The 140,198-nt window shown below is 35.0% G+C and overlaps 1 protein-coding gene across 3 annotated transcripts; it reads right to left on the bottom strand.

The window, feature by feature from the left end:
- Positions 1–24,726: 24,726 nt before the first annotated feature.
- Positions 24,727–94,741, bottom strand: LOC126818157 (ADP-ribosylation factor-related protein 1). Of its 3 annotated transcripts, none has more exons than XM_056100439.1 (8): positions 94,456–94,741; positions 32,673–32,765; positions 32,369–32,456; positions 30,576–30,658; positions 29,475–29,556; positions 28,830–28,900; positions 28,018–28,118; positions 24,727–27,225 (listed from the first exon to the last, which is right to left on the bottom strand). In XM_056100439.1, exons 2-8 carry the CDS (start codon positions 32,763–32,765, stop codon positions 27,135–27,137), a joined length of 609 nt encoding a protein of 202 aa, XP_055956414.1. In that variant the 5' UTR covers positions 94,456–94,741; the 3' UTR covers positions 24,727–27,134. The 3 variants fall into 3 exon arrangements, with proteins under 3 accessions (XP_055956414.1, XP_050401335.1, XP_050401336.1); XM_050545378.2 differs by lacking the exon at positions 94,456–94,741 and adding an exon at positions 78,464–78,739; XM_050545379.2 differs by lacking the exon at positions 94,456–94,741 and adding an exon at positions 36,817–36,903.
- Between the last annotated feature and the right edge of the window lie 45,457 nt (positions 94,742–140,198).

Raw genomic sequence — 140,198 nt, 5'->3', positions numbered from 1 at the left:
AGAGATTCAAAATCCCTGGAATCCCTCATATCAGCAGTTAAGAGAAATGATAAAGAATTATCTAGAGTTTAATTTGAGTGAAATTTTGCATGTTTGACATTTGTATATGTATTTCTATTTCACAAAATTTCATAGTGAAAACCCTATACATGTATGATGTAAACACTACTGATGATCATCCCTATATAGATGTTGCTTATTTGATTGTAAAGAATATATTCCAATCTGTCTTTGAGATACAATGGTTTTGTGATTTATCACGAGGCATACATTTTATATAGTTCAGTGGATGCTCATTTAAAATAATTGAATTTATATTTTAGATCAAAAAGTTGGTCATTTAATAGCTCTGACAGAAATGAGTATAATCTTTTTCATCCATATGGGGGAAACCTTCTCATCAACTTTTGAATGATGGGGACCTTATTCTATAAGACATTGTTGTGCATTAGAATTTGACAAATTAGATATGATCGATCGCTAACATAAAATTGCTTTTAGTTTCTAAACATTATCTGTGAATAGTGCATTAAGGATATTTAAGAAGTATGTCCTGGGGAATCGGGCAATTTTGATATCTTGATTTGGGATAATTTTTTCCAGAATAAAATGCATTTTTTATATTCTTTTTTTCTTTTGGGCAAATTTTGTCATCAGTTGGCATTGTCATCATTATTATAGAGACAGTGCAGCCAATAGAGTTGGGTGTGTGTTTTGTTATCTGCAGTTTCAGTCATTGATATAAGTTAATAATGTTGGGCTGTTTTTAACAATACATGTACATTTAAGCTTTAAAAGCATTACCTACAAGTCCTTAAATTCCAATCCTATGTTCAATTATTATATTATTGTTAGCTGGACCTTCTCCACTTATTTTCTCTGAAATAACAAAACTACTCATTTAGCTCGTTCGCTTATGATTAGGAAAATCTGTTCAACCATCAAACCTTTTTTCTTCCAAATATATGAGTATTTCTAACCTTCCTCTCCAATTTAAAGCTCAGCCAAACATGGGCAATGAAATCTCCGGCAAACATGGACAATGAAATCTCTGGTAATATTGACAAATAACTCGCAGTCCAACATGAAGAATCAAATGCGGGCAAGAGTAGAGTAGACGGAACATACTTGAAAAAAGACTGTGCGAAATCATCCCGCATTCTCCTATAGAAGCATGTATTTCCTGCTGATGTGAAAGATGCACACCATCACGATCAGAAATCGGGCTTGTCACAAGGGGAGCAACAAAGTGAAACAAGGGCCATACCTCTAGAAGTGATAAACACAAATGGGTTAAATGAATACGTAATCTCTATTTCTCTGGTAGGTTTCAGTATTTCATGATGTTCTGTTTGTCATAATGGTAGTTTTGTGTATCTCATAGGATATTATGTTTGGTGTAAATATGTTTGTCTGAAAATAATGATTTTAGTTGCACTAATGACTAATAGTACCCAACATTTTGAACTTTGTGCCGGCCATGGGCCATGCATAATAAAGATCATTAAAACCCCAGAAAATAAACAAATCTTGATCGGACAAATCAACAGGCAACAGAAGGGTTGTGTCTGACAATGTCCGAGACAGATGCCTTATCTCCAGGCTTGTATATCTTTGAATTAAATGATTTCAGTGTTTTTCAGCACTCTTCAATAGAGTTCATGCACTTCAATTTCCATTCAATTATATTATTTGACAGAGTAGGTTACAGTGATATATCTATAGCTCCAAGATTGATACATGTTGTTCATGATAACAGATGTTGGTAACATTATTGTAATGAAGCTATGTTAAACCCAGATAACATATGTCAGGAGAATAACAGACAATAGGGTTAAAGGAACATTGCTCTGTGGTCTTGTTAAAATAAAGTGTTGAAATTATTTGATCAGAGGTAATATTTCAGTTTTTATACACTCACATTGAAATGTGCTCTTATATTGCCTCCGTCATCCACAATTTCTTGTGCACACTCAACAAACTACAATTATCTGATCTTTTTTAAATTCATGTGCATTATTTCAGTTAGTAAAACGAAGGCTATTGAATTTCAGTAATTTCCGTTTATGGCCATTGTTTCACATTGTTGAAAAGTTATCATCTGATCTGTATTAAACTGATATATGTATTATTTAAATTGGTAAAATAAAGAAGCCTATTGAATATCACCAATTTCTATTTATTACTTCTAGAGTTATGGCCTGTGTTTCACTTTGTTGAACCTTGTAAACACTTGAACGGCTAAAGTAATTAAATTTGTATGCATTATTGACATGAGTAAAACAATGAAACCTGTTAAATTTCAGCAATTTCCATTACCAGTAATTACATGTAGGCTACTTCTAGAGTTATAGGCCTTGTTTTACTTTGTTTCTACCTTTGTGAATGCTATAACGACAAAAATGATCATCTGATCTGTATTAAATTTATCAATCATATGCATTATTCAGATTACTAAATCTAAGAAGCCGATAGAATTTCAACAATTTCTACATGTAAATATAACTTCTAAAGTGATGGCCCTTCTTTCCCTTTGTTGAACCTTGTGAATACTCTGACAACAAAAGTTACCATGATTTGTATGGAATTGATATCAGTGTCTTGTAAATGGACCAATTACCTTCAAAAATAATAAATATGTGACAACCCTGTTAGACGGCTCGGACGATTTAGCTGATAATTTTTATTGTTCTGGTATGTTTCTTTGTCTGTCACGGATCATGTATTTGACAAGAACCTGGATAGCCTGCCTCATCCAGTTCTCTGGTTTCCTTCCACAGCCAAAGACCCTACCTGAGCAAATAATTGAAATAAACATATGTTTGTCCATAAATGACAAATTGTGTATGATGTGTACGTTGAAGTTGAACCCTATCAGTCTGTAGGAAACTTGTTTTGGTCTGTTGAAATAAAAAGTGGCTTGGTTTAATCTATCATAGAGTCTATGGTTATGAAAATTTTGATAAAGGATTGATCTTGCAAATTAATATATTAACTTGGAGAACATCTATACTTTTATTTTTCACCCCAATCAAAGTGGTCAGAACCTTTGAAAGAATAACTTTAAGATGAGGAACAACAGAAAGAGAACAGAAGTAATAAAATTTACTAAACAGATGGCCATCTAGATAGCAATGTTTTCTATTCCTTGGTGGTATTCATGTATGTAATTAATTAGTTTTGCTTATTCAATTGTACACCCTTCTGAAGTACAGTTGTTCGTATTCATACATATATTGTAATGTTAATGCAGTGTAAGCTTTTGTATCTGGTTTGCTAAAGGCTTTATAACTCAGATTATTCACTTCATATATTCTCATAAGTCAAGAATATGTTTAAAGGAGGAATCACATATTCATTTGAATCTGGTAATAATTCTGTGTGGAAGGCTCTTATAACCCTTTTTTTAGACCCATTCTAAACTTTCCTTTGTTTATTGTTGTTAGTGTCCAGGGAGTACTGCTGTGTTTTAATTACATGTTGGCAAAGATTACAAACATGAAATGGTCATGGTTATCATCAATATATAACCCCTTTAATTGGTGTTGGTAATCAGGGAGCCATAGTGACTCTGTGAGTAAGATGATGGCTCACTCTCCTGGAGGTCCGGTGTTCATCGTGATTTTCTGGCATGGTTCCCACTTGTCAGTGATGGAGGACAGAAGTCTGTAGTGCCGCAGAGCAGAACAGTAGGACGTTAAACCCCACTGCATTTCATTTGTTTTGGCAACCATTTCCATATATTTTGAGCTGATTTGTATGCATAAAATTTGTTCTGCTGCTGATTCAGGACTTGGCAGCAAGGGCAAAAACGTCAGTTTTAAATCTAATCTAGAATGTTTTTCATTGGTAAAGTATCGAAATAAGATTAAACATGACATGCTCTAGAAATGGATACTTCACATTTCACAATGTACAATATATTTGCAATTCATTTGAAAGTAGAAAACACTTGGGATTCTCTACCAGATCTCGTGTTATACATGTACGTATTTGTTGCTACATGTACTTATTATACTATTGATATTACATGGAATTAGGTTGTATCGTCATCATCGAAAATATGCAGTTACCAGAATAGCTGACATTATTTCTGGAAACTTCTTCTAACAAGTGCTGTTATGCCAGTCAAGAGTATTTCATACCTACATTTTATCAACTGCCGACCACCTGTTTACATTATTCTGCTACGTCAGTTTTATACACAGTAGTTGTCTATCTACGTCAACAAATTACCTGGTGTATATATATGATATGTTACAGGGTTCATAGGTCAATCTTAGCATATTCATCATTTCCTTAAAACAACAATATCACATCTGTATTGTATTAAACAATGTCTGGTAATACCTGTATTTTATAACATCTTGGTTCAAGGCCAACATCAAACATAAAATCATGTTGGCTATAGAAAATTTTAGTATTCAGTTTGAATATTTATATTTCCTGTGTGTCTTGTATGAGAAATTTTAGTGTTAAAGAAAATGAGACCAATTTTTATACCCTTGTCTTAAGATTGCTCTCAGCCCTGCTTGTTGTATGTTTGTCTGTCCATTTGCCCATCAATATTTCCATTCAGCAGTTTATCTGTTGTGTAAACTTTTTGTTAATTCACTAGAAGCTATAATTATCCATATGTCGTTTGTCCCCCTCTTTTCATAGAAAGCAGGGGACTATTAAACATACATTATGCAAGAGCTGAAATGTTATCTAAATTATTAATTAACTTATCTAGACCATAATCAACCCTCGATGTCAGCGCTACCCTGCGATGTTTACTGGATTAGAATCCCATTTGCTGCTCTACTTTTATTCATGATTTTATCATGAAATGGATAATCGAGACTATGTGTTTTATCGTAACGACTTGAGTAATGATGATCGAGGCCAGGATAAAAATTCATTTATAAAGCGTGTCAATACTGAACAAAACAGTTCCTAAGGTGTACAAATTTATGCATACAAATACTCTATTAAAGTAGGTACCTCTGTCTTTTCATAAAAAGTATTTTCATTTATAAAGCGTGTCAATACTGAACAAAACAGTTCCTAAGGTGTACAAATTTATGCATACAAATACTCTATTAAAGTAGGTACCTCTGTCTTTTCATAAAAAGAAGGGGACTATTAAAATAGGTATGTATGTATGTCTTGTCACATCTTTTTAGGGCACAATAACTCTGCTTAGGTGTTCGTGCAGATGTTTGTGAAATGAATGTTTTGGCTGAGTTCGATGATCAGCATTTTCTTGTTAAGTGGAATAGATCTAGAGATAAGCAATTTGATTAATCGATGCTCAGAATGTGATATCTTTGATTCTACATTAAATTGAGCAAGAGTAATGAGACTTGGTGTACATGTATATTCAGTTCAGGCTAAGCACAGATTAGCAGTTTGATTTGTCGATCATGCTTTGTGGCCACAGATCATTTCCCCATTGACATTAATGTTAATTCTCGTCTCTTAGATCGGCTCTAAGTTTATCCCAAATTTTCGTTGGGTAGAATGCTTTCTGCCACAGATGGAGAAACATGTGGCAAACTCTTGCCCAAAAGCATGTATGAGGTTCACCATGAAAAACTTGAGATACACAAGCTGGAAGTAGAGATAAGTAGACATGCAATTTTTGGCCCTACATTTCAACCTAACCAACCTCTCAACTCTTGTATCCTTCCGCCTCTAAATCCTGAATTTTCACCAAAACATGGCAGAAAATGTATTTTCAAACCCTTTTCTTCGATTCTACACCAAAAAGTCAACAAAAATTGCCATGCAAAAGGGGGAAAAGGGAAAGGGAGAGAAAGACTAAAAATAACTTTCGCCCTACATTCGTGGGCGTAGAAATATTTGGTGAGCTGTATCCTCGTAACATCTTTCATTAGATCAGAGTTATGCCCCTTTGTTAAAAAGTTGCGTTTGAACCTTGTATAGACTGCAATTGTTAACCAAGCTTTCTGAAGTAATATTGGTTCTCTATTCAGTTGAATGAAAGAGCATCTCATATATATTATAATATATTGTTACCAGGCAACCTATCGTGTTGGTTTTTGTATGGTGCTCGCAAGGTCTTTGTCAACCCAACTGTCTTTGAGCTTTTATTTTGAACATAAAAATTTTGAAAAGATTTTTTTCAGATGAGAGATGTCATTAAAATGGAAAGTCTTGCAAAGCGTCTGCACTTTTTCAGATGTGCAAATCTCAAATCCATTAATCATGGCTTTACTTGATCAAGCAACATTATATTTTTAATTTGGAGACATTTGGCGATCGATTAAAAACTAATTTTACATTTACCAAGATTTTCCTATACAGTTCTATTGCAAGTGTTCAAATTAGTTTGCGTGCTTGTGATTCAGTTCTTGGATTTTTGAGTCGAGAGTTATTTTGACTATAATATAATGTGAAATTAATCACATTTATTTTCTTGTTAACTGTTCTGATGCCACTTTAAGACATGACTTTCAGATTATATTTGCATGTTTCAGTTTGTATTTTTGTACTTTGAGATTAAACAAGAAGATATTAGTTCTGTTTCTTTATTGCAGCTACACTTTTTTGAAAATAGAAGGAAATGTTATTAAACACTCAGACAAAATCAATATTCTGATACCTCGGAATATGGGAAAACCTCATTAGGTCTGACCTATCTCATTGATCTAGTCAAATAATTTGGCACCATTCTGAGAAACTGTTCATGTCGGCTGTTCCATTTCCATTGTATGTGTGAAAGTTGCCATTATTTGATACCATTTGTTATTTTATTATTACTATGATCAGTAGTCATTAGTGTGTAGAATATGACATGCAGACAGATTACCAGTTGATTGATTAGAAGGGAATATTATATTACTCTCTACTTGATATAGATACAGCTTTAATATAAATGATTCCACTGGTAACTTAATATAAAACTACTAATTCACTAAGCCATATACAATGTACTAGGTACTGTACTCCATTTTTCTACATGGTTTGATTTTCTGTACCATTCCAAAGGAAGGCCTTTTATGAGAATTGGGCGTACAAAATGTCAGAGGTTCTTCTTAACCTGCTATAGGATTCAAACATGGTAGATTCTGGACCCAACTTATGAAAGAAAGGGTCGCATTTCACAAAGTTATTTTCTAAATTTCGACACGTTTTTAGATGGTTCTAAAGGTGCTCTGTTTTTGATTAAAGAGGGTGCAAGAACCCCCTTACACCTTAGTTGATTTCTGTGGAAGTTTACTGTAAAGGAGATAATGTGTCAAACAGGGAGGTTGGATGGCCGAATGGTTAATGCGCACGCGTTGCATCATAAAGTCTGTCATTGAGTCAAGTGAGTGGTTAAGATTCCCTGCTTGTACGTGATGAGGAGTAGGGTCGCCTGTCCAACCTTGTGGGTTTTCACTGGGTCCTCCGGTTTTCCCCACCGCTAAAGGCCCCTACGTGCAATTAATGAAATAAGATTGAATCAAATCTTAGTTAGACTCAAAATAACCCAGTTTGAGTTGAGTGAACATTAAACCCCATTTCTGTGTTAATACAGTGTTGATTAATGTTCTCTGTCTCTCTCATTTACTTGCAGTGTTCTCTCAGTGTGGACAGGATTACTGTTTTAGTGGCTATTTATTTTTTCTTTTTATAAGCTGCTTATAAATTGCCCCAGTAACACATAAAAAACAGTTTTTCGTCTCCATATGTTTTATGATGATACCTAAACTACATATATTGATAACTTGTATCATTATTACATTAATCACACACTATACAATTAAATAATAGTAAATATTTTTTGAGGTCCTAAGATAAGTAAAAACTAAGATCAGAAACTGTTTGGCAATTCTCTGCTGTCTTTCTAAAGAAAAATTCGAGACTAAGAACAGATTATATTTTTATGTTTCTCTTATTTAAAGATGTCTTCCCACATAAAACTATATTATTTGATAATATATTTAGAATTTAGACTAAAAACATATTCAAACTAATTTATCAGATCTATCAGGCTTGCAACGCCTCTCAAAATATTTTAATTGCAAACATCAACACCAAGCAGTGAAAGTGTATTTTAAACATCTGTGTTTGTCATGTGACTTGATTTAGGAGAGTGTCTATTAGTGCTGGGTATCGATGGTAAAATGTTAATCGATAATCGATTGTATCGAAACAAACTTATTTTCACGGTTGATTAGGTGTTCAAAGGTCAAAACCATAAGTTCTTGCGATAGATCATTTTTGCTCATGTCTAATTATATATTTGGAATACTGGTACATTAATAAAGTTTCTCATATCATGTATATATACGTAAATTGTTTTGTTTATTTTTAAGATAATGTAGCCTCAATATAAGCATTTTTTCAGCCATGAGTGCTATTTCATTTCTACTGTATAATGATCAGCAGACGTATTCTAAAAGGGGGAAAACTCTGACTTATTTACATGTCCGGGGATCATTGAGTTTGGCGAATACCACAATATGACAATTCAACAATAATTGTTACAACTTATGTAAACATTTTTGTTATAATACTGCATTGATACTTTGAAGTAATTAAAGTGAACGATGTAAATATATATATATGAATGATATACTGACGCATAAAAAAAACAAAGAGTGATAATCGATAGTAACACACTGCTATCAATTGTGCTTATATGACACATCTAATCGGTACTATCGATTTATAATATAAATTTTATATCGATATTTTACCTAGCACTAGTGTCCATTTCCATCTTATATTTGTCGATGGGGATTGGATGGCCGAACGGTTAGCACATGCACGCTGTATCATAAGATCTGTCATCGAGTCAATTGGCGTGGTTTCGATTCCCCAGTTTTACGTGACGTAGGGTCGTCTGTCCAACCTCGGTGGTTTTATCAAGGTTCTCAGGTTTCCTCCCATTGCTAAAGACCCTTACATGCAAGAGAATTGTTGAACCATGTGTTAGTCCCGAAATGACATAGTTAGTGTTGAGTGGACGTTTGACCCCATTTCTCTCTCTCTCCCATTTGTCGATACTTCTTTTTAATCTTTTTAATTGCAGTCTACTGTACATTTAAGTCTCTTATAATTCAAACAACACTATGAAGCGCTCCTTACGCCAAACATTAAGCTGATGGGGTTGCCTGTTAGTGACACCCTTACATTTTTGTCCTGTGTGTGCTGCCTGGGTATTTTTCAAGGAATCCAGGAAATTTCTAGTAAGAATGCTATAGGATTGAGTGTCTCTATATACATGTACCACATTTGCCATACTTTTATAGGAAATAACTACCCTAAAAATACTTTTTGTGGTAATGCATCTTTAAATATTGACTGTATTCTGTATTAGTTTTTTAAATTTATTTCAAAAGATTACTGGAAATGAAACATGTACATGTACATAATACACAGCAACCTAGGGATCATTTAATCTTGTGTATCTAGCACTAATTTCTTCCACATTTGTTTATTATCAGATCTCTGTTTAAAAATTCGTAAAAATCGTTTAAATTAATTCGATTAATTTTGATAATGAGTGTTCAATTTACAAGTATTTAATTTCTTGACCACTGTTCAAAAATTAATCATTATACATCATTAATCAATTGGATTGTTTATTTTTTAACAGTGATTGAAAAATTGTAAATTGGACACTCATTATCAAAATTGAATGGTCAGCTTTAAACTGGACAGAAGTACAAATTAAACGATATATGGTGATTTTAAACAGTTTTTATGAATTTTTGTTTATTAAATGATACCTGGGTTACAGTGATACATGTACACAGTAATTTTGGTGAGATCAAGGAATACATTGAGTAACATCATATGCCTCATGTCAGTACTGATAGTATCTGTTTGTGAGTACATGTAGCTTACAAGTATCAATATCTAAGATTTTTTTCAAAACCAGTAGTGCTGATAAGAACAACACAATATTGCTTAGTAGAACCAGAATATTTTACCAGCTATAAAACTAGCATATCTCATCAACTTTTATGTTTTTCTTTTTGCAGTTATTATTGGTAACAAGTAGTAGATTTAAAGATAAATGGATTGTACCAGGAGGTGGTGTTGAACCAGAAGAAGATCCATGTTTGGCAGCTTCAAGGGAGGTATTTGAAGAGGCTGGTGCTAGAGGTGTTATTGGAAGATTACTAGGGGTGTTTGAGGTAAGCTTATCTCTTGAAGTTTTTATTTTAGTCCCATGTCAGTTTTCTGAAATTATATGGAAGGGGTACCTTACTACAAACTTAGAAATATCCCATGTTCACGAACATTTATCTTCATACCAGTAAATCTGGATTAGACCACTAAGTCATCAGGCCTATATGTTTGTTATGCATAATGGCTGACTAACCAGGAGGTTCCGAGTTGAAGAAAGTTTCTCAGGACTTTCCAGTCCTTTGTTCCCATGTTAATGGGAAGGAAAATGCATCTAGTAATGCTGAACTGTGCCTGATGAATGGGAGTCATGGTGGCTCGCTAACCTAGAGGTCCATTGTTCGATCCCAGCATTTGCCAAGAAAGTTCATCTGAGTTTTCTAGCGTGGATTCCCCCTTGTCAGTGGTGCAGGACAGAGAGCCTGGCAAAGGGACAACGTACAGTCGTTTAGATGGGATAAAAAACTGATCCTGTGTACACATTGGTGTGCATGTAAACGATCCATTGGCAGTTAGGCTGTAGTGCTGCTGTCCAGACAAAATGTCCCTCATAGCACACTTTATGTTGTATATCTTTCTTCATTAGCCCAGTCAGAGCAGAACAGTGGGATGTTAAACCCCATTTCATTTGATTCATGTGCCTGGTAAAACAAAAAAAACAAGGTCCACCCATGTACTTGTTGTGCATGGAAAAGAACCCACGAAGAATACACAGAAACACTGCTGTATAGGCAAAATTTCACTCAAAGCATACTGCATGGCTTTTGCCTGTCTTCATTAACCCTGTTCAGCTAAGAGTAGGACATTAAACCCATTTCGGTTCAATTCAGACCTATATATCAAACTATTTACATATAGCAAATTCCATCAGTCTCCATTAAACATGCAGGTTTTAGAAATTGTAAAATGATGCTATAGCATGCAGTATACATGTACATGTACCGGTAGCTTATTTTGCTAGTTGAGATATTAGTAGGCTAGACGGAAATATGTGACTTTATGAGCTACTAAATTTAGCTACAGTTTAATCTTGTGCATGTTGGTTAATGAGGTGATTGATGTAAGAATTGTATTTTTGGTAGAATGAAGATAAAAAGACTAGAACATCTGTATTTACATTTATAGTAGAAGAATTAACAGATGAATGGGATGATGCCAGAATATTAGGTAATACTTTTATTACATCCATTACAGTGCACATAAAATGAACATATAATAGTGATATGTACTTAAAACTAGTTTGATTATACATACACTTTGTCGATTTCACGCCAATCTAATGCAGATTATTCAACATTCATGTATGGCAATTTGTCATACCCTCTAAAACACTTTTATATCTTTTGATCATGGTTAAAAGGGCTAAACCGCTAACTCAGTAATTCTCAACCAGTGTGCCACGAGATCTTGAACGGCACACTAAGAAAATGTGAAAAAACATGTGATCCCAATTGAGTATCCACTGATAAGTTCATAGCTGTGTTTTTCTTCATTTAGTTTGAGTCATTCTAAGTGTCTATGACTAGTCTCTGTCTACAGTTGTATGCCGTCTGACTTAACCATGTTTTTATTTTGCAAAATTCTGATATTTTTCATATATATTTAGCCAGGTGTGCCACTATTTCTTCATGTGTTCCAAGGTGTGCCGTTGGCAAAAAAGGGTTGAGAACCACTGCTCTAACTCAATATTTTCAAAAATATTCAAAATTAAAATCATGAATTTGAATTCAATATTGATCTATTTCAATTAATATTGATGTTCTTATCTTGCCATGAAAATATGGGATAATAATATCCAATATTTAAGACACAATGAACATTTTTATAATCAGTACACGAGTCGTGTATTCTATGGTTTCAGTCGCCATTTGTCATGAACAAAGAAATGCACATGATACAAGACAATGGAGAAGTAATAAGCAATGGCTGATTCGCAACAAAATAATAATAAAAAGGTCTAGAATTGATTAAGAAGCATAAATGGGAAAGTACTTAAATAGCACATTAAACCAACACATAATTAAATCATAATTTTCTGACACACCTGAACATCTGGTCCATGTTGATTCCCAGTTTTCTTGCCATGGTGTTTTACATGTATCTTTATAGACAGATCATTACTTATTCCCAACTTATCGCATGAATCAAATATGGCACAGGAATTCAATCGAGTTAACTTTCGGAAACTAGTCCTTTTTGCTCTTGTTAATAGCCGACATGATTAATTATTTATAGTGCCTTCATTGATGTTCAAATTAGCAGTGGAGAAACGTGTCTTTTCTACTTAACAATTTCACACCTATTTTGATGTTAGGAACTGACGAACTGTAGCCTATAACTTTAGTTATTATTTGTTTACTCAAATTTATACCGATCAAAAGTGCACAGGAATATGGCTGCAGCAAAAGTCTTCATTGTGGCATATTTATAACAAATTCTAAATTGCATCTAAATAAATTCTTATAAACTAGGAGCCACAGTGATTCATTGAATAAGGCACAGGATCACTGAAGGCCTGCAAGGAACTGTGACTGTCTAGTTGATTGGATGAGACAAAAAAAAACCCAGATCCTTTGTACACATTGGTATCCACCTAAAAGAACCCTTGACAGTTGGAATCTAAATTAAAGTATGCTTTAGCACTGCTGTCCTGGCAAATGTTCCCTCTTAACACACTCCATGGCATATTCCTGCCTTAATTAGGCCAGTTGGAACAAAAAAGTAGGATGTTAAACTCACTTCATTTCATTTGTTTCAAACTACATGTACATTTGTATATTACGTTATCTTCCGTGCTAATTATTTTGTACTTTATTGTTTTATTACATAAATATGTGTATTCAGAATCAGTCTGGCATTAATGAGTACACATCCACACTTGCTAGTTTGTATAATGGAATTATAGAAGTTTAGAGCAGTGGGCACTTCTGATTAAAATGAGGTCTCTGTGATGTCACACATATGTTTGAAACTTTGCAAATTGGCAAAATCGTTTTTATGGAAAATTAATGATGAACAGAATTCAATAAAATTGGTATAACATCCATATAAACAAACTGGCTTCAATTATACATGTACGTTCCTTTTTTTAAATTTGATGGTTTCCCCTTGTCAGTGATGCAGGACGGAGGGCCTGACAAGGACAGCTGTCTGGTCCTTCGGATGAGACAAAAAACCGAGGTCCCGTGTAAACATTGGAATGCACGTAAAAGATCCCTTTGCAGTTGGAATTCGATATAAGAGTAGGCGATAGTGCCGCTGCCCGGGCAAAATTTCCCTCATAGCACACTGTATGGCGTATGCCCGTCTTCATTAGCCCAGTATAGGAGCCAAACAGTAGGACGTTAAACCCCATTTCATTTCATTTCATTTCATTTTTAAATTTTGATTTATGTGCTCTTTGACACTAGTGCTGATACCAGGTAAAATTTTACTGATCAATGCTGTCATATTCTAGGTGCTGTACTCTTTATTTGAACTAAAATTGAGTACTACAAGTCTTTGATATAAAGTCTGCAAATGTGTGTGTTCAGTAACCAAATTAATACTAGTGCCAACCTATTATGTGTATTCGATAATATCTATACATTTTCTTCAAACCTTTTCAATTTTATTAAATGGAAGCGGAATAAATACATAACAAAATTTTGGATGTATACATAGTGTTTTCGACTAAAATCGTTGATTTAGAACTTAATGAATGTTGGTTAACTAGATTAGTGTCTGTTCTCAAGCAGACCTAACTGTTGACAGGCAGCCTAAGTTTTGTATGATTTAGTGTAATAGTAATGAAAAGTAATTGAAGATACAAATAACATACTATTTATGGATAACAATTACTATGGTTTATTTCACTGCGATGGCGTTTCAACGAGATTTCACAAGTCATTATCTTGATAACGACTTGTGAAATCTTGCTGAAACAAGGCAGTAAAATAAACCATAGTAATTGTTATCCATAAATACATGTAGTGTGTTATTAAATTATGTTCCTATTACTAAATACCATTTAAAGAATAATTAAAGATGCATTATGTAAGAGCTAAATCTGATGAATATTGTATATATTATTACTAATTAGAACTCACAAAGTCAATCAAGCAAGTTAGTTTGAAAGATTTTGCTTGACCTAAAGAACCACAATGCGACAACCTTTAATGCTCAGGCAATTTAGCTGCTGAGGGAATATGTTTTGTTGTCTGGCAACCTATCTTTGGACTAATATTTAAGTTTGATGGTTCTGTTTTTTACATGCCCATATGTTATAGTATTTTATTTGATTTTGACAGGGCGTAAAAGAGACTGGTTTACTATGGTAGAAGCTAAGGAGAAATTAAGTCACAAACCTATACAAGTTACCTATTTGGAGTTATTGCGAGATTCCTCATTAGTTTGATATAATAGTTACATTCCTAGTCAGTATTTATCAACTCATATATACTTCTCACATTATATATGCATTTAATATTTTTTATGTATTTGTGTACACATCAATATTCTATAATATACATACTTTGATAATCAAAGAAATAATTACATTGTAGATTTATGAGGGTTCTTATTGGAATTTATAAACTGGATGACTTGTTGGAATTACCTGTGTGTCACACAGTAAGATGGTTTATAAAGAAATTTATCTCTGTAGTGAGCCTCGAATGATGGAAAGGATGATTCACAGCTATACATGGTTCATAGCTATAATATAAGCTATCTATGTGGTTCATAGCTATACATGGATCATAGCTACGCAATTTAGGTGGTTCATGATTGGAATTTAAAGGTGCATAAAAATTTACTGGTGAGCTGTGGTAATTTTTGATAATCTAATTACTAATTAATTCATTATTTAATAATTATCATTTATTAGTTAGATATCTTAAATCCCACATACATGTACATACAATGTGGCCTGTAGTGAAAATATCGAGGTTTATTGTCCATTTATTTAACCATGCTTGAATTATTCATTAGAACAAATCGACGCTACAGCGTATCCTGTTCTAATTATTCAATCATGGTTAAATGGACAATAAACCCTGTCTAAATTCTAAACAGGAATTGTTTATCTCCTAAATATTTGTATGCATGTACAATGTATATATTTTATGTGTATCGATACCCATTATCATTCATTTTTATGGTATCTTTAGTTTGTTCAAAATATTAAAAATATAAATATCTTGTTATCTCAACAAGATGAAATAAGTTGAGTGGATTAGACAGCATTTGAACAATTTTTGTGAAATAAATCAATACTCATGATACTTCAACGAAATAATTGCAATGTTTAAAGTGTTTTTTTTCTTCTGTTCTTTAGTAACAGGTTCATTTGTTATATTTAATAAAAAATTGTGCTTTCCATTTGCAATGCATTCTTCGGTTATTATTTACTAAGTGTTTGGATAAATACTTACAGTGACTTGACCTATTAGATTAGGGTAACAAATAAGTATTGATTTAATTAAGTTTAAAGTGTCCATTGAAGTGATGTCTGTACTGTCTACATTTAAAATTTGATGTCTACAGATGAGGCCAATAACTGATTTTGTGTTCCACTGTCAACAGTTCATTCCAAAAACATAACTAATATTAGTAAAAAAAAAAACTGACTTATTTCGAAATGAAAATTTAATTGTATATTTTACCCCATTACTAATTGAAATAATACATCTGATCAACTAAATTCTGCACATTATTTTGACCCAATTCAAAGAAGTTTAGCTCCTTCAAAATCTTGATGCGTCATTTGAATTTTGGCTAAAATATCAAAAATATCAAATTTTCCATGCGAAATATGTACTCTGGCTGATTTTTTAACATTTAATTAAGACAAAATTAAAATACCAATGCTAGATAATCTCTCAGCTTGGATTCAATCAGATTTCAACTAGGACCACCAGGTTTCTCCACTACCAATAAAAGGTGGCGGCATCTTGTTTATAGCGAGCAGCATACATGTAGATCGATGAAATTTCAATTTATCAAATTGAACCATTTTTGGACTGATATTCATATTAGAGATTCATCTGTTACAATATTGTAGTTTGCAAGGATTCATGTAGTGCTAAATGATACATTGAGTCTTTAAGCTTGTTATTAGTTATGGATAATTTGATTCAAAAGCATTTGAAGAGCCCCGAAGAACGATCTAAGTAATTTTTCAACAAACCCCAGTTAATGGTGTCATCTGGTAGCAAATTGTATAAGCTTTCTGTGGAACAATCAATTTCAGGTAAAAACGATCGATTTCACATCGAACCAAGGCCCTTCTGAAATGGCCTCCTGGACAAATGCAAGTCCATCGTACCCTTTATTTAACCTTAATTTGCCTGAAAAGTTGAAGTCAGTTGTACTGGTAATTATGTTTCATATTAAACATCATTTTGAAGTTGTAATTAAACCCACTCGTTGTTCTGTTTGCGTCAAGCGTTCTCGTCCAAAAGTCTGTTTTGCCTTTTATGCAATAAGACAAAAATGTGACTTAGATCGTTCTTCCCCTGGACTCTTCATTTAGTAATTGAACTGGAAATACACAGGACACAATTCTGTGGTATACAATTAGTATTTACTACTGAGCGACTTTCATCTATAATGCTAGCCGGAAAATTCAGTAATAAATATGGGATGGTTTCGTGTGTGATGGTTTTCATTATGGTATAATATAGCATTATTTATTTTTAATTGTAACATATATTTTTATGTTCTTCCAAAGATTGTTGTGTGATATACTGTGATTTATATAAATTTAGTTATGCATAAATTCTGAAATTATTTATTTTTAAAGCTTCCTTTTTTTATTTCGGTGCATTTCAATCCCTTGCCTTTCATAATTTTGTTTAATCTTGTCTCACTTTTTATTCTCCACAATAATATTCGCCCCCTTACTTAAAGACCAGAATGGGCTCCTTAATTAAAAACAAGAATGGGCTGAATATCAACGAGTTAAAACTGATTTACATTAGTGTATATTGAACAACTTTTTTGGTTAACAAAATTTACAGATTACAATACCATTTGGTGATGCCGCTTGTGTGTGGAATCTAATTATTATTCCTAATCTATTCATTATGTGGTACCCAGTCGCCCGGCTTATCACGCACTACATAAACTTTCTGTGTGACCCAGTGGGTAGGCCCCATTCGAATAGCAGTGGGCACTGTAAGCTGGTGCCCATAACGACCAATAGTAAATTGTCATTATGTGGAGCTTAGTTGTGACACATTACTCAACTTTCTGTGACAATGTCCCATTTTATTATTAAAATTGCTGGTAATAGAAATGGGCACAGATATCTGGTGACCCTTAGCGACAGGTAATGAAAGGGTTGCAGTCAATAATAGGAAATAGATATATCTCAAAAAAAAAATACAAAAAAACAAAAAACAATTTGAAGCCAATATCCATTGAGCAGTGGAGTTATTCACATAGTTATTGTTGTAATTTATTTTTTAGAGTTTTAGCTTTAATTTATTTACTATTCATTTAGTTCATAAGTCATGTTATGTTATTGTTCAACATTTTATTATTGTGAAAATTAGTTATGTGAAACCCATTAGCACTTGGTAAATGTAAATATAGATTCCTTAAAATAAAATAGAGAAATGTGATATATTTCAGGAACAGCCTGAAACTACTGCTGTCTGATTGTAGTTCATGAGGGCGCCACATCTATTCGTGTAACTCTGGCAGTTTGGGGAGCTCTAAAGAAGCACTTGTCTCGGGAGGTCCAAATGCTAAAGGGTTAAAAGCTTGATACTTATTTATTTTGTTTAATTTTAATCATTTGTTGTTTATAAATGTTATTTTATATAAATATGTATAAATAAGCCCATAAAGGTACCAAAACAAAATGAAATGGGGTTTAACGTCCTACCAGACTAATGAAGGCAAGCATATGCGAATAGCTGTGGCTAAAGGAACCGCATGGCACATGGAATCGTATTTCAATACCGCGTATAACAGGGCTGTGGGACGAAAATTTATTTTGAGATGAACCTATAGACATTAAGTGATGTATTTTCGCAGAAATCTCAAATTCACAAGTTTTGTCCCACAACACTACTCTGTACTCTACTGAAATACGATGTCGTGCGACATGCAGATCCTTTAGCCAGAGCTGGTCACATATACCAGGTAGTGTGCTTGAAAAAGACTTAACCATTTCATATGGCATATTCCCCAAACTGTAATATAGTCAGGGTGTTCGAGACAATTAACTGCCCAAATACATGAGTAACAGTATCATTTGATGATTGTATAGATCTAAATAAATAAATAGAACATTATTATGTATTGATTAATGTAAAACTATATAGAACAATATTATGTTTTGATTAATGTAAAACTATATAGAACAATATTATGTTTTGATTAATCTGATGTAGACTAATTTAACATTTTAACCCCCCGCCCTTTAAAATTTCTATTAAGGAAAATATCAAATGATAAAAAAAATGTTTTATTTCTGGTGGTAGATAGAAATAGCCATTAATTACAGACTCAACCCACAAGTTTTTTGTTTCCAATTCTCCTAAAATTTGTTTTATTTTTTCTTCAAGTCTTTCGGTTCTATAATTATTATTATTTTGTCTGGGTGTCAGTGTGAAGCTGATAATAAATATTGATTATAAATGAAAGAAACAAGAAACATGGCATATCGACTTTAGTAATTTATATATCAGCCCACACTAAGTTATCTAAACTGTCAGATATCTGGAAAGCACAAAATCAAATAAAAAAATGGTATTATTGATATGTTGTTATTAGGAGAAATAGCTGTATAAAAAGTTAATGCAGCAGCTAATTGCTTTATCTATGGCATTTAAATTTCAGTTCAGAAAATCGCTGTACTTGTTAACTATCGGTGAACATAACCATAGTTCAAGTCTCATATTTGTCCTCGACAACGTAAACCACGTTTTCCCTGTATGGTACCACCCCTTATAATTTTAATCAAGTTTAGTGCTATTTATGAGACATCGGGTAGACATTGTTCATTGGTATTTAATTATTTTGGCAACCGCCCAATATTTGCCATAAAATTTATTATGTCTATATTTCATAAGACAGGTTGATATTATACTATAATAACACATTGTTTTTGTGTTCAGTTGTTGTAATTGACCCTCTTTTGTTTATGTTTTTATGTGCCCATATTTCATGTTGGCATTTGTTATTGTCATTTCTGTCTGTCGGTTCACAATTCTTGTAAACACTTACCTAATAAAAGATGTTTACATTTCACAGAAACAAATTCCTGAAATTGATCACCAAGGAATCCTATCCTAATTCAGGTATATGCACCTTGAGCATTAACTTTAATGGATCTGTGCGCTATATAAAAACTCACTATTATAATTATTATTATTATTAGGAGTATCATTTATTTAAAAAGAATTCTTCCCCTCATCAGAGAAACTTTGTATATACTTTACAGATTTAAATATAGACGGAGGCTTGTCTTTAAACTTCAAAGTCATCGATGATATCTCTAAAATCAACGTTTTATAAAAACCAACAATTATAGAACTCTGTCCTGTATTACGTTCACAAACTTTAAAATTCAAAATGTGATAAGTGTTTGAGCTATCCATGTAATTTTACAATATCGTTATATATAGAAGATATATGATGATCGATAATTAATAGTCATTCGACATCAAGAACTAGCCTTATCATAGAGGTTCAGCTTTCTTTTCCTATCTAATAAGAGTCAAATACTGGTAATTATTGTGGAATATTTTTGGCATGCACTTTTAGACAGTACATATATTAAATATGTAAAGTACATAGCAGGTGTACCTATTTTAGTTATTTTTTGGATCATAAATATTATTCAGAATACATATTGGCTACTGAACTAATTATCAAGAAATATTTTTCATGAACTCTGTTAATATTACAAAGAGTAGAAGCTTTTTATACCATACTTCCTGAAAGTGACAGCTACTTCTTGTGCCCAATTCTGACCTCTGTTAACCTCAACTAAAAATATTTGACAGGCAAAATTTTGAAAGAGAAACCTTGGTTCAACCTCATGCCCGAATAAACAATCTCACCAAGTTTCCTATCTACGTTTAAAATATTTTGAAATTCAATTGGGTCTTTCTTATATCATGAATCATTATGAGCAATTTCACCATTGGTTTAAAATAATTATGTCTAGAAATGTCAAGTATCACATTCAACAGATTGTATAAATTTGAATGTAAACGGGAGAATGGAGGGGTGATTTGCAATTGCAATATTCTGAATTTCAGTAGCATTCTTTCTTATACCTCCGTTAAGAAGCCCACTGTGTTTCAAAACAAATCTATGAAGAAATTTGAATGTGAACTGTTAACTGTAAATTTCAATATGATTCTTCAGTATGACCATATGAACCATCAAAAGTTTTCTATAGAAATGTTGTTCCCTCCAGACAGTAGCCCCTTTCTGTTGAGCTTTCACCCACTTTATGGATAATACAGATGACATTTGCTGTTGGGCGTATGTGTTTATTAATTGTTATAACAAATTTTAAATAACCAATATTTTTGATACCCTGTCCATGTTATAGAATATAGAGTTTTTAGAATAGGATGTTATATGATTTTTAAGTTTATTTATGTATCAGTATGTATTTTGTATATTATAAAAATAGTAGAACTTCATATATTGTTGTTGTTCATTGTTTCTTGATTCTTCAATTATAACGAATCTTGATTTTTATACCAATTTCCACCATAGTCACCGTTTTGCCAAGCTGGCGTTAGGGGGTCTTACCACGGCCGGTAATTAATTTTGATGAAATTTGCATATGTGTTAAAATGATCAGTAAGTCCACTATTGAATATTACAGATTTTCTGTGTTTATTGACAGTTATTGCCCTTGACAACACTTGTAAGGATGTACTGTTTCATCATGATTTGGGTGGTTTAAATTGATATTTATTAATCAACATTGTCTTGAAATATTGGCTCTTTTAGAGCTGTTTTCTTACATTGTCATATGGTCCCAGGGCCTTAATCAAGAATACATTAATAAGGTATTTTAAGAATTCAATATTTTAATTGGCTGAAAATTAAAACCCTAGTAAATGAAAAGGCAGCATTCTTAAAATAATGTAGATTAAGATTTAGTGAATAAGGCACATGGAATTAAGAGATTGTTGATTAACTTCTTTAACTAAATAAGGCTACCATATTATATACCATTAACACAGTCTTTGGTATTTACTAAGATACTTAGCCTGATCACCATTTTACTGATTCCCATTCCTTTTGACCTGATAATTACTTAAGTAATTTAACTGATCAATATTTATTTCTACATTTACAGCCAAATTATCAATCATTTGGTTCAAACAAGTTTGGAAATCATTAGACAAGAATAAATTGTTATAGCTAATTACCAGTTCATATAAATAATTAACGAGTAGACAAGTATTGGGTGATAAAAAGGCGATGATTTACTGGTGTAATAACTCATTATTTTCCCATTGGAAATAATTAGCTAATAACAATGATACACAGGTTTAAATGAATATAGGGTATCTCCTAGCAGCAGATAATGTGTACTTTTTTTTTAAAGAAGCAATACATGCTGCCTCAGTTCTGTGAATTTCTATGCCATCTTATAACTGCACCAGGGGGGTTGGATGGCTGAATGGTTAGCGTGCGCGCGCTGTATCATACAGTCTGTCATTGAGTCGACTGGCGTGGTTTCGAATCCCCGGTTGTACGTGGCAAGGAGTAGGGTCGCCTGTCCAACCTCGTGGGTTTTCTCTGGGTCCTCCGGTTTCCTCCCACTGCTAAAGACCCCTACGCGCAAGCGAATTATGTAAATAAAATTAAACCATATGTTAGTCCCGAAATGACCTAGTTTGTGTCGAGTGGACGTTAAACCCCATTTCTCTCTCTCTATAACTGCACCACCAATGGTATAAAAAAAATCTTCAAGTGAAGACAGCCAAATGAGAACATTCTGAAGGATGGAAGTCATTTATATAAACATATAGAAGTAGTTAGTACAATTTAAGATGGACATGCCATTCATTCTATAGACCTGGGCACAATATAATGGTTGTATTTTTTTGTAACAATAAGAGGTGGGGGGCGGGGGGGTGAAATCCAGTAAGCATGTAGGAGATTTTATATTCAGTACCATTGCCCCACCTACCCCAGCGCCAGATAGGTGTAAGTTTACAGTTTAGGGAATTACAAAATTACAAAAAAATATTTCTGTTTTTGTAGTACCCTTGTGAGACTTTCTAGTGTAACTATTCAAAATGAGGTCTGTACACTGTAACCCAGGTATCATATAATCTTGTGTATCTAGCACTAATTTCTTTCACATTCGTTTAATATCAGATCTTTGTTTAAAAATTTGTAAAAATCGTTTAAAATCACCCAAAATCATCTAATTTGTACTTGTGTCCAGTTTAAAGCTGACTGATTAATTTTGATAATGAGTTTCCAATTTACAAGTAATTTAGCACTAATTTCTTCCACATTTGGTTAATATCAGATCTCTGTTTAAAAATTCGTAAAAATCGTTTAAATTAATTCGATTAATTTTGATAATGAGTGTTCAATTTACAAGTATTTAATTTCTTGACCACTGTTCAAAAATTAATCATTATACATCATTAATCAATTGGGTAATTTATTTTCTAACAGTGATTGAGAAATTAAACACTTGTAAATTGGACACTCTTTATCAAAATTGAATGGTCAACTTTAAACTAGACAGAAGTACAAATTAAACAATTGATGGTGATTTTAAACAGTTTTTACAAATTTTTAAAAAAAGATTGGATATTAAACGAATGTGGAAGAAATTAGTGCTAGATACACAAGATTAAATGATACCTGGGTTACAGTTTAGTGTCTGAACAAGTTTAAATTTGGCACTGGCCAACCCCCATCATGTATTCATAAGAAATATTAGTTGGCATAATTATGTCAACAAACTACCAAGATGTTACAGCAACATCTGAGACATCATTTTGGATATTGATAACTTTGTTGCCTTTTTGAAACAATCAAACTGGAAGTGGAGTTCTCTAATTAAGAAAAAGGGGCCATATTATTTGTCAGTATCCTAAGTGTTTGAATGAAATAATGGTCCATATCAGGGCCTATTTTAAGGTTTTATTGGCGAAGCACAGTTTCTGGGTTTTGGGGTTCCGTGTAAATTTCCAGAATTCGACTTCCGATAACACAATATCACGTTTACACATTTTTAACTAAAATATAACAGAATTAACATAATTATTTATATAACAAGATCCCGTCTGGGCCCCCCAAAACAATATTTATATGTGTGTGGGGGTAGGAGGAGGTGGGATGGCAGTCCCTCCCAGTGAAACTGGATAATATTTGGCGTGTGGAACATGCTAGAGTCGATTTGTAGCATACCTGACCCACAGTATATGTTTGATACTGGTTAACCATTATGATTATGATAATAATGTTAATAACAGCATTTTTGCTATTTGCGAGGAGGTGGAAAAACTCAAAACCATGGCACAAAGCGCGTCATTGTGTCCCTCTCACTTAGCCCCTGGGTGGTGTTGGTGGGAATATTTCAACAATACAAAACTATTTTGAAACAGAAATCGAAAGTGGTCGATGATCATAATGATAGCTAAGTTTTCCACATACAATCTTGCCAGATTCGCAAGGCAACATAGCATTTTTACAAAGCGCAGATTTCATATTTTCAAAATAGTCCATATACTTCATAATATAGATCTATTATGTCCTACTATTAATAGATTTTTCAAATATTTACAATGGTAGCTAGTCTGATGCGATTTTTTCGCACAATCAGGGGAAATAATACAGGAAGTTACGGTCTGATATGCGTGAATATCAAAAGGACACAAGATTGTTGGGATATAAAGACATCTTTTAAGTTTCATCGAAATCGGATCAAAATTGTCACCTCTTTGAGGGTTCACAATCTTGATATTACATATTTTTAGAGCGTACACAAACAAGCTAAAAACGTGATTTTTCGTACAATCAGAGGACATAATCCAAGAAGTTTCAATCAGATACATGCCAATATCGAAGGGAACCGAGATCTTTTGGAGATAAACCTATATTTAAAGTTTCATCAAAATTGGATAAAAAGTGTCCAAAGCAAGTTGTGGACGGACGGGCCACAACAATATATGTCCACATGAAAATGTGGGCGTATAAAAACGTGAAGGATGGACTAAGCAGGCGTAAACGTCTATCTTCAATATGGTCATTTGAGTCTTGTTAATTGTTAAATAAAATCATTACATGGCTGAACCGTTCTAATCTACTTAAAATCAGAGCTATCAAGAGTTGATTATGGTCTTGTTTTGTTAATAAATATCTAATTAATGATTTACATAACATTTAAGGCCAAAAGAAAGACCTGCAATGGGCAGATTTAGCTCTTACATAAGCTGTTTAAGTGTACTTTTGGACCCATTTTCGTGTATTTTAAGATTTAAAAAAATAGAGCCATATGCCCTTTAAGCTATGTCAGAATGAGGTTCAACATCCTACTTTCCTTTATATCAGGTACCATAACAAGTAGTTACCAGTTCTGTTTAAAAACAATACAAGTCTAGATTCTGTATTCCCAGATTTATTTCATTCACAATATATATAACATATTCATTGTATAATAACCAAGGTATTTACATGTATGAAGCCCTTGAAATAGCATAATGGTTCTGGGCAAGAGCTACATGTAGTGAAACAATCTCACAAACAACAGCACATAGTTTTGTATCAAAAGTGATCCTTGTTTCAACAGGAAACGACCTATGCAGTTGATTAAGTCCAAATCGTTTATACTGGGTTTTCATAGTCAAAATTCATGAATATATTACCTCAATAATGAAGGAATAGTCAGCATAAACAATGCTCATTGAATTTTGTTAATGCTTATTATGGAAGACGTGGTGTAAAAAATATTTGCTATTTTACATACGTACATGTTCTAAATTTTATTTTTATTGCAATTACTAAAATATTGATATATGATAGTGAAAATAGTGTATTCAACATAAAAACTTTTCTCTTTATAAATGACATGCATATAACAAAGAAAAGCTTTGATAGAGCTCTGCCATCTTTTAAAGAAATTCGTGAGCCACAGGGGCTAAGTGGGTAAGACGCTGGTTCGCTAGCCTGGAGGTCGGGTGTTCGATCCCTGCATTGGCCGAGAAAGTTCATCAGGATTATCCGACAGGGTTTCCCTTTGTCAGTGGTGCAGGACAGAGGGCATGACAAGGACAGCTGTCTATTCATTTGGATTGGACAAAAAAACGAGGTCCAACGTATACTTTGGCATGCACGTAAAAGATCCTTTGGCAGTTGGAATCCGATATAAGAGTTGGCCATCGATGTAAGAGTAGACCACAAGGAACACTGCCCAGTTGGAGCAATAAACCCCATTTTATTTCATTTGAACAAAATCCAAACACTACATTGCTAAATCAAAACCAAATATGACAACAAAGTGATAAGATATATGAATTTATATATCATGTGACAAATGTTCAAGTGGCTGTATAATATCATAAACTTTTTACAAAAATTGTTGGGATTAAATATTAACCCAAGTGAATTATCAAGGAAAATAGAATAGAAATGATAATCACTGACACACCAATAAGTAAATACAATGTTAATAATTTAAAGGCATGAAATTATGTTCATTAAAAGTAATTTAAATGAAATTATATGTTAATCGAATTAATCTAACATGAGATAATGTTGATCAAAGTAATTTAACATGAAATTATGTTGATCATAGTAATTTAATGTCAGATTATGTTGTTCAGAGTAAATTTAACATGAAATTTTGTTGTTCAAACTAAATTGAACATAAAATTGTGCTGAGCAAAGTAAATTTATGTTGATCAATGTAATTTAACATGAAATTATACTGATTAAAGAAATTCAACATACATTAAAACAATATCATATACATATTACCCCATACATTATAAACTTGTACTGATATAGTAGTATAACTTACCATTTACTACATATATATAACATACCACCTTGTATAATACAATATGTACAATTATAAACATAGGAATTATTTTAAAAATTAAAATTTTATTTAAGCTATTTTTAAAAGATATACATAATATTTGTGAAAACCCTGCATTATACTCATCCATCATGTATTTTGTATATGGTGAACAGCCCATTTGCTGATTACACTATTTTGCCAATACCATTTTTCAGGAATTTCAATTTTGTCTAATGGTTTGGATTGTTCCTACTTTGTTTTATTTCATTTATGCATAGAGCTATATCTCTACAAAAACTACAGAAAACATACATGTATTTACCAGCAATAAACTACAGTAAATATTCATGTTTTACCAGACAAACTACAGTAAATATACTTGTACATGTATTTATTAGTAATAAACTATACATGTATTTACCAGTAATAAACTATAGTAATTTTACATGTATTTACCAGTAATAAACTATTATACATGTATTTACCAGTTTACCAGTAATAAACTATAGTAATTATACATGTATTTACCAGTAATACACTATTGTAATTATCCATGCATTTATCAGTAATAAACAATAATCATTATACATGTATTTATCAGTAATAAACTACAGTAAAATGCTTGCAGTAGCTCTTGGCTAGGAAAACAGAAAAAGTATACATGGCAAGAAGCAATCTACCTTTAACGGAAAGGGAAATAATTCTTATGACTAGAAAGCATCTAAAATATGTAATAAATCTAGTCTTATTTACAAGATACAGTTTAATAAGTTAAGTAAAAATATCAACAAATAATCGAATGTAAAAAAAAAAAAACTGTTTACATACGTATAACACAGTACCGGTACTGTGCCCATTTCGGAATATACTGCAAATACCACATAATATACCCCCTGTAGACATATAAACAATGCACAGCACTATTATATAACAACCTCCCTGGTCCCAGTAGTAGATAGTATAACATACATAAGATACTGGTATATCGTCATGTTATTTCTTTCTGTGTTGGAGGTCTGGATATACTATTTCTTTTAATACCATCAACTAACAAATGTATACCCTCCATTACACCATCACTAAGAACGGAAAAATAATAATATTCTAGAGGTGAAGTTGACATGCCCTTTGGGTGTAATGAAAAATTATGCAGTGTGATCCTAAGGCTGCCAACCAATATAGCACATCAATAAAGTAAGTGACTGGATTATATCTAAAATCTGCATTCAGGATATTTGGATTCATGATGAGAAGGCAGTAATAGCAGGGATAAAACAATTACCATCCTAAATAATAATAGCTTTTTAAATCATATTCCCATTAATATCCTTAATGCGTTATATTAAGGCATAAACATAACAAGTAATTCTTTATTTCACTTTCGTACAATGACAAAGAAGGAAGAACTCTGAGAAAACCCATATGGATTGAGAGAGATGGGGTTTGACGTCCACTCGACACAAATTAGGTTATTTCGGGACTAACACATGGTTCAATTTTATTTCAATAATTCGCTTGCCCGTAGGGGTCTTTAGCAGTGGGAGGAAAGTTGACTCAATGACAGACCGTATGATACAGCGCGCGCATGCTAACCATTCGGCCATCCAACCCCTCCATATGGATTGAGGAACAGGCATAGCCTATATGGCCTTGATATGAAGGCGAGCTGTAACTACTTTCACTTCCCTATCCCCATCTAAATTGGCACTTACATTTCTTTGAAAATTATTGTATTCTGTATACTACAGGAGTATTTTTAAATTGTGTACTGATGATTACTACAGCAGTGTTGATGCATTGTATTATGTATACTTTAAACCAGATAAATCTACGAATTGTTATCAAAGATAAAAATAATTGTTTCTACTTACCCTTTTAATGCAGATGCCCCTAAAACATTACAATCTCTAACACCTATAACATCAGGTACAGGTGTAAATATCTCTTTCATACTACCTACTGATATACAACCCTGTAAATATATAAAACATTACAACCATGTAAATTAAATATATAAAACATTACAAACATGTAAATATATAAAACACTAGACGGCTGTAAATTAAATATATAAAACATTACAACCCTGTAAATATAACCAGTGGACATGGAAATAAGCTTCATGACTTGCAATTACCCTGCCTGGATGAACATGTCTATCACTCAGAAGTGTGTGAATGGACAACTAAATACACTTAATTTTGTCGTTCTTGAAGGAGCAAAAGAATTTTGCATGTTATACGTGGTTCCAATTACCTGTTGGTAAAACTTAACAAAGGCATGGAACAGACACGTCTATCAGGTCCCTCGATGAAAAACTGGAGTCGAGCAACCTAACAGAGTTATGTAAACCCTATAATCTTTTTCGGCAAACATTTGCAAATGGCTCCATATTTTGAACTGAAACTCTTGAACAAATTAAATAGGCCATTTATTCACATTTTGGCATACGATTTACATACTGGTACTTACACCAAACACTTTTTATCTGAAGCCCTGTGAAAGCTAGGACTGCTCACTTTAGTTTTTGCAGAGTTTTGTGATGTGTGGTGTGGTATTCCTGCACTTACTATTTTAATAAAAATAAAAAACTACCCGATTCTAGGACATATTCCTGGCCTATTTAATTCCCCATTTAGTTTTAACACATCTTTCAACAACAGTTTACAACAGATATATTTACCTGTAAATCTTGTTTATTTCCTAGTAATAAAAGGGGAACACCATTCAATGAATCATTTTTTACCATTTTATCTGAAAATCAATACAATACAATACAATACATTAATCATGCCTGTAAAATTATATCTATAGTGTGCAGGAAAATATGTGACTAGATGTGTCTTACGTTGTCGATTTAATTAAATTTAAGGTGTTGCTTTGTTTTATGCCGAAAACCGAACCAAACTGACTTCTGCTTAATGAATCAAAAAGAATATATTTTATTGCATAGAGCTTGTCATTTCAATGACCAAAATAACACATCGGATAAACCTAATTCTGACACTATGACCTAGATCAAAGAGGTCTATTTACATTAAATGAAGGGAAATAACTCTTGAGTTTAATCATGTACATACCAGGGACAATATTTGACTTTAAAAAATCCAGACAAGACTTGGAGGATTTATAAATGTCAGAGACCAAGAGGAACCTTCATCAGTCAGTCAGAAAAGACCCTCATTAATTTTCTTTAGTCTCAAATTATTTGAATTGGGTAATAATTCTGCATTAGGTTTGTTGTTAATTGATCAGTCTCAATGAGTGTTTTAAGAATATAGTTCACACCTCCACCTTCAAAAATCCTGTATCTGGGTGATATACCTACCAAAAGCAATCTTTGACTCTTCAATTCTCTCTCTATCTGATGTATCTACTATGTATATAACAGCATGAGATTCAGCATAATACTGTAAATATAATATTATACCAGACACATATAATTAAATCAAATTTAGCTTTAACGTTTCATTTTTCTGCACCAATTGGTCAAATGAAGAAAGGCATATGCCATCATGCACTGTGCTATGATAGGGAATTGTGTCCAGACAGAATATCCAAACTACTAGACATTTTTTCTTGTCCGGCTATCTGTCCATCACCGACAAGGGAAAATCTTGAAAAATTGTCTTAGTCAACTCCAAAAATATTATTAATACATGTAATAGCACATAAATGAAAAATATACTCTTCAAAAAAAGTAGGGGATATTGAAATGCAAATACCTATGCAGGTTGTGATATGATAAATAGTCATGGACACTTGACATGCTTTGAGAGTATGTTCAACAGAACCACTGAGCTGCACATGCGACACGCAATAGGGCCATACACGTGGGAGGGGTTCATTGTCAAATTTGACACTTCAAGGAGGGGTTGATGAAAACTGCCGCGTGCTGGTTTATCTATCCATGTTTGCTTTCCTAGCGGTTCTTGCATAAGATTTACTGTTTAGCGTATCATTGCTTTAGTGTGTTACATTTAATTTGATCGGGAGACGTGTTCGTCGATGTCAACATCAACCGACAACACTGCAAGAATTAGCTGTGACACTGCAAGAGGAGTGGGTCAGATTGCCCCAAATCGTGATTGGACGGTTGATTAGGAGCATGCCACAACGAAATGCTGAATGTCTGAGGATTGGTGGATCAATTACTCATTATATAGACAAAAATCAAAAACGTCCATTTTCATTTTTGATAAGCCGCCCATATGAACTGTTTATGTTCATGTGTAGGAAATTGGCCTGTTAATAACGTACACTGGTAACCTCTAATTAAAACAGCAGTGCATTTCCGCAGTTTTGTATTGTTTCTGAATATCCCTTACTTTTTTTGAAGAGTATATTTATAAACAGAATAAACAGTACAGTTAAACAAGAAATATTGTGGTATAAATGATTTTTTGGCTCATAACATACGCATACGTACCTTATCCCAGAGAGATTGAAGTTCTTCTTGGCCACCAAGATCCCAAAAATTCAAACGAATATTACCAATATCTATTTTACCAACTGAAAACAAAATTATAGTTATGTTTATCAACCTTAGTGATGTAATTATTGCTTATTGCTTACAGAATTTAACCTTGGTACATTATTTGATTGTTTGCTTCTTAGGATTTGCTTTAGGAGCTAGCTAATTACTGAATAATTTAGTATCAAATAATATTCAAAATGACAATTTGCATCTCATGAAATCCAGCTGAAGTAAACTATGTTTGAGGTTGGTCAAAACCACTTGCATGCAACAACCATTGCCAGTTTGAGCTTTGAGTAATAATTTTGCAAGATAAGACTAATTGAAGCCAACGTAAACCAAAACAGACACATCCAAATTAAATCAACATTTTAGCTCAATAACTGTATCAATAAAGTTATACTGCGATATAGTTTTCATATATATGTAACACAGTATCAAAAATTACCCAAATCACCCAGTTCTACTGTATAAAGAAAGGTGAGACTCTCATTATCAGTATCATACATAGTATGCCAGACTGGAAATACGGCAAATATAACGGACAGATTTTTGAGCTTTAAAAAGGATGTTAAAAGTTATTTGTTAAATTTACAATTAGAAGAGGATGATGTTTTATCATTGTCTTTCATAATAATATACTATATCATATCATGTATTTATTTTTAGAACATATATTATTTTCATTTCATTATACCATTTTATTGAGAACCTGCCCTCTGTTGATGAGATGACCTGATCTGCTACTAAAGGGAGAGAGAGAGAGAAATGGGGATTAACGTCCACTCGACACAGACTAGGTCATTATGGGACTAACATATGGTTTAATTTTATGTCAATAATTCACTTGCGCGTAGGGGTCTTTAGCAGTGGGAGGAAACCGGAGGACCCAGAGAAAACCCATGAGGTTGGACAGGCCATCCTACTCCTTGTCACATACAACCGGGGATTCAAAACCACGCCAGTTGACTCGATGACAGGCCTCGTGATACAGCGTGCGCATGCTAACCATTCGGCCATCCAACCCCCCCTGCTACTAAAGGACTCTATTGGAAATAAACCAGTGTATATTATGTAATTTTTGCTGGTGTTCATGGGTTATCCTTAAGAAGCAGATTATTCTTGACATATCATAATTCGATCATTTATGTCATGAATGTATCTGTTTCTTTGAATAATAAATAACTAAAAATTTGTCCTGTACAAATAAAGACTAACTAAGTCAAGCACAATTCCTCCAGTGTCCCGGAAAGATTTGTCTTTTATCAGTGTTTTAAAATGATATAATTAATATACAAAGTTCACAATGTCAGGTACATTACTAGTTCATTAGTGTCTGATATTTTGTCAGGTACAACTAAAATCATTACATCTAGCGGTGTTGGCTTAGAAAGTTCATCAGGACTTTCAGACGTGGTTTTTCTTTGTCAGTGCTGCAGGACATAGGGTCTGACAAGGACAGCTGTCTATTCATTCGGGTGGGACGGAAACCTAAAGTCAGGCGTACACATTGGCATGCATGTAAATGATCCCTTGGCAGTTGGAATTTGTTATAAGAGTAGGCCATAGCGCCACATTCTGGTCAAAATTACCCTCATGTCACGCTGTATGGCTAAAGCCCAACTTCATTAGCCCAGTCGGAGCAGAACAGTAGGATGTTAAATCCCCATTTCATTTCATTATATGGAACCTATTTTCTCTCTTTATAAATGGATATAAATATATATATTATTCATGTGACTTACTATTTAAACCAACTGTACTTGTGATTTTACTAAAGTTCATCCCTTGATAATTTCTGTGAAATTTAGTTTTAGTCTGTTCTAGGTATGTCTGAAATAAATACCAGGATTAAAGTTTTATGTGGAAATTGAGGTGATAATCTGTCTGAAATAAATACCAGGATTAAAGTTTTATGTGGAAATTTAGGTGATAATCTGTCAATTTAGATTTAGATTTGTAGTTAAAATATTTTTTAAAATTTTAACTATTTGATAACTTAATAATATGTCAGAATAATTTGTATTCATTTATATTTATTTTACTCACTGTTTTTCCAGCATTATCAAGTCCAAGAATGAGAACAAAATATTCTTCTTTTTGAAACAAATATTTCCACAAACCAGATAAAAGGGTGTACATCTGTAAAACATAAAATGCATTGGTCAAAATCTCTAAGCTTAGATACAGTAAATTATTATCAACAATTTTCTCTTAGAGTGGCAAACAAACCATGTTTTGGGCTCACAAGAGTTAAATCGTCCATATTCAGCAGTGGCGTGAGAAGTTGGCATTCATCAACCACTTTTTACAGGTGTCCGGCAAAAGGTATATTTTGTCAACCCACATTTTGTTCATAGGTAATTTTGCATTCTTCAGTAATCTCCAGCAATGAACCCATCATATAAAGCCATGTATATTTCAGCTGCCAGGAGTTGGTATCTTCACACAGATATATACAATTGACTCTAGGATACAGCTATATCCAAAAGATTTCCACGGTATATAGACACTCCTCATTGTGCGACCATGAGGTATGGGACTACGTACAATGTAGTTTTATCTGGCAATAGCTACTGTAAATCACACAAGCAATTGATGAGCAAAAACTATCATACTTTAATTCAAAACAACGATTGGCTATTGTTACTTATTCCATTTTCTCAACACCCAACTACAATTGAAGGGGGTCAAATTGTTACTAGGCAGACATTTTCATTTCAAGACATGTGGTTGGCACATGAGTAATGCAGCCCAGGTATGAATGCTTAAACTGTCATCATAGCCAGTTAAATTAGAGAAAAACACAACTTTACTAATAATATTTGCAGTAATGTGAAAGTTATGCCACTACAATAGACCGTGTTGTTTAGTCAGCGATCATATTATTAATTAATAGACAAAATTGGGGTTTGCAATTCCAAGATGAAAATAAAAAGAACTAATCATAGCTAAAAGAAAACATCAAATTATGTTAATTGTATTTCTTTTCCATTGTTTTTAGCTGGTTATTTTCTGGATGCAGCTGGTGTTAAAAAAGAAAACAAAACAAACAACTATCATAGACTTCAGTTCGTTATATTAGCAAATTAAATTAGCAAAGTGGTTAATAATAATAATAATTTCCGTTACTTATAATTGAGTTTTTCACACTAAAATAGATTAGATCTTCCGTCTCAGGAAAACCAAGCTGGGTGTTACTTAGTTTCAAGTTAGGATGACTGTTGTTCATACTTAATTAAGACACCTCTTCTTGTCTCACTCTAAATTTTTAAGCAAACAAAAACACCGAACATGAAATTAAATGAACTGCGGTTCAATGTCTTCCATTTGGGCTAATGAATACGCGCAAACATGTGCAGGAGACCTCAGTTTGTCATCCCATCCGAAAAGACTAGATACTGTTTCTTGCTAGACCACAGGAATTCCCAAAGAACTTTTTCAGGCTGACATCGGGATAGAACAAAAAGAATGATTTAAAAAAAAACCAAAAGACTTATTCAATAGTTCGATGTCAACGTTTATCTTTATCACTTTTAGCGATGTTCTCATACATGTATCGGTTGGATCTACTACTATATAGTTTTACCAGGAAAACCCCAACGCTAATCACATAGGGCTTCAATTAATGAGCAAAATTGACAATTTTTTGTTCAAAACAACAATTGATTATTGTTATTTATGACATTTCTGCCATATCCAACTACAATTAAGCATAAAATCCTACCTGACATGGGTACAAACCCCCTCTTTATAAATCGAAGCGATAATACATTGATTTCTCCGACATTTTAATTTGACGTCTTTAACTCATAAGGTGGGGCCTTATGTACAATAGCCAAAGTACTAACCTGATCCGAGTTGTGCAGGAGTAATACATGAATGTTGTATCAATTTTGATAAAAATGACTGATTTACTTTATTGTCAATATTTGCTGATAAATGAAAGTTGTTACAGTAGATTGGTCTGTGTATGTTTAATAAGTTTGAATAGTGTAAAATCAATTTATTTTTAAGATGTTACATACATTAATAAAGAAATTCAGTTTGCCAGGTGAAACTAAAGGCACCCAATCATAGCTAAAAACAAGCACATCAGTATCTCAACGTTTTTAGTAGTTCAGCTCTGAACATAGGCATGGCTCGAAATGTTCGCCTGTCTACTTGTCGCCGACAGGCGATTTTTTCGTCTGACATGTAGCCAATAAAACTACCTGTCGCTTGCGACAGGTGGACTAAATTTTACTTGATGTTCATTAAATTGACCACAATACTCACGTCCACGTCACGTACATTTAATTATTTGTTACGAAATGCAAGAATTAAGCACGGAAATACCGCGAAAGCCGCCATTTGCAGTGTTTACATTTCGCTCTGTCGTAGGCTACAGTTACTCACACAGTTTGGAAGTAGACAATTTTATATCAATGAATTCCACACCATCTACGCTTGTTTTCATCTGCTTGACACTAGTTTATAGCATTATGGAGTATTATATCTAAAAAAATTAAAACGCACCCCCAAGTCACCTGAAATAATTCTACCGTCACGACACCACAGTAAATATAGTAGTGGTTGGAATGGAAATGCACACGGCTCGTTGCTTGGTGTATTTAATCATTTAAAAAGTTTTAAACAATTTCCATAAATAAAGGCTATGAATAATTTATAAGACAATTTGACAAAATCAAAAAATCAGGTCGGAAAAATATTTCATATATAAATATAATTTGTAGCGTAAATATAGCCCGGATATGTGAGAAGGGAATTCCAGGTGGCGTTATCTGTCCTTCGCACGCGGTACATGTAAATACGGTGCCATGCACAGGTGTGATTCGTGTTTTGATATTCAATTTATTATGGATATTTTAAAATCTGAATTCTACAACTCAACTGTGAAGTATTCGATTTAGTACGGAAGTGTGGTACCATGATACTTTGCGGAATTCACGTGGATACGGATGATAGAATTGGACGAATCTTCGAGTCACTGAGCCAAAGCAGATCCGCCGACTTTCAAGAACTTTTAGGCAATCCGATGTCGAAGAAATAAAAAGGTTTCATATTACGATATTTATATAGAGCAATGTACGTCAAAGACCTAACCACGTGTGTGTGTACCTACATGTATGGATATGTGTGATGTGATTAGTCTTTGAGTTTGATCATTGAGAGTGACAGGTTATTTACTGAAGCGACAGGTATGAAGAAAAGCTACCTGTCGCTTGCGACAGGTAGCTTTTTTAAACATTTCGAGACCTGAACGTAGGTCTCATTACACTCGGCCTGTACGTTCAGGGACTGTATAAGCGACACAACACGCTGTTAAAAAATACGTCTCAGTCTTCTAACCGACATGGCGGGCTTCATCGAAAGGGTAACGCACAAATTTAACAGTGTGTTGTGTCGCTTATACTGGTTCTAGCGAGGTAAGCAAGCAAGGTCTTATTTTCTAACTAAGATGTTCATTATATTGTTCAGGCGTTCACAGGGACTGACACGCGATCAATTAGCTGTAAAAATTGACTGGGAAGCGATTTCAGTTGTACCAAGGATTAAATAGGACAGTCACTGAACGTACAGGCCGAGTGTAATAAGACCTACGTTCAGAGCTGAACTACGTTTTTAGCTACATTCTTGTAGCTATGTAGGCCTACTTCATAGCTATGTTGTGGTCCATGTCCCGATTGTTGACGGGACTACTTGTTTCCAGATTCCTACGCCGAAATACTTGGCTATATAAGCGGTGATGACCGTGTGTGAGGTCCACAAAAAGTTTACAGAGTTCACTAAGGTATTGTTGTTTATTCAATTGTTTAGCGGCCTTTCCGAAGGGGGACTCTGGGTATTTGCACTGCTACCGGTACTTAAAAATAGGGCTGGAATGACATGTAGTCACTTCAAAAGGAATCTGTTTGTAGTTTCATTCTCTCTCTGCAAACTCAATAAAACTGTTGGCATGGTTCAAGGTGTTTAGTCTTGAGATTTTTAATGACTATTGGATATGTCAGTCTGATGACGATGAATCGGATGATCCATGTCCATCACAAAACATAATCCTATACCTGACAAAAATAAATTTTAGCAATGACATATAACATAGAATTAGCAAATAATGAATGAAAGCCAGAATTGGTCACTTCAACGTAACCCTTCAGATTCAGATTCATGAAGTAGTATATTAAAACATAACCTTTTATTCTTCTAAAATAACCTGTTTGTATCAATATGTTATTTATCCATGACTTCCACAACATCCAACCGGAAAGGGAACTAAAAATGTTTTCATGTTAAAGCGTCTTCAACGGGGGATAACTCGTTGATCAAACTTATATTTTACAAATAAAAGCAAAAGGCAAATCAAAATTAAACTTTACTAGTAAGATAAATAAGCTGTCCATAAACAGATCAAAGAAGGTTATTTTTCTATGTAAACTCAATATAGGCCTAGGTGTTTCCACAGATCGAAAGGGAGAAAGGAATGGAAATTAAGGGGAAATAACTCCACAATAAAACCGATTTTTAAAAATAATAGTTCCTTTCTTATTGCAGTTTTCAAAATGAATAAAATCTTAGATTATAAGCGGAGGTGAGTTTTATTAATATGTTTTTTTGTTGCATTATTTCAACCAACATATGTTTGTCAAATGAAAACTAGTCCATTTCATTAAATCATAGATAATGCCGTATGATTAAATGGAGTTTTCTCCCTTGCAATGTTAGATCTGAATACCTTGATGTTGAATCCTTTGACACCCACCTCTGCCCTCCACCCACAGGCGAACCACTAGAAAAGTAAACATTATTGGTACCATGTACAAGAGATAGCAGTTTTACAACTTTTAAATTTTTCAAAGTATATAATGAATAAAAGAAAACTTTTAACTGTGTAAAATGATCAAAATCATAATAAAGCGTTTTTCATTTAAATATTGCGGAATTAAGTGAGATAAACAAGCACAGAATAATAACACTCGAAATTTTGTTGGGCCTGAATAAGTAAGATATCAGATTTTTTATTAATATCATTTTACGAAAACCAGCTTAATGTCCACAGATTTGACCGCAATGAAACATCGATATCCCCTAACGTTTTTATGTATAAATCCCTCACCTCCCCCCCCCCCCCAAAAAAAAAACAACAAAAAAACAACAAAACAACCCAAAAACGCCTAGCGTCATGTAACAGCAAACTCGTTTACATACATCTGTAGTCATGCTTTTGAGTACGCCATTCAAATAAGATACCATACGCCCATTCTTTCTAATGTCAAAATACATAATCGATAACCGATTAATTGACACAGATTTAATATCCAATTTAAGTAAGACACCTGTTGGGAATACTATCTAGAATGGGTGGTCTGTAATAAAAAGATAATAGACCATTGAATAATCATTTTGAAGTCGTTCTTTCACTATCTTCCTCAAATATTTTCTTCAAATATTATGGTTACATAAGAGAAATATACAAGCCTATATGATGAAAGGGAAGGGATATATTGTTTCTGGCTATTTATTCTATAACTGTATAATACAGACCATTGAATTTCATAGTAAAGTTATAAAGAACCGCCTCTTCTACGGCCGTACCTGCTATTTATATGTAGATTGAACAGTCACCTACGCGAACGTTCATTCAAAATCTTCACGGCTTTGAAAATAGGCAGAGTAACATCTGTATTTGTTATAGCTATTAATCTGAATTAAATACGTTTTAACGCCAGTGTTCCCACGGTTTTTAAAAAAGGAAGCAAATTTTTAAAAATTAAGCCAGTTCTTTTTTCCCCAACCCAATATTTCCCTCCGATATATTATTTAATATTTTTTCGGAGAATTTCGCCTCTGGACTAAATGGGATGACTAATAACTGACTTTTACACTCAGATTTAAATTCAGCTGTTTCTTATCACACGAAATCGTCTTGTTGGCAAAAATCATTTATCCTTGATATAGTTTACAATTTAGATATCAAAATGAAATAGTAAAAATATGAAAAAAATGATATTACACATGAAATGGTCTGGTTTGCGAAGATACAGTTAAACATTTTGTTTATAATGAAAGGTGATAAATTTTTTGAATGGAAGACAAGAACTAACGCGAGAGCATCAGAGGAAATGAGAGAGGTGAAAGCCGCTGCCCCGGCACAATATTCCCCATAACAGCAAACGTAGCCATAGACTGACATTTCCCCCGGTAGTGGAGTTATAAATAGACAATTGTCCCTTATTTATTTTTTCCCCCTTTTCCTGCATTTTTTGGTTGACCTTTGGGTCTAGAATTGGAGAAAAGGAGCCAACTTTGCAATTTAGGATCAGTTTTGGGTAATACTGGTGATATTACAGCGGAGGGATAGGGGGTGTAAAGTCTCTTTTAGCAGAGCAATCATTTTAACAGAAGTGAGATTTTTGACTCCAGAAACATCAAATTCATATCCTCGTAGCAAAAATTCTAAACCGTCAACTCCCAACAAACCTACGACGAGGAGATTGCCAAATGCTGTCCCCTATGTGCCTATAAAGATTGTAACCAACGGAATGTTGAGCAAAAAGCTACAGCTTGTGATGTTACAGCCATTTAACATTGAAGTCAATAGGCAAATAATTGCAAGTCTGAGCCCATATGCAAGATAGTTACTACAATTATCGGTTTCAAAACATGGATGCGGTCCAGAGGATAAATACTACGAGCTTCACGGACAAACCCACATTTGTGGTTACACCAGGAGCATTAACATAACCATATTCACGAGGTCGTGGTTACCAGCTTGTTTATCTGCTTAACCACTACTATAATAACCATGTAAGGTAATAGTAAAGGCCTGTTCCAGGTGAGTTATCACCCCTGGGTTTAATTAAGTCGGGCTAAGCGGTAGGCTAACCACATAGGTCTTTTTCTGGGACTCTGATCCATGTACCCTTAATTCCGCATGGGATATCTCAGATATCATCAGTGACGAATCATGAGGTCGCCGGGAACCAGTAACAAGATGACAACCTTGAGGGTCCGGAGGGTTCTTTTGCCCCTGTGGTTGAGGGGGTCCTTCTTCGATAATTATTTTTGAAATTTCGACCTGAAATGGTGGTCTGTTAAGTATATCCCGGACGGGAAGTCATACTTAGTTCTAAATTCTAAGCTGTTAGTGTCGATCTATATTAATAATCTGAATGAATGATTTTGGGGAAATGGGTCTTCATTATTTTTTCTACAAAATAAATGTAAAACATACAAAATATAAAAAAGAAATATCTTTTTTGTGTGAAAAATTCGCGGGGCAGCTTCGGAACCCTGGCCCTAGGCATTTGTCTCTACTGCCATCGCCAGGATCCGTCACTGTCTGCTATTGGAGATTGGGTTGAAATGATCTACGGTATAACTTTAAGGCGCAAAACCCCTTTGATTATGTGTCGACACATACAACACTCGATTATATTCCAACATTCTGAACGAAAGCAGAATGTCATCCCGCAGAGAACAAATCAACAAACCTCATAGAACAAAGAAACAAATCGTTAACTACTATCGCGTATTGCCAGTTGCCAATACTTCGGGAATATGTTTATAGGCCTGCTTAAAATTCTTTTCGTAGTTAAACCATAACATATTATGCAAATTAAAATCACTGGGTATAATGCTGTCACCGACACTGATCTATAATGTTTTTGTAAGCACAGATCAGTGATAGCAATAGATATGTTTCCTTTATTTACCTAGAATTTGTTATCAGGTTTATCTGGATACTGTCTAGTGGTTCAAGCTCTGGTCTAACACATCACAATAATGATATGATTATCGCCCTTTGACAATCATAAGCTATCGTCATTGATGTTATCGATATAAGTAAGATGTGCTTCAAATCCGTCACATAGAAATACTTTGGATTAGAACAGACGGCTATAAAGTGCGAATTATTCTTCAAATACAAACAACGCTCGTATCAACTAGATAGTAAAAAGCATACACTGCCTACTGAACGACAACCGCCAGCTAAGGGAGTGGATAATTTATATAAAAATTATACTGTAGGCCGATCACCCTCGTTGGCCAACACGTGTCTTGTATTATACAAGCTTCCGGGACATCTAAGCCCTTGACGTATATATCTTGACAATATACAAATGCTTAATTTGATTGTCCGGTGCATTGGAATCCTTATAATAAGTCGATAATGAAACACCGAGTTTAATATAAATGTGTTAATTTAGAAATTGATTCTATCTTGGTGAGCTGTCATGCCGGTCAACAACACAATGTTCGAGTTCGGTGAAAACATTTTTATACAACCCAATACAAAACACCCGATGTAACATCAAAACATATACCATGCGTTATTAGTTTCCGCGAACACTTTAAAGACACCAAAAAAGTGTAAGTTATTTTGACAGGTGAGCACTTCTGTACTCAATTTTATAATATGTGTCAACAGATGTACACGAATCATCTAAGGAACAAGGAAAAACAACACACTTGCAATCTCTTTAATTATCAATCACTAGCAGGAAGTGACGTAGTTTCCTCTTTATAATATATTGATTCAAAACATGCGTACTTATAGTAGAATAATAAAATTGAAATCAAATGAAAATTTTATTCCCATCATCAAAGAATAATATACAAAATGTGGAAAGCAAACACGTTATATAAGACTAAACCACTGGTGTGTAGAATCGCTAGTTAACGGGTTTAGAAAGATTATTTTAAACCTGGTAAAACCTAGCTGCAATATTGTACCCGCGTCCTGCCTTGTCCGCAGCTACAATTGATAAACTATTCGAGGTTTTGTTAAAGTAAAATTAGGTTCCATTTCAAATTATTCAACACATATCATCACAGTTTGCATGGAAATAAGTAATTATGTTACAAATACTGAAGAGTGGAACACTGGAATCTTAATCTTATCATACCGAACAGTTTTCTGTAGTTTTGAGCTGACGTGAAATTACCTGCGTGTTGTAATTCTGGTTTGGCGGCCATTTTAAAATGGACAGAAATTTCGCGTAGCAGTTGGGTTTAATGAAATCATATAGTTATGCGGTAGGGTATCACCTTTAACTCAATGGGAATTGGTTTATTATATTTTAAGCTATGTGCTGTACAGTTCGGAAATTGAGAGAGTTACAGGCCAGTAACTTTTTGGTCGTCCAATCATGACAAAACCTGCTTAAATGAAGTCCTTAGAACGATCCACTACTGTGGCTGGGGCAAGACGGAAGACATCAATAGTGGAACCATTTCTAGGTAAAATTCAGCCCGAGCTTAGCTGCACAATCGTCGTCCAGGTTACTTTTTGATGTTCGGTACACACATAATATAACCTCAGGCATAGGCATATAACCTTAGTCAGGTTACGTTTGGCGTGTTCGCTACAGACACATATCCGTATAGACAGGTTACGTTTGTCGTGTTCGCTACAGGCATATAACCTCAATTATTTCAAAGTGTTTCGTATATATTGTTTTAAGTGTCGAGGTCAAATAAAAATCAGTCTTAGACAGATCATCAATTAAAAGAAATTCTCGCCATTTGGGACACATCACGAACATTCTGGTTGATATCTTTTTCTTCTGAAAGCTGAAGTAAACGACTCGAATAATACTAATGAAGTACTAATGAAGGGACATCATACATACATGTTACATAAAGTAGATATATGACGCTTTTCTGGATAATCTGCTTAAAGGCGATCTGTTAAAGTAGCTTTGGGGAGGGGGTGTTGGAGGTAGTCGATTCACGGACCAGTAAAACTACCCATTAATTCTAGTAGATTATCTTCACAATCTAAGTCTGAGATTTAAGAAATATTTTTTGTCGCATAATATTTGGAACCACCTCTCCAAATTATTTTGTGTGTGTGTGTGTTGGGTGGGTTGGGGGGTGGCGGTGCTCGTTCGAGGAAATAATACGGTATTCCAAACCCACTCATCGAACAACATCGTATTTGAAAACTTCGATATTGTGAAGGTTGGATGAATTCATTCCAGAAAGAAAAGGTACAAAATTTGTCTAATTTTTAAAGTCGGTGTTTTTCTTCCTAACTGGTTTCAAAATTGAGTCATCATACCTTTTTCCTTAGATACATATCCGCACACAAGGAAGAATATATAAACAGAATAACAATACGTGTATTTAGTCACAAAATAATGAAAATATTATATATTTAATATCACAATACTCTATCAAAATTAAAAACTTACAAAATGTACAGCGACTTAGTTATTTACATGTACATACATTAAAAAAAAAAACACTTTCATTTTCTGGCCCTTGGGTGTATATTTTATTGATCACGTTCTATAGTATATCATATTACATCTTTATATACCTGAAATCTTTAATAAAGTTTTGTTTAAGGCTAGAAGGGGGTGAATTTTACTGCTCTTAAAAGTCGCATAAAATAGAAAGTAATGAAAGACTTGGAGGGGGCTTTAACATAAAATTAGTGTGCTGTAAAATTAGTAGTTTATCCGTTTATGACATTTGGGATATTAGATCGCAGGTGTCATCTGATCGTTACGAATATGGTAATTAGAGATATAAACTAAATATTTGCTTGACTTGTCAATTGGTTCGATTTATTAAAACCGTGTCCCATGGTCACTTAATTATAAATTCAATGTGTTGTTTGCACGTGTTCTATTGGTATGTCACAGTTAATTCGAAGTTATTCCCCTTATTTCAATAGCTGAGAGAAATTATTGCTGACTTAAATTCTTTTCAAGCAATCAAAGCTTTTAATAAAGTTGAAATTTTTAATTTAGACAAGAAATTTTCTTTGCAATAATAGATTCCACCTGCTCATATGTCACGACCGTAAATTTGTATTACTTATGATTTAAAATATATTCGAATCGATGTTACTTAAAGGGCGTATGGCTCTATTTTTTGGAACCTAAAATAGGTCTAAAAACACATATGCGTGTATATAAAGTAATTTATATTCATTTTTTGTGTTTTTAAAAAAAGGTAATTTTTAACCAATTATGTTCGCTGAAATACGCGAACAGTCCAAACATAACGCAAATCGTTTATGCATAATTTTTTTATTATTATTATTTTATTATTTTTTTTTTCATTTTTAAATCGGCCATTACTATTTACTGTCGCATTGTAATTTAGGGTATGTTTATCTTTGTTCATTGCTTTTGCGCCCGAATCGATATGGTACACGACTCGTGTACCATATTTTAAAACGTTCATTGTGTCTTAAATATTGGATATTGGGATCCCACATTTTCACGGCAACATAACAACATCAGTATGGATTGAAATGGACCAATATTGAATTCTAATTTGTGTTTTTAATTTCGAATATTATGGAAAATATTGAGTTAAGAGACTTAGCTCCTTTAATTGTCTCATTTTAAAACAAAACTAAATAATAAAATTTAAAAAAACCCCAGAGAAATTAATATAAATGTTTGTGGTTATAAAAGAAACTATGTTAAATAGGACGTTTTTTTCTACGGTGGATCGTAAATTTCGGAAGTTTATAAATAATTATGGTTATAACCGGTGACAAGGCTTTGCTTGAATATGAAAAACACTAAAAAATAGTAGACTTTTATTACAATTTCACCATTTTATTTCTTTAATCCCTCGCTTTTTAATTTATACTGCATTCACAAATTTCTTCATCTCTTTTTACTTAAACATTTACATACTTTTTTTTTCATCTTTGTTATTTTTAACCCATGAAATTTAAAGAATATAAAATTATAAGTGACTTTATAGTAATTTTTTTTTCTGAATAAAAGAAAAACAATATTTTAAAGAAATATGTCTCCGAATCAGAAAAATTAACATATATATCTACAATTAATTGGCAATGACCCGAATGACCCTCAGAATGTATGTTAAATGTGGGATACATTATAGGTGCAGTTATAATACTATTGTCCGTTCTATCTTGACAAGATAATAAAAATCTAGCTGACACTAGAATGGCGTCTTTCAATCGTTTGTAATCGATATATTGTTGGCCAAGTTTAGTTACATGCATAGACAGGTATCAAATCAAACATTTAACTCTATAGAGTGTGAGTTTTCCTCTTTACTAGAACCAATCTACTAAACTTGTCGACCGCAGGTGTCCCTACCTCTATTGTTATTTGTAAAGATATTGAAATTACTTTGGTTAAGTTTTTACACAGGTGAGGTGAGTCGTCCGCCAGACTGGCGCCAGCCAAACTAAAACTATGCGCACCTGAGTGTAGTCACATTCATCCAGACAGTGTGAAGATTTTGAAAACTGTCGGAATGTTGGCCTCTAATAGTGTTCATTACAGACTGGAAATCAGTGCATGTTGAAGAGTTTGTTCTATCAAGCTAAGAATGAGAAGTGAAGTACTTGTTGAGGTTTTAATCAGTTAATGGTTTATACTACATCCTATAATATTACAATTTCACCAGTGGGAAAAAAATTGACACAATAGTTATTGGAGACCATTGTTATCTCGATTATCACTGTCTCTTAGTTGAAGTATTTATCTTAACTACAGATAATAAATTAATTCCAATACATCTCTAACATAGATAACATATATTTATTATCTCAAGTTTAGTTATTATGTTACTGGATATCGTTACGTTTGTATTTAAAGTAACTGTCTATGTGTTGAGTGGTTGATGCAAGTATAATTCTCCCAGATCATTTACTCGTTAAAGAGAGAGAGAGAGATGGGTTTAACGTCCACTCGACACAAATTAGGTCATTTCGGGACTAACATATGGTTTAATTTTATTTCAATAATTCGCTTGCGCATAGGGGTCTTTAGCAGTGGGGGAAACCGGAGGACCTGGAGAAAACCCACGAGGTTGGGCAGGCGACCCTACTCCTTGCCGCGTACAACCGGGGATTCAAAACCACGCCAGTTGACTCAATGACAGACTTTATGGTACAGCGCGCACGTGCTAACCATTCAGCCATCCACCCCCCTACTCGTTAAAGTATTCATTAGTCAGATCCTAGCTGGTGTAAAACTCCCAGCCCTCTTTCATTTAAGACTTGATACACCCTGCAGATCATTTGAAGATTTGATTTCCTATGGTATATTTAGAAATTTGATGCTCTACGGGTCATTTGAAGACTTGATGTCTTGCAGCAGGTCATTTGAAGATTTGCAGATCATTCGAAGATTTTATCTCCTGTGGGCCATTCAAAGATTTGATGTTTGTAGATGATTTAAAGATTTGATGTCTTACAGACCATGTAGAGATTTGATATTCTGTGGGTTATTTATAGATTTGATGTCTTGCAGGTCATTGAAAGATTTGATGTCTTACAGGTCATTTAAAGATTTGATTTTCTGTAGGTCATTTAAAGATTTGATTTTCTGTAGGTCATTTACAGATTTGATATTTTGCAGGTCACTTAAAGATTTTATGTTCTGCGGGTTATTTAAAGATTTGATGTCTTGCAGATCATTTAAAGATTTTGTGTCTTGTGGGTCATTTAAAGATTTGGTATCTTGTGGCCCTTTAAAGGTTGAATGTTCTGCACATCATTCAAAGGCCGGATGCCCTACGGTTTATGTTCTGTAGGTGTTTTAAGGGTTGGTGCACCACAGCACATCGATTTAATGTCCCTAACTTCGTGGGTGGGGATCATTTTGCACAGATCGGTGATAAAGGCCACATTTTTGGTTCTATTACTGGTGCGACGCCCATGTAATACAAGACTTTGTTTCACTCTCTTTATCCATGGGTTCGTTCTGGCAGTTTGTACATGATCTATATCTAAGGATATTTTTGACTAAAAAATGAAGAGTCCCAATTGTTAGATAACAAGATAATGACGTTCGAACTGTCGAGATCTGGTATTTCGTCTCGCTCAAATTGTTTTTGAAATACATTTGCTTTATGTCGTTCCCATTCATCGGAATCCCGGCCCTCATCTGACCGACGATGGTGATTATGAAGTGAATGTTACAAATAATAATCACCAACATTGGCGAAAGCGGGACTGGTCCACCTAATCGTAAACGTCTTTAATAAAAAAAAACGAATAGATATGGTTTGCATTTTAATCATTTAATAATAATCTACCACGTCTTGAATCTCGCACGTTCTCCACCTTGAACGCACCATTCTCCACCTTGAACGCACCACTTTAAAAATAATTATGTCTGTGTCATCATGATATCGTATTTATCTTGAAAAGAAAAAAAAACTATTTGGTTGCACCATGCACGGTGTAATAATTATATGTATAGTGTTATTATATTATATTTAATGCATTTATATAAATTATATGTTTGACATTTTTGTATAATGTTGTATTATAATTATTGGTTTGGCAATTTTATGAACCAGTATGGCAGGTATAATTATACGAATACATCTTTTTGCAAGATCAGATCAAAATTAATTACAAACATATCAAAACAATATTATTTACACAGACTCATCATAAAAGAACGCTTGGCAGTTGGAATTCGATATAAGAGTGTCCGAGCAAAAGTTCCCTCATAGCACACTGTATGCCATAGTACACTGTATGCCATGGCGTATACCTGTCTCCATTAGCCCAGTCCGAGCAGGGCTATCAGTCCGAGCAGGGCTATAGGACGTTAAACCCCATTTCATTCCATAAACTCATACATTAAATCAAGGTAATATGTAAAATGAATATAGTACGATACACGTGTATAAATACAACAGTTACTAACCGATCATAAGCAGATGTTGGGTTCAATGACCTAAACCCAATGTAGTCAGTGTACAGTTTCGACGAAAAACAAGTTCGGGTTTGATTTATCGCATAGCACAGAGCGGATCCCACGGAGTAACAATTTTGGAACGCACACGTGCTAACATATTTATATCTGTGGAGAAAAAACATTTTTAAATTTTCTTTTTCATTAAGTTCGCATATAGGGCATAAACATGTACTAAATGCATTGGTGTAAACAGACTTCGTGTCCTCTATCGCCTTCCAAACCCTCCTACAGCACTGGAAATGTTCGCGGCCAACACCGGAAAATCCTGGTTAGCTCGACCCATACTCACTAAAGCAACGTTCATATGGAATACGTTAATCTATCAAAGTTATCCGGGTGTTAGAGAAGAATGCTTGTGAGAAGCTCTATGTATTGCGACTGGCGTACGGCTCGGATATAGGAGAGAAGCATTACTACAGGAAGCCGGGGAGTTGCCCCTATACCTAAGAAGGAAGAAATTGGCGACAAGAAACTGGGCTAAGAATCTCGCAATTAGGTTACAGATCCCCAACCTTTGTCAGCCGAAAGAAGATTTGTGAGTGACCTTAGAAAGAAAGGCTTCGGCCAGGGTAATAAGGAAACAGTCCGGGAACTGCGACTGGGGGAGCTCGTGATAAATGAACGTGACCCATCCTAAATCGCCCCTTGGACACTTCCGATACCCCCAGTCAATCTGGATCTACTACCAAAAACGGACAAGAGAAATAATCCTACTGCTGCACGTGCTTTCTCTCTAGAACACCTGGGGCCTGTTTCGCGAAATTTTAACTAAGATAAAATCCAAATTTTAGTAATTTGATTGGATAATATTAGACTGCTTGTAGTGCTTAGCCAATCAAAATTGAAGTATCTACTAAAATTGGATTTTATCTTTAGTTAAAATTTCGTGAAACAGGACCCTGGAAGATAACTTGCCGTCTGATGACTGGGGCCATATTTATACGGCTGAGAGATATGTTGCTGTTCTCCATCATCCCCACTAGTTCCCCTCACTCCGCCTTGTATACTTCACAGTCTACCAGTACATGGTTGGTGGTACATTTTCTCTACACATACGATGACTTTGTGTTTGAAGTCTCGCGGCCCCTCTTTCACCCTTGGTTTGCATACATCTCTTCTAATGTGATTGACCGCTGCCTTTGTGTAGATCCTGAAAGGGGCACCAGTCCCTTTTGGAATATACCCGCCAAACGGGGAACACGGAATAAGCAGGAAACTGTCAATAACTAGTGGGGATGAGGAGAACTACATACCTCTCAACACCAGGAACCTACGCTTTCCTAAACCAGACCTAAAACTGTGAATTTTCAAACTAATCCACGATCTAATGACCACGGTTGGATTAAGTTGAACAGTGAAGTAAGAGGGGGGGGGGGTCATCTGAACACCAAACAACATAGAAGGCATATACCAAATTAGCAGGGTATTGGAGCAAGAGGGGTTCACTGTCTCTCTAGATAAACTACCAAAAAATATATTTTTTACTAAAAAAGGGAAGAACATCCCCACTAAACCCACTCCATGGGCCGAGGTCGTAAATAAAACGATTGCAAAATCATATTCTAAATAAACAGGATGAAGCTTCGGCTCTCCTACGTCTTGTCTGCGATATCACTTCTGTGGAAGCAGACGTTAAAGCACCTGGTAGTAGTAGTAGACAGTGGGTTCATGATATGGGTTTATAAATATCCGTAATGCAAACTGTGGGTATGTTGGTGTATAAAGATTGGGGAGGCGATTTTAATGTCTTTGCTACTGAATTGGCAGCTCCCGGATTTCAAGGACACACCTTGAAACTCTCTTATAATATATTGATAATAATCTTTCCTTATTCCTCCTGTATCAGATTACGAATACGTAAACTTTGAGGTGGGAACACAAATACCAACGAGCATGCGTCGAACCAGAGTGTGGGTGGTGGAAATGGGAGTTAAAACCCATACAAAAGCTGCTGATGTTCCTACTTGCAGAGAGGCTAGCTGCTATTTAGTTTTCAAACGTTAGTTACGTACGAGATTACAGTTGATTTTTTGTACCGGAACATCATGACTTCATCCTCGGAATCGGACTATAAAAGACTCGTAACTGATGATTGTCTGCAATATCACTTCGGTGGAAGCGGACTTTAAATAAAGCTATTTCAGGCAATTATTACCGTAGATTGAAAAATGACGGAAAGTTCAACTTCAAGGATTGAAATGTAGATCGGCGTGAAGAAAGGGAAGCAAGAAGAGAGAAAATACTGAAACAATTTGGCCTAGTATTCCAATTAGAGAATCAACTTTTAAAGTACAGTAATTTGCATGAGATTCCTATATCGCTGCATTCACCTCCGAGACTTTAAGACAGGCCCCTTATTTTAAATCAGTTTGAGTTCAAGTCCAGGAATCATCTACCGTTGGTGTTTTGGTTTTCCGTAAATAAAATGCTAAATAATCAATTTGGGTACATTTTAACCATAGATTATTAAGTTGTGAAAAATTAGATATTATCCCAAAGATGAGGAACAGCGGCTTTTAGTTAACTTTATGGAGTCAGTCGAACGATTTGAACTCTTTAAAAACTGTGGTATTACAGAGTTTGATCAAATTATAAAGCCAACCGTTAGCAAACAGTTAGGAGTCATACCTAAAATACGCCTTTTATTGTTCAGTTGTCGTCATTGATAATTATGCTCAATGTTCATTCATTCACAGACATATAATGATTCATAATAATTGAAATATATGCCGTATAATGGGTATTCAGTATTTTATGCAATCGGTATAGAATACATCATGTATACCATTCATATATAATAATTGTTCACCAATGTCAATTACTCGTTTGATGTAAGTACACTGCATACGTTTTTAATCGCTCACGATCTATTGAACAAATCAAAGAAACTGTACGATTACCCCCATTGAATGGTGTATTTATGTTCCTTGCTAAACTTTATATATTGTAGTGTTGTGGGAATCTGACGATATATGAGCCGCGAGATATTTGTGTGAAAGAATGCGGCAAGCGGTTGATAGCGTGCGCGAGACGGCCAGGTGTGTAGCAGACTAGCTGGCGACGACCGCTTACATTAAACGCGACATGTAAACAAGTACGATCAACACCCGGGCGATTACGCTTCATCAAGGCTTGTAATCTAGTATCTCAGTCAAGTACTGTCTCACACACATACACTAGTTGAACACACGAATGAAAGAAATTATGAATTGTTATATTCTTGTCAGGGGGTTGACTTCACGTTTTGTTATAGTGAGAGTAATATTTCTGTTGACCTCCAATATTTTAGATACTTATATTCTGTGAAATACACACGGCTGAACTACTGGAAATTCGTTTACTTTCTAAATAACGGTAGTTCGATTCGTATATAAATATCGAGTGTTCTGGTGATCTTTTGTTGTTGTTTTTTTTATCATTTAAATTTTCATCATCAGTGACAGTGCTGTTAACATTAACATTGACACTGTCATTAGACCATGCTCTCTTTCTTCTTCTTCCTTGAGACTTAAAGTCCGCTTGCTGGGAAATTTGCAAGAGGAGCCAAATGAGAGGTTCGTTTCGCATAGGTAGGAGACGGAGACTTTTACACACCGAGATTACTGTAACTAAGTTACAAAAACAATAAGGTGTGTCTTTTGAGTCATTTTGCGTTAGGGTTATAATATTACTGAACATTCTCTTTGTGGTACTTCGTGTGTGAAATAACCGACTGTTCCTCGATCTGCCAGTCTACTACTTTAGAAGGGTGTTTATTTTGTACAACTAAATTAAGGTCCCAATACTTCTGGTCCTGGATCAACTGAAATACCTAGTAAATCTACCACCTAATAAAACTCTTTTCATGGGATAGCTAATATAGTACTGGAACGGGGAAAAGGGGGTGTCTTGAAACAATCTACCTCAAAGTGTGTAAGAAGCAGGAACTATTTTTTGACTAGTGGTGCATAATTTACTAGGTTTTTAAAATACTTATTTTTGTTCAGATAATATAATTTATCCACATGTTAATGTAGTAACACAACAGGGCCTCCGTCTGTAACGTCACAGTGATTAGTGTGTGAGATAGTACGTGTTTTATCTCAACTTCCACCTAATCATTGTCCTTACCACCACTATAAAATACCTGTAGATAGTGTAGAAAAATACTATTTATTGCCTTCTTACTAGAGAAAAAGCCCTATAGACCGAAAGTTGAAATAATTGATTTATTAAATAGGCGGTTTTAAAGTTGACCAAGCGAGTAAGAAGTGAACAAGGTAGACAGACTGGCGTGGGAGAGAGTAGCGGAATGTAACCACGGCTCTTCATATCACTTTATCATCGCTTCGTTACCGTTATTCAATAAATCTATGTAGGCAGTCCATTGTATTGTGATAACCACACGATTATAACATAGCTATTGTATCTTTATTTAAACTCTATAGCGTTATTTATAGAGGTTATGCTTACAATAGATTCAATTTTGGTCTCCGCCCACAGCCTTTTAGATCAACTGAAATATTAAACTGACTTTTTGTTGACTTTTGTCCTGATCATTTGACATAACGTAAATATAGGTAATTTGTTGATGATATGATTGACGTTAACATTTGAAGTTGTGCCTTTATTAAACTTGATAATACCTTATATTGTGTTTAACTAATGAGGTATTCTTTTTTTCTTTCTTTAAAAAAAGAAATATGTCTTTAAGGACCAAAAAAAACTAACATGAAAAACAACGCACTACTGCAGCTGCGAGTTACTGTTTTTCCCATGAAAAGATTTATAAAATATTGTATCTTTTTATGTTGGATATAAGCTATTATTTTTGTTTTTGAAAGTGATTGTTTGGAAGGATAAATGCTGAATATTATTATTCTCTAATTTTGTTACTTCAGTATAATCTATATTATCAAATCTAGATTAATAAAATCATACCCTGTATAAACAATATTGGATTTTTGTTTCTTAACAGTGGTTCCCAATCTTTTGTTGGTTGCATTGAAACCCCATTCCAGAAACTAGCTGAATATTATTATTCTCTAATTTTGTTACGTCAGTATAATCTATATTGTCAAATCTAGATTAATAAAATCATACCCTGTATAAACAATATTGGATTTTTGTTTCTTAACAGTGGTTCCCAATCTTTTGTTGGTTGCATTGAAACCCCATTCCAGAAACTAGCCTCTGATCGTGAAGAACAAAGACATCTTTTACTTTGAAACATCATCATTATTTATATTTATTATTGTTTTACTTACTTGACAACGTATTGTTTACATTTTAACACCTTTATAAAAAGTTAGTAAAGACGATTGGCAATGTGGCAAGAGTTGTATAGATCAGAGATTTATATGCTTTTCATGAAAACATAGCATTTTTTCAAAAGTTTCTGTGTAGTCCGCCACGACCACACGAAAATCTAAATTATTGTGATATAGACTATGTAGAATTAGAATTTCTTAAATTAAAATAAGATACAATATATCTAATTCAAGAATTAACATCAAATATTATCAACCAAATTACTTTTACCACAAACCATATGGCAAGTTCTGAAGTTCAAGCCCTTTAAGGTTTCCTTTTCGTTATAGTTTCTACTTATTCCCTGCTGCTAGTTTTATCCGTTAATATCGACATTATGGAACTTACAAAATCCCGTTTTATCTTCTAAATTGCCATCAAAATACGCTATGATTACTTTTGTTTAATGGAGAGGATGAAATGTTTTATTGAGCGAATAATTCACCGCGGGTAACTCCTGAAAACTTAGGAATAAATGTTTATTAAACTTGTATATTAAGGTGTAGATGCTTGATATTCCTTGAACACTCCGTATCACTTTCTATAGCTAATAATCTTCTTGTAGCAGGCAATGGTCCTTCTGTTTACAACTACAGTCCAGAATTTAAAAACATATAAATAATCATCTATATTTTTTTTTATTTATTCAGGATGTCTAAATGGGATTGGCCTATGTCAAACCCCTCTCTCTAATTCTGAAATGAAATGGGGTTTGACGTCCTGCTGTTCTGATCCAACTGGGCTAATGAAGACGGATCTAATGTTTTTTTAATTCAAGATTTAAAATAATGATATCATATATTATGTAGATACAAAAAAGAACAGTACCATCTGGTCTGTGTATTCTAGATTTAAATTATAAAATAATGATATTACATATAAAAATGAATATATGAACAGTACTTTTTTCTCTGTGTATGTGTGAAAAACAGTTTTATTTAACATCCGATCCATCGACAATACTATTTTTGTAAACAGGGTAGGTGTTTTCTATCTAACTTTTGTATTAATGCCACTGTACTGAATGTCACCAACCGAAGGTTAAAATCTGACACAAACCATATTGTTTGAAATATACATCTCATTTACAAGCGCGTCGAGCAGGCCAGACTTTTAGGCGACCAACTGACTTGCTCATGTCCAAACCCCCTGTAACAGCAAATTTAGTTATCAATTATCATAATAATTATAGCAAATACAATACATTACAACTGTAATAACCCAATTAACCAACATGTCCATGTTAATACATTTCACTGGGTAATTGATATGCTGTGTATCGGAATTGTATGAATTTTTGTCGGTGTAATTCGAAAATGCAGAAGTCTAAACATGACAGAAGACCTCCACTACAAATATTTCATTGTTTAAATTAAAAAAATAATAATAACTGAAAAACGATATTGGGATAGTAAATAGGAAGTTTATTATTAAAGGGAAGAAAGATTGACGTCGATGCGTAATTAAATATTAATCAAATATATATTACAAAGTATTACAGAACCATAAAGAGGGCGGTGTGGAATCTAAAGAAACTAATGTAAACTTCAAATGTCAGTTACTTTTTTTAAAATCGTCTTAGGTGGTATATCCGAAAAACAAAAAAATGAACAAAAAACACACACATACTCAAGCTACCATTATCGAGAGAAATTTAATTGTAAGAATCACGTGTAAATATCGATCATAGTCATTCTGATGTTTGTTTATTCAGCAAATACAGATCTATTTACCCAGCATCCTGATAGTAAAAGTTAAATTAAAACTTATCACAGAATGAAAATTGGTGTCAAACAATATAAATATTTATTTTGTCAGCTTTCATACAAACCAAATAAGAACAAAAATCACCCACGTCTTTAACAGCCGAAAGACAAATGCGATTTTATTGCAATATTAATTTGAAAACGGTTATATATAATAGTTATAAGATCATGTTTGCCTCGAGCTAATTCTATGCATTCTTCAATACATTTATTGCTCCATGTTTTCTGGCCTGTCATTGCCTAATTATGATAGATAGGTAAAAAATATTTAAATATATGACTAGTTTCTCATAAAAGTAATATTTATCAACGTAATAAATTTTTAATATATAGATGTTACAAGGTATGAACAGTTTAACCAAATGAACTGCAGTTGACAAACAATCTACAAAATAGTCTTACAATTTTAAAAATCGTACTCATCGTTGCTTCCAAGTTGATTACTTAGAAGTCAACTAACTGTTTTTCGTTAATACCAATAAATACCATGTTAGTCTCAAAATGATCACAGAAAAATATCGAGGAGACGTTAACCCTAATAATATGAAGTAGTGTAATGGATTTGTAACGCAATGAAAGCGACACAAATAAATAGACTAATTACTAGAAAATATTAATCGTTACACCTTTACGTATATTTTTGAATTTGACGTGTACAATTTGTATTATGATTATCAATTAAAAGACGAATAGATATACCTTAAGTCGTGACTTAATTTGTTTTTGTAATCTTTACTTTGATAATATATGTTTAATCAATAACGCGGATGATAGGAGAGGGGTAATAGTTCCTCAGTCCTTTTCTCTGAACAAAATACTGATATAGTCCTCTGTTTCATCTTTTAATTGTATAATAAGCCAATCCTAATATATACGATTATGCACCTTTGTTACATCAATATCCATTGGATAGTTCGCACTGATGTTTGTATATATATATTCATATTTTTCTCATTTTTTTATCTATTTGTGTATATGCTTGATAACGACTTGTGAAACCTTGTTGAAACGTCGCAGTGAAATAAACCATAGTAATTGTTATTCCATAAAAGTGTGTTTTTGACTGATATAGTAGGCTTTGTATACAAATTTTCATTAAGACGAAAGTCCCCCCACAACGAATTTTACTATGTGTCTAATTTACGAGAACGAAATGAAATGGGGTTTACCGTCCTACTTTTACGAGAATGATATATATAATTGATCATAAAACATGAACAAAACAATAAAAGCAATTAATAAAACAGTAGACAGTTGTCATATATTGGATATAAGTAATGTAAATAATATAAGTAATAAATAATACATGAAAGGTATGAAATGTTGATTTCCTGTGAGAAAAAAAGGGCGACGACGCCGCCGCCACCGTCTTGTGTTGTTTAACACTAAAAGAAAAAAATGACATTATACTTAAAGTTAAAATTGTGACTATTATTTGATATTGGGTTTTATTAGTGAATTCAATCTGATAAGTCAGAATTTTCATAAATTTTTATAAACCTATATAATATTTATAATATTTACCTTTGATTATTGGTGTGGAATACATAAAAATGACTACAAAAGATCAGCGAAGCGAAAAAATATAATGTTATATCTCTTTTGAAATCTGCATTCAGTAGCTTATATGATATGACTAACATGGTAAACCTGGGTACACGTCATGTTCTAAGATCGGAGATTGCTCAATAAATACTAAGCTTATTATTTTGTAGATCACCTACAATAAGATACCATACATACTGTATATAATAGTAGCACATGATAGAGATAAAAGGTTCAGATAAAACAATTGATGAGGACAAGTTTTTCTTGTCTGATTAACCTCTGATACACTTATAGATATCATATCTTTTTGAAATACGTGTGTGATATTAACTGAACCCTACTACATAGATATAAGAGTCTGAGATTTTCTCATATAATACGCACGTGAGAAAAATAGGTATGGAAAGCTTAGAATCAGTTTGAAACATATTTTCAGTATACTGGAGAAGTTATTATTTATTCCAGTGATCTAGATTGTTAGTTTAAAAAGACCCGCCCCAACTCCCCGCCCGCAAAAAAAGAACAAAAGACAATAACACCCCCCCCCCCCCCTTCAAACACACACACCACCACCACCTTCCCGCGGGATACGGTCAAAAAACCCTCCGGGTCAGAGCCCCCCTAGGTAAAAAACACCATTTTTATATTATATAATATTAATCATTTCAAAATTATGTTTTTGTGGTTTGTGAAGTGAAGAACACAACAAAATCGATTATTTTTATATCTTATTTGCAATTATATTGGTGAAATTATTTCCATCGGATGGTGTGCCCAATAACTTTTAGGGTTTGCACACAAGTTGTAAAGTCTTTCTTGTAGATATTTTGTTGTTTTACGAACTCGCCTTTTTGGTGATTGTCCGTGTGTGTATTACAGGGATGCAGTCTTGACATGGCTGTGATCCATGTTCGAGAGTCCGCCAGATTGTGGGGTGTGATATTCCCAGCAGGGAACTTAACGCCCTGTTCCAAGACTCGCATAGATTGTTAGTGCGAGACCCACCAACAAGTGTTGTCAGATGAACGTTCCAGAGTTCTGTCGGAAATAGGGGTGGTATAGGAGATTTTAAATTGTAATGCCATGACTTCACTTGAGATTGATCAGATAATTGCATTTCACTTGAATGATTACAATAACTGAGGCTATGTTATTCCTAGTAAAAAGCAGATTATGTTATGTTTTGTGTGGTCAATTGTCTAAGTTGGTCATCATATTTTTTTTTTAAATAATATTTTATTTTTCAAATAATTTTTTTTTAAATAATAATAAATAAATGAAATAAATTAATGAAAAAATAAATAAATAAAAAAGGGGGGGGGGGCTTTGTCCCTTTTTAATTGAAGTCCAAGGGGATTATGACCTAGGGGGTTTTGACCAAGGGGGTTTCGACCGGAGGTTTTTTTGACACGGACCCCGCACAGACATAAAATTGAAGACGGTCTGGTGTATTTGGTCATGATCTGGGTGGAATATAATTGATGTGTCCATTTGTTTAGTGTGGAGTTAAAAATATGTTGATTTGTTTTGCATGACGTTGACGGTATCTTCATTTGTTTTGTATGTCGGTTATTTTCGACTTCCGCTTCAGCCTAGCACACAATGGCGATCTGTTTCACAATTATTAGACGGTCTGATGTATTTGGTCATTTGGTCATGATCTGGGTGGAATATAATTGATGTGCCCATTTGTTTAGTGTGAAATTTACAATATGTTGATTTGTTTTGCATGACGTTGACAGTATCTTCATTTGTTTTGTATGTTGGTTATTTTTGACTTCCGCTTCAACCGAGCACACAATGGCGATTTGTTTCACAATTATTAGACAGATATATGTGTACGCATGGAATAAATTTGCATTCAGGGATTGTCGCCTGTGATCTTGTGACCCAAAAAGTTAAGGCACTTTTTAAAAAGCGCTTGGTTAAGCAAAAAATTGCTTGCTGCCGCCCACATAAATATCGCATGCTCTTCGATTTTCGAGGGATGGGCAATTCTTTGCCGCCGAATATCTAAGTTCTTTGATATCTGGCAACTCATCGCCGTCGACAAAAGTCGATATCCGTTGCCGTGGCACACGGGAAATTTTAATTTAGCAGTGTGGAGGCAATTAAACATTGGTTACTAATCGCCCGTGCGCTCTAGGTTTTACTATTCTTGTACCGCCAGAACAACCCAAATCAACATAAGTAAATTATACCCTTACTTATGTTACGGTTTGATATTTTGTTTAGTTGATTTAAATTGTCTTGGCTGGGACTATAAATACGTATTGTTAGTTTATTTATAATAACTTGTTCGTAAGTTTCTTAATAATATTAGGGGGTCACGGTGGCTAAGTGGGTAAGACGCTGGCTCGCTAGCCTGGAAGTCGGGTGTTCGATCTCTGCATTGGCCGAAAAGATTCCACCAGATTTTCCGGCGTGGCTCCCCCTTGTCAGTGATGCAGCACACTGTATGGCGTATGCCCGTCTTCATTAGCCCAGTTCGGAGCAAAACAGTAGGACGTTAAACCCCATTTCATTTCATTTCTTAATAATAGGCTATACAAAACGTACAAGTGCCACTGAGCAGTACATCGAAATGGAACTGTGCCGGGGTAGGCTGTGATCGAGTGGGTGCTTGAGGTCCACCCCTATCCCCCAATAATTTGCAGATATATATGTTCATTACAAGTAGTTTAAATATTGTCCTAGGGACATGTCACTCCTCAATTTGGCTCTATACGCTGATGGACCCCCCCCCCCCCCGCGCCCATAACCACACACATACAAATAGTTCATACGGGCGTGGACGCATTTTAAATAAAATAAAACCAAGTACGAACAATCCAAACCATTTGCTTTGCTAAGCATGGTTCCGTTAAATGTTTCACAGTTATAATAAAAGTTATTATTATTAATAGAGTGGAACATCATTGAATTAACTAACTAAAGAAAAAGCAACAATAAGCAATATGTATTGTATTACATGTGTAGTGAAAAGAAACCGCCCACCAACCTCTAATAGCAATATAACCATTTACTCCAAATTTAATTAAAGGGCGGTGGCGAGTCAAAGGTTGATTCTATAAAGGTATATATATACCACCTTAACGCCAACAGCATGACTTAAATTTGATATAGGTTAAATTTATAAAGAAATCGCTTAATTTTCTGTACGGATGTCTTCAGGGAATGGTGATTAAAGAAAAGGGGGTGTAATTTCGGTGTCTTTAATCGTCTAATGATCGGGTAATTTCCATTAAAAATTTAAAAGGACACAAAGATAAAGAAACAATGAGACAATCAACTTCAAAAGACAAACCAGGATGCCTTCTAGTTTCTCTGATTAATTCGTTTAGTTCTAGGTACATATGTGTGAATCTCTAATAATTCGATTATCTGACGCCAGACATGTCACCGTTGTCTAACAGCTAAAAAAAATCGAGCCCCATCTGTACGGCGGTCTACTGCCAGTCATTGGTACGACATTGAAATAAACAAACGTTATCGAAATGAAATGAAATGGGGTTTAACGTCCTACTGTTCTGCTCCTAAACTGGGGTAATGAAGACATTTTGTCCGGGCAGCGGCCCTACGACCTACTCTTATATCGAATTCCGACTGCCAAGGGATCTTTTACGTGCACGCTAATGTGTACACGGGACCTCGGTTTTTCGTCCCATCCGAGCAAGGGAAGACCACGCCGGAAAATCTGAAAGAACTTTGTCGGCCAATGCAAGGATCGAACACCCGGCCACCAGGCTAGCGAGCCAGCGTCTTACCCACTTAGCCACGTGATCCCCGCAAACATGTTATCGGCAATCAACACAGTTGCTTTTCATTTATCAGTTTGCATCACCAATCGGTCTGAACAATAAGTCCAGATTCAATTCAAATAGACAAGCGAGATGCCAGATTGTTCAATGGAAATGGATTGTCTATTAGACACCGTATCTCAACAGAGGCATGCGTCGCCTACCCGTTTCCAACCTATGTAGTACTAGCCCCTAAACCTATGACTGGTCCGTCTGCGATATCATCCCGAGTGGAAGCGGACGCTATGCCCCACGAGAAGAAGAGAATGTGCACGGGGCGGGTTATGCTTACCAAGCTACAGCGCCCAAAAGAAAAACCAAGTACGTAAAATTCAAACCATTAGACAAAAAACGGTATAGGCAAAATAGTGTCATCAGCAAATGGACTGTTCACCGTGTACAAAATACCACTTCAAGTTTGATAGTTCTCATTGTGTGTAGGGTGGGGTTGCTTTGCTGTAATATTAAATGTGCATTATAGAATAAAGTAACGGAACGGACAACTGTATAATGTATAAATGTTAAGTTTTTGTTTTAGTCTTAAATGATATATATATTTTGCATGTATATGTTCTTGTTATATATGTGTTCTGTATGTACATAAATTACATTAATTTCAGTAAATACTGGTGAGGGGTCAACATTGGTCTAGCCTGTTCCCTAATCCAATTTTAAATGAAATAAAATATTGTTTATATAAAAAAAAATAATGCATTGTCGGTCAATCCTGTTGTCGGATAAGTGAACCTTCTGGCGAAACATTTTAATTTTTAAATAACAACCTACACACAGAACTCAATTAAAAGAGCATTTTAGAAAAGGGGTGTAAACTCGGCGTCTATAATGAGCTAATGGCCGAGTAATTTTCATCAAAATCTGTGAAAGGAACTTGACCAGGGACAATGTATTGTACGTGGAACAATATGCTGCAAAAGACGTAACACTTGATTTGTAAGTTGAAATTAAACCACCAAACTTTGAAATTTAAATGAGTAAATTTACACAAAACGACACAGCCTATAGATCTTTTAAACTTTGGTCTCAACTGTTAAAATGCAGAATCGTTACTATAAACACGAATTGATCTGGGCCCCTTTTTTCATGTATTGCGCAAGGTATGCAGTGCTTCCGAGGAGGGGGGCGGGGGTTAAAATGAAAATCATATACTGGGGTCAGATTTAACAGAACCAGCTATTTTGTTTTCTGCTTATTCTGAGCAACGTCAAAACTTTGTTAATTTAGAGTCCTACGCCAACTTCCTTGATAGCATCTGCATTATGTTTTAAGAGTTTAATTTGTTCATTTGATACGAAGTTAATTTCCATAGAAAGGTACATACGTTTCATCGTCGGTCACACACACTTAACTTCGGCACCTGGTCATGGTAATATTAGCAAGAAAAAATTTGTCAACTAGCGAAAAATCGGTTTACTTCTGCGCAAAACAAAATACATTAACACAGTATTGTTTACAGTGCCAACAGATTAGAGGCGTTCGTTCCTTGTTTCATCTACTTCTCCATTAAATGGAATGTCATTTTTAATGATATGAGGCGGTCTATTAAGTTTTCGAAAAGTACGCCTCTATTTTTTATAGAAGGATCGAAATATTCTTTATATAAAAATTGAATGAGTTTTTGAGAGATGGGGATATTTTTTTTTGTTTGTTTGGAATTAAACTGTCTTTGTTTCTTAGTTTTCAGGTGTGACAGCTGGGCCATTTCAAACAAATTACGGCTTTTTGTTCTAAAATTAAAAAGCACTTGAACAAAAGTTTACAAATATCATATTATACGAAAAATATAACAAACATATGTTAGAGGGACATTGCTAAAATGAATCTTGAACACGTGCATGGGTGCCAATATGGTAGACGTAGATGCACGTGACAAAATTGACAAATGAAAGATGCGGGTCAGGCTATAATTTGACCTTGTCCCGTGTCAATGACTGAACAATAAAAAACAGACAAGCAATAGTACGGTTATAACACAAAAGCCTAATATTAAATATTCGGCAATAGGTGTCAGTATAATAGGAATAATTAAGTGGGGCTAATTTACCACTAGACAAACCCCTGTCTACGAATTGTAAATAACAGACATATAAATCCAATGTATTATGTTGATTGGTTAGTACCAAGATGCTAACGTTTGGACACGTTGTGTGATAATATAATGAATTCTTTGCTTTTAAACTCATTGATTAAATAGAATGTCTACTGTCAAAAGGACAGCTTGTAATTAATTGGAAATTTATTTTAATCATCCATCTTTGCATCGACTATTAAAGTCAAACATTACGATTTATCATCCTCGTGGTGGGGTGGGTGCTTGCATCTTTCTGTGTATAACTACTTGTATATTTACGAACTTCCATACAATTCTTTCATAAAAGCACAGGGCAATTGCCCCGCTGCCCTTACTTTTTGCTGATTGCCTTTTTTATTCGTATCGCGTATCCGTATGGATTTCGCGTGTGACGTCATCAATGTGTGTGTATTTCTCATACGTGAAAAGGTCCGTATAACATTGTTGTCTATTTACCGGCTTTTGTGCTACTTTTAGACGCTGAAATGTTGTATCATAGCGTTTTTATGAATCTATGTGTATCCTGGAACACGAAGTTGTATATTTGATGTGATTTTAACCGTGATAACGACTGGAATTTAATCATTATATTTGATGGGGTTTTCTCGGGATTTTCATATTTTTCCAGTCCGTCTGCATACTGGTTGATCTACGTCCTAAATTTAGGGATGCGGGACCTTGCAAATCTGTAAATGATTTTATTCTATGGTAAAGGGGTATGAACTTTCTGAAATGATACATTAGTGAAACCAAACATTGCTGTCGAGTCGACATTAAAAAATGTTTTTAATAGCCCAGCGGCTGTCGAGCGACATCATTCCCTCTAGGAAATTGTAGGCTAGTATATAGGTACTTGATTAGCACTGGCGGTTATGCTGTAATAGAACTAACCTCAGCTCAGCGACGCGAAAATCTGCCAAAACTCTAAAACTACATTGACGCAACGAATCACGTATACGATACGGATACGTGATACGGATGGGAAAAATTCCACTTGTCAAAAGTCTCTATTGTCTAACCATCCTTCTCGTGTCAACTCTTTACCGATTTTAACAATTGATATGGGTTCGAGCATTGGTTGCTTATGTGAGTGGAGGGTGTGGGGGGGGGGGGGGGTCCTACGTCGTGCTCGTCTCCGGTTAGTGAGTGGAGACTTGAGCGCGGATTCGCACAGTTTGCTTCTATTCATATAAATCGTATGGACGAAGTAGATGTATATAAGGTAGTTATTGACTTCATTGCTAGATCGCAGCAACGCAAAATATTATTATACTTCGGTTAAGTACATGTTGCCGTACTATGTCATGATAAGAAATTTCTTTTTTAAATATTTCGATGAAATTGTATAAAAGCAGGATTCGAGATTTTAGTTCAATATGTGAAGTGACCCGAATCGGTTATTGGTTCTAGTGATCGGAGTTGTATTTTGATATGATAGGGTTTAACTGGTTAACCTGCCAGAAGGACGCCCCCCCCCCCAACCCCGGGGGTACAGAACACCACCGAACCACCCTTGTCCCCATGTCCCTCGGACCTGAATGCTTTAGTACAAAATACAGAAATAAAAAAACAAAACAATTCTCATCTGCTATAAAACATATTCCATGCGATAGATGTAACCAAATAATATATGCAGGAAATTTCCAACGCGCAAGGAATCTAGCCAAACCGTATGTCGACTAAAACAAAGCGGATGGGCATGCTTACTTTTTCAAGGGTCTATGCTACTACTTAAATAAGTAACGAATTTTGATTACATTTATTTAAATGGGTGTTTACGTTATATGGAAATGCATAATAGATTACCAATGTGCATGCGCAAAACATTTGGCTCAGAAAGGATTAATACATCGTTTGTCAAAATAAAAGGAGAAATCAGTTCATGTTTTGATTTTTGTTTCATGTTTTTGGGTGCATGATGAAGGTTGTATCGGGTCAACTGAGGACATTTTGGTAGAAGGTATGACAGAGGTCAGAAGAGAACGTGGCAATATGTCTAATCTACTGTAGACACGTTAGGGTTATTTTTCTCGGGGTCGGACTGGCGACATTGGCGATGGACAGGTACGTTCTTTGTCATCAACATTCTTTCACAAGAGTGTTTTGGTTTGCTTTGTCCAATCTTTTCTAACTTGTACTTACATGTACGACTGTCGGACGTCAATAACATACAGCGGCGATATTTATTGATACGGCGCCAATTGATTGGTCAATTCGTATATCAGTAAACATATCTCCTTACAATCTGGAAACCTGGAATACGTATGTGAATCTATAATTATTATCAAAGTTAAGACAACCACTGAGCATCAACAATTGGGTTTGTTGTTTTCGTATATTTTGAATTATTTTGAAATTTAAAACATTATAGAAAACAGCCTTTCGTTCTTACGTTCTGTAGTTTTGCGTCCACTTCCACCAAAGGTGATATCGTAGACAAGAGAAAACAGTCGCTAATGGTCCCTTAAAAACGTATTTCGAGATGGGGTGGGCTGAAATACCCAACATTTCCGTGCATACAACTTATTGAAATATGATCGTACATTGTGGTCACACCCGTCCGTCCGTCGTCCACAATTCCTTGTGGGTGCTCTTTAGGCTACAATTATCATCCGATGGACTGGGGTGGGGTAGTGGCCTAGTGGTCTACAGGGTCGCGTTTCCAGCTCTAACTGATCGATTACCCCTGGCTTGCGGTCATGGTTTTGAGCCCTGATGTGAGCGTATGTGGCTAGGGCGCCTTCTCAACCTCGTGGGTTTACTCCGAGTACTCCAGTTTCCACCCCAGGAAAGACCCCAGAGCGCGCTAAGCATAATATAATAAGACAGTTTGTCTGCGATATCACCATCGGTGGAAGTAGACGTTAGACATTAATAGAAGAAGAATCTAATTGACTATACATCGGTTTTATTTTCATGAGACCAAGCAGCCAACTGACCATCAACAATTTCCCATAATTACCGCTAGAGTTATGTCCCTTGATCACTTTGAAAAATCTTGTGGACGCCCTGAATGCTAAACTTATTGTGACTTGAAATTATTTTTAACGATTTCCGATAAACCGAACAGATAAATGAATCGTTTGGTGCATGTTTTGTAAATAAATGTTAGTATCAGCAAAAACTAGAAGAACAGTGAATTAAATTCTGGTGTGTTACTCTTGATTGGCTTTTAGTGTCTTGTAAATGCCTCCACGACCTACAAATAAATAAATATGCGACAGCCCCTGTGGACTGATCGGTTGATTTAGTAGTTGTGTGCGAATGTTTCATTGTCTGGGAACCTATCGAGTATATAGTTTTAAAAACGGGACTTTTATTAATTCACCTCCGGGATATATAAATCGGGCTAGATTCAATGAACATGCAGGTCACAGTCAAGTACAATAAATAAATAAATAAATAACTAAATGTAAACGTACACTATTGTTAAAGATATAGACAGTTTTCTGAAATTCCAAGAGAAATACATGTTGGTTCTCTTCGGCCTGGGCTGGAGGGCTTGGGTACGGGGACATATATATATATATATATCAACGAAAGGGTTACTGGAATTCGACATCAGTTTACCATAGGTTCAAAATAACCAATGTCTTAACCCAATATAATAATTGAAGAGAATGGAATTTAGATAAAATCATGACATACTTCAAGGTACTATTGATTCTATAAAGACGGTGTCTTTAAAAAAATCAGATTTGGATTTAAAAGATTTCTATCGTGCACCTCGACTTATTGTACATAAAATAATGTTTATTTGAAAATGCATTTGGAAGATTACCCACCCTGATTCCCCATTCTTAGTAGACTATAGAGTATTGTAGTGTCCCGCTGTCAATATGCTTTTAATGATGGTCAAGAGCCGTGATATCAGATGGTTCATCATTAATTCCCACCATTAACTATATCTTGTAGATTATAAAACACCCTAGGACCACAGTTTAACAAGGCCAGCCGTATAAAAACATGTGCTCTGGCTGCGCTTTTCGCCGACCAGTTCATGCAAAGCGACATTTTAAATCGGCCATCTATCATTAAAAGATTTATTGGGTTTAAGGGTCAAATTTTTGAAGCTTGAGATTGATAGATTTATAATCCCTCTAACTAGTGAACAGATAGTAACTTATGATAATATTATCATCAGTATCAGTAACATCGTCGTTTACTATAGTCTTCTTTACGCCCATAGAAACGTGACCGTCTTACAATAAATATAAGTTACTGAAGGACTTAATGAAGCTGTAGTGGCAAGTTTTATTTCCTAAAACAGACGGATGGAGAAAGCGGAGGTGTGGAGAGGAGGGGGGGGGTCTGAACTGTCTGTTTTAATCATACGGTCTATTATATAGGCAGTTCCCTTGGGTTTTGATCCAATGCCAGTATGTGAAAAGGGGAGCTGTCGCATACCAAGCCCCATGGATTTTCTTCTCGTGTCACCCCCCCCCCCCCTTTCTCGGAACAGTACATTTACTACGATGCCATACATATAATGAATAAAATTAGAGGTGATTCATCGTCATCGGTAATTTTTAATGTACGAAGATGATACCATGTCCAAGACGGATATGGTGATGGGGGGGGGGGAATTACCATTTCGAATTCAGTTACATGTATATTGGCGTGGTCATTGAAAATACTAATTTTACTACACACGTATTATCTTTATAATTTACCACATGTTCAAGAAAACGGGTCATATCAACAGTTTTAAGACATTACGACTCATTTATTTCTCTGAAAGTAGACAGCGAATTCAATAATAGGTTTAGTTTGTTCTTCTTTTTGATGTAAATCCCGGTGGTATATTTATTTATCTTCATGGTACATCGGATTTCTAAGAACTGTAAAAGTGTACAGAACACCCGGTGAGCGAGAATGACCCTTAACGTTATCGCGCTGTATCTGAAGCAAATGTCAGTCAAGTCCGAATCTAACAGTGCCCGTTATCCGGCCACCTGCACTGGTCATCTATCACTGGTCGCCAGTAGGAGTTTATCCGTGTCCACTTGAAAGGCTTAGTGACCTGGTACTAAGTGGAACTGACCACAATACTCTAAGCTACTAGCTGATGGAACAAACTAATGAATGGCCAGCTATTTACACTTAATGTCTTGTATGAACGAGGACGTTATTTCGAGGATTAGAGAAAAGAATTTGTTAAGATCACGTCCTGTGTGTCACCTATATGTATTTCAGCCTCACTATAGAAGGAGAAACTTTATTGTATAAAAAAGCCTTGCAAAGTTATGTGCATATATGAATAACAAAGAAACAAAACTGCATGAATCTAAGAAACATACATAAATAATTCAAAGGACCCCATTAGAAATAAACCTAGTTTTAATTTAAGAAAGTTTTTATGGGTTATCCTCAAAGATGCTGATCATTCATGACATTATTACTCTTTTCCTCATCAAAACTTTATTTTATCATCTCTATTGTCATGTTTGCTATGCCTCTTGGAAAAATATATAAATAAATAAATAATTATACACAGAGATATAAACTTACAGTGACATAAATAATTGGTATACAAAAGCTCCTAAGCATTTTAATATTTTTTAAATTTTTATTCAGCATCGATATTTGGAATTATTGGAAATCTTTCAATACATTAACAGTTGGTTCTTGAAGTCTAAAGTGTTATTTTCTATTTTCAGTCTGGGATTGGTTTCTTTTGCAGTTTGTTAAAAAGTTAATTCTATCCTCTGACGTACATAAACGAACTTCAACGTGTAATTATACTTATTTAAAAATCTCAACCAATTTAACCATTTATATACTTGAAATAATAAAACAGATTAAAGCAATGTTCAAGTTTGTCAATAACATTATACATCTCATGTGTTGTCCTTACTTTTGATAACAAAGACTTGATTATTTGCAACTCTTGACTTTTCAAATTCCTATGTGTTTTTGTTTGTAACTTTCGGTTTTCAATGATATTATGATTTTTTTTTTAGATTATTAGAAACAGTTCTCTGGTTCAACGTAATCAGTTGCGCATTTATTCTGTCCCCCGTTTTCATACTATGTAACCTACTTTATAACAACCAAGAATTGATTTCATGTTGCTAAACGTTTCATTATCTGTATCAAACTTTTCAACAATACAGCGGTTTATTATTAGCGTAAACCCTTCAATTATCTATTTAAATATTTCTTTTTCCTTTAAACTGATTATTTAATAATGCATTGTGTGAGATTTGGATAAAGAGCTGGTCATTCTTGCTATAATAGTTCAAAAATTGATAATGAAAAATTGACTTATCCGTGTTTGAAGTTGTAGCATAGATTGTAGCAAAGTCTCGATTATCCATTTTATCCATATTAAATGGCTATTGTGTTTCAATCCATTTAAATCTCGGCCATCGGGTGGCCTAGAGAGATGATTATAGGCTTGTCATGTGAATAAATATGTCAAAATAATAATTTATATAACATTTGAAGCCAAAATAAAGACTTGCAGTGGGCATATATAGCTCTTATATCTTTACAGTCTAATTAGGTCTATTGAGTACTTTATTGTAAATTATCAATGCCTACCTTTTCATTTGCAAAAATGTCAAAGCCAAAGTGGGGTTCTATTTTTTGGCAATTAAAAAAATTAATTTACCCGATCGAACGGGGACGCAGTGTTAGTAACACAAGCTGAAATTTAAAACCATTGATTTATCAACTCTGTTTAAATAAATCTTGTACCATTATATTACATCTCCGATTTTCGCCCATTATATCGTTATAAAACGGAAGATATACATCTTAAATGTTGGTAATATTATGTACTTGTGGGCTATAGAAATGATAGATAATGATGACGTTTGGAAAACGTGTAATACGTCACGTAAATATTAATACCCATCAACTGTTGACGTGTTAAGATGGTTGCTTATACAGGTTATTATATAAGAGTGATGAAACAATGTGAGATGTGAAATAATTTTACAGTGTAATATCAATTCCCTTTCAGCCATGTTATATGAATAACGTTATAAACCTGCCATTTAAATAACTGCGTACCATTTTGCAGATATTTATGACTAAAGGCGATATAGAAAATGAACGAGGGATTACAACTGTCACGATGTGGTAATTAGTGCCAAGTTCTAATTATGATTTATGATCAAACATAAAAATAACTAAATTAGTCAGCTAAATTGTCTTTTTGTTTTTTTGAGTTTGTTGATTCACCTATAGACGTGACGACATTATTTGAATTATGTTAGTGGGGTAATTAATTGCTTTGTTTGTAAAATATTCCCAATTCTGCACAAGGACAAATATCACCTTGATGCTTTCACAAATTTTAATACCTTGATTCATAATTCGGGAAAAGGTCAACATATGGTACTGATATGTTCGTTCATAATATTATCATACTTGCTAAATTACATGAATGTTTTTCATCTGCTACATATATTATTAAAAGCTGATGTTCCAGTTCCTGTAAATATTAAACAATTCGAGAAATTATTAAGGCGTAGATATATTTGTATATGCCCATTTTATTATTCTATGGTATATGAAATGTCTTCAACTTTGTCCGTTGTTTTAAAAACGTGTTATGGGGACTGATTATTGATGTCATTCTTTTTAAAACTTACATCATCAGGATTTGAACACTGTCAGCGCACATCTCCATTAATAATGGCAGATTATCCCTTTGCCTTGAAAGTACTTGAAAATCATACCATATCAATGTTACTGGTTGTTTTTTAACAAGGAATTTTGCCATCCCAAGGGCGAACTCTGCCAAAATTACAGCAGTGCACGTCCGATATAATATGCAGTGTATGAATCTTAACAGAACAGTTTTTATGGGGCACAATCACTAGTTTATTCTAAAAGTGCTTTGATCCACTATGAACCGAGAACCAAGCGGATGAAAGTTCCGCTTAGCCTCGATCATCATTACTGAAGTCGATAAGACAAAACTAATAGTTTTGATTATCCATTTAATCGTTAATCACGAAGGAAAGTTTTGCAGCAAATCGGACTGTAATCCAACAAATATCGCAGGCAAGCCTTGACATCGAGAGCTGATTATGGTCTGGATAAGTTAATTAATGTCTAATTAATAGTTTTTATAACATTTCAGGCCTAAAGAAAGACCTACAATAGGCCGATTTTGCTCTTGCATAATGCATGTTTAATCTTGAAGACTTATTGACAGATATCATCAGTTATGTGATAATTATTTCCAAATATGCACATTTTTAGTCGGATGGTGATATCTTAACCTGTGATCAACTAACTATTTATGGTACAATTCTTGAGATGCATTTAGCGATTGAGCACAGCAATTATCATAACACAATTTATATGAAAAACAATCAGGGGTTAATACACATAGCACGACGTTTCGACAACTGTTATCTTACCGTTATTAAGCACAACTTCGACAAGTGTTCTCTTATCGTAATCAAGCACAACTGATTTGTTTTTGATAACGATAGGAGAATACTGTCTTGTCGAAGGGTCGTGCTATATACAAATCAGTTGTGCTTGATAACGATAAGAGAACACTGATTTGTACATAGCCCGACGTTTCCACAAGACAGTTTTCCCCGTCTTCATTAGCCCAGTTCGGAGCAAAACAGTAAGACGTTAAACCCCATTTCATTTCATATCGTTATCAAAACAAATCAGTTGTGCTTGATAACAATAAGAGAATACTGATTTGTTTTTGCTAACGATATGAGAATGCTATCTTGTCGAAACGTCGTGCTATGTACAAATCAGTTATAGTTTTTCATATAAATTCAATAAATGGGGAAATCTTAGTTTGGTTTCCTTTCACCAAGTGCATAGAAGTAAATATTCAGCTATCTCTATTTATAGAAAAATATCTATATAGAAGTAAAGAAAGTGGGAAGACCGTTAGAGCTGCTAACTAATCGCTAGTGATATGTCAACATTTACTTTTTGCCACCTGTACGATCGTTATGAATAGACAAATATAGGATTCCCAGGTGTGTTATCATTTATCTATCAGCCTCAGTATAAATCAGTCAGGTGTCCCACCTTTGATCTTTCGCTGTCAACTTGCTTTAGGGTCACTGGACCATGGTTCGGGGTCTTTGGACATGAAAAGGCGACAATGACACGAACGTCGCAATGGTTGTTAAATCATACGAACACTCTTTTAACATTTAAAGCTATTTTGAGAAAATATATGACCTTTTTATCGGTTATAAATATGAGTTCAGGAGATAATCACAACACCCAAACTATCTAATGATTCTATTTTTACCTTTTAACAATAAAAAGGGGTGTATAATTTCCAGTTACATTAATGGAAAATGGGTGGTGATTGAATATCAAAGTATTATTGGTGTAAATATATAGTTTTTAATACGATAAAAAAGCGACAATAAAATATCAGACAATTTTATAAAATGAACTCTTAATTTGTTCAACAATCCATATAACTATGTCAAGCGTCTAAAAAAACTTAAATTGTTTCAATGGTACCTAGTAATTGAACTGGTATACACAGTTCACAAAAATAATTGTATTCCATATAAATAGAGAGAGAGAAAATGGGGTTTAACTTCCACTCGACACAAACTAGGTCATTTCGGAAATAACATATGGTTCAATTTTATCTCAATAATTCGCTTGCGCGTATGGGGTCTTTAGCAGTGGGAGGATCCGGAGAAAACCCACCAGGATGGATCCATATAACTGTGACCTGTATAAAATTTATTTTTACACATCCATAAGAAGTGGTTTAAACAATATTTATTTACCATATATTACATACTATATACAATACATAATAATTTATTTGGATTGGGAAACAAGCTATAAAGCTTATATTAATCCGTCTTCAGATCCATAAGAAGTGACATCAGACAAGACTCGTAGACGCTATCCTGCAGAAATATCAAGTACCTTTATGGTGCTTTAATTTACTGTTTTACTATATACATATTAGTGTGGCTTGAGAGATGAGGTCGCGAATAAAGTAACAACCAATTGCACAGAATAAAAAGGCAGAAAAGCAAAATAAAGATCATGGTACAGCTGAATAAAACTCCGACACTGATGACCGTTATACCAAACAGTAGTGTAGATTCAAGATCGTGACTTTATTACATTTAAATCACTTTCATGGTAAATAAAGTATAAAACAATTAGAAAGACAGAACAATATAAACCGAACATGGCGGAACTGAAGAAAATTCTGACACTGAATATTGCTATGCACACATAGTTGAGATGCGATACTATTAGATGTTACGTTATTGCAAGATATATTTAATATTGAATCAATGGTGACGACACCTTGGATTATGAATAAAGTATAACAGTTAGAAATTAAAATGGAAAAAAGACAAGGTCGCATCTGAATAATAAAAAAAACATCAACATTGAATATTGTTATACCGATTATATATATTTTCTTGGGTTACGTTATGGCAAGATATATTAATGTAGAATTAAAGATGATGACTATTATACATTCACGTGAAATAATGTAAAATATAATTACAAAGTAAAACGGGGACAGATATAAATGGCTAGGTCGCAACTGAATAAAGTTTTAAATTGTATATTTTGTGTGTGTGTGTGTTACGTTATAGCTAGATATTATTGTAGATTGAAAATTACGACATTACATCCAAGATGTCATGAACAAAGATGTCGTGCATAAAGGTTAAGAAAGTAAAATGGAAGAAAAACAGATTTTTAAGATTAAATTACGATGATATTTGATTAAGCTCATCTCGATATATTTTATAACTTTGTAGTTTTAGTGTATGGGGGGGGGGGGGCACGCTACTTGTATATTTTAACAACGGCTATGTACATACTTAATAAGAAAAACATCAATACGAAGCCATTGTTGTTGGTAATTATAAGTGGAAAAGATAAGTTTCACAGGTGAGGCCAATTACATATCAGTATTACTCACTATTGCTACTGTCTTATAGCACTTCATAGTAATTATAGAGACCATGGTTCAATAGAAAGTTTATCCAAATACATAATCCTCATTTACACATTACTTGTAGAATGGTGATTGGGCGTGACGCCGGCGCCAGACTGTCTAGCTTCGGATTAGAAACAGATTAAATCCTATTGTTACCTGGACAGTGGTCATTTCTAACTCACCACGTGCAACTTGGTGGGAAAATTTCTACACGGTTTTTGCAGGTAACGGTAAACTGCTGGAGCGATGGACAACATATCGAGTAACAGAAAAGACAACAATAATGATGGGTCACAGGGAATGCTTGCACGGTTGATTAATCACAATATTTTATTTTCATGTTTGAATGCCCCATAACAGCTGAAGTCAAATCTATGTCACGCATCAATGAATTCTGATGAAAACCACAAATTGTATTTAAAATTATTTATTTCATAACCGGGTTCAATGTACAGGATACTGAAACAGGCCAAAAGGGTTGATATTAACCAGAACAAATGTTTTTGTTTAATTTGTAGAATTTTTCTTAGAATATACAAAAATATACATTATGATATGAGCTGGTTCAATATGTGGTAAAGCAAATGTAATCTTACAAATTTATAAGAGTCCTGTGTAGGTAGAATTCCCGTCCCACCCTTTTCCCGCCCGCCCGCTCACCCACCATACGACCCACCCATCGGCTACGGGTTACATTAGGGTTAAATAAATTGTTTTATTTATATATTGCATGTATATAAAACATTAAATACGTGTAAAACATATATTGATATATAACAGTTTGAATTACACTATTGGATATCATGTACAGATTTTGTTGAACTTCTACCGCTCAAATAAAAAAATCCTTGGGTAGTGAGGCCCAGGTGCGAATACATTTTCTTGAGCTAATCTTTGTACCGCCAGTCTGGCGCCGCCGACGTTAAGTTATCAAAGATTAACAAAAGCCCGTGAATAAGAACATTTACACACTTCAAACAAACGTATTTGTTACGCTAATTGAGACGAGGCGTAAAGGCCCAGATACGAAACGTATTGTGGCAATTATTTTGTCACTAAAGCGATTGTATCTCTGGTCAATTTAAACACCTGCAAATAATCGCTGGATGACCAAAACAATTTATGTTTGTTGTTTGTATGGCGGTGTTTAGCAGGGGTCGTTCCTTTGGCCTACTCTTTTATCTCCTTTCTTCAAGGAACATGACACTAACTGTAATAATGATTTTCACAGTATCATATTTATGCACACGTGCATCCGGAAATATAAAATAGTATTTAATATCAGTAAATCTTCACTCATGGTAATTCTATACACGTATTTACAATTTAAAAGCTTTCCAAGCCTTCTAAAGATGCCATACCGAAAGGGTGAACACTATAAATGCGCTTCTTTCAAAGGGTACGACGAAAATTAGATACAGTGTAATAAAAATATATATATTTCTATAAATGCAGTATTATTATATTAGACTCTAAATCCAAACCGTTAAACTAACGAAGGAAATGTGGTATATTTTCATCCCAGATTTTTGTCCAAATTTAAAGAAACAAATGTTTTAGTAGTATATTTTTTATCGTATATATTACAAAGCCACAAAAATCTGAGTTGTTTTATCGAAATAATACATATACCAACCTGATAAAAGGCTATATTTTTATCAACCGAAATGTGTTGAAGCATAGAAAGATTTGTTATCAATGTCGAAGATTACATAAGTATCCGGATTTTGTTTTACTTAACAAACAATATGAGTATTTCTTTGGAAAGAAGTTTGGGAAGTAACGCGAACAATGTTTTATTCCCACCATTCGATGCAACGATTAACGTAAAATCGGTCTATATTAAATTTTGATAATTCAGCGATAAAACCCGAGAGCTTTAATACTATGGATCATAACAGATAAATAATAGATAACACACCGATATATTCATTTTATAGATTAACCTCTGATCGTTTTAGCGTTTATTCTGTCTCTTATGGTTTCAGTTTGTTAGATTTTGAAGACAACATTAAAGTTTAAGAAACAAAGATCGAGATGTTTTATTAACGTTCTAGAAGAGATGGGAAACAATTGCTATTTTGATACCCTTTATTTTGTTGAATATAAAGACGGTGCATTTATATATTGATAAATAGCTCATTGGCGGTAAGTTGTCCGGCAGTCGAAAAGGGGGAAAACAAAATGACGTTTTTCGGTATAATAATATAACGACTGGGGGAATATATTATCTGCGAAATAAAAGCTTTGAGAAACATTTACCAAATATCAACAAAATATCCACTCTGTTGGTTTTTTTTACCAGAACGTGTGAATGGGGGGGGGGGGGTGACGCTAATATACGTTGTAAAATAAAATAAGAAATGCGCTGGTTTTTGATAGGGTTTGTTCTAGTAAGTTGTAAGGATGACAGAAGCATTCGGTGGAAATGTATAATGACATTATACGTCTACATAAATCATTAAAAAAAAAACCACAAATAAAATTACATAGCTCCAAGTATAAATTTAGTAATAATCTGCTAAATAGTTTATCACATGTTCTATAAAGATTGGTAGATAAGTGAGGGATACATCTTATTATCTACTGTATACCGAAATTAGCTTTACATAATATGAAACAAACATGGTCCGTTTTATTTTTATGGTTAGATGTCAAATTCGATGTAGGATAAATATTTTCTGTCGTCACTGGAATAATTTACGAGAGCGTATAAGGTCACCTCTGACCGATGGCATTTTGTTTCAAACCCGATCAATATCTTATTCTTTTAAAATAACCAATCAATTTTGTTCTACTAAGTGAACAACTGCTTGGTCGCATATAATGAAATTCACATATATGACTAAAGGGGAAAGCCCCCATGAAAATCTAAAATAAATAACCCTTAATTTCCATGCCATTGCTACCTTGAGAAGTCGTCGATAAGGAAATAGATCTAAAAAGTAAAGTACCTCCAATATTTGATGATTGATTTAATGAGGTTCGAGTTATATAAAAAAAACGTACGTAAAATTTTGTATAACTACTATTTATTGCAATTTCAAGACGATTCATCACGAAACCATAAATCGGACTTTGACGATTAAGCAAGGTAAGGAAGATTAACAGGTAAAGATTAAACAAGATCATCTCTAGCACCTTTAGAAATCATATCATTATCGCTTAATTAAACTAACTGCTAGACATTAAAACTTACTTAATTGATGTATTGTTTCCAACATGACTTTATTTATTTATCCACACTAACCCGATTACCCCTGTTTGTTATTTAGTAATAAGGTACAAGTTCCAGACAGACTGGCGCCTAAGATTAATAGTATGCTAAATCGTTTAAGTAACACCATGTAGATAAGTGGTCGTAAAATAATTTGAAGCCAATTTCGAACCACTGTAGAAATAACACTGTAATAGCATTCAGATTAATTACAGTAATACAGGTCGTGCGCTCTGACATCCCACTGCAACGAACATATTTGAAACCGTACAACGTTAATTTTGCACAAATATCAAAGGGCATTTTGTTGAATTTCAGTGAAAATTTGTGTTACCGTCTTTTCGTCAAACCAGAACACTGTTGCCAAATATATTAACTCTCTGTTATGAAAATGTTACTTTTCATGACAAAATGCACCAGTAATTTTAATAACGAAAGTACCTGAATATTCTTTTGTGAATCCAGATTGTGTAGATGTTATAACAGAAATAGATCATATTTCTAAGGTTATGAATAAGTTTCTGAATTCTTTTCTTTGTAGGTCAGACGGATACTGACTTACAATCCGTCTCATTAGCATCGTTCTTACGACCTTGTTCCAGTTATCATCGGATTGACTCCGTCGCCAAATATTAAAAGATTAATGAGATACCCATCCCCTATTAAACTTTCATAAGCCTTATTATGTTGAAGACAGAAACAAAGGTCAGATATTGGGAGTGTTACATGATAGTTGTAACCTTTGGGTTCAATTGTTTAAGGTTTTCCTGTTTCCCCACCACAACATCATTATATAATGGCCTGTCATATAATTGATATATAAAAGATAACTTCATTTTTTATATAAACGTAGCGTGGTTGGATGAAAAGATAGCGTCACATCCTGAAAGTGAAGAAACAAACTTCAATCTTTTAGTTAAAAAATCCCACAACAACGTGTCCTGTTTTTCTCATAATTCTAAAAAAAGAGCTAAATATATAAGGTTTTTAACAGCTTGTCACGTCCTACAAAAATGCCTACTAATATATTTATGTAATCAAAATGGTAATTTCCAAGCATTAATTAAGGGAATGGTTATTCTAGATTCAAGTTAAAATATGAAATTCTTAAAATATTTTCAATATCAATCGAATAATATCCTCAAAATCTGGCTACATTAATCCTACTAATTCTGGTCGTTATTCCACAATCCTGATGGAATACGTAAGATTTATTTACTTTTGTCTCATTTTCTACTCAAGGAAGATTTAGAATAATCTTTATAATAGATGTCTTATGTCATATATGTATATATTATGAAGTTATAAGTATGATATATTTTTGTGTAACATTAATATATTAAGCTATCTGTGTGAGCCACCTGTTGAAATAGGTATGTTATCATGTTTCTGTATGCTATTTATACTGGTGTAAAAACAACATCAAAACATTTTATATCTACCACCTTCCATACAATAACATCACTCGTAAAATGGCAGATTTCAATTGAGAACACAAAACCGTAACCCTTTTTTAATTGCAACATTTTATAGACAGGTTTTCTAAATTTTAATAAATTCGTTTTTTGACTCAGATGCTTCTTTCTTCTGAAATGATTTTTAAATTTCTCACTTAGACATACATAAATAAATAGTTATTTCGTTTTCAAATTTAAGAAAAAGATCTCCACATAAAATAAGCAGAATTTTAATGTCAGAAGTTTGATATCATCTATATTTAGTTTTTTATGGTTTGGGTATGGTTTCATCGTTTTCTGGCATCTGAAGAAAGAACAAATGTAGTTTTGTTTTTTGAAGCTATACAGTATGTTTAAGAAGGAGGAGCTGTCATACTGACAGATAAGGGTTATCTCTGGACTGTATCGGTATTTACTATTTGTCTGAAAATAAATGATTTACTATTGTAAGAATAGACATGCATTGTATCTATTATCCCTAGGACATATAAATACTATTATCACCTAGGTAAGGTAGAGAGGACTTCAGTATATATGCACGTGATAAATTGTTTGATTGTTTAGATTCCTTTGCACTCCAGGGTCACGTCACTGAAGCCATTGTTGTGCTTACGTAATCAATTTATGAGTTAATCGGGAGCGAGACAGACTGGCGCCGATCGGCGAGGTTATAGAAAGATTAGGTGGGAAGAGTCTAAATAGGGCCAAATAGACGATATATATCTTCTTTTCGCTAGCAATTTACACCGTACAATCATTGTAATTGTATTAAATTGTCACCAGGGTGCTGTGAAAGGTTAACATTAAAATATATTCGTTAATTTAAGGATTAGGGTGACAATTGGATAGAGAACACCGCCACTTTCCCCCTTCGTGGTTATAAGAAAATATTCGCAAATAAAAAAAAGAGTAATTTAACGGGAAAAAAAGAGTCACATGTTCCTTTCATATTTTATTCATTTGTCATTTAAAAATCGTAAAATTGATAAATATTATTCATACATGACAACTTACGAGTCTGGCTGGCACCATCACACCGTTTTACATAACACACATTCAGCATAATTTAATGTTAGATTTCATTTGTAAAGAATATTCCAAGAACCCTGAATTAATTGATGCAATCTGAATTGAATGATTCAACTTATGTAACCGCAAAGAATTATTAATGGAGATTGCCTATATGAAGACATTTCGGGTTGACTGTTTTTCCACAGACGAATGTTTCACAGATTTACAGATGTCAAAGATAGAAAATATATCATGCTTTTTAAAGAAAACGCTGAAAAACAATGACTCCATTTGGCCTGGAAACCAAATGAATCCGTGCAAATCACATGATATATCAGCATATATTTAAAGCTGCACAAAAACAATAGTTTTTATTTGATTAAACTCCATTTTTCCCCACGGACCCATCACGTACAATGCTCGACCTGTAACCAGCTGATTTGTTAAAATACCCCAAACCGCGTTCTTGTATCTGGAAGTCGCCATTTTTGTTGATATTGGGCCATGTTTTCTTTGAACCGACATTCCACATATATTCGAAGAAAGACTGTTTGTCATGGCGAGAAACAAGGATACGTTTGTTAGTTTGTAAACATTGTTTGTTCGTTAAAGACAGCATGTAAATTGGCAGTGCTTCTAATCGTTAGGCTGTGGTTGTGTTCTTGGCAAACACTGATCCGCCATCTTATAAGAAGCTTTTGTTTTTACCAATAGGTGAATTTGATTTTTGTCGCCAAGCACTTAAACGGTTCAAAATCAATTTAAATGAACTGTGTAACAACGCTACAAAGTATTGTATTCTGTTTGTACACATCTCAAGCCAATAATGTTTTTGGATAGATATGTACAAGAAAACATTTAATGTTCAAACTTTGTCTACATAATCCCGACATTCCTCAAGCAAGATGGTTTCCAGAATACAACACAAATTATTTTTACATAGATGTATATAACAGATTTTTGCACCAGAAAAATCCTACAAAAAGCAGACACGATTTATATACTTGTGAAATTGGGCTATATAAATCACAGAATTTATTCTCAGCAAATTTATTGTCCTATAGTCTAACTATACATTTCGCTCTTGATATCCCAGTAAAGAAGCCGCGCTTTACATTATGTAAACTTTTAAATAAAATAAGTCGTTCTAATTGTAAAGTCTTTCAGTTCCCCCCAACAAACAATTTAATTTTATTAAACCAATTTCACAACCCTCTCTTTGAATGAATTCGGTAGTTGCTAGCCCAAATATTCTGTAGAATAAAATCGCCAATCCCAATACAACGTTTATTGTTAATTTGACAAAAACAGTTGACTTAGTTCTTGACTAAATTCAATACTTAGTTTACGATCACACATAAAAAGTTTTTGACAAATCAGCTGACTTAAGTTCTTGACTAACTTTTTTTTAAACTTGGTTTACGATGATAAAACGTTTTTGACAACAGGTGACTAAGTTCTTGACTTATAATATTAGTTTAAGTAGCTAAAATACTTGTTTGCTGTCTTGTTTTTAACTATTCACAATAACACTTGCGAAACCTTTAGTCATTTAGTGTGTAGATGGATAGAGCGACAAACTATAACACATACAAGAACACTTACTAATTTATTTAGCTAACGTTTTTCAGCTTTCTTTTGCTTGCATTTGTTATTGTACCTGCTTGAAAAGGTCGAAAAAATACTCGTCGAAACGTTGCCCAAATAAATTAATAATTGTTCTTTCATAATTATCTGTTAAAGTTTAATAATACTTGGCAATATGGTTTAACAAAGCATGACAACACTTACATAAATATAACACCACCCACACTTTGACCTGTTAAATATTATCATTATTGTACACGATTAAACCTTGACTGAAACAGTTTTATTATGAATGATGGGAATATTGAAACAAAATAGTTACTAACGCATGAGTATGCGATGTTAGAAAGCCATCAGATATATCATGAATAACTCATGAATCTGTTTTATATTGCCTGGAGATTGTGTACAGAATGTTTGGTATTATCGGACTTGAATAAATTTTCAGATCTCTTTTAATAAAAGTGCCGATGCCTATTTAAGCGCTATAGAACTAACTTGCAAATAACAATATTATGAAAGAAAAGTCACTAATGTGAATATCAGTTCAAAATTGGTTGAATTCCATTCAGTATTTGAAAAAATATGTGGATATTGAAATTTCATCGATCTATGCTGCTTCGCTATGTAATAAGCATACCGCCATTTTGTTGTCTGCCAAATGTTATTGGTAGGCCTGTTTTAAATTCCATTGAAACCAAGCCGGGACATTATCTAGCGTTAGTATTTTGATTTTGTTTTTATAATTAAATATTATATAATCAATCTGAGTACATTAGCGTGGGATAAGTGGTGCAATATTTGATATTTTAGAGAAAAATGCAAATGGCGCAACATTACTTTAAATATCTGAATTGACTATCTTTAACTTCGAAGAGGGGAGGTGGTCTATTTTTTTTATTTCCCGAAACCACCTTTTGCCACTCTTCGATCACGTGCTGGTTCCAACAACACGCATTTTAGTCCTAAATGCTCGACTCATATAATTGTATGGTCGACGTCTTTTATGGCTGCCACTACAAAAAAAGCCTGAAATCCGGGTTCGAAATATGTCATATCGTGTCCGATATATCGAGATACAGAGTAAATATTTCAATTTACGACAATTTTAGTCAAAACATTGAACACCTGTTATTAATTTGACAACAAGCTTATTATTTGAATAACCGATTACTCGTATGACAAGCTATACACATGTACATGTTGCGACGGAGTAGACGATTAAGACAGTCCATTAGCTGCTGATATAGTGAATGATACATAATGCAGTTAATATGCTACAAATGTCAGAAATATTAGTGTAGAAGCTGACACACTGATTGGGGTCATTATATTCTATTGTTTCAATAAGTGACTAAGAGGTCAATTGTTATACATGTTGCCCTGTGTTAATGATGTTTATTCATATAATAATAATTGGAGAATATAGTAGATATTAACATAATAAGGACCGAGAAACAAGTAAATGATTGGATAAGCCAAATTTAAAAATAATCAAATATTTTAAATCTGTTACTTAAATAGATTATTTGGCTGGGTTTCTGATATACGTTTGTTTAAAGATGCAATTATTAAGAAATTAAAACAAAAGTAGAACACATGTATTTTCAATGAAGGGCTTGGATTTAGACCGCTTTTCATCATTATAAAGTATTTTGCTGGGTTTCCGACCAATCCTAGTTTAAAAATACACTCATAACAAAAGTAAAACCAAAGTAGAATACATGTATTATAATTGAAAAGCTTTATTTAAATCACCATTATACCAATTTATTCGTTAGCTAGAAATTTGATCTCTGGCTAATTCAGACTTGGTTAATTCGGTTTTTCTGTTCTAGTTTCTTCACTAATCAAATCTACATGATCGTGACTATAATTTTCTATGCTATGTTAATGACGACTGTGGGAAATGTCTTAGAATTAATGAGCAGTTGGTAATTAATTAATTATACATACAGCTGAGGTTCCAATTATTTGGAGCAATGAATCTTAAATCAATGTAGTACCTTTCGATATAGGCAACATAATTTTCCTGGCGCGACATTTTCAGTTAATTCCAAGCCATGTCTAGACTTCTTTAATTCTGAATTAAAATTTTGAAAAATAAATGAATTGTAGATACTGAATATGCAGCCGAAAACATATATTTCTCTCAAATCCCAATCGATAACATTCGGGTTCCCAATTTGATCGACAGTACATCGTATAAGTTTCATAGTTTAAATACTTTTTAACAATGAAATACCATGATGAGTTGAGGTAAGCACCCAAAAACATTTTATTATATAAATATAAACATAACCATATCCATTGTTATAACATTTTACTCAAATCTGGATTGCTAAAGCTCAATGTGAAATATGCTATTCAGAAAAGGGTCATTATAATCATTTTGTCAATTACTATCCACCCCTCTTCCAAAGATATCAACATAGGGACGATCTCTATCTAATACCCAGTCTCTGTTTAGTTGAATATTACGAGAACAGTAGTTATAAAAAAATACATTATGGGAGATTCAATAACGAGTTGGCAGTTCTCACTATAATAGTTAAAAACTAGATAATGTAAAGGCAATTTGTTGAAAATTTCAGTCAAATTGATCCACTATGAACCGAGAAATAAGAAAACGAAAGTTCCGCATCGCATCGGTCATTATTACTAAAGTTGGTAGGACAAAAATCATAGTCTCGATATCCATTTAATCGTTAAATCGTGAAGGAAAGTTATGCAGCAAATCGCATCATAATCCAACAAATATCGCAGGCCAGCGTTGACATCGAGAGTTGATTATGGTCTGGATACGTTAATTAATGTCTAAGTAATAGTTTATATAACATTTCAGGACTAAAGAAAGACCTACAATAGGCCGATTTAGCTCTTGCATAATGTATGTTTAAATATGCAAATTTCAATAAAGCCTTTTCGGCGAAAATGTACAATATAATAATATTTTAAGCACTAGGTAATTTTAAAGTTTGATTCATTCTTTAACAAAATGCAAACTGGATTCAGTGAACATTTATCTCTGTAGAGATGAAGGGTGAGTCTTGAGTCTTCAAAAGAATATTCACACACGGTCCCTAACACAGATATACATGTATTTACATAATAGACATCTTGGAGAAGAAATAGTTTGATCAGCTTTACGCTTCTAGGACGCCACTATATCTTTTCACTTAGTTATAATGACAGTACTCATCTGGGTGATACGAAAAACCCAGGTCCCGTGTATACGTTTGTGTGCACTTAAAAGAACCACCGGCAGTTTGAATTCCCCACTAGCAAATTACATGTATATGACGTTTGGACGTTAATACCATTTCATTCTAATTTGAGCAAATACATTCTTCTTGCTGTACTTTCTAAATCAAACAATTGGATATCATTTATTATTATTATCTGTTAAGTAGCTTTTTTTGACAGATCTCAGAAAACAGTCAGTGAAATCTTTGAGTAAAGGCTATATCGGGAATGTAGATATTTCTTAAATTTTATTTATTGATTTTTAAAAATCCGAGGTTATCCAATTTCATATCTTCAAATTCATAAATGCTCTTATGCAAAAGATTTTTCGCCGGTTGTGATATAAATTACAGTAATTCGAAGTATTGCAAAGCACATCTTCAACCTTGTCTTAATATATAAACAGTTGTTCATTCCCGCTGTGGAAGTTTGTCATGTATCTAAAACATCTCGAATGTTGTGTCTTAAAAACTCTTTGTAGTAAGTCATCAAAGGCCTTCTTATTTTATAGACAGAGAGGCGATTTGTGACATAAATTATCTTTAGTTTCTCATGTCGACACAAACAGGTTCTTTATTACGTCACAACTTGCAAACGCACGTGTTCATTACGTAGCAATATTGCACGTGTTTGCTCACGTCATTATAAGGAACAAAAGCCGTCAAAGATAAGCAATTATAAACATGATAGGCTGAAACGAACACCACATGTAGATCGTATGTTGAATAAATAAATTGAACCGATCTAATGTTTCACGAACGACAAAGAACACGAAATTGTATATCTTCGTATCAAGAACGTTAATGGTGTCGAACCTGTGTGTGTATCTCTTTAGCTTATTTAATTAGAGATATGTGAACGATTTGCCTGGATCTTTTGAACCATTTAACAAATAACCTTATTGTTGTTGTATCTGTCAATTGTAACAGCTCTATTGTAAAAATAATACACGAGTGATTTTTAGTTATTAAATAACATCAAGCCACGTGAATGACAACAATGTCGCGAAAAGTTAGAGTAAAGAAATTATCAGTTACGAGATCCAACTGGGATCAGGTGGCTTTTATGCAATTATAAACGCCAGTTGCACGTTTTGCGAAAAAATGGCATCAGATATTGAAATGCGTTGTGATTGATGCTATAGTTCTAATAACTGATAAAAAGAGTTACATTTATAAAGCTTCGGTGCGCCAGGCAGCCAATGATGATTTTTTTTGTATTGAAATAAACAGAAACAAGAACTGAAAGTATTCTTAGGTTAAGGTCTTGAGCTCGAAGAAACATGGTTCAACCGCCAGCTGACATTAGAGAGAACAAGATGGCGGCATCAAATCAATAAAAAGTAACGAGAACTTTAGATGGCCATAACTTCCTTTAACATTGATCGATCTGAATAGTTTTCAGATCAGTGTTTTTTAATAACACTGTGTCAAACTGTTTTCATGAAGGTGTATACATTTCGGGTGGGAAAAACAAGGGCTATCAATAGGTGAATAATTTTTCTTTGAGGAAATATCTATTTTCCTCCGTTCTCCAGTACCACCCAAGCAAGATGCCTATCACATTTAGTTGAACTCCAAACGGTGGCTTAGAAGAAGAAGTTGAACATGTATAAAATATCTAAATCTAAGCTTTCCAACAAAGCTCCACCCATTACTACCCCCACTAAAACCTCAGAGGTGGTAGTAATGGAAGTGGGGATAGGGCTGGGCTGAAGCGACGATTGGGGGGAACCAAATTCATAGAATGACTCACGGTCAGTCTGTAATTATAGAATACGTATCTGACAAATTTTCAGATTTATTAACTTAGTAACTATGCTGTTGTGTAAGCCATTTACACAGATATATTCCAGAAGATAGTGGAACGTTTTAGGCTAATTTTATATAAGGGGCCGTCTTTCAAAATGAATTTAATGATTCCAAACAATCTAACATTTTGATGCTGAGCAAAGGGTGGAACTATCAAAAATTCTTAGCAGCTATTGTACACCAATCATTTATGTTATTCGAACCCCATCTTTCTGTTTCTATATAGATAATTTATGAGTTTTTGTTTTCTGTGTAGTTTTTTATTCACGTGTGCACATAAACTTGTATGTTTTTTTTATGTAATCCAATGTATTTTGCTTCATAGATTAATAAGATACATATAAATTCTCAGAGACGTTAACTGGTTAACGTGGGAAGCCCCTCGGGCACCAATTACATGGACATGTAGGAGACCACTTCATGTCGGAAGTGCTACATGTTTTCTTGTTGACCAAATTGATAGAACAACATGTCACAGATTAACATATTATCTTTGGAATCCATCTTTACCACCATTCTCAAGTATTACAAACCAGATGGCGAGAGATAAATCCAATAACAATATATAATATGGCATTACTTTAATTTTTCCATAACTTTTTGTCATTAAATTTTTAACTGAATATTTCAGCTTATCATTGTTGACCGGAAAGTTAGAATGGCACATAGAGCGGTTCGCCTGTTTTGCAAGGAATAACGTACCCTGTCAGTTAAAAGAGCTGGCGTTAGTACTTCATAACAAAACGGGTTCGGTACAGTTGCGTTCCCTCGAAAAGTGTTATCTGTGTTAAAGAAGGATTATGTACGATTTAGATAAAGAGCTGGTCAGTATTGCTATAATAGTTCAAAAGCAGATAATGCAAAATGAATATATTGAAAATTTCATTCAAATTACTTTATTCTGAGCGAAGTTATCAATATTTGCAATTTCGACAAGATGTGTGCATTGATTGGAACCACCGTACTGGTTGATCGAGGCTTGGTCCCGCTTCATCATTTTTTAAATAAAATCATTAAATGATCGTACCGTTCTAAGCTGTTAAAATCGGAGCCATTCGGTGGTATCTAACGTTGGTTATGGTCTTGTCATGTTAATAAATGTTTAATTAATAGTTTATATAACATTTAAGGCCCAAGAAAGACATGCAATAGGTAGATTTAGCTCTTGCATAATGTCTGTTTAACGAGTGGTTATGTAAATTATTTTAATGTGAATGCCACTCTATTTATATTATATTCTTCACTCAAATTGTACCATTAAAATTAGAATTCGCATAAGTTCTTAATTAATCAGTTATAGATCCGTCATAAATGTATTTTAACGGTCATATCAGAAAACGACATCTCGGTTGTTATAATATTCTTAATTCGCACAGGTACCGTGGGATACAGTAGGTACTTGATGCACAAACTTCTCTGTCAGTCTTAGAACTCGGTTGACTCCAGTATAAAAGTTACTGAGTAAAAAATGTAAAAGTTATTTTTAGAGCTTGATGGGTTATCTTTGTGTGACGTGGCATAATCTGATTGGTGAATAATGGGGAAATCCCTTCTAGCACGCGCCGCTGTTTACTGAGTGTAATGAGGTTATCATCGTCAACAATGGCTGAATGTCATTAAGTCCCACCTCCCAGCGTTTCTGAATACAAAGCGCACGCGTCTTATCTTTTATGCACACTTCGGCACGCGACTCGTAGCAAACAACTGTGGAATTATACACCTTTGGGCCTAAAAGTGAACGTATTAATATATCCAAAATGGAGAAGTATTGTAGCATGCTGGTCAACTTCTTGAAAACTTTTCTGGCCAAAGTTTTCGAGTATCTTTCGGTCTCTAAATATGGCGATGGGCTCTTAATCAGTGTGGGAAAGGGCGGATGAAGTTTCTCTCAGCTGCCTCTTTGTTCATAAAGAACAGATGGACGAACGAACAAAATGTCCACCACACCTGGGCTAGTTAGTAAACTTGGTGAAATGTCTAATATAGGGGTGCATCATGTCGGCCATGCTCGTGGCATATGTTGTTTTGTGAAACAGAAACACGTGTTCAAAGATCGGGATAATGCGCCAAAAATTGTGGCAGGATTTTTTTCCATCCAATTCCAGACAAAATAAGGTGTGTTACTAAAACTGAGCTTAAAAAATAAAATAATGGATGTAACAGATTTTCCATCTTGTATGACGCGCAGCCAAGGAGGAGAAAGATTAACAACAAGTGTTTTTTCTGCTAGTTAGAATATCTTAAATCACAGACGTACCTTTATGAACCTTCTAATTCGCTCATCAAGGGGTGTCAGAATATACTCGTGGAATTTTATGTGCAACAAATGTAGTTTATCAGCTTAAAATTAAAGACAGACTAAGTTATCAGAACTTATGGTGCAAAATTTATATACAACACATGATAGGCAATATTCATTTCAAGGAGGCAGACTTGCGTCGCCAATTTTATCACGGTTCAACAGCTGCAATATTGTAGAAACATGGTGCCGACATATTATCTTGAAGAAAAACAGGCTGTATCTGAGAGATAATCAACTTGTTAAACAGGAACATATTGTGGCATCAATCAGACACCAGAATTGAAAACAGTCAGAAGTCTGCAAAACACCATGGCTGGATTACCAACTTATGCCAAAGAAAGACGCGGCGATTAAATTTATCTCAAAGATGGTGCCAAAAACTAAACGACCTCGCATAGCTGCTAAAATTTTATTTAATAAAATGGCATGCAACTTCGAGTGTGGTCACCATACCTTCATGTGAAATCCATTACCCCATTAAAAATAAATTAAATTCATGGATAATATGACAACTACTTAAGAGAACTGCCTTGAATTCATGTTAGCTCCTCGAAAGATAGAGAAAAAACAATTTGTTTTTGTGGAATCACACCTTCAAGGAGACATCCGAGCGGTCTTGTCGAGGATTTTTGATTATTTGAAAGACATAAGCATCGACTTTCAGACAAATGACACCCATGGTATAGCCATAACAATGCTAGTTATCCGACGTGTCTGTTTATTCTAGAAATCTGCATTTAAACCAAAACATCTCAATGACTTCAACGTTACACGCCAGACAATCATTAGTGGCAACTTGGATAGAGCTGATTGAATACAAAAAGTTAATAGCGTCGAACCGTCCGACTAGTACCTTTTCAGAGACGTGGTTTCCTCGCGAGGAAAGCTAATTAAATTAAAATCATTAACACCTCGACAAAATTCTATTATCACCGATAGTCAACGAGTTGTTTTTACTAAGCACTACTAAAGTAATTTCACGGAACGAGTGTGACTGTTTGAGGAAGTGTTTTCAACACGCTATTTTTAAGTGTGAGTTAAGATTGCTGAAGAGAGACCACCTGTATATACTGACGGGTCAAATGGTGAAGAGTATTACTCAATGCAGTGTCACCTTGTCGCCCAAACCGTGTGAAATTATACGACTGAATCTACCAATGTACTTTTCCTAAAATGTTTTCCTTAAGAAATAAAAACTAGATTAAACATTTTCATTAATTTGGAAAATTTGATAATTTTCAGTTTAAATATTATTGACTATTCGTGAATTGCTATTTTCAAAAGTTTTAATTTAGAAATTATTGAGAAGAATCGTGACTAAACCCTTTTCAAGTTTCTTTTTAAGTGTTTGGATGCACCTTAGTTAGTCTGCCCACCGGTAAAGATACTGATGGACCTTGATGAGAAAATATTGTAGAACATTTAGATTGTCGCCACAGATGTTATGGTTGTTTGGTGCAAAATACCGAAACTCCCTGCAAAACATGATCTCGTCACCATCTCGACTACAAAACCATTCGAGACACTTATTTATTTTCGTTAATCTTTCGAATTCGCCTGGCGCCAGTCCTTCTAAAGCAAAACACTCCAAACACACATGAATATATGCAAATTCGCAGGTGTGCAAGTGAGTAGTAACCAAGGGCCGAAGGTGACGAATTTTAATGCAATTTATCAGAGAGTGGAGGGCGGCTTCTTTGAAGTTTTGTTTGATTGACAGATCGGTAACGCTAGCGACCGCCAAGCCGGCGCCGGCTTGAGAGGATATACACACAGTGTTGAATGGGTGACGTCACAACTACGGCGCCAACCCGTCTACCAACGGTGTTCTTGATTGTAGTGGTTCACACCGAGTTATCACGTGCAAAATATGATAGAAAATGTCATGTGAAAATTTTTTGAGGACTGAGGTGACTGTCGTTTTATCGTCCATCTCACTGAAGCCATTCTAAAAAAATAAACCTTATTGAAATTGCGCGATATTCTTAACTTTTACGATATACCCTATTCAATGGTAAAGTAATCGTAAAATAACTCCAATAGCCGCGAGTGTTTATTTTGTGGTTGTGAGAGATTAACTGATAGTCTTTAAGGGCGGGACTAAAGACCCAAACTAATAACAACAAACTTGCTGATTGGCTAAGACGTCCCGGCTTTGACATATCGATTGAACTGTGTCTCTCGCAATATGTAATGAGTAGGCGGGGCCTATTCTGGATATTGTTACGTGTGAATGCTTGTGCACACAGTCAGATTCGTATATAAGGCCAGTGAGCAATTATTGAAGTCATATCCACCTTCTCAGTCGAACCGAGCTCATCTATCGCAATCTACTAGTTTTACTCAAGTCACTTGGATTTACTTACCTACATCACTCAACCGAAAATGAAGGCTGTTGTTGAAACCCGTGTCCCATCCACCGACTTCGGTATCAAGGAATTAAAAATAACCAAAGGAAAATTCGACGATGGAGCCGAAATGACGGCTTGCTTTCACAAATTGAAGGATTTAGTGCCCACAGTGAATCATGGACAGAAAATATCTAAAAAGGACCTTTTACAACATGTGATTGATTACATTCTGGATTTGGAATTGGCACTAGAATTTCACCCAACAAAATCTGGTTTCCCTCAGATCAGTGCCATAAGCCGGACGCCATTATCGGAGAAACCTGCGTCGAACTCCCTTCTCAAAGAGGTAGGTTTCATTCATGTATTGATTTTATGTTTGCCTACAACCAGCTTTCAGTACTGTAGAATAGTAACATTCACAGCGATTTTTCTTGGATAATGTATCTCTTATTCTTATGTAGGATACCCAGCTTCTGGTTTTATTTTCATAGTTATCTTCAAAAGATTAATAAACATAGCTATTTTTGATTTCTTGTACAGCCCAGGGCAATCTCGCATCAGTTTCTAAAAATGTCATCTATGTTCGTAAACAACCAAGGTTAATAATAACTATTTACTAAATGTTCTCCATTTTTTGTCTTTCAGAATTTCAACTGTGTACGTGATATTGAAATGGAAGAAGCAGAATTAAGACCACCATCAAAGTAAAAGAAATTACTTCAAAAATATATGTGCTAACGAACAAAAACAGGTTAGTATTTTTCAATATTTCATTTAGAAGTTGTGTGAATTTTAGCTTGAAGCTATTAGCTTGCAGCTGGACAAATTAGAATACCTCAAATTGTTGGCAGACCATATCGGCGACAGACTGGCGCCTCCATGGTATGGGAGCGGTGTTATACAGTCAGCACAGGTGCACGTCGGGTTTCGTAAACAGTTCACTTTATCAGAGTAAATGAAAGATACAGTTACAAAATAAATCCCCTTCATATTATAAAGAGTATTTATATAGTTATGAAAATGTATTCATGTTTTTTATTATTTGTATTTTTCAGAAACTGCTTATATGTACAGTTTTCAATGTTTAAAAACACACTAGTCGACAAGGAGGTCGGGTGACGCTTGTGAAGGAACGTCAACGTAACATGAACCAAGTGAACAATTGATGCAATTGAACTTTACCTAACTACCTGTCCCGGCTGTTGCGCCTCCGACAACGTCTCCGACATTACATGCTCAATGTTCGAGTTTTGTTACAGTAACTAACAAATATTCGTGTTGGATTACTTAACTCAATTGTGTACAAATCACCGATTTATTCCAAAAAACATTCATATTTGGACTTAGGTTTCATTTGTGACTCATTTGTGTGAGTGTAGACTCTATGGTATAAGTGAAACTTGTGTGAAGAGTGAGAGATATTATTATAATTAGAGTATATGGAAATAGATTATATTTAGTGGTTGAATGAATGGCTTCATGTCATTTCACTTTAAAGAAAATTCATTTTGTTACTACGTGTCAATGTTATATTGTATCGTTTGTATATTTGTAATCTTTTTGTAAAATATATTTGTTAAAGTTATTATTTGTTGAAGACATAAAACCATAAAATGGTGAGATATAAATTAAAAAGATATGAAAATTTTACATAAACGTCTTTCTTAACTTTATTTACTTGTTGTCATGGCCGAAATTGTTGTCTCTGATTGAAATCTACATACATAGTAGTGTCCTTGTCAGTATCAATACAAGAATTGGCTACAGCCACATGATTTCAAAATTGACATCTTTAGGTTCAGCCAAAATGGATGAAGGTCAGTTTCTATATGTTAAAGTCAAAGATAACAACGGCCATGGGTAATTGCTGTAGGGGGTCGAAGGTTGCCGATCATGATCAGTCCATCTACATGTAGTTTGATGCTTTGTTCGCTACTAAATTATTTGGGATAATATATTGAAATATAAGGACATAACAACGAAGCCGTGGGGAAGTTCATTCTACAGCGCACCTATAATAACATTGACGGAGTTAAAATTATTAATAAGATTGTCTGCCATGGGTTTTGATGGACACCTGGTCACATAATGTAAATAACCAAGTCAACAAGGAAGTTAATTAGGTTTTTCAAAAAAGAGTTTTGCACGTGTTCCATTAATCAGCGACCATGTAATTAGCTTGGAGATATAGTAATCCATTAGCTAGTCATAAAACATGACTAGATCAGCTTTTATCTCGTCAATAGACTATAGGTTTAAAGCCATAGCGATTAACAAACATTAGCAGCAGTATATAGGTAAAACTTGATCAAGACTGATGAACTGGAGCAGAAAGGCAAAAACTACGAATCAACGTTCGGTATCTGTGTTAAAATTGTCGTTTGACGGGGTCAACATTTAATACGTCGTCCACACTTTTGAGGGGTTATTTCGAGACTAACATACGTATGTTTGGTTTGATAGTCTGCAGAATTGACCAAAACTATCCGAATCAAACACTGCATTGGATCGCCATTAATACAAAACAGTATTTAGTTGGTAACAATGACTCAAATGGGGTTTAACGTCCTACTTTTCTGCACCAACCGGGCTTATAACTGAAACGTCTTGTAGCGAGGTTAGAAAAAAATATTGGTTGTAAGGATAGTTAATGAATTGTCCTTACATTACATTTAGCACCCATGGAATTTGACGAATTTGTATTAAATGTATTCATTACGTCTGCTTATGTCGCCCAACAATCTTCGCCCTATCTAAATTAGCCATTTATATAGCTAATTAGTCATACATGGTAAAGATCCGTAATTCGAGAAATCGTATTGCCCGTATAAGGCCTTATATCACTAATAAGGAAATAATTACGTAAAATGACCCAAACCTCTTTAAAATTTCGAGAGGTTAAGGTCGATCTCAAATTAAGTATCGTAAATACCCAAACTGAAATGATCACCAATCAGACGTTTCCTGTTGGGCCATTTTGTTAATAAGCTGACTCAAGGGTTGCTTCCTGCTTCCTTTCTCCCTGACATATGGCAGGACAACGATTAACATTATAAATTATACAAAACCATTTGTCATAGTTCCTCTTTTTTTGGTATTATTATTGTTATCAATAATGATTTTAGGCCATTGTTTGCCGCCTCCCATCATCCCTGGGAACCGAATTATTTGTTTTCATGACTTATGTTCTTATTTGGCAGATGTTATATAGCTCTATTAAAAGATATAATGCCGATTTAACACGTGTTTGTTTCAAACACACAATGAGTCGTCATTTTGAAAAAAAAAATAATCCTCAATTATTGTAAAATATCAACTGTGTATATATCACAAGGTGTTAATCGGGAGGAATCGGCTTATCTTTCTGGTATTGAAACATTCGGTATTAAACATATGGACTACCATCCACAAGACGATTTAATGAATAATAAGTGAATCTGACATGGCGGTCAATACTTGTCTCATGAATACTTTAAACAGTTCTCATCTGACTTCAGCTTAATTTAGAAAGCCAATTTCTTCGTCTTGTTGGAGGTGGATAAATATTCGATCCATTACTAGAAAAGAAATGGAGTAAGGTCGTTTGAAACATGGCGTGGCATGAACATTTGGGAGAAGTTAGTTAATTTTATTTGTAAACAACTTTATGAATGGAAAACATAAACGATACAAATTTAAAGTTCAATAATATTATCTAGAAACTGGGTAGGCTGTAGGTGACATTGTTTGTGAACTGCGTGCACTTTTTGGGATAATTGGTTACCACATGCAAGGGGGAGCAACTCCACAAAATTATCTATTATACTTATCTATTTCTTATCGCATTAAACCATTATCGATTTAAGACATTTCGAATAACAATTTGCAAATCAGTTTGCTTTCGGAACTTTTTAACATGACAGCAAACATTAACAAATCAAATCGATTAATCGATGCTTAGAATACTGTACATTAAATTCTAGTATCTCTTTCAAATGTAAGGATAGACTTACATTGCAGTTAAAATTTGAAACACTAAGAAATTGGTCATATTATGTGTTTCTGAGTCATCAAAAGTAATCCTAAAATCGCAATGTCATTGAAAGTCAAGTCATCTATTAGTATTTAATAACTAAAATTCAATAAGATGTCTCCGTGTTTTGAGAGAACTGTCAAACATAATATGCTGTGTTTGAAATATTTTCTCTATAACACGAAATGCCAGTTTGTCGGTCTTTTGTTGTGGAAAAAATCAACAGTGTTAGTTGATAAAAAGATAGAGATTTGTGATGTTGATGACGATAGCTAATGAGAAATTAAAGTGTGGGTAAGAAACAGCGGGAGTAACCTGAGTAATTTGTGTCGTTTTATTGATCCCCACAGCTAACTTTGTTTGACTCGAGGGTTGATTGTATGGATAGCGAAGTTTAAAGTGTTATAAGCCAATACGACGAATAATATAGGTGCTATAAACTCTACTATGTCATAATCTACTCCTTTATCTACAGCTGGGCTAGAGAACTTCAATCTCTCAATATATAACATCGTGGGAAGAAAGCTTGAATTGTGCAGTGTAGCGAGACAGCTGAAGTGACCAGAGGACAGCTGAGGGTCGCACCTGCACACTGACTGACAGAAACGCCAACCACGGCCCCTACTTACGTGTACATGTTCAACACGTGAATGTCACAACAAAAGAACAATAAAAGTATAGCTGACCTTTATTTAATATATATAGAAGGATGCCACATGTTCCGACAAATGTTCTCCAATTTACAAGATGGACCCCCAAACACAAAAACATCCCACAGACGAACATTCAACCAAACGCCATCAACAATACGGCCGTAGCTGGAGGCTGCAAGATGTCAATAGAAAGTAGATGCACAGCCGTCACATGTAAATAATGTTTAATTGACATGAAATCTTTGATATGGCCGAGACACTTCAAAAACCTGGCCAATGCGATCATCAATACGCATCAATTTGTGAATTAAACGGACGTAGGTAATGGTATACAATGACATATTGACTGACAAGTAGAAAGTCTGCCTTATGTATTTTGTATGTCCTTGTAACCTTTCCTCAATCATTGAAGGTCGAAAATAATGAAACTCAAAGTATTCTATTTTAAAGTATGATTTAATTTTTGTTAGACGTCAATGTCCATATTGATGCCTGTGGTTAAACAAAACGAGCTTTTGCGCTCTACTATTATTCTGTACCACCCGGGATGATGCGGATGCGTGATATAAGCGGACCTTCAGATTCTTGCTAATTAATTAGTGATCGAAATAATATTCGGTAAATGATACTAACTAAATTATTCGAAAGCTATATTCTAGATTTTAACTGGGCATGGATTATCATGTTTAAGGTCGGATGGATTAGGTGAAGCTGTTAGGTCGCCATTAAACTCAATGTTATTTCTCTCACATTTGTCAATTTTGTGCTCAAAGATGAAGTTTGTAATGGATTTCCGTGCATTAAACATGATATGGTTACTCTTTCGGACACTCTTGATATCATTTGCCAGTGAGTCTACGTAAGATAACCCCAGATGTTGCACTGTGGTTAGTTCATGCTGACTCGTATTAACCAGACCAAGTCTCGACGTGGGCCCTGAAAACCCTTCTGGATTGCTCACGCTCGGTTCGCACTTACCAGGGTTTGCGAAGAGATACGAACAGTAGGTCGGATGGAGCAGTAGACGGAAACTGCGTAGAATAAATTATCTCCCAGAATGACCATGTGATCACAGTAGAGTAATTATATGTTAGTTTCAGTATATCGTGTGATAAGAATCCATTCCGGTCCTTTTCTATTAATATCTCTAATCGACATTTGAAGGATTTCGAATCCTTTGCAATCCAGTGTTTACACAGACATGATAAATTGAACAAGTTTCTCCGAATTCTTTTGATGAGATTCTTTTGATCGGATTGCATGCAAGTCTGGAGATTATGTATACCTTTGATGTTTTGAGTTTTTGTATAATCCACATAAAGTATTGTTAGGCAATACGAAATACTTTAACTTCCTGGTCCCAGTCGATATGAAATGAAGTGGTGTTTAACGCCCTTCTGTATCGTCTGGGCCAATGAAGACGAGAGAGAGAGAGAAATGGGGTTTAACGTCCACGCGACACAAACTAGGTCATTTCGGGACTAACACATGATTCAATTTTATTTCAATAATTCGCTTGCGCGTAGGGGTCTTTTAGTTTTAGCAGTGTGAGGAAACCGGAGTACCCGGAGAAAACCCACGAGGTTGGACAGGCAACCCTACTCTTGCCACGGCTAATGAAGACGGTAATGCGCCATGCAGTGTGCTATGGGGGAAATTTTTTCCCGGACTCTTTACTGTCGAGGGTTCTTCTACGTGAACGTCAATAAGTAGCCACGAGAACGTAGCCAAACACGTTGAGATATACTGATGTGCTTGTTTTTAGCTACGATTGGGTGCCTTTAGTTCCAAGTGGCAAACTCAGTTTCTTTATTAATGCATGTAACATCTTTAACTTAATATAATTTTATACTACATGTATTATGACTAATTAAACTTACAGAGGCCAATGTAATGGCACAATTATCGCCTAACTTTAAATATTCGCGTTTAAATTAATGGAGCGTTGTTTTTATCCGACATAAATAACAATAATCAATCGTCGTTTGGGTGAAAAATATTGTCAATTTTGCTTACTGATGCCCGATGTGATTTGCGTTGGGATTTGCTACGTGAAACTATATAGCAACATCTCTTATCTCGAAACACGGCGGGTTGAGAGATGAGGTTTGTTATCTAGTCAATAAGTACACGGTAACTGTGTTTTTCGAACGACTTATACGTTGGCCCTACACGCCTTACAAGGTGGAATCACGCCGGAAAATCACGATGAACTGTCTGTCAACACGGGGTTAGCCAGCCCATCGTCTTACTCATTGACGCTCCATACATAAACGAATGGAAGAGGTATATAATTGTCAGGCAGTATAGAATGCTTTTTGGTCCCAACAGACTAGATGTACCACTTTAAATACGTATATAATGAAAGATATAAATACTACATCCTCGTGCAAAGATACTAAAGGTCGACATCAATAATCTATAATACATCATCTTATTTAAAAATGTCAAATTCGCCAAGAAGCGAGAAAAGAAAAAAATGCGTGTATATTGTACTTGCTGATGAAACCAGTTCGCATTAATTATAATTATACATGTGAAGAGTTCAGGAGAAGATTGATCTAAGTCACATCTTTGTCTTTTCGCATAAAAGGCAAAACAGACTTTTGGACGAGAATGCTTGACGTGAACAGAACAACGAATGAGTTTAATTACAACTTCAAAATGATGTTTAATACGAATCATAATTACCAGTACAACGACAGACTTCCACTTTTCAGCCAAATTATGGTCAAATAAAGGGTACGATGGACGGCCATTTCAGAAGGGCCTTGGTTCGATGTGACTCCGATCGTTTTTACCCGAAATTGATTGTTCCACAGAAAGCTTATACAATTTGCTACCAGATGGCGCCATTAACTGGGGTTCATTGAAAAAGTGACTTAGAGCGTTCTTCCCCGGAGCTCTTCATATGTGTGGAATACTTTTTAAACAGGGTATGTATAGAGCGAGGACGAATTATTTCGTGTCACATTTTCATGCGTCGAATTGTTGACTTATAGTGTAACCATCAGTGTAGAAAAGGAGAGCGGGTTGTTATATCCCAAAAGAGAGAGAGAGAAATGGGGTTTAACGTCCACTGGACACAAACTAGGTCATTTTGGGACTAACATATGGTTCAATTTTATTTCTATAATAGTTGTGGGGGGGAAACCGAAGGACCCGGAGAAAACCCACGAGGTTGTCACATACAACCGGGGAATCGAAACCCCTCCAGTTGACTCAATGACTGACCGTATGATACAGCGCGCGCGTGCTAACCATTCGGCCATCCAACCCCCCTATATCCAGAAAGATTCCACAAGGGCTGTTTCATATTCCCCTTTTTTGTTCATTTTGGGACGAAACAGTCCTATAATTTTTTTTAATGAAACGACCCAAGGTGAAACGGTTTTGCACCCCATTTTCACACCTCATTTCATTTCATTCTAATTCTGGATCCAGCGGTGAATGGCCAAAGCATACATTCCCACCTAATAGAAAAGGGCGTATTCCGTGGACGTTTTCAGGAATGTTTTTTTTCTGTTCATACAAGAACAATACTTGCTCAGTAGCAGTGTAACTCTCAACCGCGTGGTTTCGATTCCCCGCGTGAACGTGACAGGACTTTGCTCGCCAGTCCTACCTCGTGGGTTTTCACCCGGTCCTCCGATTTCCCCGATAGCCATAGACCCGTACGCACAAGCGAATTATTGAAATAAAATTGAACATGTTAGTCCCAAAATGATCTGTTTTGTGATCAGTGGACGTTAAATCCCATTTCTCTCCTCCAAACCCCTGTACAGCCTTCCTTTCATTTGTTATTTTTTATATAAAAAAAGCCCAAGGGATTTGCTATAATGTCCAGTTTGACGTAAGTCATGTCCAGTTCAACCTAATAAAATCTGACCTTTTGATCTGGGCTGAAATATTAACACAATTTATATGATTTATTGATATTACACAGATGATATTTTTATGGATGTTTATCGACATGTTTTGCAACATTTGTCCATGACGCAGAATGTTTGAAATAACAGACAGCATTACTGTATGAGAAATGAAATTACTCGTTTTCTGTTAGATCTATTTATATGCGATCAAATGGTGTTCAACGTCCCACTCCTTATGCTCCGACTGGGCTAATGAAGACGGGTATACGCCACACAGTGTGCTATGAGGGAAATAATGCCCGGACAGCAGCGCTACGACATACTCTTATTTCGAATTCGAACTGTAAAGTTTTCTTTTCAATTCTTTAAATAAAATCTAGAAGCACGGTTAACTATTCATAACAAAACACAATACAAGGTATATATGGATGTAACTACTTCTCTATTATGGCAGTTAGTTTCATTATTACTGTTTGTATTATGTATTGTTATGCCCCCCTGAATTACTTTGAGCTCCTACGCCTATGTCTATGTATTCATAACAAAACACAATACAAGGTATATATGGATATAACTACTTCTTTATTATTTAATAACAAGGTTCCGTAACACATACTAGTCACGTTTTCAAGTTATAAAATAAAAGAGAAGTAGTTATATTCATATTTACCTTGTGTTGTGTTTTGTTATGAAAATTTTTCTTTTACCTGCTTTCCAACGTGTACACTTGACCTCAGTTTTTAATACCGTCCGAACGACTAGACACTTTCCTTCCTAGGCCTTGCACTCACCGAATAGCGCCTTACTCACTAAGCCACCACGCCTACTCCAATTTATATGACTTTTCAGTTGTGGCAGTGTCGGGCTATCGAGGCAGAGTATGCTCACTACCTGACACAAGTCCACCATTGGTCATTGGCTATTATTATTTTGATGATGTCCATTTAGAAATTCTACTGACTATAATATTGTTTTATTAGAGGTGACCATTGGCCGGGAAAACCCGTATTTTCAAAGAAACGAGAAAAACAGATGAAAACTGGAAGAAATTTGCCATGAACCTGGTAAACACTCGGATTGAAACTTCAAATTTTGAATCAACCCGATACTATTATATTCTGCTTTGATTTTATCACAAATCTTCGTATACTAGTCAGAAGATAAAATACGATATCCAGAGACTTCTATAATAGTGATATTTTTCTATCAATATTGGGCTTTTTTGGTTGTTAAATTCATAGCTATTGGCTATATACATTTTTACTAAACAGCAGATAATCTTGGGGTCTGTTCGTTAGGTCAGTGGTTATTGGTCCAACTCTTTTTAATCCATAGCTCCAATATTTAGAGAAAAGTTTTTTTTAATTTATTTCGGGTTTGATGTACAGGCTAGGCTGAGCACCATGTTTTAAAGTAGCCAAGTCTCTAACTCAATATCATCCAAAGTCTTACATGTTGAAAACATGAATTATTTGTCAATTCAAATCAACATTGATGTTGTGATCTTACCGAGAAAAGGTAGGCTTCTGATATCCAATATTTAAGATAAAATAAACATTTTACCATTGGTACACGGATCGTGTACCATAGTGCGTTTCAGCGTCATTTGTAACAAGTGGCCAGAAAGAACGAGGCTGGACATATTCAACAACTCATATAACTTGGGAATTAACATAACAATTCTGGAATATTGCAGGTCTTTTGATTAATAAACATATCCTATCACTTAATATAACGAAGGTATGTAAATATACCGACCGAATTTTTGATAATAAACATATCCTATCAGTTAATATACCGAAAAGTATGTAAATATACCGACCGAATTTTTGGTAAAGATACGAATTAAGTACCTCAAATCTGTGAAAATACGAACAATTTCCTTCAAATAACAAAAACTATGCATTTAAAAAAATTTGTTTTTTACAGTGTAGAAGTGAAAAATAAACCGTAAAATCAGTTGGACCATGAAAACATGGTGTGCAAAACTTCCTGGTTTCAACCACGTGGCACCAAATGCTAACTATCGAGCAACACTACGTTTTATGGACTTTTAGTATGGACTATTTATATTTGTATACAGCAAACTATATAAAAATTGTCGCTATTAACGCCCCCCCCTCCCTCTTTTCAAGATATGTACTTAACTTTCAAATTCAAATGACCCTTGCAAATATATAACAAAAGTTGGTTGCTTTAGAACACCAATTTACGGTTAGGCGACCGAATCTTACTGCTTTATTGATTCTTCGTATTCTTTATCCTTGTAGGTGCAGAAAAGTAGGACATTAAACCCCATTTCATTTCTTCTTTTTTTGTTCTTTTTTAGATGCTATTATTGTTGCTTTGAAGATTTCTGTATGAATATTGTTTTCTGAAGAACACAATAACCAAGTAATTGGTTTCATTCTGAAAAAAGATTCATAAGTTTTCCATGAATATTTGGAAGTGATACACGTGTCGTTGAGAAACTTGATTAGAAAAACTAATGAAAATGACCTGCTATTATTTTTATTAAACAGACGGAAACGCCATCTGTGAAATATTGTCTCTTTAATTCTACTTTTAGCCCTATTTTCCACACTCTCTGTTTTATGTAATGAAATATGATGCGCACTAGGTTTCCGCGCATGCAGGTGCAGCTGTGCAAGTGGCAAGAACGGAAATTTCATCGGAAGAAGAAGTGGAGAGGCAAACATGTCATCGAATTAGTTCCATTTATTCCTGCAGTTGATGCCATAGACGATTGGCCTAATTTACCAGCGGTCAATTTACAATCACCATTATTGGACTTCGATTTTCCTGAATCCCGAAGCCAAATCACGTAATGAAAATGGAGATTTTCATCTCGCTCTTCGACAGGAAATTAACAGCCAAGACAATAAAATTGCGAGAAAAACGCGTTAATGAAAGGATTCCCTAGAAAATCAAAGCCGCCATATTTTATGAGAAGGTTGACTTCCGATAGCAACGTGATGACGATGTTGTCTAATGACATTGTCTTGTCTTTATTCCTAGGAGAAGGAAATAAGCGTGGAATTGTTAACGAGTGGAAAATCATTATTTTAATAATTACAAGTCGTAGCTTGTGAAAGTTAAAATGGTGGATGATTGAACACCTGCGAGGTTAGAGAGCAACAACCAGCATACATCTTAAACGTTACATCTCTTCTCGTCTCGTATTAATTCATTCACTCTATTCTTTGTTTCATTAAAATACATCCATTCTTCTTTCTATTGGCTATGATTCCATGACAGATCTCCAAATATTAAAGGTCAACCCGCACAATAAACTGCTCGTTGTTGTTATGGTTAAATTGATATGTATTTTTTGACATATCCAGAAAATTAAAGATACATTATGGGAGATTAGATAAAGAGCTGACAGTTCGCACTATAATAGTTAAAAACTAGATAATGTAAAGGGAATTTACTGAAAATTTCATTCAAATTGATCCACTCTGAACTGCGAATTTAGCGATTGAATTTTAGGCCTAGATTCGATCATCATTACTAAAGTCCGTACGATAAAAAACATAGTTTCGATTATCCAGTTTTTGATTTAATCATCAATGAGGGTTGAGCAGCAGATCAGATTCCAATCCAATAAATATCGCAGGCTAGCGATGACATCGAGATTTGACTATGGTCTGAATAAGTTAATTAATGTATAATTAATAATTTAGATGACATTTCAAGCCTAAAGAAAGACAACCTGCAATAGGCAGATTTATCTCTTGCTTAATGTATGTTTAAAGAAGAAAACTACATATATTTACAAGACCATTTACAGTTTAATTCATCTGTTTCAGCGTTTTGTCGATATCACGAACTTTACTTTTAATTCAACTAAGGTCATCCTCTTGTTGAGGAGAAGTTCATATGCACCTGACTTGATCAAGTTCTGGTTTAAAAAGTAAAATACTGTGACTGCAGGCTGCTATGGAACGAGTTCGAAAAGGCCTCTCTTTATATAGTAATCAAGCAGGTCTTGACTTGGTGGTATTTGCTTTCAGTGATTAGAAACTAGATTTTCATTGAACTATACGGTAACGTCACCTTCCATTCTATTATTACTTGTTGGCCAGCGGCAAACCACCACTATTAACTACCTTGATTAGATTGATAGACATCACTAACATGGTCGCCATAGTAACCAGAACGTATTACGATAGTCGTCAAATGGAATCTATGGTCATATATTGTTAAGGTCATATATTGGTTTTCATTACATTCGATACAATATGAATCCGTGCATCGGCAATATTGACTACGCTACCCGACTTTCTCTCGTCTAGGGCATTAATTATTTACAGCACGTGCAAATAAATGTCCCCGGGGACATCAGACACGCTACGATTTATATTTTCCGATTCCTTGATACGGCGTCTGCGTTCTGGAACGACCATTAATACAGTTCCTCTGGGCGAATACCGTTATTGAGCGAAAAGAGAGAAAAACACACCCATCTAATACATTAGGAAATCTGAGTGACATTTATATGTTATGGCCTGAACAAACACGCGTGATTCTCGTATTGAAATGTTCAACATATAAATCCCCCTACAAGCAAAGATGAGCAAAATGTATTACAATACTTTGTATATACGATTTCACAATTCTTAATAATGTCACTATTAGGAATAGACAAGTGTGAGAGAGGGATTAGGTTTACTTAACACAAAATAGGTCATTTCCTACTGACATATTATGGTATATGTTTACTTCATAAAATGAAATCCAGTTCACCGTCTTAACTTAACCGGATTTATGAAATAACCGGATTTATGAAATACATTGAAATTGTGTTTAACGTCCTACTGTTCTTCTCCGACTGGGCTAATGAAGACGGCCAACCGGGTTTATGAAGACGGGTGTACGCCATGCAAAATATGATACTCGTATTTATAATTTGAAGTGCTGCAAATATCGTTCGACCCATCCGAACGACTAAACCCCTTTCTTTGCACCACTGAGATCAATAAAATGGAATGGGGTTTAACGCCCTACTTTTCTGCTCCGACTGGGCTAATGAAGACGGGCATATGTCACACAGTGTGCTATGAGGGATTCCAACTGCCAAGGGATGTTTTACGTGCACTTCACTGTGTACCCGAACGACTATACGTTGTCCGTTGTCAGGTTCTCGGTCCTGTACCACTGACAAGGAGGAAACACGCTGGAAAATCCCGATGAATTGCTTCGGCCAACGCAGAGATCGAACACGAGACCTCCAGCTTAGCGAGCCAATGTCTTACTCACTGAGCCACCGTGCCCCCCCCCCCCCCACTGAGAAGGGGGAACCAGTCTGGAAAATCACGAGGAACTTTCTCGGTCTTCACCGGGATCGAATCCGGGACCTCTGGTTAGTGAGACAGCATAATACTCACCGAGGCCACCGTGGTCCCCCCATACCCAGAGGACACCATGACTCTCGAACCGATGGTTAAAAATCAGAGATTAGTCTCTGTTTACAAGACGTATAGTTCCTACATGCAGAAACTATTTTGAGGTTAGTCTCTGTTTACCAGACGTATAGTTCCCACATCCAGAAACCACTAATGCCCTTAAATAAAAGTTTAAATCTATTTGAGACCATTGCTATATCGTTATTACATTGGATGCAAAACGTGAACAGTTAAGACAAGGAAGATATGAGAAGACGAAACAAACAGGGCTAATTATATATGTCGTGAACAATTAATCCAAAGAGGATGTACTTCTCATTTTTCGGAATAGATTTAAACACGCATTTGAAGTTGGAATGGTACGCTACAAATCTAAATATGGCACAGCTCTGTTATACAAGGGTGTTAGATGACGAAGCAGGACTAATCATGAAAATCGTGTACTTTTCATTCATTTTTTTCCGGAATAGATTTTAAACCTGCAAGTTAAACATGCATTATCCAAGAGCTAAATCTGACTATTACAGGTCTTTTTTAGGCATGAAATGTTAATTAGACATTATTAATTAGACATTAATTAACTTATCCAGATCATAATCAACTCTCGATGCCATATTTAGTGGATTTGAATCCATTTTGTGATGATAATTAATTTTACGTAAAAATGGATAATCGAGACTTTGTTTATTATCGTACAAACGTTAGGTAAGATGATCGAGGCTTGTCTAAAATTGAATCACTAATATCTCGGTTCAGAGTGAAGCAATTTGACTGTAATTTTCAGTATATATTCTGTTTTCATTATGTATTGTTTGACTATTATAACGAGAACGTGTCGACTCTTTATCCATTTTACCTAATGCCCCTTTAAGTTGGAATGGTACTCAACAAATTTAACAGCTGCGTACTGATGTATGCAGGGTTGAGCATGGCTATAGGATTTTAATATAGGGTAAAATCATGAAATTCGTGAACAGTTAAGCCGAAGAAGATGTACTTTTCATTTTTCAAATTTTGAACCCTCTATAAAAGTTGGAATGGTACTCTAAAAATCTGAATGTGGCTAACATTTGTTTTTACACTGACGTGAACAGTTAAGTCAAGAAAAGTGTACGTTTCAATTTTCGGAATAGATTTTAAACCCTCTATATAAGATGGAATGGTACGCTACAATGTGACTAAGTTCTGTTATACGCTGGTATATGCAGGACTGAGATTCTTTGGATAAGGGGGGGGGGGGGTAGCCGAATGGTTAGCACGTGCGTGCTGTATCATAAACCCTGTCATTGAGTCAACTGGCGTGGTTTCGAATCCCCGGTTGTACGTGACAAGGAGTAGGGTCGCCTGTCCAATCTCGTGGGTTTTATTCGGGTCCTCCGGTTTCCTCCCACTGCTAAAGACCCCTACGCACAAGCGAATTATTGAAATAAAATTAAACCATATGTTAGTCCCGAAATGACCTAGTTTGTGTCGAGTGGACGTTAAACCTCATTTCTCTCTCTCTCTCTCTCGCTCTCTCTCTCTCTCTCTCTTTTGATAAGGATCTATTAAGAATAACCTTATTTACAAGCAAAGCCCCCCTTGACCTTCACACCATTGTCTTCCTGGATTCACCAGCCCTCATTTACCTATAAACACCTATTAATTACGTCGTGATGAAAATATATAAGCTACATACAGATTTCAATTTATATAATATAATGTTTGCGCGCCACGAGCAAATCTTCGGCACCTGTTCATGTTATACAATATAAATATCTTCTAATACACCTAATTTCTTTTCAAATTTCAAAATCCACAGTCTATCACCTGCGTGTTAGTAATAAACAGTATTTAGGATTATATATTTCATATAACGACTAATGTATTTTATTCTCAACAATAACACACTGTATTAAATGCTTTCGCAATAAAATATCTTAGACAATAAACCGGTTGAGTATTTTAAAATTATTTTAAAGATATGATCTTGCTTTGTGGATGGGGGTCACGGTAGCTCAGTGGGTAAGACGCTGGCTCGCTAGCCTGGAGGTCGGGTGTTCGATCCCTGCATTGGTCGAGAAAGTTCATCCAGATTTTCCGGCGTGGTTCCCCACTGACAAGGACAGCTGTCTAGTCGTTCGGATGGGACGAAAAACCGAGGTCCAGGGTACACATTGGCGTGTACGTAAAAGATCCCTTGACAGTTGGAATTCGATAAGAGAGTAGACCGTAGGGCCGCTGTCCGGGCAAAATTTCACTCATAGCACACTGTATGGCGTATGCCCGTCTTCATTAGCCCAGTTCGGAGCAGAGCAGTAGAACGTTAAACACCAACTGTCAAGGGATCTTTTAAGTGTACGCCAATGTGTAGTACATGGGACCTCGACTTTTCGTCCCATCCGAATGACTAGACAGCTGTCCTTGCAACGGTGTCTGAAAATAAGATTCCATCGTCTAGGTCTATTATACATGCAGAACGTAAATTCAAACGACATTTGAATATCCTTGGCTGCAATTTAAACGTGTGTATATTGAGTGTATACATGATAAAGGGTTTAATAAATAAAATATAATTCAACCGGTTTTTTTTGTTTTTTTTGGGGGGGGGGGGTCTGTCCTCCAATCCCGTTTCGGTGAATAAATATTTTTTTAAATAAAGCTTTCAAAACTGGACTAATACAAAGCGAAGACGGGTTTTGTGATATATTTTTCATGGAACCTTCTCGAATTGGATATGAAATGAAATGGGGTTTAACGTCCTACTGTTTTGCTCTGAACTAGGCTAATGAAGACGAGCATACGCCATACTGTGTGCTATGAGAGAAATTTTACCCGGACAGCGGCACTACGGCCTACTCTTACATTGAGTTCCAACCGTCAAGGGATCTTTTACGTGCACGCCAATGTGTACACGGGACCTCGGTTTTCTCGTCCCATCCGAACGACTAGACAGCTGTCCTTGTCCTGCCCTCTGTCCTGCATAATTGACAAGAGGGAACCACGCCAGAAAATCTGGATGAACTTTCTCGGCCAATGCAGGCATCGAACACCCGACCTTCCGGGCTAACGAGCCAGCGTCTTGCCCACTTACCCCCCCCCCCCCTCCCTCGAATTGGATGAGAGATAGACAGGTTCAGGATGAGACGTAAATTCCGGAGAGCATGCAGCAATGAATACACGGTCGACATTCATCTCTTTTATAAATCCCACAAGAACAACCAGAAAGAAGGTTCATCAACTACTGCGCTACTTTTGTGCTTTCATGATAACGAAAGTATATGACTGGCAAATTAAACTATTTTCTGCGTCTCATGGAGAACAAATCGCATTCTGCTTTCTCAATTTCTCCGAAAGATGACCTCTTTGAAAGGTGAGCTAAGATTGTGTAAATTTGGCCTTGAATCACAAAAGTTAATTTTCTCCTTGGATAAGCTACACGATTCAAGTCAAGTGCTTGTCTTTTTTCTTTTCAGATTGACAGCAGTCTAATAAGGTCAAAGAAACGAAAAGCCCAGAAGCTGTGTATTAAGAGTTAAGTCCCGCAGAAAATCCCTCCGAAAATTAATACCATAAAAGTTATTATATGACTGCTGTTTGTGCAGATGGGTCACCTAGCCATCTGTCTTCATAATGCCAAAAGCGCGAAATATGATTAAAATAGATATTGTTACCGGCAACACGCCAATTTCTAATAATCTGTGAAAATGACATATCCATTAGCGAAATTAATTTACTTTTATGGACACTTTTATAGTATTAGGAAAAATAAAACCTCTTTACTCCCAAGTCCATTCACGAAATCCTTTAAATTACCTAAAGCTGATATAATAAGTGATTTTACAAAAATTGAAAATTAAATTTAGTAGGCATTTGAAATAATACGATCAAAATATCCTCTAAATTTAATTTCAGAAAATAACGTGTGAATGGAACGACAGTTGTATTAAATTGTTACGGACTCATATATTGAGAAAATGAAATTAAATGGCGTTTAATGTCCCAATATCTTCGTTCACCAACCAGGCTAATGAAGACGGGTATATGCCACGTACTGTGCTATGGGGCCGGGGAGGGAGGGAGGGGGGAGGGGGAGGGGGCAACCAGACAGCTGCGCTACTACGGTCCACTCGTATGTCGATTTGCAACTGTCAGGGGGTCTTTAACGAGCTGACGGTGGTATATTAGAGACCTCGTCTTATGTCCCCAACTGAACAACCAGACGTTTCCCCTTGTCAGACCCTCCTTCCTGTTCCATGACAAGGGACAACAGTCTGGAATACTCCTAGGGAACTTTCTGGAACCAGAGACCTACTGACCAGTAAAGTAAGCTACTGTCACACCTACGCGACCACACTGGCCAATTTACAATCGTTTAGTTTCTAGTGTAATAGTATTAAAGGGTTTGGCTGTGTTAATCAGTGATGATTGAAATGACGTGTTTTAAGACCGAGTTTACACCACCAAAGAGCACCTGTTAAAAACAAAACATGTTAACTGTCAGCAGATCTGAGAGGCGATACCATTGGTATACACGGAACCTGGGCCCTGTTTCTCGAAATCTTAACTAAAGATAAAATCCAAATTTTAGTAGATAATTCAATTTTGATTGGCTAAGCGCTAAAATCAGTCTAATATTATCCAATCAAATTACTAAAATTTGGATTTTATCTTAGTTAAACATACGTGAAATAGGCACCAAGTTTTTAGCCCCATCCATTGTCAAACCCTGTATTACCAGATCCCGCAGCACTTCAAGGGAATATCAAGCTGACAGACCCCGATGAACTTTCTCGACAACCCCAAGTTAGTGAAACCTATCATAATCCTGGGTTATTAACCATGTAACAAAACCGCTGGCTCTCGTCCCGACTGTTTACCATACAGGTATCGCCCGATTGGTACCTCGGTGTCGCGCATCAGTAACTCGCAAATTTATATATGTCGTTAACACCGTGTGCACACCCTACAAGAGCGGATATGTTGTTTGCCATTTTTTGTTTACAGAAACGAAGCTGGCTGACCGACAGCATTGAGAAGTATATTATTCCATATCGATTTAATGAAATTTAAACTGTTTATTTAGTTTTATGTGTATTAAAGATCTAAACGGATAGAACTATATAACAAAAAACTATACTTTTTTTTAATATGCTGACCATTCGAGGCAGAGATCTATTCTTAAAGTAGATAGTTCTCTGTGGCGATCCGATATTATTTTATCGCGGTATAGAAATGAAATGAAATGAGATGGGGGTTTAACGTCCTACTGTTCTGCTCCGAACTGGGCTAATGAAGACGGACATACGCCATACAGTGTGATATGAGGGAAATTTTGCCCGGACAGCGGCAATACGGCCTACTCTTATATCGAATTCCAACTGTCAAGGGATCTTTTACGTGCACGCCAATTTGTACACGGGACCTCGGTTTTTTCGTCTCATTCGAACGACTAGACAACTGTCCTTGTCAGGCCCTCCGTCCTGCATCACTGACAAAGGGGAACCACGCCAGAAAATCTGGATGAACTTTCTCGGCCAATGCAGGGATCGAACACCCGACCTCCAGGCTAGCGAGCCAGCGTCTTACCCACTTAGCCACGTGATCCCCCTTATCGCGGTATAGAATTCGTGACAAAATAAAATTGAATTGGTAGTATGTCCTACTTTTCTACGGCGACTGAGCTGAAAAAGACGAGCATACGCCATACAATGTGCTATGGGGTACTTTTGCTCGCACTGCGACGCTGCAGTCTAATCTTGTTTCGAATTATCAAGGTTCTTTTCCAATCATGCGAACGACTAGACACTGCCCCTGTCAGCCCTCCATCCTGCACCAGTGACAAAGAGTAACGGCACTAGAAAATCCCGATGAACTATCTCGGCCAACACTTGGAGCGAACCGGCGAACGAACGAACGCCTTATTCACTAAGTAACTACGGCTCCCTAAAATAATACAAAATAATATGTCCAAAAGAAAGTATACACTGTGTGCGTTTTGTGCTTCATCAACCAAAGTCGTTTTTCCATTGTACACGGTATTTGGGTTGAATGTCAATTTGTTTCACATTTTTATTTTGCTTAGAAATGTTGAGTTTGGACACAAGAGACAAACTCAGTAATGCTTTATCAAATGTTTTTAATCTAAACAAAATTTAGTCATGCTTTTAGTGTGTATACTTTCTTTTGGACATCAGTATACATTCTCGTGATGATATTTTTATTAGTTCGACAAAACGTGTTATAATATTTATCATGAAAATAGCTATCAACTCAGATTAGAATCATGTTCACGAGATTTTGTACAAATAATGTGGTGACATAAGGATTATTAGCACGTGTAGCCATATATCGTGATCAGTGGATTTTAATTTAATATTATTCATATTTTAATAAGTAAAATACGTATATTACAATAGTAAATCTATATGCTGAACTTTTGAAGAGATCAGATCAGGTGATTAGAGCACGTGCTACTTATCACATGTGTAATATTGTGTATAGATTAATAAAAATACATTAAAATATTGTTCTTTATAACTTTTCATGGTATTATGATTAAATTTTAATCATTGTAACAAGGAAACCAAATTAAATGGACACATTTAGCATTTACATTATAAATTTTGTACAATTACTTTATACGGATATATTCATATAGGCGTATTATTCTATTGTTAAAAATACTAAATCTGATTGCTTTTACATAATACAATATTATAAAATTATGTTTTTGTCACCTGGGCGGGGATTTGCGTTTAGTTAACTGATTATGAACAGCGGTCAAAGAGCGACTGGATACTTAAAGGAGAACTGCAACCGTTCCAGAAATGTTATTTGTTACTATTGAAACAGTTCAAGCATGCCCAACTCAAAGTACAAACCCCGTCCTTTATTAACAGTTAATACGCCTATTGTGATGTTAAACCGGTAGATGTTGCCCATTTAAAGTAAACAAAGCTATAGCATGTGTTATATTAGTCTTCTATCCTAAGACTTTCTCATTGCTTTGTTGATAAGTAGTCGCTGATAGTTACCCCCAGAACGTCACCTCCGGCACTATTTTAATACGGTAATTAAAGGAGCTAAATCTCTAAATATTTGGGACCTAGAAATTGACACAAATCAGTGGCAATGCTCGTAATAATGTTATATGAATGTATATAAACTGATTTACATTCAATCGTTTCCGTTCAAATCAGTTATATTCGGCGAAATACGCGGGGGGTCTCCATGGAATGGCAATCTCTAGTGTCTGATTATTCCCTGTTTACATCGGTAGTATTTATTGCGCATGCTCTTCAGATAAGAATGTGGGCCACCATTTGACATGACTTGTGGAATAGGCTAAATCTATTTTTTAAGGCCAATTCAATTTTCGTCAAGGTAGCTGAGATGTAAATAAGGTTAGGGCACTTCGTTTATGGCGCGATTGTAGGTTAAGTTTAGGTAAACGTTAGGGCTAGGTTCAGGGTTAGGGTTGGGATTAGCGCTAGCCCTGTTTACATCTCGTGACCTTTGACCAAACTTGAAGTTAGCCTTATCAAATAGATCTAAACTTGTGGAATATGTCTAGCCTCGTTCTTCGAGGCCATTGTTACAAATGGCGCTGAAACGCATTCTGGTACACGATTCGTGCACCAATGGTAAAATGCTTATTTTGTCTTAAATATTGGATTTCGGTAAGATCACAATATCAATGTTGATTTAAATTGACAAATAATTTGTATTTTCAATGTCGAAGAAGACTGTGGACGATACTAAGTTAAAGACTTAGCTACTTTAAGGGCGAGAATAGTCAAACTTGAGTCTTGCATAGTAGATAATGAATACATCATTAGGCGTCTGTAGAGACTATGTTAGTCCACAAATGTCCTAGTTTGTGTCGAGTGGACGTTAAACCCCATTTCTCTCTCTCTCTCTCTCTCTCTCTCTGTGTGTGTGTGTGTGTGTGTGTGTGTAGAGACTACACTTCTCCTTTAAATCTACGAATTATTTCACTGATTTGACGTCTTGATTTTCTGTATTTTTCATTGCTATTTGGGATCAATAACACCACCAAATATATTTCATTTATTATAGCCGCAATTGTATGTGCATTGATTTTTGTATATGAACAGCAAATTGGAATTTGTACATTAATTCATATACTAAAATCTGTACGGCTTTAATAACATGGTACTTATTCCTATAACTTTTGTGGATTTCCCATCCAAATTATTTGTTCCATATACACACTGAGCAGATAAATATCATATCCTATCACAATTCTAATATGTGTTTCTTCACAAAATGCGCCTTTGGTGAATATGTGGCGCTTATTCGTTGCGTAAAAAATGTCTTTGTGACATCTACAAATATTTGGAGCGCGCTTTCCAGTAAAGTTAATTTTGAACGTTTCACGAGAAGCTGAAGAAATTGCAACAACCCCAACGAATAACAGACCAATAACCATATAGAAGTATTCGGAACAGATTCATACAAGATCCTTATATGTTTTGACCGTGAAAACTTGTCTGGACGTACGTTATAGACCACGCAATTTGGTTATTTATGTTTTTAATCTTTGTGGCATATATGAATATGAAATATTTAGAGAAAATTTCGCGAGAAGCGATTACTAAACGCATAACATGACACTAAAGATATTGTCTGCGATATCACCTCGGTGGAAGCGGACGTAAAATACAACTAACACACACACACTAAAGATAGACGTATGTAGAACAAATACGTAAGAACCTTTTATTGTCTGCGAAAACTAGTTTTGATATTAAGAAATTGAGCGAGGCATTTCACACTGTCAGGGTATATGTGACATCTGTTTGATACCTTGACTGCTTTGATCGGCATTATGTATAATATATTTGTACCTGGGCGACTTTGGCATATAATTTAAGTTCTAGGTGATAAAATATAATTACTCACGATGTTGAGAAATTGGACATTACGCGACCCTTACTGCTCTGTTTACAATTTCGAAGTATTGTGATAATATACGATCAATAGTTTAACTGTCGTTTTTTTTATAGAATACATGTGCGTGTGGGCTGCATATAGGATTATTTATGATTAACGCTATATTTCAATCTTCTATTAAGCCTCAAATCAGTATTTTTCTATCGGGTTGTACTGGTACCGTCAAGCTAGAGTATGTTGCAATATGTTTTTAACCTTACTGATAAGCTCTAACCCGCCCTTTTCAGCCCCTTTCGTCGTTTGTTACAAGAGAGCACAGTTCCTCAAAATATTCTCCCCTTGCTTCGATTGTCTCCGATTCTATATTTTGTTGATTAATCTGTAAAATTAAATGACACATGCGCAAAAAGAAAAGTCATACATTGCATCATAAAGATTTGATGATCATTGGTAACGTTTATTAGATCTTGATTTTGGAACTGCGCGGGCTTAGTAAGTAAGAAGCTTGCTCGCTTACTATTAGGTCTGGGTTCGCTCCCGGTGTTGGTCAAGAAAGTTCCTATTTCAAGCCCCCTTACCCCCACTTTCAGTGATCAAGGACGGAGTGTCTGGCAAGGACAGTGTCTAGTCGTTCGAAAAAACCGAGGTCCTGTGACAGTTGGAATTCGGCAATTGCCCTCATAGCACACTGCATGTCGTATATCCGTCTTCATAAGTTCAGTCTTTGCAGCAAATACGGTGTTAAACCCCATTTCATTTCATTTTCGCCCCTGTTTATCAAATAAAACTGATCTTTATGCCGTTTTTATTTAGAAGTTGCACGTCCACGCGAACGATCGTATTTTTTCCCTAAAAAAACCCAACAAAACCCCTCAGGATTAAAAGAATTCCTCGAATCATAAAAAAGGTGGGGGGTGGGGTCACAAATTTACTTACCGGGTCACCATGGCTCACGAAACTTGACTAAGATCATTTTGTGGGGGACTACGTATACACAGATTATTATGGTACCGCGATTATGTATGCAATGCGATGAAAGTGGGTGTACAGCTCAAATTCACAAACAAAGGGAACAATTCTGAGACTGAAAACTGACTTCTTCGCTCCTGGCACGAAAAAGATTCTGTTTAATAAGATATTTTTTTTTGGAGCAGTCCGTTTTAATAGACTGAATAAATATAGTTTGTGCAGTCAATTATTTAAACAATAAAATAACAAATTATAACTAGAGGTTTATGTTAGTTTTTACTCGCATCTGCTGTTTTGTTAAAACGTAAAAGAATTGATACAGACATTGTATACAGCTTACTATAGTTATGCGCACATCTGTCGGTATTTCACCTAGCATCCTTAGATCTTCTTTATAATCATCAACTTATCACTAAGGCGTCACTTTGATAAACGATTTCACCTGCGGATTCAGGACAAAAGCCGCTTTCAAAGGTATAAGCAGATGCAATGAAGTAAAACTAGTAATGCTAATATGCGAGGAGTTGAGTAAATCGATAATTATTTTATGCTTCAACTTAACGAATCATCAGAACAAAGCTTAGTGCATATTGATAAAGTGTTAAATCATTTTGACCATAATGAGGTTTCATATTTACCGAGATTCACTTAGAGATCATATAGAGATGACGTATTTTGGGGGTATAGTTAATTAATATCTACAAACGCAGGAAGGCAGGGGCGGATCTGTTCGTAAACGTTTTTTTTTTAATGTAAATTTCAAATGAAGTGGGGTATCCGTCCTATTTTCCTGCACAAACTGAGCTAATGAAGTCGAGCATACGTCATTCAATGTGCTATGAGGGCAATTTAGATCCTAGAGCGGCGTTTCCGCCAACTCTTGATCAAATTTCAACTGCCACCCTTGTTTTGGTTTTTTTTACGTGCACATCATCCGAATGACTGGACGTAGTTCCTTGCCAGGTCTTCCACCCTGCACCTCTGACAAAGGGAAACCAGGCTATAAAATCCAAAGTCTCTTTCACAGAAAACACCGAATTGTAATCGAACGGTCCGATTTGTTTCCAAGCATAGACTTTAATATAAGCCAACTTGTTTTATAGGCCATAAATTGATGTTAAAGGGCGTATAGCTCTATTCACTGGAACCTTAAAGGAAACGAAAATGGGTCTAAAAGCACACGTTAATGTAATATGGTATGTAATATAAAGAGATTCGTATTTAGTTTTTAGATTTTTCATTGTAATTTCTAATGTAATGAAATACGCGACGCGAACAGTTCAAATTGAACGGCAGTCATTTGCGCCTGCTTAATCCATTCTACACGTTTTTTTGGGGGGATATGTTTGGTCATTACTAATTGCTATCCAGACCATTATGTCTATAGAATACATGAGACGTTATTTTTAAAAAAAATAAAATGTCCATAATTTACGGTAAGATAATAACATCAGTATTGATTGCCATTGACCAGTATTGATTGCCATATACCAGTATTGAATTCTAATTCGTGTTTTTTTTTTAATTCCAATATCGAGGATAATATTGATTTAGATGTTTAGCCCTTTCTAACAATAAGAAGATGATTCTATCTAAAAATTCTGCTCAGTGTAACCTTTCAAAGTGAATTAAATCAAAAACAAAAGTTTACGCAGATTCTAACAAGAATTTATTTATTTGAAAACGTTTGACAAATTGATGACAGGGTTCTTCTTCAACAAATCTGTATTATCTGTACGGTCACATTCCTAAATTGGAAGAAATCTGGCTAATTTCTGCCTAGTCCTAGGAGTGTATATATAATACTGCCCAAGCGATATTAATTTGTGGTAGGCTGGATCAGCCAAAGCGAACGAACGAAGGCTTTCCATAAAACTTCCATAATTTGTCATTAGAGGCGTGTGGTTTCGTGTGTAATTCCACATGCCAAAAGATCATTTCCTCGGTTTTACTTACCATAGACACTATTCCTTACCGATATTCATAAATTAGGTCCGAATTTAATAAGGGATATTAATCAGAGAAATTTACTTCCTAACCGACATATCACGAACAGCTCATTAATCAGAATCATGGCCACGGTATTTCTTTTAAAACCATTTTCTCTAAGTAAAACTTCTTTTATACATATAAAACGGTCGGAAGTACTCGGCGGAATGTGATAAATTTATTAGTTTTTATGAATCGTTTATAGTTAAAAATTGTGTTTTTTGTTAATATTATATACCAAGAGCAGCTTTATTTAGTTTTTATAACATGTATCTTTATGACATGCGTAAAGTTGACAGTTTAATCAAGAAAAATAATTGTTTATGATTTATTGTCATATGGACCTACATACATCAATAACAAGGGAGATTAATAGGCTATCAAGTGGGTTATAAATGTCATGGCCATCATTTATTAATATTGTTGTAGGGAGTCACGGTAGTTGGCTCCCTAACCAGGAGGTCCCGTGTTCGATCAACGTGTGAGCCGACAAAATTCATCTGGATTATCCGGTGTGGTCCCCCTGTCCAGTGGTGCAGAACAGAGGGCCTAGCAAGGGATATGGTAAAGTCGTTTGGGTAGGTCCCAAAACTGAGGTCCCGTGAACACATTAGCGTGTACGTAAAAGAACCCTTGATAGTTAGAATTTGAAATAAGAGTAGGCCGTAGTACCGCTGCTTGGGCAAAATTTTCCTCATTGCATACTGTATGGCCTATTTCCGTCTTCATTAGCCCAGTCGGAGCAGAATAGTAGGAAGTTAAACACCATTTCATTTCATTTCTATGTCTATAAAAAAATATCTGGTCTTCCCCTTTCTTGGACAAAGCAATTTTTAAACACATTTGCATGAATATCTAAAAGATAACATTCTTACAAATGTTCGGTGCTACTTGATAATAACTACTATATTTGATTGAAATAAAATCATAAACCAGTTTAAGCTAATCGCCCAGAGAAGTATGAAAATGTCTATATTGGTCTATTAGAGGTATCGGCCGGTATGCAGCGAATATAATAATATCTAGATTCTTCTTCAAATTCCAATTGTCAGTTGTCAGGATATCTGTTACGAATCAGCTATTTAACCCAGAAGGGGGTTGTTGGTTCCGATGGTCTGTCATTGAGTCAAGCGGCGTGGTTTCGTTTCCCCGCTTCTATTGAAATAAAATTGAACCATATGTTAGTCCCGAAATGACCTTGTTTGTGGCAAGTGGACGCCCCCCTCTCTCTCTCTCTCTCTCTCACACCCAGTCAGCAACTAGATAGACGGCCTGACAAGGACAGCTGTCTAGTTGCTGACTGGGTGTGTGTGTGAGAGAGAGAGAGGGGGGGGGGCGTGTATAGGTCCCGTGTATACATTGGAATGCACGTAAAAGATCCCTTGGCAGTTGGAATTCGATATAAGAGTAGGCGATAGTGCCGCTGCCCGGGGAAAATTTCCCTCATAGCACACTGTATGGCGTATGCCCGTCTTCATTAGCCCAGTTTAGGAGCAGAACAGTAGGTCGTTAAACCCCATTTCATTTCATTTCAGATAGACTAACATCGTCAGCCCCTTCGAAATTCCGTGCCAAATTTTTACACACTCTAGTCTTAAGAGACAAGTTTTACAGAAAGAACAAAAAGAACAATCGAAAATATGAACTAGACAGAGAGAAACAAATGGATTTAACGTCCACTCGACACAAAACAGGTCATTTCGGGACAAACATATGGTTCAATTTTATGTCAATAATTCGCTTGCGCTTAAGGATCTTTAGTAGTGGGAGGAAACTGGAGGGCTCGGATAAAACCCACAAGGTTGGACATACGACCCCACTACTTGCCACGTACAAGCAATCGAAACCATGCCAGGCCTTATGATCTAAAGCGCACGCGTTAAACCATTCGGCCACCCAATTTCCTTCTGGTCTTTAAATACTCGTCATCATTATCGGGTAAATTCTGTATAAAGCTCTCTTTGATCTTCGTTCGGGTGCTGGATTGCGAGGGGTCTCACAAGTGGAATAGCATCTAAATCCAGCATTGCCAATACCCCCATTTATCTTATTAATCCACAATACCCGTATTTATAGTCAAAATAATATGCTAAAATTGCTCAAAGAACTTCAATTTCTTTAGGCACCGTACCATGTCGTCCATTTAGGTTTATATTGTGATTCCAAACGTTCAAGGGTCGCTCACCGACAATAAATAAAACACTATTGTATTAAATAATATTCATACATGAAGTGCCAAACATCTGCATCATCAAAGCCCAGAATTTCAATCACCCAAAAACTTTATAAAACTACTTGATTCTGATTTAAGTGGACAGAAGAAGTATACTGGTTGCGTGGGGGCAGGTCACGTTTCGGTTTTATACAATAACACGCAGTGTAATTAAAAGATTTATTTTAATTTTAAGACAATTTTTTAATTTGACAGATGAATGTTGTAGAAGATACACGTCTGTGGAACGGAAGAAAGTCAGTCCTGCTCGCGTGGCCAAAATAGGGTGCGTTTTTATAGCCGTGTGACGTACACGCGTGCCGGAGCACCTGTCATGCGTGTGCACGTGCTTTCTGCTAATTAAACTGCTATGCTAAACAAAGAAATTTTGCTCCGCGCTTGTCTTAATGAAAACTGAAGATTGCGAATTTTCCAAATGACCATAAAATATTGATGAAATCCGACAATTTACAATATCCCTTTCGTCACGTGGCTAATCTTGGTTGGGTTCTGAGCGGCTGCAAGTCAGCTGTGAGCTCGAGATAATGTTATCACGAAATAAATGATTATATGATTTTAGAGCGAGAGAATAAAAACTTAAACCCCAGCAATATGGATATCAATAGGTATGTTATTTTTAGATGTAAAAGATCATTATTTTCAATATGTTACAAAATAGATACAGATGTCGAGCTTATAATCGATAGTGTAACTCTGTATTCTGCTTGAGTTGATTAAAAACATGAACACATGTGTGTTTCAAACTCAGATCATCCATGATATTAAATTCACAATCTATTTAATACAACCATTTATCTAAAGTTTCATTTTAATACGCGACATATTGCAGTATTATGTTTTATAAATATCAACGAGAATTAATAACTTTTAAAATTTATGTGTATAGTATAACATATTTATTTTTATAAAATATTAACATAAACCATTGTTCTTAATAAATTCGTTTAGCCCGTGGCCATGCCGGATACATTCAATATTTGATTTCTGAAAGCCAGCAAGTAAACAACAAAATGTATGGCAGCCAGCAAGCCATAAAACAAAAGGCGTCCATTTTGTGAACAGACGGACAGGGATGTGATGGATAACGTGTGACATCTATTGATACTGCTAGTGTCGACAATCTGAAGTCTGTGGACGATGACATACGGTGTTTTGAGATAGAACATTTGGTCTGTGAACCAAAACAGGCACTGCCATCTGTACTAAGGTGATTAGTTAAAGCTCTTTATTAACTTCTCGCAGATGTCAGATTCTGGCACCCATTACAAGTTTACTGGAGAGAGGATGTCCCTGAATTAAATTGGTTTAACTTGCTTAGTCTTTTAAACCCACGTTATCACGAAACAAACCTTTTCGAGATGCTCCACTGTTCCTATCTAATTATATTTTCTCGTAAGCTCGTCATCTGGCAGAGAAATATAAAATGTTAAAACCAAGATCGACCTCTTTCAAAAATTGGCAGAGAAATATAAAATCTTAAAGCGGAAATTTCAAATTTTTAAGTTATATTTTTAAAATTTATTGAAATAAAGCCTTAAAATAGATGGTATCCATAAACAGTCCTACCGTTTTAAAGAATAATCCTATTAATCCTATAATTCACTATTGCCAGTTGAGAAATTGGCAAAAATATCATTTTCCTCTTCCAATTCAAACGTTTGAAAAAAGCTACTGGTGGAGAATAGAAAACAAGGGTGGTAATTGTGTTATTTTTTCCAGTGTAAATGAGTTTTAAGTGTGAGAATGACACCTATGATCGTATAATAGTGAGTTGATAACCTATTTAGCAAAAGACATAGAAATAATTATGTTTTGACTTTCTTAGAAAATATGAAATTCTCGCTTTAAAACCAAGATCGACCTCTTTTAAAAATTGCTAACGCGACCATGTAGACCAAATATACTTTATTGTCCGACACAGTTTTATTCTCGAGACCGGGACATCGGGTTTCCTTTTTCTAAAAGATTAAACAATATTAAGCAAGAGCTAAATCTGCCTATTGCAAGTCATTCTTTAGGCCTAAAATGTTATCTAAATTATTTATTAGACATTAATTAACTTATCCAGACTATAACCAACTCTCGATGCCCGCGATATTTACTGGATTTGAATACATTTTGTGATGGATAATTTAAAATGGATAATCGAGACTTTGTTATCCTACCAACATCAATAATGACGATCGAGACTAGCCTAACATTCAATGGCTAATATCTCGGTTCAGGGAGAAGCAATTTGACTGAAATTTTCAGCATTTTCTATTTTCATTATCTTTTTTTAAACTATTATAGCAATAACTGTCGCCTCTATATCTAATCTTCCATCTGCATTGAACTTGGGCTGTAATTTTATTATTTTACAGAAAGAACAATGGGAAATACGAATCCAACTTCCTGATAATATGAGGTGTTCAAATATAAAACTGTGTTCTATGTAGCTATAGTAACCAAACGTCCCTGTATAGGGGCCAAGCTCAGTGAATTAAAGATACATTATACAAGATTTAGATAAAGAGCTGGCCATTCTTGCTATAATAGTTCGAAAATATCCGATGCAAAATGAATATATTGAAACTTTCATTCATATTACTCTATTGCGAGCAAAGATATCATCCTTTGGAAGTTTGACAAGACGTGTGCTTAATTGAACAACCGTACTGTTTGTTCGAAGTTAAGCTTCGCTTCTCCATTTTTAAATTAAATCCAAATATGGCTGACCTTAATATCGGAGATATACGATGGCACGGAGAGTTAATTATGATCTTGTCATGTTAATAAATGTCTAAACGTTTATATAACAATTCAGACCTAAAGATAGACCTGAAATAGGCTGATTTAGCTCTTGCATAACGTATGTTTAATTTACAATTTATAGCGACTAAATGGCATATATCTGTAATGTGTGATCATGTTAACAATTTGTTACAATAAAGCAAATGTTTTATATGCAGGCATACAAAGAACTAGACATTTTAGTAAAACTCAAAATATTTGTTAATCTTGAATCTTGGGCAATAATCATTTGCCCTGTCCTGCACCACTAACAGGGGTAAACCATACTGGAAAATGTCGAGGCACGTCCTCGGGCAATACCGGGGTTGAACCCGAGACTTCCTGGTTAGTGAGCCTGTACACATTGGGGCGCACGTAACAGAACCTTTTTTGTCAGTATGAAATCATAGCCTTACTGCATGGCGTATACCCGTCTTTATTAGCCCTGTGGGTGTAGGACATCAAACCACCCCATTTCATTTCATATGTATATATTTACCCCCCCCCCCCCCAATTTGTATGTTCTTAGGATTACCACTATCCAATAAAATATAATACAGTTTTAAAGGCATTTAGTAATTGGACACATTAGAATAAATACAACAGCATCAGCAAAGTGGGACATTAAATCCCATTTCATTTCATTTGTATATATATACCACCCAATATGTATGTTCTTAGGATCACAACTATCCAATAAAACATAATACAGTATAAAGGGCATTTAGTAATGGAACACATTAAAATAAACACAACAGTATCAGCATTATAGCAAAATCCCATTTCAGTTGAAAACATTGTTTAAGCGGCATTTAGAAAATGTATGAGATAAACAAATTACACATTTATATGGAATACAAGTTACTTAGAAGTTTATTTCTTGGAATGGCGAAGACAAGAGAACCCTCGTCAAACGTCGCCAGAATTAAACTTTTAAGTAACATGTATTCCATAATGTGTCACGTGTTATCATTTGAAAACAAATATACATTAATGGCTTTCAATAAAACTGGTTTAGTTATCTTTGAGGGAATATATCTTGGCAAGTGTCAATGAAAATTAAACTTACAAGACGAGATATTGCAAGTATCAAGGTTACTACTGCATCAGTGATGATGACTAAATATGAGACATATGGGGTATCGTGGTTCCCTCTCCGGGATACAACGAAGAATTGAAAACTTCATTAATATTCATTTCGACCTTTAACCTTTTCATCAAATTAGAGTCTGTAGAAAACTATCGATCATTGGCAATGTAATTTACCCCTTTCAATGTTTAGACAATATGTCAAGATCAAGCATTTTTCATCAAAACATTTTGTCGCTATCATTTTCAACAAATAATTATAAAATAATGTCTTTAATAAAAACCATTTCTAAGCCTACCATTTAAAGAGGTTTCTTAAACGAGTTTTTGGGGTTTTTTTTTCACTGAAGTACTATATAAATCCTCAGATTTGAAACAAGACGGGGGGTGGGTGGCTGAATGATTAGCACGTGCGCGCTGTATCATAAAGCCTGTCAGTGAGTCAACTGGCGTGTTTTCGAATCCCCGGTTGTACGTGACAAGGAGTAGGGTCGCCTGTCCAACCTCGTGGGTTTTCTCCGGGTCCTCCGGTTTCCTTCCACTGCTTTAGACCACTACGCGCAAGCGAATTATTGAAATAAAATTAAACCATATGTTAGTCCCGAAATGACCTAGTTTGTGTCGAGTGGACGTTAAACCCCATCCCCCTCTCTCTCTCTCCCTCTCTCTCTCTTGAAACAAGACTTTGTATTATTGACAGTTTAATGGACCTCGCTCAATGTTTAGACGATATCATCAAGCGATTTTCAAAACATTGTATAACTATCAGTTTTAACAAATAATATAAAATATTCCCAATCAAATATATTTTAAAATGACTTGATAAGCATGTCATTTAAAGAGGCGTCTTTAACAATTTTTGTTTAACTGAAGTACACAGTTGGAATTAGATATACGAGTAGATCGTGGTGCCGCTGTACATCAGTCAAAATCTCCCGTCAAAAGACAAAACCTAGTTACTCACTTTTTTGTCAAAATTGAGTTACGACCAAATTTGTGGTTACTAGGGCATGTGCTTCCTGTTGTTGTACTAGATATTCCAATCTTTTGATTTTGTAAGCAGTTACACCCATGACAAAACCTAGCAACTTCCTTCATTTGCCTAGTATGTCCACAGAAAAACTTAGTAACTCAATAGTCAAATCAATGGATAAGCTGGGGTTTAATATTCATTCATTATGTTTTTCTTTGTTTTACTAGGTTTTGCCTTTTGACGGGAGAAATTTCTCTCATAGCACGCAGTAAGGCGTATGTCCGTTTTCATTATCCCAGTCGGAGCAGAAAAGATGGACGTTAAATCCTATTTCATTTCGTTTTATAGCAGACTGTATGTGCCCATCTTTTTTAACCCAGTCGGTGGGGAATATTAAACCCCATTTCATTTTGTTTTATAGCAGACTGTATGTGCCGATCTTTATTAACCCAGTCGGCGCGGAATATTAAACCCCCATTTCATTTCACTTGTATAGAGAGTATAAGGGATAGTGTAGTGTGGCATGTTTAACATTGTCAGTCGATATAATAGAATACAAGCTATACATGGTCTTGTAAGGCTATTATCAGCATTGTATTCTCTCCACTCTGATTAAGTTGGGTTTGCTTTCTGTCAAGCCTGCTGGCAATTAGAGAAAATAACAGTTATTATTTGTTAGATTAGTATTAAACAGACATCTTTAATATCACTTGTAACCATTGTCGACTGTGTCATTATCGAGAAATAACAACCATATTGGCCCAATTACATTCTATTCAAAACGGCTTTCATTCCTGCCAAAATATGAAGTCTTTCATGACTCCATTCTCGTATGCCATAATCTTCAGATTAGACGTCTGCTACAATATTCGGGAACCAAAGTCCAAAATGTTGGATGATTGAAGATTATAGGTAAATCGCGTGACAGCGTTTGATTGACTTCCATGGCATTCCAGACTGTTACTAAGTACAGCTCATACCGATTATTCCTGATTTAATGCTATATAATAACGAACGGATAGCACAGTAGACTTAATCGTCCTTGACATCCTCTTTAAAATAACGGTGTGTGTGTGTGGGGGGGGGGGGAAATTGTAGACATTTATATATACTCGGCGGAATGTGATTAATTTATTGGGGTTTTTTCATGAATAGTTTATCGTTAAAAATTGTGTTTATTTTTTTTTTAAAATATGATATACTGAGTTCAGCCTTATTTAGTTCTATATATATATATAGCACGTTTTAACGGAAATTGGTTACATCCGTTAATGGCCAGCATCTCGTCTGTCCTCATAAATGTATAGGTTGTCATAGGAACGGTAAATATGAAGTTTGAGATACACAATTCATATGTAATGTATTTAGATGTAACACAGTCTAACCCATTTCGTTATATCCGATACCAGTTCCTTGTTCATTTGTCTAAATCAACAAGAGTTCCAAGAGCCTGTATGTCGACGATGACATAATACTTTAACTGGAATTAGTCAATACGTGTTCGTAATTCTTGAGTATCTGTTGCATTCCTCTCTTCATTCACGCCTTCCATTATTCATGAACTATCACTTCTAAACAGTACAATTAGCATTCACGTCATATTAATTTTACAGCTTTGACTCGAGGACTTGAATATCTTGAAAGTTGTCTGTGGAGAAAGCTTTTGGCTATTTCTGCAATCTGCACAATGAATCATTAAGGAAATTGTAGTAATTCATTATCTGGTTATTCACATTTAACATGTGCCATCCTTGTTAGAGAAATAAAACGCTTTGAAAAAATCCAACTTGCAGCGACATTTCCGATAATCATGAATAAAAATTGAAAACTATATAATTTATGCATGAATTTGACAATCTTCGTTTTACAAATTAATATTACTTTCGGTTTTGTTATATTTCTCGTTATTGTATTGTGTCCTTCTGTCAATTGATGTTCTGCAAAATCTCAAAACATTGTAGCGACATTTCCAATAATCATGAATAAAAATTGAAAACCATATAATTAATGAATGAAATTGATAGTCTTCGTTTTACAAATGTTACTCAATTTAAAAAAAAACTTCGTGATCTAGTCTCTCCAGGAGCCTGTTTCACGAAATTTTAACTAAGATAAAATCCAAATTTTAGTAATTTGATTGGATAAAATTAGATTGATTTTAGTGCTTAACCAATCAAAATTGAAGTATCTACTAAAATTGGATTTTATCTTTAGTTAAGATTTCGAAAAACAGGGCCCGGGCTCTAGTTTGTTGTATTTCTCATTATCCACCTGGTGCATTTCTGTCTATATATGTACCGCAGAAAATCTAGCTTGCAATCATGAATATAAATTGAAAACCATATAGTTAATGCATGAAGTTTACAAATGTTACTAAATTTTTTTTTAAATACTTCATAGTCGTTCTTGTTTCGTTTTTCTTCTGTTTTTCATCATTTCTCTTGTGCATTTCTCTCCATTGATTTATGGGGTTATCGCAAAATAAAATTGAAATGAAATGGAGTTTTTACGTCCCCTGCTCTGCTAATGGGCTAATGACTGGGTTATTGAAGACGGGCATAAACCACATAGTGTGCTATGAGGGAAATTTTGCCTGGGCAGCAGCACTACATTAATATCGAATTTCACCCGCCAAGGGCTCTTTTACTTGTATACATGGGACCCCGGTTTTTCGTCCCATCTAAATGACTAGACAGCCCTCCTCGTCCCGCACCACTGACATTGGAAACCACTTTCTCGGTCAATGCAGGGACCGAACAAGCGACCACCAGGCTAGCGAGCCAGCGTCTTACCCACTTAGCCACCGTGACTCCCACCGCAAAATAAAATGGATATTATTGAAAGATATAGCTATAAATAGGCATGTAATTAAATTCTAAAAGACATATAATTATTGCATTGTGTTGATTTATTATAACCACTCACGATATCCTTTATTAATACTTAAGAAATGTAATTTAATAGTCTATTTGCATTAATAAGTATTCCATAAATAGATTATTTAAAAGCTAAGGAAATTATAAAACTCGTGTCTTCTAAAAAACTAAGTCATGAAGCTCATGCTGAGTTATAGAAGAAAAAACACGTCAAAATATACTTTGTTCATTGAGTGTAAGAAATGGTAACAGTGGCAGTCAATCCGTCAGTAAATATAGTACTGATCATTTTGGCTTTACAAATGTCAGTTTTTGTCTTAATATTGTGGTTCCGAATTTTCATTTTCATCATATTTTGGTTCCGAATATCAAGTCTAAAAAGGAGCCCGATATTGACATGATACAAAAAACCCTAGCAATCCCCAAAATATTTTATTGAGTTCTTAAGTAAAAAAATATATATTGTTCTGTGACGGAAACAGTGGACATCGTTTAAGCCATTTTTACCGTATTCATTAGTCCAGTTGGAGCAGAAAAGGAAGATGTTAAACCCCATTCCTTCCATTCATTAAACCATTTTTATTAGGCCTATTATTTAACGAATAACCAAAATAGAATGAAAACACATTTTTGATTTCATAGATGCCGTAATCAGATTTCCACCAAATATAATATACTTTCTTTCATATATAAAGCATGGCTCTGATTGTAGTGTTTCCAGGCGAAAAAATAGTAATCTCATATCCACCAGATATAATATATTTTCTTTCATATAGATAGTATGGCTCTGATTGTCGCGTTTTCCAGGCAAAAAAAAAGAAGACTTTGTAAGATCAGTAAATAATTACAATGAGCCTGTACGTCTCTCGTGATTAGAGTAAATTAAAGTAAGAGACTAGATTGACTATGATAAATAGATCACTAGCTATAGACCATATAATTTGCTATACACAGAACCAACACATGATTTATTAATTGGGAATACAGGAGGATATTTCCGGAAGACTTCTTTCAGCTTGTATGGTAATAATGACAGGTTGGAAACCTTAAATGATAAACATTAATATTATCAGGGATATGTAGAGATTTTAATAGAAATGAAATGGGGTTTAACGTCTACTTTACTGCACCGATTGGTCTAATGAAGACGGGAATTTTAGCAGTGTCCAGTGAATCGTTCGTTAGATGTTAGAAGGTGTTAGCTAAGTAGACCGAACGAATCACCCAATCCACATTACTTTAACGTTTGCCAAGATTTATAAATTGAAAGATCCATCGTCTCTTTTTGTTATATTAATAGCAAAAGAGTCAAAGAGCGATTGTAAATAGTAATCTTATAGATAATGTAGACTTCTGAACTAGTGATATATCGATGACCATGTAGTAGTCGAGGCAGAGCATTGTTGTAGATAAATCCCGAAACGCCCAGTAGCAACCGTCGTCATTAGCCCAGTCGGTGCATAACAGTAGGACGTTAAACCTCATTTCATTTCCATCACTTGGAAACTATCAGACTACCATGAAAAGACTAAGTGCAATTCCAGTCTGCCAGGCCCTGAAACCAAATTTTGTATCATTAAAAAAAAATCGAACTTATTTGATATTTTATTTGTCGATGGTAATAATAAGACTTTTGTCTTTTATATTAAGAACAATAATAACGATCGTCGTGTGTACACAGACCCCATATAAACTAATATCAATAGTCTGAAGTGACTATCATAATATAATAATGATAAGAAAAGTGTGAACGGGGTGTATATTTCTCACGGGAATTCATTTTCTATTCAGTTTAGGTACCATGTTTACATCGATTAACAATTTTCTTTTAAGTTCACGAGTTATATTTTTAATCAATGTAGCTTTTTTTTCTCTTAAATATCATACCGTCATGGGAAACTGGAAATCTTTCCAATGATGCCGCCATGCCTATTATTCCTTTTATCAGTGTTGTTAAATATTTGATAGACTATACAATAGCGACTTATCGATCGAGCTACTAGCAATGTCAGGAAAAACCAGTCTAGCAGCAACATTCACATGGCCTCGTGAAAACGCGGGAAATGTCACTCATTAATTGAAATTACGGAATCCAGATTATTGATTTGAACCCTGGTAAATGGAACACCTGTGCTTCTACTTCTCAACAGTTTGCCGGATGCCTAAACTTGGACATGTGCACGTCTCAAAGAAATATTGTTTTCCCATCCTGGAGTGGCGTCTGCCCAACACACGACAACAGTTCCGGCCATAATGACGAACAAGGGTTTTGATTGGCTAGTGAACACCTGCATCCTTTTACTATTTTAATCTTTTTATAAGATTTTTATACCAGATTATTGTTGGGAAGAATAGTCGTCATTTACATAAATTGATAATTCCAGATCACAAATTATCATTATTCTAAAAAAAAAAATCATATCACGTTTGAAAGAATACATCAACAAAAATCAAATAGCAGTTTATGTGAGAAAATTCACAAACACTTTAGATTTCCCACTTTTCATAAATATGATTTTCTGAATATTATTATTATTTCTTTTTTTCAGGGAATGCAAACAGGGTTTCTTGAATAAATTTTTTCAGGGAATGCAAACAGGGTTTCTTGAATAAATTGGTCAGTAGGTGGGTGGTATGATGTGGCTCGTCACCGAATTCGTTACTTCTCTGTTGTTAATTTAACAAATCTGATTCTGGTTTCCTACAGAAAGTGAGCGAGGAGCACAGGTGAATATCATTTGGTGTACCTATTGTGCTTATTAACTGTCTGAAAAAAACAAAAACAACTTCGATAAAATATTCCTCCTTTAAAACATGTGTCAGTTGGAAATCGAGATATTAAAAGGCCGTAGCGCCGTTGTCCAGGAAAAATTTCTTTCGTAGCACACTGCATGGCGTTCCACTGTATTCATTATCCCGGTTGGTGCAGAACAGTAGGACGTTAAACCTCCATTTCATTTCCTCTAGTGCCTGCTTCCATTTCCAAACCCCCCAAAACTACTATCTGACATGGCGACCGCGTGTGTTTTTTAAACAGTCGTTTAGAAAAGCGATGCTATTCGATATAAGTCGGGGGGGGGGGGGGGGGTAGTTATCACGTGCGCGCTGTATCATAAGGTCTGTCATTGAGACAACTGGCGGGGTTTCGATTCCCCGGTTGTACGTGAAAAGGAGTATGGTGGCCTGTCCAACCGCGTGAGTTTTCTCCGAGTTCTCCGGTTCCCTCCCACTGCTAAAGACCATGTGTTAGTCCCGAAATGACCTAATTTGTGTCGAGTGGACGTTAAACTCTCTCTCTCTCTCTCTCTCTCTATCTCTCTCGCTATTAGATTGAATTCATATTTGTAAGTCAAGGGTAAAGATAATAAAATCAAGCTGGTCAAGTAAGCATGGACTAATTTGTTATCGCACAATGGTGAAAATAACCTTTACGGGAAACACAGTCGAATGACCTCATCAATAGCCCACCATTATTATACTTTATAATTTAGCAATAAATCAACGGGTATAATCTCATGCATGTATTTAATAGTGAATGTTTATATAATTCATATCGTGATGAAGATCATAATATTCACCAGATGTGAACACAAACTACGAATTAATCACCCATTGTCATTTGATAAACACACCATATTTCAAGCTATAGTATTCAACAATGATAAGGTTCATTTGACATATGGTATACCTTCTATCTTTCATCATGGTTTTAATTGAAACCAGTAGAAATAGATACTTTATCGATGTATTTTTTTTACAATAGTAATTATTTATGTACATATTTATTTTGTTAAAATAACTCATTATTTTCTTAATATATTAATATTCAATGGCAATTACGGATGGCATGGAAACGATTTTATTGGCGTATCCAGGATATTCAGAGTTTATATATTACTATATATAGAGATACGTATGTCGTTGCATCGGTGAATGTCTTATATAGTTTTGATTTTGAGTCAAGAATTTGCCAGAAAAATAAAGAGTTTCCTGTAGGTAATGGCCCAAATTTGAAAGTGTGTTATGTTTTAGAATGTTTCTTTCATGTTTAAATATACTCGCCATAACATTCATAATTGTCAATTTCATCATCAAATAGCGCACCAAAATACAAAATAAATAGCAGAATTACTTTTCTTTTTAAAATATTGATTATTTTGGAGGTATTTTAAAATTTAGATGTTCAACCGTTTCCAATAACGAACAACCCACAAGCAAACAAACTTTCTCTGTCGTATATAGATTTTCATATATAAGTTTTAAGCCCTTAAAAGAATAGATTAGTTTGGTTGAAACAAATTTTTTCCACCAATAAGTACAATCATTGAATGAATCCTAGACATAAGAACAGCAACTATAGTGTTATTATTGTCTTCGTGCCAGACCATCTTGTGAACCCATTGACATCAACAGAAATGGACAAAACTGGCTATGGGACAATCATCAAGTACCTGCAACTGAAAGGGGGTGGGGGGAGAGAGACAGAGAGACAGAGAGAGAGAGACAGAGACAGGAATGGGGTATAGCGTCCACTCGACACAAACTAGGTCATTTCGGGACCCCTGTAGGGGTCTTTAGCAGTGGGAGGAAACTGGAGGATCAGGAGAAAACCCACGAGATTGGACAGGCAACCCTACTCCTTGTCACTAAAAGCCGGGGAATCGAAACCCCGCCAGTTGACTCAATGACAGACCGTATGAAACAGCGCGCAAGCGCTAACCATTCGGCCAGCCAATCCCGCGCAAATGAAAGGACTAACCTCAACATAGATAACAAACCTTATCTCTCAACCCTCCGTGTTTCGAGATAAGAAATGGTGCTATTAACTTCAACGTAGCACATGCGGGGGCGATTCGCACCCGGCATTTGTAAACAAAATTGACAATATTTTTAATCAAAACAACGATTGATTATTGTTATATATAATAATTCTGACACACCCAACTACAATTAAGCATATAATCCTACCTAAAAGGGTACAAATCCCCTCTTTTTAAATAAAAGCGACAGTAGATTGCTTTTTCCGACATTTTAAATTTACGTCAGTAACACATAAAGGCGAGGCCTCGTCTGCAATAGCCAATCAAAGTACTAATCTGATCAGAGTTGCGCAGTAGTAATACGCCGTAATTATGAACGTCCGAATCAATTTTGATAAAAAGAACGCTTGATTTACTTTATTGTCAATATTTGCTGATAAATGAATGTTGTTTCAGTAGATTATACTGCGTATGTGTAAAAGGTACTAATTGTATAAAATTAACTTATTTTTAAGATGGTACATGCATTAATAAAGAAATTGAGTTTGCCACTTGGAACTAAAGGCATCTAATCGTATCTAAAAACAAGCACATCATTATATCTCCGCGTTTTTAGTTACGTTCTCGTAGCTCACATCAACACAGATACATGCCGACTTGTTTCCACTTTAGGGGCGGGTGTCCCTTCCTTCTCCACAGTAAAGAAGTGGACTGCGTGGCAGAGGAAGCCTTCACGATTACCCGCGTCTTGATGGCCGATCGACGATTGACAACTCGACATATTGCTAGTATTGTGGGCATTATCGCCAACAAGTTAGGAACGACACAAGTTTCTGCAAGATGTGTGCCAAAGCTCTTGACTGCGGATCAGAAACGACGTGTCAGATTCCTGACGTCCTGTGACAACCGGCACTGTTTTGAAGCAGATCCTGATACATTTTTGACCAGATTTGTAATCATGGATGAAAAAGGAACTAGCCGGTCGTCATTTTCCATAATAACCCTTTTATATTCCATTAGTCGCTAAAATTCATCAAGTTTTGTATGAAATACGGAAAGAAGACAATTTGTAAACCAAGACAGAATTTCAACCCACAAACACAGCTTGGAATTCCTAACATAAATCAATCCAGTCTACGCATAGATATTTTTTGAAGTATAGATGAAAAAAGGCCAAAATGATCCGTAATTTTCTTTTACACAGATATATTATTACTACTGTTTATGTGTATTTAATTGTTTTATATATTTTAATAGACACAAAAGGCTTTTTAATTTGAAAAAATAAAATATGTGCATTTTAATTTTATTTTATTTATTTATTTAATTTTTGGGGGGGTGGGTAGGGAGAGGGGTAGGAGGCAGGTTTGATGGTTCAGATTATCGAAAATATACACATACGTATAAAAAAAATATAGATATAAAGTGTAAAAAAAATATAGATATAACGACCATCTTGTGTAAAATATAGATATAACGACCATCTTGTATAAACATATAAATATACTTATAACGACCACCTTGTATAAAGATATACATATAACGAACTTCTTGTGTAAAAATATAGATATACGTACAACGGCCATCTTGTATGAACATATAGATATACGTATAATAGATATAGATATAACGACCATCTTGTATAATAAATATAGATATAACAACCATCTTGTGTAAAAAAATTATAGATAATGCATAAAAAATATAGATATAAATATAACGACCATCTTGATATAAAAATACAATTATACGTATTTTATTCCTGTATTTTTATACAATTATACATATTGTATTCCTCCTGCCTGATAATGAAACATGTGACTGCAGATTATTCCTATCATTAAATTAGCATCCTTAATTTTAGAGGAAATTTCAAAATGCTCCAAGATTTATCAATACGTTAACGATGCACTAAACATGTCAACGATGAACACGTGCGTTAATCAGAGATAGAGACACGTGCGGGTTTACAGTTAGTACCCGACGATTCTCTATAAAATTATGCTGGTACTTTCGCATTATCTTTTTTTTTCTCCAAATAATAAGTTAGAAGTAAAATAGAAAACATAAAGTATTTTGTTAGGGGAAAATTCATATATTTAATCATAATATATAACACAAACCAGGTCATTTCAGGACTAACATAATGATGCACTTTTTCCAATAACTCGGTGCGCGTAGGGATTTTCACTAGTGGGAGGAAACAAGAGGACCCGGAGAAAACCAACTTGGTTAGCCAGGTGACCCTATACCTTGTCACGTACAAGCTTGAGATTCAGTTACATCAACTGACTTAATGACAGATCTTATGATCTAAAACGAAGGTGTTAGACCATTCAGCCATCCTACCCCCTTGTATAACACATAAGCTAAACATGAGCTAATGATAACCTTTCAGTATCAAGAACAATAAGACCCGCTGTGATTATGGGGCAAAATATTTGATCTAAGATGGTCTCGTATGCTTGATTGTATTAAAGCAATGGGGGTCAATGTCTGGTCTACACAATATTTCGGTCCTTTTGGGACAAACAAGTGGTAATGTTTGTTTCAATGGCTACACTAGTAATGCGAGGAAGTAGAATTTTGTACGGGAAGCGAAGTTTCAGCGTACTCTTCTCCAATTTCCAATCGCCACGTGAATTCACTAAGACAACTGTATGGATAAAGACAAGTAGACCGATTTAGTCTATATTAGTGGGGTTTTTTTTTTCGTTTTTTTTCTTCCTGTATGAAAGTGAAAGACTACTGACGTGAAGAACAGAAATTGTGCAATTACGGTAAGTGGATGTTAGTTCGAAAACTCCAGAAAACTCGACCTCTACCCATTTAAATATCACTGCTATGCGTATATTCGTTTTACTGTCTTCATTAGCAAAGATGGACCTCAACAGTTTGACGTTAAACTCTATTATATCGTATATTTGTTGCTTGGCAACTCTATTTTCATATATGAAACCATATGACTCAAAGCGGGCACTATCTGTCTTTCCGAGAATATCGACCGTAACTGAATAACAAATTTACGATTTTAAAAAAATGCGTGACATATCCATTGTTTTTAATACCTTTCTCCCAGGGCTTTCTTTGGTCGACATACGGGAATCGGCTTTAGCAGATGTCACAAATTAGAAGAGTATCCTGAATTGCAATATATTATTCATCTACATGCTACGTGATAAACACAGATGTTTCAGCTAATCTAGAATTCTATTTTAAAAATCAGTTAGCTGGCGTATATTAATTTATTAATTTTGTGGGGTTTTGTATTTTTTTATTTTCTTTCCTTTTTCTCGAGTAATATAGAAATGAATTCGATAGTATGGGATTGTGTCATAACTCCTTGTAGGATGTTGTGGAACCTATGCACTGTAAATGGTTGGGACCGATGTGAATATTGAAGGGTCTGTTTGAGTTACTGATATGTACCTCTGTTATAAAACAAGCCGAACTCCAACAGGGAGATAAATGCGTTGCTTTTACATTAAAACCCCAAATGCCATGATTTAATAGTCGAATCAGCATGGCCGCACTGGCTTCAGACGGTTTTTGCTCATCAGTGAAGCTTTGTTTGGATTCAGCTGACAGCTAAAATCAATAATTGACCCCACCAGCGGTGAAAGTCGTGATTTACTGATGCAAATAGAAAGTTCTACAGTAATTTACCAGCATTTCGACAGATTGGATGTCTCTGTCATCCAGCCATCAGAAAAGCCATGGATATTACTATTGCTCCACAAGGACTGGATAGTCGAGACATATTCATTGGGATTGAATAAACGTCTTTATTATCCAGCTTGTTTTCGCTTCAGCTATTTTGGTAATTCATCTTTGGGTCTGGACAAACACGATGTATTCATTAGTGGATATTGTTTGGTATTTGGAATAGGTTCTGGTGGCTGGTCATACAAGGTTAATTCTCCCAGTGGAATTAAACCAAGCTTTGGAGAGAAAATTGCCAGAGTAATAAAATTATTAAAACCGTACCGATGAATATTGCCTAAAAATACCACACTGTTTGATTGATACAAGTCCCACCAGAAATACACGCATTAATTTTTATCTGAATCGGCTGTGTTGAAAATTTTGTTTGATTTCAACTAACAAATCCCGTTTTGGTTCACACATAACTTGCTTTTGTAACTCTTTTTTATTTCATTGGAGAGCATAGCATTGATTTCTGGATGCTTATATGTAATACACCGAAATAAATAGTTCCGGTTTTGCTCCGTACATTAGCTTTTTAGTTACAAAACACGACCTTAGTTAGATGCCCCACTACACAAAACAATCTCGAAATATATTGATAATTATGTCAACATATTAAGCCGTGGCTAAGTTTCCCCATTTATCATCACTAAATTCAGTCTCATTCAGTAACTAATAAATCTTTTCCATTTCAGAGTGGACATCTAATTGTAACTGCCCTATTAGGCTCCCAACCGGTTACTTGCTCTTAACATGAAATTAGTAGCGCTATACCAGCCTTATTAACCGTTCGCATTCTAATCAAGACCTGGATAGTCAGGACAATTTGATACAAAACATTAAAAACAGCATGAACAGAAGTTGGATTTCAGAATCAAATTATTTTAAAAATTGTATCAAAGTATTAATAATATTAATATTTTGTCGACAGAGGTCTTCGATGATGTAAATTCCGCTAAAGCAATCGGCACAATGTAATTTTCTAAAGTTGTCACAAATGGTATTCTAAATATTATTGTAATTCAGACGCGTTAGCATAAGATATTTTAGAGTTTTATTATAACGTTGATAGAAAATAATAACGTGTATTTCTATGTATATTTGAACACTATATTAGTTTCGAATGTGCCGTTAACATTGTCTCAATTAAGTATCTAAGCAACGTTTTTGAGAGGTTGTTAATCTCTTGCAAACTACAATATTGTAATAGTTAACCCTCTAAATGGAATATCATTGCAAATAGGGTTCAGTTCCGTTCATGATGAACTGGAAATTTATGAGAGGTTTTTAATCTCTTGCAAACTACAATATTGTAAATGTTAACCCTCTAAATGGAATATCAATGCAAAAAGGGTTCAGTTCCGTTCATGATGAACTGAAAATTTAGCAACATTCGACGTCATCTGCAGACGATATGAACTAGATGTGGTCAGAGGGGAAATAACCAAAACGGCCAAATTCACCTTCTCCAAAACCACTAAAATGTGGTACATATTTATGTAAACAATTATGTTACTACAAGCTTTTTAAAATAACATATTTAATTGGCCGTATTGTTTTTTTTATGGTCGTTGGGACAGGGATACAGAATTGAAGTCTCATAATTCCAAAAAATAGTGACACTCAATTAAAAAGGGTGATTTTGGGCTACAACGCGTGTTGACTGCATAAGACAATATCTCAATACTCGATATGTATACTTACGTCATATTTCTATTCACACCACCTCTGTTGTAAGGACTGACAGATCTCTGACAGGACTGAATTCCGCGTCACTCGATTGCAATTCTGTCAATTCGGAACGGTTCGTGTGGACAATCGAGCATCCCCGCAGTCTTCACAACAAGGGAGACAAAAAACACACACAAAAAAACCAGAGCATTTCTCAAACCCATTCTAGTGTATGCAATGGATGGTTGTGTGTTCATACATACAAGAAAAAAGAATTTAAACAATTTAGTTTATTGAAATGTGGCAAAATTGAAAGTTATCGATAGGATTTAAATCAAGAGTTTGAAAATTATATGAAAGTAGATATGCATGTATTAAATACATTTAAGTCAAGGTACACATAGAAATATTGAATTACTGAACGGTATCATTGCACAAAATATGATCAGTTATAAAATACTATCGTAGTATAATGTTGAACAATTTCATTAATACAGATCTATAGTTCGTTTCGTTCCTGTATACATTCAATGGCCTCCACCGCCTAGTGAAGACAAGTAAAACGAAATTTTGAATGTTGAAGATAAAAGAAGTTTTGGAATTTCTTTTAAAAACGTACATGTATCTATGTTCCTAGTGTCAGATTAAGACTCTGCTTTCCCCAATGCACATTTTGATATTTTTGGGCTCACCGATAAAAAGGAAGAAAGTTAAAAACAGAAAATTTATTACAAAAAAATTAGATTGCAGTAGCTAAATTACAACTTTGCGCGCTTTGCGACTGCAAATTCGTCACTTAGTTATTTTTAAGTCAATTTTATGAATCAAATTAATTTTAATGCAGAGAAGTGCCAGCATACCAAGAGGTTGTTACTCGGTCGTTGAGCGTTTAACATTTTTAATTCTTTTTAGTTGCATAAAAGAGCATTCCCTTGAGCAGTTCGTAGCCATTGAAAATAAATAAATTGGAAGTGCTAGTTCTGTGTTCGGAAATGCATGATGAACTCCAGTAGTGTGCAGCATTTGAAACATCACCCGTGTAAACTTAAAACTTCTAGTCAACCCGTTACCGGGCAACACAGAGAACGAAAAAGTTTCACGGACAACCCCTAGATAAAGAAGGGTGCTATCTATTTACATAAAAGGGAATCATTTGTATTATCACCTGATAATGGTTAATTCGGCACTGTAGTGTTCCACCCATAGCGGTACTTTTAAAATATAGAGATCTTATTCTGGAAAGAAATGAATCTTTGTTAATAGGTATTGTTAAAACTTAATATTCTTTTTTTTCTATCTTCTATATATGAGCATAATGTGATTTTTTATGCAGCCTTCTCGAGCCACCTGGAGATCCAATGCTAAAATACGGGCGGCACAGGGTACTTATTATGTCCAATCCATCGCCAAGTTTGTATTGTTTGATAAACTCAACTAAGGTTTTCTGGTTTGTTATTTCGCATAGTAACTGGTTTGAGATGCGATTGGACATGTTATACGTAGAGCAGAACCGGATTAAGACCTATAGAGATCCTAAGCACTTAAAAGATTTTAGTGGCCCATAATATGTATAATTCAGTTCTAAATCATAAAATAAGAGGTTGTTTTTTTTCGAAATTAATCGAATTTATGTTAAGATTGAAAATAATGTTTAATTATATTAATTGAACAATTTCTCCTACTTATTTGAATTGCAAAGTCGTTGATCAGATCAGCCAAACTAATTTTACGGGTGTGGCGCCAGACGGGGTAAGCTTACTCTTCCGAACACCTGTTACCTTTTTTAGGACTTCAAATTTTGTCTAATGTTTTGGGTTGTTCGTAAATCATTTTATTTTATTTATACGTAGCATATGTGGTATTCATTCGTTCTGTTGGATATATATATATATGCTTAATGGTAAATCCATCTTGGGAAGAATTGACGCAGTTGACATGGAATACCCTTGGTGTGCCTGTACATAATAGCCAAGTGGGTCTTGGGATAAATGCAGTCTGATTCACAGAGGATTATGAAAGTCTTCCAATATCTCTGTAAAAGATGACTGCCTTTAACACGTGATGTCACATCACGCGGTGTCAATCATTGGCTCAATGGCGAGAGAGGGAGAGAGATATGGGGTTTAACGTCCACTCGACACAAACTAGGTCATTTCGGGACTAACATATGGTTTAATTTTATTTCCGCGTAGGTGTCTTTAGCAGTGGGAGGAAACCGGAGGACCCGGAGAAAACCCACAAGGTTGGACAGGCGACCCTACTCCTTGTCACGTACAACCAGGGATTCGAAACCACGCCAGTTGACTCAATGACAGGCTTTATGATACAGCGCGCGTGGCTCAATGGCGCGTGCATTGTTTACAGAAGACGTTGTCGGTTCGCGCAGAATGGTGCCTTTTACTCATTTTAAAACGTCTTTATTTTTTTTTCTAATAATAATAATAATAATGAGTTAGAATTTAATTTGTTGGAGCGATTGTAGCTGATCAGTATGGGATAAATGTTGTAGCATGATTACACCCCCCCCCCCCCGCCTGCATCACTACGCTTACGGTGGCCCCGGGTATTTTTACTTGATTGGATAGTACTTTTTTACTACTTATAATACTGAACCCTCTTGTGTACTAGTATTAGGGGGCGTGGTGAACCATGATTTTGCATGAGGAACAACATCATCCAGTATTTATATGGGTGTGGGTGTGTGTGTGTGTTGGGGGGGGGGCTGAGTAACACTTGGCTGTGTGGAACATGCTAAAGTCGATTTGTAGCATAATCTGACTCACGGTATATGTTTGACACTGGTTAAGCATTATGATTATGATTATAATGTTGTAAACCGCATTGAAACCGGAGGATTTTTTGCCATTTGCGAGGGAACACAAAAACTAAAGGGGGCGCAAAAACTCAAAACGGCGCAAAAACTCAAAAACCATGACGCAAAGCGCGTCATTGCGTCCCTTTTACTTAGCCCCTGACTAGTATTCACCGATTTTGATTTGTAGAAATCATGACGTTATCTTTTAAAAATGGACTTATTTACAAAGGGGAACAACTACTGATTACAAAACTAGGGTTTAGACCACAGTTTATCTCTTACCCATCCAAGTACCAAACATACAATCACTGGTTTACTTTGAGTCAGTGTAAACCCCTAAAAAAAATCAGTACTGCTTTTTGCTTAAAACGTCAAAATGTTAGCAATGGATATAATCTCATGTGACATCCATAATTGGCAGGTTTTTTTTTATTATATCGTTATAATTGGACTACAAACTTGGTCCCATGCGCTACTCATCGTGTTATTGTTGTTCTTATTGTAGTTCATCTTGGGGCGATTTTCTTCGAGGAAAGCTTACGGCTTTGCCAGTTCAAAGGCGATGGGCATAGAACTGGAATGCTTGTTCTTCGGACAAGATGAAGGCGATGGCATCATGTTCGGTTCCTGGTCCATAGTAACTCGTACTTGTTTCGTTCAGTTACTTTTCTTTGTTGACATATGTGGTGGATAGAAACGGGGCACTTATTTGTAGCGAGTCGGGCCTTATGCAGAAAAAAAATGCAAGTTTCGTCTTCTTAGTGAAAACACCTTTAAACAACGAGAATAATTAACGTGGTGTGATTAAGATCTTTATCTTTAATTTAATTCGTTGTCAAGATATTTCCACTTGCCACGTTATTTGGAGATAAGATGACTCGCGTAATTAATTGTTTACCAATGCAAATAACTGAAAGCTACACAATTGTGTGATTTCTAAATGGACATTAAATTACTGGCAGGAAATGTATATTCTTTCAATTATTTATGTATAGTACGCGATCGTCTCGTTGTCTACTAAGGATTATTATCCTTTTAAAAAAAACATTAGAGCATAATCTCAGAGAGAGAGAGAGAGAGAGAGAGAAGAGAGAGAGAGAGAGAGAGAGATGGGGTTTTAACGTCCAGTCGACGCAAACTAGGTCATTTTGGGACTAACATAAAATGGTTCAATTTTATCTTTAGCGATGAGAAGAAACTGGAGGCCCCGGAGAAAACTCACGAGGTTGGACAGGCAACCCTACTCCTTGTCACGTACAACCGGGGAATCGAAACCACGCCATTTGACTCACTGAGAAGCACAATCTGAATGATGCAGCAACACATATTCTTTCAATACACAAAAAACACATACTTATGGAAAAACAGCTACTTATTTATTTGGGCGACGTTTCGAAGAGTATTCTCTCAACGTTATCAAGCTTTGTGTTTTTTGTGTATTGCTCTACCCAGTTACTAAATGCCTCTTAAAGATTATATTCTTTCAAGTTATATTCTCCAGTTGATATTATTACACCTATCCTGTATTAATCTGATGCACTAACACTAACCCTAACAATATATAAGATCGCCGTAGAGAATATTAAAACAAGAATGAACCCGGAGCTCTCACGCCGTTGAACTCATGCATCAAGATTGCAAGAGTTTTCTCCCCTTTATTACATGTTTTGACCCTTTATTTTGTGAGTTTATTCTCAATAAAACATTAATGACAAAGATTTCGGAAATTTCAACATCTGTGCT

Source organism: Patella vulgata, chromosome 4, assembly GCF_932274485.2.
Source record: "Patella vulgata chromosome 4, xgPatVulg1.2, whole genome shotgun sequence".
In the NCBI taxonomy this organism is placed as follows: domain Eukaryota; kingdom Metazoa; phylum Mollusca; class Gastropoda; family Patellidae; genus Patella; species Patella vulgata.
This window is presented reverse-complemented; position numbering and strand designations above follow the sequence as displayed.

Excerpts from the sequence above, each read along its gene's own strand:
- LOC126818157 (XM_050545378.2), bottom strand. Across the intron at positions 28,901-29,474 it reads AGAGTCAAAGATTGCTTTTG|ATAAAATGGTAAAAAATGAT; the intron begins GTAGGTATATCA and ends ATTGATTTTCAG. Across the intron at positions 27,226-28,017 it reads GGGGCATCTGCATTAAAAGG|TGATGGTGTAATGGAGGGTA; the intron begins GTAAGTAGAAAC and ends TTCCGTTCTTAG.